The 144,179-nt window shown below is 37.6% G+C and overlaps 2 protein-coding genes and 1 non-coding gene across 3 annotated transcripts; all 3 read right to left on the reverse strand.

Annotated features, from left to right (window-relative positions):
* Positions 1 to 17,918: 17,918 nt before the first annotated feature.
* Positions 17,919 to 24,112, reverse strand: LOC115526095 (tripartite motif-containing protein 64-like). The gene is made up of 6 exons (XM_030333570.1): positions 23,690 to 24,112; positions 23,029 to 23,124; positions 21,629 to 21,859; positions 20,827 to 20,849; positions 19,540 to 19,637; positions 17,919 to 18,412 (listed from the first exon to the last, which is right to left on the reverse strand). The coding sequence occupies exons 1-6, from the start codon at positions 24,110 to 24,112 to the stop codon at positions 17,919 to 17,921; spliced, it is 1,365 nt and encodes a 454-aa protein (XP_030189430.1).
* A 5,490-nt stretch (positions 24,113 to 29,602) lies between these two features.
* LOC115526694 lies at positions 29,603 to 29,709 on the reverse strand. The gene has a single exon (XR_003972723.1). It is a non-coding gene; the product is annotated as a U6 spliceosomal RNA (small nuclear RNA).
* Positions 29,710 to 40,447: 10,738 nt separating this feature from the next.
* FOLH1B (folate hydrolase 1B) lies at positions 40,448 to 107,340 on the reverse strand. Its single transcript, XM_030333699.1, has 20 exons — positions 107,162 to 107,340; positions 104,369 to 104,477; positions 100,181 to 100,366; positions 98,609 to 98,661; positions 92,948 to 93,048; positions 82,283 to 82,408; positions 81,316 to 81,502; positions 79,290 to 79,383; positions 72,574 to 72,672; positions 72,194 to 72,279; positions 70,562 to 70,681; positions 68,091 to 68,173; positions 62,803 to 62,866; positions 58,594 to 58,661; positions 55,887 to 55,978; positions 54,196 to 54,286; positions 49,218 to 49,482; positions 48,864 to 48,945; positions 44,205 to 44,297; positions 40,448 to 40,749 (listed from the first exon to the last, which is right to left on the reverse strand). The coding sequence occupies exons 1-20, from the start codon at positions 107,277 to 107,279 to the stop codon at positions 40,560 to 40,562; spliced, it is 2,307 nt and encodes a 768-aa protein (XP_030189559.1). The 5' UTR covers positions 107,280 to 107,340; the 3' UTR covers positions 40,448 to 40,559.
* Between the last annotated feature and the right edge of the window lie 36,839 nt (positions 107,341 to 144,179).

The raw sequence follows: 144,179 nt of genomic DNA on the forward strand, positions 1-144,179 counted from the left end.
GCGCTTCCAGCCTCGGGGACCCTCCGGGCTATGCGCACCAGCCTTAGGGGGAGACGGGGTCCGCGCAGCCGGCTGCCCGGCCAGGAGCCTTTCTCTGGGTGCTGAAGGCAGGGGTGACGTAGAACAGGTGCGGGTGCGGGTGGTGATTGCATTCGGGTCGGAACGCGACCCCGGGACGTGGCTCAAGACCCGAACGGAAGCCGGGAGATCGCGGCAGGAATGCAGCGCGGGGCGTGGTCAAAACAAAGCGAAACCCACTCGAGTCCCTGATGCGGCTCCCCCCTCGCCATCCCCCCGTCCCCACGGAGCCTCTGCTCGGGATTTCTAAGACCTTGTAGAAGGCGCGGCCCAGAAGCGCGCCCGCTCCCTCCGACCTCATCCCACCCGCGGAATTAGGACGAGCTCACTGGTCCTCACAGCTCCTCACATTTCACACGAGGAAGTGCATGGGCTTCAGAAGGATTTCTCCTCCTCCTGGGCCCTTTGGGCGCTCGATTCCAGATACTGGGTTGCGAACACGCAGGATTCCACCTGTGAGGTCCGGCGGGGGGTGGGGGGTGGGGTGGAGAATAAAACGAAAGGATGGAAGGACAGAAGCCACAGAGGTACTGTGGCCCCGCTGGCAACGTTTTTGATGCAAATTCTCTAACAAATACAGGGGAGAGAATGACTGGTTCCTCTAAGCCATAGGGAAAATAATAAAACTGCCAAACAGGGAGAGGAAAATAGGACTGTTCTCCAAGAGGCAGATGCAGAAACCCGGATGGCCTCAGCTCCTGACATCACCAGGTGTTCCTGAGAGTCCATACCTGCTGGGCTGGAATTTCCATCGCCTTTAGCAAAGGGCTGAAGATCTTGCAAAGACTGGATGAGAGAGAGAAAGAAGAGACGACAAGATATTATAATACGAGAGGAGAAAAATAAAACTGAAGAGACACTACACAAAATATGCAAACCTTCCTCACAAGTCTTCGCAGACTCTCCGGCTGATGGGAGGAGGCAGGCTTTCTCCTGCACATCTGCAAAAGCTGCACAATTGCTGTTCACTTCGATGAACACGTCCCTCTACGGCCAGCATCCTTCTTTTTTATATTATGTGTATCTGAGCCAAGAGTCAGATTCTCAACTGACTAATCTACTCATGCGCCCCCCCGCATCCTCCTTTTTACAAAATTTATTTTACCAACTTGAAAATTGCAGAAAGTCCAGAATCCCGTAGTAGCCCTGAAACGCTAATACACTTGCTCTCTATTCTTTCCTTTTTTTTTCTGCATCTCCATTCTTTTATTCCCTCTGTATCTTTATTCTTATGTCCTTATATGCTTTTACTGTAGAGACATGCTTTTTGTTAGCTTTTTTGATGCATAATTTACATATCATTTAACCAACTTTAAGCATACAATTTAATGTTTTGATAAATCAGTGGAGTCATGTTGAAAAGCAAAGGACAAACCAGCTGATATTTAGGTAATATCTAAAGATTATTATCACTTGAGAAAGAGCATATTTATGAAAGTGGCTTTAATAAGGAAAATAAAGATGTACCACAGAGGAACAAAATAATTAGAAGAGATTCCTTGAGCTGACTTCCCAAGTCTTAGAAAATGCTGTTCACTGAGTGCAGTTCAGTGTTCCTTTCTCTTTTTATAGATCATGTGAGGAAAATAATGCCCTCAGAGTTCCCTGGAATCCATACGGCAGGAATATTTGTGAACAGGGTGGAAATATACAGTTCTGCCTTTCTGACCCAAGATTACACCTTCCTGCACAGAGGTCTCTGAACATTTGGAACATGGTGAAGACATTGTCAAAGAAAATTGTATTTCATAACACAAAGTAAAAATACTCCCACATCCAGCCCCCAGTATTGTCTACCCTACCCCACTCTAACCATAGAGGTTACCATGGTGGTAACCACATCCTGGTGATTAATATATCCTGACACAGGTAATTGTGTTGTTTCCTCCATTCTTTTGCCAACATTTGCCATTACCTGTTTTGATATTTTTTGTCATTTTGTGGTTGACATTGTGGTGTTAATTTGCATTTACCTGATGACAGATGCAGTGAAACACTTTAGCATAGGGGTATATTTGGATATTCTCGTTGGTGAACAACCTGTTCAAATCATCCCTCCCCCCCCATTTTTCAAACAAGTTGACTTGTCTTGTTCTTACTGATTTTTGGAGTTCTCTCCAAAAAAAATGTCAAATATGTTCTCCCATTATTGCCTTTCACTTTGAATGGTGTCTTGATGTACAATAGTTACTAATTTTCATTCATTCCAATTCATTTTTCGTATGTTTAGTAACTTATGTGTCCCACTTAGGAAAACTTCCTCTGAGATTATATAGTCCAAAAATTTTCTGAGATTTTTTTTCTTTATTATTCTTTCCACAATGATAACTACAATAGTGTGGAAATAATTTCTATGCCATGAGATAGGAGTTAATATTCATTATTTTATTATCAATATTCAGTACTACCCTTACTCTGTTGTAACTCACAGATTACTACATAACACTAATAGTGAGTATTTATTTCTATGATGCAAATTACAATGAAAATACTTCACAAGTGATCAAATTAGCCTTCACAAAATGGATTATTAAATTCGGGGCATGATGGATAAGTAGGATTTAAGTAGGAAAAAAATAAGTAAAAACTTTCTGGTGACAGTATTTTTGTGAAGAAAAGAGCATTATATTTATATTAGACATTAAATTTAATTAAAAGAGCCATGCATTAAAAAAAATTAACTTTTATTCATTTTTGAGAGACAGAGAGAGACAGAGCATGAGCAGGGAAACACAGGATCTGAAGCAGGTTCCAGGCTCTGAGCTGTCAGCACATAGCCCAATGAGGGGCTCAAACCCATGACCTGAGCGGAAGTCAGATGCTTAACTGACTGAGCCACCCAGGCGCCCCCCATGCATTTTTATTTTTACCTACTTGTAGTCTGGAAATTGAGATGAGAACCACCGCATATATTCTATGCATTATATAATAGATTATGATTTTCATTATAATTAAGTAAACAATTCAAATACATACCTTTATGTCACCACCCAAAACCATGATACTTCATATAAAATGGTACTTTTTTTTTACATTAGAGAGAATCTGAAGACAGATATCATCTGCTTGTCTGGTTCAAGATTGCATAAGAAGTAGAGGTTTTTCAGATTTCCTCTTTTAAAAAAATTTTTTTTTAATGTTTACTTACTTTTGAAAGAGAGAGAGGGAGGGAGAGAGAAAGCAGAGTAGGGGGAAAGAGAGAGAGACCATGGGTCCAAAGCAGGCTCTGCATTGACAATGAGAGCCTGATGCAGGGCTTGAACCCATGAACCGTGAGATCATGACCTGAGCCGAAGTCACTTAACCGACCCAGCCATCCAGGTGCCGCATCTCAGATTTCCTTCTAATTCCTGATTTGCCCCTGGTCAAATGTGATTATGGAAAAGATAGGCATGAGATGGACAGGGAAGGTGCAAGATGAGTGGCTACATATAAGGGAACTTGGGCAACAATTCCTGGAACGCTCCTATGAAACTAATAGGTTTTGATACCTATTGATGAAAGTGGGCGTGTGGGAAAGAGATTATAATGACTGTTCTCCTTAATACAACCAAGAAGAAAGAATCCCTCCTCTTAACTATCAGGTTATTCTGACACTTATCAAATTCCAGGAGGCTGATCCAAACCTTCTATGAATTGCCTTTTATTCTATGTCTTTATGTTTGGACCATCCACCCTAGTCCAGAGGTACCAGAGGTGAAAGGGGACCTTTTCCAGGACATCACTGTGTGCCTGGAGAGAGTCATGAGAGCTTTGCAGATAATCTATCAATCATCTTTTAGTTAAAGAGCATGTTGATTCTATACCATAAAACAGTAAATTTTGGGGCACCTGGGTGGCTCAGTCGGTTGAGCGTCCGACTTCGGCTCAGGTCATGATCTCACAGTTGGTGAGTTCGAGCCCTGCGTCGGGCTCTGTGCTGACAGCTTAGAGCCTGGAGCCTGCTTCATATTCTGTGTCTCTCCGTCTCTCGGCTCCTCCCCTGCTCATGCTCTGTCTTTCAATAATAAATAAATGTTAAAAAAAATTTAAACAGTAAATTGTTATTTTCATCATTCTGTTAGTGTTTTGGTTGCTCTTCTTTGACATAAATACTTGACAAAGTAAAGTTAGAATTTAAATGTATTGCACATAATCTTCAAAAAGAAACAGATTTGGAGGATGATTGAAGGTGGAGATGGGGTGAAAATATTGAGGACATTATAGAATAAATTGGGAGTGAGCCATCTATAAACATTTCATTTCATTGCCTGCTAGATATTTAGAAATACCAATGTGGAACATGGGGGATATCTTCTATTGGGAAATTTAGGTTAGAGAGTTATGGTTAAAGCTGTAGGGATGTGGAGCTCATTGAGGGAGGCCATGCAAAGCACACTTAGAGAATCACAATCTACCAAGGGTGCTAATAAGAAGTCTAGATGAATAAAGGAAGATAGTAACCAGAATGAAGTGGGACCAGGAGGGTAAATGCCAAAAAGCCAAGGGGCCAGTGGAGTGTTTACATATCCAGGAGATCCTCCTTCCCCTCCCCCATCCCCCACATCCCCATGTTCCAGCGCACTGTGCCCAGTCTCTCTTCCTTTAATAATCTTACTGTCAGTTCCCAATAAAACTGAAACCACCTGAATTTGGTGGGCAGGAAAATCCTCCATTTATGTTTTTTCTTTCTGAATCAGTAAGAGGAAGATCTGAGAACCCTCGCTCTGGAGACTGAGGCCAAAAGTAACTACTGTACTTCTTACCATAGGAAACCACTTGAGAAGATCTAATCTGGTTTCATATAAATAATCTAAGTTATGAAAGTTTTTATTTTTATTTTTTTATAAATGTTTACTCATTTTTGAGAGAGAGAGAGAGAGAGAGAGAGAGAGAGAATGAGTGGGGGAGGGGAAGAGAAAGAGGGACAGAGGATCCAAAGCAGGCTCTGCACTGATGGTAGTGAGCCACATGTAGGGCTCCAACTCATGAACCAAACCGTGAGATCATGACCTGAGCTGAAGCGGGACGCTCAACTGACTGAGCCACCCAGGTGCCCCTGAAAGATTTCAATTAGACAACTACATCGGGAATTCTTAGTGATGAGAAAATAGTTAATTGGTGAGAAATTATAGCCTGAGGGGCGCTGGGTGGTTCAGTGGGTTAAGTGTCAGACTTTGGCTCAGGTCATGATCTCACAGTTCATGAGTTCGGGCCCTGCATAGGACTCTGTGCTGACAACTCAGAGCCTGGAGCCTGCGTCAGATTCTGTATCTCCTTCTCTCTCTAACCCTCCCCCACTTATGCTTTCTCTCTCTCTCTCCCTCTCCCAAAACTAAATAATAAACATTAAAAAAAAGAAGAAATTATAGCCTGATTTTTCTCCTACATAGAGCAAGACTTATAACTCTATAACTCATTGCCATAAATTACCTCATGGGAACGTGCATGGAAAAGAAAGATGGCAAGTTCTGTCCAAAATGACAGAGCTTAGAAATGGATTACAGGACAGTTTATATCTTGTCCTCCTTTTGCTAGAGTTTGAGCATATTTCTACGTTAGATTTTTTTTTTAAGTTTATTTTATTTTGAGAAAGAGAGAGAGAATCCCAAGCAAGCTCCACACTGTCAGTGCAGAGCCCAACACGGGGCTCAAACTCATGAACGATGAGATCCTGACAGGAGCTGAAATCAAGAGACAGATGCTTAACTGACTGAGCCACCCAGGCACCCCTCTACATTAGGTTTTTTTTTTAATAAAGAAGGAAATATTATTCTCTCTAGAATATGTAGAGAGAAATCATTTTATTATTTCTGACTGTCTTGTCATAAATGATTCCGGTGTCCCCATTCATGAGTTTATGGTACTCTATGCTTTTCTTAAAAAGATTAGATTTATTATTTGTATTTATTATCTTTTTATCTGTTTAATTTAGAAACATAGTTTCTTTGATTTTTTAAAAATGTTTATTTATTTTGAGAGAGAGAGAGAGAGTACATGCGGGGAGAGGCAGAGAGAGAGAGGTGGGGAGGGGCAGAGAGAGAAGGAGAGAGAGAGAATCCCAAGCAGGCTCCACACTGTCAGCCCAAAGCCTGATGCAAGGCTCAGTCTCATGAACCATGAGATCATGATCTGAGTTGAAATCAAGAGTCAAAATCAGTCACTTAAATGACTGAGCCACCCAAGTGCCCCTCTGTTCTAGTAATTAAGTTGACTAAATAGCATACACATATTCCTTTTTTCTTTAAAACTATTCCTAGGTGCACTTAAATATTTACATGAGTTTATGAGAGCTATGTGATGTCTAAAAATACAATTTCTTTTCACATGAGCAGTTAATTGTTGCTACTACAAATTCTAAAACATAAACAAAGAAGACAATAAATTAATAAAAAGAATACCAATAAGCTATTATCAAACTTAATCCTAAGAGTTTTAGCTCTCCAGATACTCTTCTGTACACATTTTTCACTATGTTCATCTATATCCATAATTTTAAAAGCCCTAAATTAAATCCTATGTTATGTACCAATTTGTAAAGATACTAATATTTTTTAAGCACTCCACTGATACAGGCTTTTATAAATAACATCTTATTATTAACTGTATATAGATAATTAGTAGTTAGAAATCAGGTAATGTCAAATGTAATTTCTCAAGTAATTCTTTGTTTCAGTCAAGATATCCTTTCCAGTAACTTGAGTTTGACAAATTGCTTTTAACCAAATCATCTAGAATTCTTTTTTTCTTTTTCCCGCCTATTCCTTATGTCCCTTTTCCCTAAACCCATAATTAAATCATCCAGGATGACAGACATGTGACCTTACACTTTCATTTTGCCAAACCAGCCATAAGAATCATTCATATTTTGATCTCAAATGCCAATTTAACTTCTAAAGAGTGGCTAGAAAGTGATCAGAATGAAGGGATTTAAATAGCTGTTTTGAAGATACAATGACATTAGAGCCTAAGTTTTTGTGAGGAGAGGGAAGAAATTATCAAACAAGGGAAGGATTCAAATACCATATTCAAATACAGTTAGATGTGAGGGTAAAAACAAGAGAACGTGGGACATGAATTTATCATGCAGACATTATTTTTGTAAAAATTAACTACAAGATTGAATCAGCACTAAGAGGTGTTTGTAGTCAGTATTTTTAGAGATTAGGAAGGGAATTAATCTCATTGAACAATCGGAAAGTATATCCTGCTGGTCTTCTGTACTGCAGAAGCCTAATCCAGGGAAGCTTCAAGAATCTTGATATAAAGATAGTCTTCAAATCAAATTTGGTCTGTTCAGAAGCATTGGCTGGACCATGGAGACCTGAAAATTTCAGCTTCTGTCCACTGAACCGAGAACACAGAGCCACTTATCCAACTGGGTGTCTTTTCTTTCAAGTGTTGATGAGACCAATTATAGAATCTTCAAGTGGGTACAGAGTTCCAAGGGGAAGAATTCATTTATCTTTAACTTAAAGATTCTAAAAAAGAATTTCAATTTAACCACCAGGAAGTTTGCATCTTTCTTAAAGCCAATGGTAAAATGCCTAATACATATGTATATATTATGTGTGTATCTATATATTATTATTTTCAGTTTTCACTGGAACTATGGAATAATAATCTGTACTACTGCTTAGAATTTTATAAATTAATAAGACTCTTTCTGTTATTTTATGGTTCCACGTGTGTAAAAATAGACTGAATTTCTGTAGAATTTTCTTGGAAAATCTTGTTATAGAATGTGAAAAATGATTTCTCATTTTTCAGATTGTGGCCTTTTAAAAGTGGCCAATAACTACCCAAAAATTGGTGATGTGGGAAGATGTCATTTGTGACATGTTGGAGTATCGTAAATGAGGACTTTTGAATTCACTCTTGTCTAAAAATCAGGATGCTGATTACCTCTGGTCATTTATTTTAAAGCATACTCTATTAAATGAAACTAGTTGTCTTTTAAATTTGGGCTTTATGTATTTTCAAATGTGGATGATAGTATGTATGATATGATTGAGGAATATATTGAGGAGTATATATTCTATTTTAAACGATAGATCCCCTTTACATTAAGATTTCTTAAATGTGCAAGTGTTGACACTGAAGAGAAATCTTGTATTAAGAATGGATGGGAGAAGGTTATATAGAATCGAACAAAATATTTGAAGTAATTTTGGTTTGTGAAGATTTTATTTGTTTATATCTGTAAGCTTTTGATGACAGATATATTGTCTTCTATATCTTTGTATCTCTACCAAAAAAGGTAAGTCTCTGTTGTTCTGTACATGATACTAAATAATAAGCTTATTTTGGCACTTTTGAATAAAATGTCTTTTAACTTTAAGAGAAATAAAAATTTAGCTAACTCCTTCGTCCTTCACACATATTTGTATTCTCTTCTTTCCTCATATGGTCGCATCATAATTTTTCTTACATTTTGTTAACTAACCCCTGTGGAAAATGAAAATCGTAGATGAATCATAAATTGTATTGTAATTATAATTCTTTTTTATTATAACATCTTTATTTCCACTGGCCTTTATAAAATTTTACTGTCATGGCTGTCTATAAACCTATCACAAACTCCTCCCTAATCTCTCCGAACTGGAGTTAAGATTTCTCAAGATTTAAAACATATCTATTAATTTCCCAGTTTCCTCTAGAGTTTGTTTTACTCCATTTAGGTTCAGAAGTGATAAAAAAGAAACTGAACAGAGAAAACTTTCTGGAGGTTCCTAACCTTCCAGCAAAGAGCCCCCTCCCCAGGGACGCCTCCATACCACACTGACAGGTCAGTTGAAAGCATTGCAGTCTATTTGTAACACAGCAAATTAGTCCTCTTCGGGCAGTCCAGCTCAGGATCTGATATGCTCTTCCTTTTTGGCACAAGTCATACTGATTTTTAATTTTTTAGGAAAAAAAAAAAATCTTGCGAGGGGTGCCCGAAGGCTCTGCATTGACAGTGCAGTCCCTGCTTGGGATTCTCTGTCTCCCTCTCTCTCTCTCTCTCTCTCTCTCTCTCTCTGCCCTTCCCCCACCCTCTTTTTCTCTCTCACAAAATAAATAAATGAATGTTAAAAAAAGTCTTGAGGAAGGGATGGAAACTTATGTTTTTCTGTTTATTAAGCAATCTGAGATGCAACTAAATTCCAGGTTGGGAAAATGAAAAAGTATATATATTTTCTATACATAAAAATAAAACTGAAGCACCTGGGTGGCTCATTGGGTTAAGCTTCTGACTCTTGACTTTGGCTTAGGTCATGATCTCATGGTTCCAGGGTTTGAGCCCTGTGTGGGGCTCTGTGCTCACAGTGTGGAGCTTGCTTGGGATTCTGTCTGCCTCTTTCTCTGCCCCTCCCCTGCTTTCTTTCTCTCTCTCTGCTACTCTCTTTCAAAATAAATTTTAAAAAACAAAACCAATATAGGCTTTTATGTCAATGGCAACTTGGCAGAAAACTAACTCATGGCTTAAATTTTTTAGGCAATTGTGCCTTTGTCGTATCAAATGATATTCTAAATCATTCTGACCAATAGACGTATCTTTCTCCTTAAAGCAGAATTGTAGCAATTTTGTGGGAGCACATGTATGCTGCTGGCTCCTAGTAAGGTCCTAGGGACATGGGGTGCCAGATCCTAAAAGGTCTTTGGAGAAGGAAGTAGTGGGGGGAGGAGTGCATTCATGACCCTCTTCTTCCCTTCTCCTCCATGCTGCTTGCCCTCTCTTGCTGACCTCCAAATGCTGATCCTCCTGCTGACCCTCTCTACCCTTTCTGGCAGCTTCCATCTCACCCCTCCTCCCCCAAGTTGTGGCCAGTGTAGTGGGTTCCTGGGCATTGAGTCAGCCCCTACCCCTTTGTGTATTGGTAACATACATTGACATGATTTCCTAAAACAGAAGATTCAGTTACTTTCTTTGAATTTTTATTTTGAAAATTATGCAGGCGAGCCATTTTCCCCTCTAATTCCTATCTGCACTAAGTGGAAGAAAAAAAAAGATAGTTTCTGTTTAACTGATGAATGTGGCTTTTACTCTTTACTTTAATGTTAAGAAAATTATGGCCGTTTCATGGATTTCTTCTATTTCTTCTGCAGTCCCATACTTGTAATCGTTAAGTAGATTTTTCTCATTTTCTCCTTCAATGTCCATGAAAGCAGTGCTGAAGAATCAGAATATCTGGTCAAAACAAAAGAACTGAAGTGACCTTAAAAAGGTAGTGTCTTCTCTCTGTATGGGAAAAAGGGAGGTATTTAGATTTCTCAGTTACTGTCAAATGCATCATGGCTACAGAGATGCAGTGGGTCCAAGCTCCTTGAAGTTCATGACATTTGAGTGACCTCAGGGAGACAATTGACAATTTTGCAAAGTTGCTAGAGGTCTGTATGTAAGGTGGCCACACATAACCTGCTCACTTGACTTCTAACCTTTCTATCTTGTTGATTTGGAGACTGTTATCTAGGCTTATGCAACATTCTCTATGGCTTGAGATGAAACTTTCAAGCCCGTCTTTTACTGCCTGACTTTCTTTTAATGTGCTAAGCTGGAAACAGGATTTGATTTCCTGAACGGCTCATCGGCTTTGTCCATGCCACTAAGGAATTTAGTTCATCTTTCATCTCATTCGTGTTCTTTTGAAACAAGATGCTTTGGGGCTCAAGTCTTTTCAGTTTATTTACTTACTTACATTTATTACATTTGTAATACATTACAAATATTATATTTATTTACATTGATAGAGGAGATTTTGTGTTCTCTTTTGTGTAACAATTCACAATTAAAATGTAAATAAATAAAAGTCTGATGCTTCAGGATGCTTCCCTGATGTACAGAGTCTCCTTGTAAAATGCATAATTGCATTGTATATCAGTCTTCCTATCAATATTATTAAAGTATTTTAGAATTAAAAAAAAAACTTTAAATAAATAAAGAAGTTTTAATTGATAAGATCTTGGCTCCAGTACAAGGATCTATAAGTTATTCCTTAAGTGGACAGGAGAGAATATACATCACTGAAATATGTCCCATTCTGGGGTGCCTGGGTGGCTCAGTCCGTTAAGCATCTGACTCTTGGTTTCCGTTCAGGTTCAGGTCATGATCTCAACAGTTCCTGAATTGGAACTCCCTCTGTCAGCAGGGAGCCTGCTTTGGGATTCTCTCTCCCCTTCCTGATTGTGCTGTCTCTTTCTCAAAACAGAACAAAACAAACAAACAAGCAAAAAAACTAGTCCCTTCTTAAAATCTCAGGTGATGAAAGTGTTTGGAGCAGTTCAGTTACACAGTGATACCTACCACTGAGAAGGGAAAACAAACAGCCTAAAAATTTATAATGTCAAAATTCAAAATCCCGTCCCTTCAAAAAGAAAGTTTTTCTTGGAGTCTACTCATAATTATCTTTCTCATTTCTGGAACTTTAGGAACAAGAGAACAAGCTCGGCCTGATATATCAAGTTTGGACAAGAGTGGCAGCACCAACTCATTTGTTAATTGTAGAAGACACAATTATCCAATTACAGTTTGTTTTTAAATTTTTTTAATGTTTACTTTTGACACACAGAGAGAGACACACACAGAGCGTGAGCAGGGGAGGGACAGAGAGAGAGGGAGACACAGAATCCCAAGCAGGCTCCAGGCTCTGAGCTGTCAGCACAGAGTCTGATGAGGGGCTTGAACTCACAAACCGTGAGATCATGACCTGAGCCGGAAGTTGGTCGCTTAACCGACTGAGCCACTCAGGCACCCCCAAGGCTATGTGTTTTATAAGAGCATTTTCTTTCCATATTTTCTTTCATGTCATTTTTACTTTTTGTTTTATAAGAGAATAAAAATTCTTGCCATATAAAAAAATGTGGCCAAGTAAAGGAATAAATATCTTATTTTCATGGATAAGATACCAAGGAAGTCCCAGATGGTGAGTGTAATAATTGGGAAGTTTTCTAATGGCCTCACTTTGATTTCATTTCAGTCATAAGTAAGTTTCAGGTTATACTAATTCTTTTTTTTTTAATTTTTTTCTTACATTTCTTTATTAAATTTTTTTTTCAACGTTTATTTATTTTTGGGACAGAGAGAGACAGAGCATGAACGGGGGAGGGGCAGAGAGAGAGGGAGACACAGAATCGGAAACAGGCTCCAGGCTCTGAGCCATCAGCCCAGAGCCCGACGTGGGGCTCGAACTCACGGACCGCGAGATCGTGACCTGGCCGAAGTCGGACGCTTAACCGACTGCGCCACCCAGGCGCCCCACGTTTCTTTATTTTTGAGAGGCAGAGAAAGAAAGAACACAAGTGGAGGAGGGGCAGAGAGAGTGAGAGATACAGAATCTGAAGTAGGATCCAGGCTCTGAGCTGTCAGCACAGAGCCCGACACGGGGCTTGAACTCACGACTCGTGAGATCACGATTTGAGCCAAATTCGGACGCTCAACTGACTGAGCCACCCAGGAGCCCCATCAGGTTATATTAATTCTATATAAGTAATCAAACCTAAGAGGTAGATAGAATGAATGTGATAAACATCTCCAGGACTATCAAGAATAAGATACTTTTGATGTGAGGGCTGAGAAAATGTACCAAATAGAAATGCAAACATTCATCAGTTGATGGACATTTAGGCTCTTTCCATAATTTGGCTATTGTTGAGAGTGCTGCTATAAATATTGGGGTACAAGCACCCCTGTATCCCTTGGGTAAATTCCTAGCAGTGCAATTGCTGGGTCATAGGGTAGATCTATTTCTAATTTTTTCAGGAATCTCCACACTGTTTTCCAGAGAGGCTGCACCAGTCTGCATTCCCACCAACAGCATAAGAGGGTTCCCGTTTCTCCACATCCTCTCCAGCATCTATAGTCCCCTGATGTGTTCATTTTAGCCACTCTGACTGGCGTGAGGTGGTATCTGAGTGTGGTTTTGATTTGTATTTTCCTGATGAGGAGTGACGTTAAGCATCTTTTCATGTGCCTGTTGGCCATCTGGATGTCTTCTTTAGAGAAGTGTCTATTTATGTTTTCTGCCCATTTTTTCACTGGATTATTAGAAGTTGTGGTTTATATACACAATGGAATACTACGTGATAATGAGAAAGAATGAAATATGGCCTTTTGTAGCAACATGGATGGAACTGGAGAGTGTTATGTTAAGTGAAATAAGTCATACAGAGACAGATACCACATGTTTTCACTCCTATGTGGATCCTGAGAAACTTAACAGAAGACCATGGTGGGGGTGGGGGGAAGGAAATAAAAATAAAAAAAAGGTTAGAGAGGGAGGGAGCCAAAACATGAGATTCTTAAAAACTGAGAACAAACTGAGGGTTGATGGGGGGTGGGAGGGAGGGAAGGGTAGGTGATGGGAATTGAGGAGGGCACCTGTTGGGATGAGCACTGGGTGTTGTATGGAAACCAGTTTGACAATAAATTTCATATTAAAAAAAAAGAAATGCAAACTGTCCCATCTTCTAATATCGAAGGCAAATATTGAATGTCTTTAAAGTAGCTAATTCTGCCTGGAGATACAAGAAAATCTGAGAGAAATAAGAAGAATGCTAGCTATAAAATTTTCTTTGAAAAGGAAGAAAACTTAAGATTATCAAACTTCAGATGTATTTGCTGTTACTCAGAAAAATGTTAGCATCTGTAAAAAAATCTCAGGAACCACCGGCAAAAATAGAAAAGGAGTGTTAGATTGAAGCTCCAGCAGATAAGATTATACAATCTAAGATCACTTGGAAAGAGGCAGCAAGTCAGGAAAAAACTCGCAATAGAGTCTCTTTATTAGTCAACACAGTGCTTCATGAAAGATGTGGGAGGGGAAGAGTGTGTTAGGGTGAAAAAATAATGGAACATTTCTGATAACTATTTTCAAAATTTGGAGAATCATTTCTGTCTTAGTCACCCATTTAAGGGAGTAAAAGGCAAAAAAGAGGCTCCTTGTCTCATGGCTCTCAGTTAGCCAGGCTTTGAGTAGGTAAACACTTGTCACTTGGAAAATGTGAAGAGCAGAGTTTATACCTTCTTGAACACTGGACTTGGACCTAACCTTGAACAACACCATATCTCTTTTGTTGAGGCTCCCCTGTGTTTCATTAATCACAACCTTTTGGAATTTCTCCTACTGTGCCAATCATTTCAATATTTTCTTCTGAAAGAATAAAAACTGATCTCCTTTTCACTGTGTATCCAGAATTCTCGGATATTTCTCACAGCTTGGTATGCTCCAATGCCTAAGCATAAACCAATAGGAATGGAACACAAGAGCTGTAGAAAACACCTACTCATTTCCTGAAAGTCAGATCCCTTTGCCCCAGATATTTTTTGCAGCTTTCCTGCTGGATGGGACAAGGCCACAAATTGGAATTTTACATATACCTAGATAACAGCCAGTGGTTGACTATGTCAGTCTACCTCTTGACCACCTCTGCTATTTGGGAGGCCATGTGAGAGAGCACATCTTCCAACTCATTTCAATGTGGAGGCTCTTGTTAGATCAGATTAGTCTATCCTCTAACTGGTCCTAAGAGAGGCTTTCACTTGCACCAACTACCCATGAGAAGTGAACCCTCAATGTCATGGGATTAAGCACATTAGTGATTATGTGGTTGCTTCATATTTCAGTCATTTATCCTATGACTGTACTCCAAAGTATTTCTTTCTTTCTTAAAAAAATTTTTTACAAGATACAGATATCACATGGTATTATAGAATTCTCTATTCTCTATCATCTGTATTATTTTTTTCAAATCTAAACAGGTTTTGTTTTATGCACTGCTTAGAGAAGTTAATACCACTTTATGTTTAGTAAGTAATTTAACACATATGTCAGTTTAGAAACTGATAGTCTCCATTATTCAAAGTGTTATTTTTTGTTTCCCTATCACTTTATCACTTTATGTAGGGTCTTCATCTTCTACTAGATTATATTGATTATCCTAGGGAAATCTCAAAATCAATACTACAGAATAAAATTATGCTGTCGGTATTTCATACCTTAAAATAATGGACTTTTCTTAGTCTATGAATCTGGAAATTAATCTATTTCTTGTCTGTTGTTGACATTTCCCATTAGTATTTTTTGTCCTATTATGTTAGCTGTATTCTGAAAAATCATGTTTCAATGCTGAAATAATATTTGCTTACATTAACTCTTTTGCTCATTTATTTATTCATGTTTAATTTATTGTATTTTATGGTCTAAGTACTGCATTGAATAGTGGGAATAGAGTTGTAAGTGAGACAAATACTGCCTCTACTCTCTTAGAATTTTCAACCTAATAAGTATCAGTCTAATAAGTTTCAATCTAATAAGTGTCTACCAATTTGATGAAAGTTTGTTGATAATTATAATAAGGTAATATAATATGCTTAGAGGGTATGGAACAAGAGGAGCTACCCTGATCTGTGGAGTCAGAAGGACTTCCCTAAAAAGCTTTTGTTTCAGTCAAGATTCGATGAATGACTAAGGTTTAGAGGAATGATAATGCCTGTCAGATATTTGGATTTATCCAACTAGGTCAGCCTTGAAGAGATTAAGCATCACTCCTTTTGCGTACTAAGCTGAGATATATACCACTTCATTTCTTCTACCCCAATCTGGTTCAAACATGCAAGTAAAACACATTGCTCACAATGCAGAGGAGCCTTGAAAACATTATGTGAATGTTTACAAAATACAAAAATAAAAATACAAAAAGCCACATGCTGTGTGTGACTGACTTTGCATGAAATGTATATGATAGACAAATCCATACAGACTGCAAGGAGAGTTGAGGTTGACAAGGGATGAGAGGGTGAAAAGGGAGTAAGTATTAAAGGGTATTTATTTCTTTTGGGGGTGATGGAAATGTCCTGGGATTAAATCGTTATGATAGTTGCACAACTCTTGGGATATTACTAAAAGCCACTGAATTATGTACTTTATAATTTTTTTATTTTTGAAAGAAAGAGAGGGGGAGAGGCAGAGAGAGATGGAGAGACAGAGAATCCCAAGCAAGCTCCACGTTGTCAGCATGAAGGCCCATGTGGGCCTCAATTTCACAAACCGTGAGATCGTGACCTGAGCCGAAATCAAGAGTTGGACGGGTAACCGACTGAGTCACCCAGGTGCCTCTGAATTATGTATATACTTTAGAGGAATGGCTTTTATGGTATGTAAATTTCATCTTACTAAAACTGTTATTAAGAAAAGAAGAAGAAAAGGCTGGCACAAGAACAGACACTCAGATCAATGGAACAGAATAGAGAGCCCAGAAATGGACCCATAAACGTGTGGCCAACTAATCTTTGACAAAGCAGGAAAGAATATCCAATGGAATAAACACAGTATCTTCAGCAGGTGGTGCTGTGAAAACTGGACAGCGATGTGCAGAAGAATGAACCTGGACCAGCTTCTTACACCATAATCAAAAATAAACTCAAGATGGCTGAAAGACCTAAACGTGAGACAGGAAGCCATCAAAATCCTCGAGGAGAAAGCAGGCAAAAACCTCTTTGACCTTGGCCACAGCACCTTCTTACTCAACACATCTCTGGAGGCAAGGGAAACAAAAGCAAAAATGAACTACTGGGACCTCATCAAAATAAAAAGCTTCTGCACAGCAAAGGAAACAAATAGCAAAACTAAAAGGCAACTGACAGAATGGGAGAAGATATTTGCAAATGACATATCAGATAAAGGGTTAGTATCCAAAATCTGTAAAGAACTTATCAAACTCAACACCCAAAAAACAAATAATCCAGTGAAGAAATGGGCAAAAGACATGAATAGACACTTCTCCAAAGCAGACATCCAGATGGCCAACCGACACATGAAAAAATGCTCCACATCATTCATCATCAGGGGAATACAAATCAAAACCACCATGAGATACCACCTGACACCTGTCAGGATGGTTAACATTAACAACTCAGGCAACAACAGATGTTGGCGAGGATGTGGAGAAAGAGGATCTCTTTTGCATTGTTGGTGGGAATGCAAGCTGGTGCAGCCACTCTGGGAAACAGTATGGAGGTTTCTCAAAAAACTAAAAATAGAACTACCCTGCGAGCCAGGAATTGCAATACTAGGCATTTATCCAAGGGATACAAGTGTGCTGTTTTGAAGGGACACATGCACCCCCATGTTTATGGCAGCACTATCAACAGTAACCAAAGTACAGGAAGAGCCCAAATGTCCATCCATGGATGAATGGATAAGGAAGATGTGGTATATATATATACAATGGGGTATTACTTGGCAATCAAAAAGAATGAAATGCCATTTGCAATGACATGGATGGAACTGGAGGGTATTGTGTATGCTAAGTGAAATTAGTCAGTCAGAGAAAGACAAAAATAATATTACTTCACTCATATGAGGAGTTGAAGAGACAAAACAGATGAACATAAGGGAAGGGAAACAAAAATAATATAAAAACAGGGAGGGGGACAAAACAGAAGAGACTCATAAATATGGAGAACAAACTGAGGGTTCCGGGAACGGTTGTGGGAGGGGGGGATGGGCTAAATGGGGAAAGGGGCACTAAGGAATCTACTCCTGAAATCATTGTTGCACTATATGCTAACTAATTTGTATGTAAATTTAAAAAAATAAAAAATAAAACAAGTTAAATAAAAATAAAGAAAGAAGAAAAGGCATTGATTATATTCCAGAAAATGCTCCAAAATAAACAATTTTTTATTAAAAGAAAATTTAATACACAAATTTATATAGTCAACATAGTTAATGCCATTTTATAAACGTACAATGGTTCTGTTCCCTTAAGTCAGTGTGCTCAAAGACCCTTATTATCCTGTTGTTTTACATGAAAAGATTTCATGATAGGAATTTCCTCAGACATGGGAATTCATCAAATAAATGCTCACAAAACTTGTTTTTTCAGAGGGAACCAAAGCAAAGGAAAGGCTTCAGAGGGAAAGAGAAGGAGGAAGGAAGGAAACTGTATATGAGGGAACTTTTGCAAACATCGTAGAAGCTCACAGTTCCATTGTCGTAATCCAGAAATACTCCAATCTGACCCAGAGGCCTTTCCACATACTGAATTAAGGGCGGGGAGTTGGTGGAGAGGCTATAACGATTGTTTATCTTCAAAGAAAACAGAAGAAATGCTGCCTCAGGATCACTAATGGTATCAATATCACTCATAAAGGAATCTTTACAGACTCCCAGAATCCAATTTGGGGAGCATGTGACATCCACCTCCCAGTAATGTTTACCAGAGGTGAAGACCTGAGGTCCCCAGGCTGCAAAGCTCGCCAGGCTCTCAGGCTCTCTGGACACACCAGGATGGGTGACTCCAAACATCACACTTCCAGCATCCTCAGAAACGCACATGTAGCGACCGGTGGCTTCCTGACTCAGCACATTACCCACTACAAAGAGAGGCAAAAATTAGGTCAGTGAATGGGTTTCCACGTCCTGAGGGGCAAAGATTTTCTACCCACCAGTGACCTCTTCATTTCCCCTCCTTCAAGGAAATACAAAAGAAAAGAGTGAAGAGAGTTCAGATGGCTTATCTATGAAGAGCAAGAGTTGTGACTGCCTCTATAGCACAGAAACCCTTCAAATCATACAGAAAAAGGAAAAACATCCAGACATACTGTGAACTGTGTGAAGCAGTCATTTAATGTCAGTCTGGATAATTTATTTCAGGACACACCTCATTTTTTGTCTTTACTTCAGAAAACTCTTCCTGTGTTGTTTATCTTTAATACTATTTAATAAATAAATAGCACCTAGCTATTATGTGGGTATTGACTGGCATATAACTGGTACCTGTGACATTTTCAAATGTCAAAAATTTTATAGAAATCCACGTATGCTTAGTTTAGAAGCTTCTGAAAAGAATGTTGTGGCTTTACATTATCTGTTCAGATCCTGGATTTAGTCAAATCCCAATTTTAGCCCTCTGCTGTCTAGACCTACTCTCTGTTGTGGGCCCACTCTGTTTCAGCCCTGTTCACACATCCCTTGCCTTTCAGTGGCTTTGAGATTGCTCTAATAACATTAAAATTATTCTGCCAATGACAATTTTGGTCTTTCTCTGTCAAAGCTTTCTGATTTTATAAGTAATAGTCTTTGTACAATGCGTGATAAAGGCACTTGGAATACAGAAAAAATTAAAAACCACCAATGCCATATTTAAGCTTTCAAGACTGGAGTAAACTGAATAAACATACATATTGATTGTTATTCTGAGAACTAAATATTCTAGCTCTTCATAACTACACGACCAACCTGGTTACTCTTCTCTTGCTCTGTTTGTGTCAGAAACAACTAAAAAATATGTATCGTGCTTTGCATTTTCAGTAAAGTAGAAGTTGGAAAATTTAGTCTTTATCATTGTAACATGACTATTTAGAGAGAAAAGAGATAATAAGTTTGGAAAGTCATACACTACCTTCATGTCAGAAAAAAACAAAATTAAAAGAGAAAGGAGAATCATCCCCAAGAACCACTAAAGAAATTGAGGCCTGATTGCCAAAGGGCTGATTCTTACCTCTGAAGTTGTTCAGTATGTCTAGGATTCCTGTGATGCCGTGCGAGGTGAGCTCTGGAATCATGGGCTGAGGCTTTTGCACCTGCACCAATTCAGTCCTGTAAAGAACGACATCAGTTACACTTCTGGGCCAAAGGTCAATCGCACTAGATTACAAAAGCAGCAGTGTTTACTCAAAGAGTTTTCATCAGAATTCTCCCATTTTGGTTTATTGGGAATACATTGTATTCCACGCTCTTGGGAATATGAGAAACGTTACTTTACCTTTTTTTCTAAATTTAAATTATATCAAACTCCAACTTCTCCATTCTTCTCAGATATAATTCCATTTCGCAAATTGCTGAGGATCATTCCCTCCCTCTATTCCACCTCAGGCAAAGCAAAGATCCTGAGGTCTTACAGAGAGCACAATGTTCAGGCAAAGCCTTTGGGAGGTCGGTCTGTACATAGTCACTAATGATATATTCAGTGTCTAAAAGGGGAAAGCCCACTGAGTCAGACAGTTTTGTTCTTTTCTGTCCAGCAAGAGAATCTACTTTCAGCCTGGCAGCTTTGGTCCCCAGGGTCTGACCCCCCTCAATGGGCACCAGGAAGCCATTTCCTGTGAGGCCCTGTCTACCACCGGATGTGTTGTGATGGAATAGGTGAGATCATTACTACTGCTGGGAACAAAATCACACTCCCCTCCTATCCATTCTTGGGGAATATCCGTCTTTCTTGTCTTTTTCACCTCCAACTCTCTAGGGTAGGAACCCCTTCTGTTACACCTTAGAAAAATTCCTTCGGTAAGTTTTACTGTGGTGAGGTGGGAGAGGATTTGGGAGCAGTGAGTGGAACAGAGCCCAGAATGTTGCATGGTTTGAAGTATATTTTAATTCATCCGCACAAAAAGAAAACTGAGTCCAAGGAGCAGAAGGTCTTTAGGCTTCTTTAAAAAGAAATAGAAAGTAGCCACAGAGGGGCACCTGGGTGGCTCAGTCAGTTAAGCGTCTGACTCTTGGTTTCTACACAGGTCGCAATCTCAGATTGTGGGATTGAGCCCCACACTGGGCTCCATGTTGACAGTGTGGAGCCTGCTTGGGATTCTCTCTCTCCCTCTCTCTCTCTGTCCTTGTGTGCTCGCTCTCACTCTCTCAAATATAAATAAATAAGCCTCAACAACAACAAACAACAACAACAGAAAGTAGCCACAGAGAATGATTTTAAGAGCTCAAAACATGTCCATCCACTTTATCAATAAGAACAAGAGACTTGCTCAGCAATCAGTAACCATTAGTGGAAACTCACCTTTGCAATACATTTCCCAAGTCCTGTAAGGGAAAAAAAAAAGTAATGTTAATCATGAGAGTTTTGTTTTTTTGCTTCTCTAAGTATTCTTGTTTGTTTGCTTAAATAATGTATTTTTTTCTCTCATTCCCCTCTAAGGAACAATCAGAGACTACCTTAATAGAACCTAAACTAAAGCATGACAGAGTTCCTTAGGATATATTAAGGAAAGAAGGAGGTCAGGAAGGGGCTGTGCAGAGATGCAACACGATCTAGGTTTCCACTGTCACTCAGAGCCCAGTCTTATTCCCAAGAAGAGATCTGATCATTTGCGATAACAATGAAAGCAAAACAGAGAAATTACATTTTAAAAAGTTATAGAGTGCAGTAAAATTGGTTGCCAAATTCTACAACCCTTGCCTAGTCAGAGGGCAAAATCTCAGTGTCTTCAGCAAGTTATTTCTGGAGTGGGGGAAACAGAGAGTGACAATGGATTAGGGGAACATAAATTGAGAATTACTCCAACATAGCTAACCTTCCTCTGGTTATAGGGTTTTTCTGATTTTGGATCATTTATCCATGTGATTAGTACTTCTGATTACACAGCAATAATTTTGCCATAGGTTAGCTCCTAAATGGGAAAAAATCTCCCAAAGATTACCAGGGTATGAAGAAATAAATGGTTGGACAAACAGAATGATGGGAGTCAATAAGCATCATGACTTTGCTGAGAGTAATGGTATATGCTGTTAGCATTTCAATGTCATGGCAACATTGCCCAAAAAAGGATTCCTGTCTCTGAGGATGAACCCTGCCTTCTCACCTGGAGCAGCTCCAGGTCAGGCTTGTGGCACATCTCAGTCAGCTCTTTGTACATTTCTTTCAGGCTTGCTTTCTGTTGGGTCATTCTGAATGCACTTTCCTGGAGTTGTTGCAAAATCTCCTCCGCCTCTTTCTCCAGTGTCTCCAGATGGAGTTGCTCCTCCTCGCGGAGAAACAGATGCATCTTCTGATACTGCATTTTGATCATCACTTTCCTTAAAAGCACATAGTCCTGAGAAGATGGTAGGTGTAAAGGGTTAGCCTCACTCACAACAGAAAACCTCAACCTTCAAATCCTACTTCCTTGGTGTCATTGAGAAAGTACTTGACAAACTTCGTACCTCATATCTCCAAACGTCTGGAATATTCGCTAGTCCTTTATGTTCACCCTTTGTCTATGTTCTTAGATGCCTTCCCTGTTCAAATCAAGCTCTCTAAGAGGTCCCAGGCTATCTTGCTGTGATGCTCCATCAATTATTTCCTCTCTTACCTGAACGTCCTTTTCTTTTGTTCCTTTGTCTGATTTTTCTAAATGTTTAAAAATACTTATGTATACACCACACTTTACAGATCTTTAAATTCTCTACTTTTCCTCTCGGTGCTACCCTGTGGCTCTCCTCTTCTTCACAGCCAAATTCATTGCAATGTTTTATTTTATTTTTAAGTTTGTTTATTTTGAGAGAGAGAGAGAGAGAGAGAGAGAGAGAGAGAGCACGCAGGAGCAGGGGAAGGGCAGAGAGAGAAGGAAAGAATCCCCAGCAGGTTCTGAGCTTTCAGCATAGAGCCTGATGCGGGACTCGATCTTACAAACCAAGAGATTATGACCTGAGCTAAAATCAAGAGTTGGATGCTTGGGGTGCCTGGGTGGCTCACTCGGTTAAGCATCCAACTTCGGATCAGGTCATGATCTCATGGTTCATGAGTTCCAGCCCCACATTGGACTCTGTGCTGACAGCTTGGAGCCTGGAGCCTACTTCGAATTCTGTGTCTCCCTCTCCCTTTGCCCCTCCCCTGCTAGTTAGCACTCTGTCTCTCTCTCTCTCTCTAAAATAAATAAATATTTTAAAAAATTAAGAAAAAAAGAGTTGGACGCTTAACCAACTGAATCACCAGGCACCCCTATTACAATGTTTTCTTAAACTCAGTGTCTAAGGAGGTTTATCTAAACCTGTAGGGTTGGACTAGGAATATCTCGCATGCCCTGGGTATCCCATATACCAGAATTCTTTGCACTAGCTTTTATTGGCCTGTATATCTGTGATTACTGATCTATCATTTGAAACCATTACTTTTTCATGGAAAAAAAAATGATCCTTTAATTGGCAACCTAAATGTAGCCAAAAATCTAAACCACCATTATGTCAATCTGCATAAAAACAGATAGAACATTTTCATTCTTACCTCAAATGACTGGATTTTGTTAGCTTCTTGATTCAGATCATTTTGCATTTCTTGACTCATGTCCCATAAAGAGCCCATTCTCTTCAGAAGTTTCTCCTGCAAAATAACCATGAGCTTTAGCAACACAGAAGATAATATTATAGATTTCATCCCCTTATCTATGGGAAAAGTCAGTGGCTGAGAAACCAGTAATCTTGAGTTAGCATGGAGTGGCCAGATTTCTCTGCATTATCTAATTTGATTCTAATATTTGTGATATCAGAGGTGACAAACGTAATAGAGATTTGAGGGTAGTCTATAGATAATATTATCCATTTCCTGAGAAACTGGCACTCGAATTTTTATATAACCTGACTATGAAGGCATCAAGCTTGCATCAGAAGCCAGTGTTCCTGGTAGTAGCCACTTACCCCACAATTACATCAAACACACAGATTTGGACAATGTTTCTAAGGAAATTTCCCTTACTAAAGGATCAACATAGCTATGATTATAGCGTCAAAATTGGTCAACACACTGAAAGGATATTGGTCTTGGTATTTCTATTGAAAAATCACCACCTTCACCATCTCCACTCACATCAACTTCATGATCATTTTCCTCATCTTTCTCTCGGACTTAGAAGCCTATGAGTCCAAACTGTTCTAGAGCCATCACTTACCCTGTATTCCTCAGCAGCCCACTGGACTGGACTGTGGCCATGAGCCACATGCTCTGGTGATTCAGAGCAGAGCCCACACAGCAGGCTCTTGTCAGCCTCACAGAAGAACTCCTTTGCTTTCTTGTGTACCACACAGATCTGCTCATTGGAGCTGTTGGCGTGGTAAACTCTGGCCCGTCTGGCAAGGGATGCCAGTTTCTTGAGCGCAATATTGGTTTTGAAGTCTGATTTCTCTGAAATTCCCCTGCACTCAGGGCAGGACATTAGGGTCTGGGCTTCCTCCCAGCAGAGGTGCAGGCAGGGACTGCAAAAGCTGTGCCCACAGTCAATGGTGACAGGGTCTATGTAGTAGTTCATACAAATGGAGCAGATGAGTTCATTCTGCAAGGCTTGCAAGGTGTCCAAATCCATATTTCTGTACATCTTTAAAAAAAAAAAAGAGAGAGAGAGAGAGAGAGAAAGTCATTCTTCTGTCCTGATGAGGTGGGGGAAAGCCTTTAGACAAAAGCTTGTCTGCTTGAGCTCTATCTAATCCACCTATTAATTTAACTCCAGCACAAAGGGAGGCACGGTAGATATAGATACGTTGGGTTTATGCTATGCTACAAGTGAAAAAATGGGACAAAAGGGTCCTCACCATCTTTTTGGTTTCAAATAGACAGTGTTCTTGGGGCTCCTGGGTGGCTCAGTTGGTCAAGCATCTGACTTTGGTTCAGGTCATGATCTTACGGTCTGTGAACTCAAACCCCGTGTAGGGCTCTGTGCTGACAGCTCAGAGCCTGGGTCTGCTTCAGATTCTGTGTTCCTCCCTCTCTCTCTGCCCCTTCCCCACTCACACTCTGTCTCTGCCTCTCAAAAATAAATAAATGTCAAATAGACAGTCAATTTCCCAATCAGAGCTAAACTACTGCCCCTCAAAGACTGGGACAGGGAGTGAAAGGATAATTACAGAGTTACATTTCTTAGCTGATTGGTGCAGAAGCCTATATAGAATCTCAATCTCCCCTCTCCCCACCCTGACTCTCTCTCTCTGCATGTGTTTCTCTCTCTCTTCATGACTGTAACACAGGCACACATATACACACAGACACTTCATCTCTATGCTAACAGCCTCCATGTATACTGTCTCCAAACTGACAGGTGTACTTTTCTAAAAATAAATAAAACTGATTAGGCTTAATTTAAGCTTGTTTAACTTAATCAGTGTTGCCTTCAACTTTGACTCCTGCAACTGTAAGCAGTTGAATTTGTGCTTCTAACTTTAATAGCAAAACTTCTCCTTTCAGGAAATAAAGTCTAGGGGCGCCTGGGTGGCTCAGTCGGTTAAGCATCTGACTTCGGCTCAGGTCATGATCTCGCAGTTTATGAGTTTGAGCCTCACATCAGGCTTTGTACTGGCAGCTCCGAGCCTAGAGCCTGCTTCAGGTTCTGTGTCTCCCTCCCCCTCTGCCCCTCCCCCACTCATGTTCTGCCTTTCTCTCTCCCACAAAAATAAATATTAAAAACATTTTTTTTGTAAAGGAAATAAAGTGTAAAAATTATCTTTTATTTCTAGTTTGGAAAAGGATTTTTCCCAGAGTCAGTTCAGATCATCAGAACATCTTCACATCTTGAACTGGTGAACGTTCAAGTCACAGTGCTAACGAGCAATGATTAATCTTTTTTTTTTTTTTTTTTAACAAACAAAAAAGAGAATAAGTATTTGGATTTTCTTTCTGCACTAGAAAGTACAGAGATGTAGTTAAGAGAAGCATGATCAGTTCATCTGTATTTTTGGTATTTCCCCATGGTGATCAATGCCACTTGTTGGGAGTCTTTACCCATTGGTAAGAGCCTTTTAAATCTAGTCTGCAAACTGAAGGTTTTAGAAGGAGAGCATAATAGGACTTTTACAACAAAGGGTTTCTAACTAATTCAGCACACTAAACTTTCATGTTGATGGCTATAAAGACTATTACATACATACATTATGTTGAACATTTCAGGTGCTTTATGAGTTCCGAAATTGCATAAAAACTGCATAAATCTCTAAGACCTAAAAAAACTTAGTAACACATAAGATAATAGAATAAAAAATAATCGGGGCGCTGGGGCGCCTGGGTGGCTCAGTTGGTTGAACAGCCGACTTCGGCTCAGGTCATGATCTTGCGTTCCGGAGTTTGAGCCCCGCGTCAAGCTCTGTGCTGACAGCTCAGAGCCTGGAGCCTGCTTCAGATTCTGTGTCTCCCTCTCTCTCTACTCCTCCCCCATTCATGCTCTGTCTCTCTCTGAGTTTCAAAAATTAATAAATGCTAAAAAGAAACAAAAAACAAAACAAATAAAACTTAAAAAAAAATAATCGGGGCGCCTGGGTAGCTCAGTCAGTTAAGCATCCGACTTCGGCTCGTGTCATGATCTGACAGTTCATGAGTCCGTGCCCCACACTGGGCTCTGTGCTGACAGTTTGGAGCCTGGAGCCTGCTTCAGATTCTGTGTCTCCTTCTCTCTGTCCGTCCCCCCACTTGGACTCTGTCTCTGTCTCTCTGTCAAATATGAACATTAAAAAAAATTTTTTAAGTAAAAAAAAGAATAAAAAATCATCAATTTAATATAATAAATATTATTATATTACAAATGCTCTAGTTACACAGATATTTTAAATCTTGATGTGATTTTAAATAACTAGGAAAGCTGTTTGTTTGCTTGGATAAGACCCAACCAGGACAACAGCTAAATTGAAAGTATTTGTAGAGGAGAAAGTAGGCATGAAGATATTTACTGTAAATTCCATACTCACCAGGGTCTACTGAGTGGTCTTACCTCTGGAAGCTCTGGAAGGTCTGGAAGGTCTGCTGCTATCAGGGTCAGTAGGAACTCTCTGCTCCCTGAAGCCTGGAAGCTGCAAACTCAGCCAGTCTTCCTTGTAAAAGAAGTCCTCTCTGGACAGACGGGCTTTTTATATGGTCAGTCTCACCTAAGGTCACGCCTACTTCTTGAGATTGGCTATTGTCTTCAGAAAGAATCGGAAGTGGCTGATTAGATAACACAGAAAGGTATAAAAATGGCTTATTAGGGTTTACAGCATCTAGAGAACAACCCTTGAGAACTAATGCCCTAACAGAATCTGGACTTGTTTTGGGGTATGATGGAAGAAAGTTGAACTTGCACAAGTTGTTCAAAAAGACATTCAAGTTTTTATTTAAGTTCTACTTAGTTAACATGTATGGTAAAATTGGTTTCAGGTGTAGAATTCAGAGTGATTCGTCATTTACATACAACACCCAGTGCTCATCATAACAAATGCCCTTCTTAATACCCATCACCCATCTAGCCCATCCCCCACCCACCTCCCTCCAGCAACACTCAGTTTGTTCTCTATCTCTTACAGTTTGTTTCCCACTCCTGCCTCTTTCTCTCTTTATTTTTCCTTCCCCTTTGCTCCTCTGTTTTGTTTCTTAAATCCCACATATGAGTGAAATCATGTAGTATTTTGTCTTTCTCTGACTGACTTATTTCACTTAGCATAATATACTGTAGCTCCCATCCATGTCATTTCAAATGGCAAGATTTCATTCTTTTTGATTGACATCAATTTTTTTAATGTTTATGTATTTATTTTGAGAGAGAGAGAGAGAGAGTAAGAGCATGAGTGGGGGAGGGGTAGAAAGAGAGGGACAGAGAGAATCCCAGGCAGACTCCATGCTCAGTGCAGAGCGCCACATAGGGCTCCATCTCATGACCACAAGATCACGACCTGAGCTGACATCAAGAGTTGGAGACTTAACGAACTGAGCCATCCAGGCGCCCCTGACCTCACAATTTTTAAAACTTGTTTTCTTACTCTGCTCTTTAAATTTCTAATTGCTAATTAAACTCCAGCTATTGTTTATCTGATTATGTTAAAGCAATCAAACATTAAATGGAAAAACCAACGCATCTGAACTGTGCAACTTTCTCATAAAAATATTTAAAAAGGGCACGTAGGCATTTCAATTGGGTTTTAAATAATTGTATATGTAATAGTTGGTGGAATTAACTCTGCTAGTGTTTTTCATACCTTAAATATTTGATGGCTATTTTTTTAATGACTGGTTCATGTAAAAATAAAATCTATTTTGTGGACTTATGTATCTTGGTGAATAATTTTAAACCAAATACTTTGTGTATTTGTGTGTGTGTGTGTGTGCACACTTATATTATCATATGAGGTGATAATACCTATTTATACAAAAATTAGTGCAGAATTATTTTTTTTTTAAATTTTTTTTCAACGTTTATTTATTTTTGGGACAGAGAGAGACAGAGCATGAACGGGGGAGGGGCAGAGAGAGAGGGAGACACAGAATCGGAAACAGGCTCCAGGCTCTGAGCCATCAGCCCAGAGCCCGACGCGGGGCTCGAACTCACGGACCGCGAGATCGTGACCTGGTTGAAGTCGGATGCTTAACTGACTGCGCCACCCAGGTGCACCGCAGAATTATCTTTAATAACATGCATAAAATAAAAATACTTATAAAATATAAATTTTAAAATTTATGAATTAATAAATATAAAAAATAATAAAATTACTTTAAAAAATTTTTATTTATTTATTTTGAGAGAGAGAGAGAGAGAGTACAAGTGGGGAAGAGGCAGAAAGAGAGGGAGAGAATGAGAATCCCAAGCAGGTTCTGCACTGTCAGTGGAGAGCCTGACTCGGGCCCAATCTCACAATCATGACCTAACCCGAAATCAAGAGTCAGACACTGAACTGACTGAGCCACCCAGGTGTCCCCAGAAAATTTTTTTTTAATCGAGGTATAATTAACATATAACATTATATTAGTTTCAAGTGTTACAACATGATCTGGTATTTTTATATATTGCAAAATGATCACGATAAGTCTTGTTAACATCCATCACAATACATAGTTACATAATTTTTGTCTCATGATGAGAACTTTTAAGACCTCTCGTCCCAATTTACAAATATGCAGTACAGTATTGTTAACTATAGTCATCATGCTGTGCATGCTGTGGAAATTATTTTTAACAGAGGTGCCATACTGCCTGTGTTTTGTTGACGCCTATCACAGTTTAACAAATCACCAATGCTTGCCTATAGGTTGTCTCACTAAGTTATCTAATGCGTGGGAGTTTAGGCCCTATTTTTATAAACATGAAAATAATCTAACCTTACTAGGAATTTTTGAAAGTGAAAGTTTAAATAAAAATCACCTTTTAGAAGGGGTGCCTGGGTGGCTCAGTCGGTTGGGTATCCGACTTCAGCTCAGGTCATGATCTCAGTCTGTGAGTTCGAGCTCCGCGTCCGGCTCTGTGCTGACAGTTCAGAGCCTGGAGCCTGCTTCTGATTCTGTGTCTCCTTCTCTCTCTCTACCCCTCCGCCGCTCATGCTCTGTCTCTCTCTGTCAAAAATAAACAAACATTAAAAAAAAAAAATTTTTTTAATAAAAAAAAATCACCTTTTAGAAACTTTGACGGGAGTATCTTTTATACACATTTGTAATAGATGGAAAATAAACCAGATTGTAATTTTTTTTTTTTAACATTTAAACTGTGTACCAAGTTTTTGGACCAAATTGTGTAGGATAAGTTAAACTTAAATTGCATTCTGTTAACCAATATGAGTGTATTCTGTAAGCATAGTTATGTTAAATAAAGTTTTAAAAAGAAAGAAAAAAAATTATTTGGGGCAGCTGGGTGGCTCAGTCGCTTAAGTGTCTGACTTTGGCTCTGGTCATGATCTCACAGTTTGTGAGTTCGAGCCCCATGTCGGGCTCTGTGCTGACAGCTCTGAGTCTGGAGCCAGCTTCGGCTCCTCCTGGCTGTTCCTTAGTCCCTTGATCTCTGTAGCAATAGATTCTCTGCTGTCCTTTATACTGTTTTCAAGCCCAGCGATTAATTTTATGACTATTATTCTAAATTCACTTTCTGAAAAATACGGAATGCTTCACGAATTTGCGTGTCATCCTTGCGCTGGGGCCATGCTAATCTTCTCTGTATCGTTCCAATTTTAGTATATGTGCTGCCGAAGCGAGCACTGGAGCCAGCTTCAGATTCTGTGTCTCCCTCTCTCTCTCAAAAATAAACAAACATTATTATTTTTTTTCATTATCAAATTGTGGGGCACCTTGGTGGCTCAATTGGTTAAGCATCTAACTCTTGATTTTGGCTCAGGTCATCATATTGTGGTTTGTAGTTTCGAGCCCCGCATCGGGCTAGACATCTGCTGACAGTGCAGAGCCTACTTGGGATTCTCGTTCTCCCCTGCTCTCTCTCTTTCTCACAAAATAAATAAATAAACTTAAAATAAAATAAAATGATAAAATAAAATAAAATAAAAATTATCAAGTTGAAACCAAACATAAAAGCTAGTATATACTAAAAAAAGGTAAAGTAACTACTGAATGCATAGGATTGTAAATTAATATAAGCTTCAGAAGCATTATTTGACTAGCAATTATGCTAGTCAAATGTATTCTAAGGAGATTAAGGAAAGGAAATAGTAAATACTATATATATATACATATATATGTATATATATATGTATATATATACGTATATATATATATAGATATAGATATAGATATGTACATGAGGACTTTTCCAGAAATTTTAATTTTGGGAAAATTGCCTCAAACATTTCTTAACAGGTTGCATAGCCTCTACATAAGCATAGAGAGGAAGAATTTTCTAGTATTCTCATCTTTCAATAAAAATTAAATGGTTATGTGTGCAGGAAACCCCCTTATAGTGTTGCTAAATGGTGCGCTCCCTTACAGGGATTTGTCCAACATTTGTTTGCACCATTATTTCCTGGATTTGTGACCACTTTACACAGCATATAAAAGTCCTATAGACCACACTCTGTGATCTCATCCTTACCTCAAATAATAAATATAGTAATTAAGCAGTTGCTATCCTGAGTAAGTTTTACTGAGTACCATAACAACCTCTCAATTCCCTTCCCCCAAAGGGGGAAGTTACCTAGTTTTCAAAGGTAAGTTAGACAAAACTCCTAGAATCAGAGATTATAAATTAGGAGGGAAGATGAATGCATATATAGAGAAATAAGAAATCCATAACGTCTCAAATAAGAAAGAGAAATCTGGGGCTCCTGGGTGGCTCAGTCGGTTAAGCTTCTGACTTTGGTTCAGGTCATGATCTCATGGTTCACTAGCTCAAGCCCCACATCAGGCTCTGTGCTGACAGCTCTGAACCTGGAGCCTGCTTCGGATTCTGTGTCTCCCTCACTCTCTGCCCCTCCCCCACTCATACTCTGTCTCCCTCTCTCTCTAAAAAATAAAATGAGAAAAAATAAAATAAAATAAGTGCACTGCAGCTTCCTAGGTTACCAAATCTTAAATAAAGTCAGGCTCACTGCTTGAAGGAGTGTGATTTCTTTTTCTTGTCTAATTGCTTTGAATAAGTCATCTATAATAGTGTTGGGAAGTGGAAATAGCAGACATTCTTATTTCATTCCTATTCTTACGTGGGAGCACGTAAGAATATTCTTACGTGCTTCTTTCTTATATAGCTTTGAGTTATATCAAATGTTTTTTTCCTGCATCTATAAGAATGATTATATATATATATATATGTACATACATATATGTATGTACATATATATATATATACTCTAATATATATATTAGAGGCTGTGCTATAATTTTCACTTCTTGTAATACTCTTGGCAGGATTAGATATCAAAGTTATGGGTTGGGAAGTATTAGTTTTCTTTACTTCTCCAGAATACTTTGCTGAAGTTTGTGTTATTTCTTTCTTAAATGTTTGAAAGATTTCACTGAAAGAGATCACTGGAGTTTTCTTTGTGAGATGTTTTTTTTTAAACGATAAGTTTAATATCTTTAATGTAAATCATACCACTCAGAATTTCTATTTCTTCTTTTGCTAGCTTCTATAAGATATATTTTTCAAGGCGTTTGTTAATATCATCTGAATTGTCAAGTGCATAGGCATAATATTGTTCATAAAATCCTCTTATTGTCTTATTTACATCTAAGGAATTTATATGTTTGCCTCCTTATTCTTGATTTTTAAAAATATTTTTTATATATTTTGAGAGAGAGAGAGTGCATGTGAGGGAGGGAGGGGCAGAGAGAGAGAGGGAGAGAGAGAATACCAAGCAGGATCCATGCTATCAGCACAGAGCCCTACTCCGGGTTTGATCTCATGACTATGGGATCATGACCTGAGCCGAAATCAAGAGTCAGATGCCTAACTGACTGAGCCACCCAGGTGCTCCATTTAACAAGAACATAAGATAAGCATTATAAATGTTCTCATGATGGTAATTTTAGAGGAAAAGTCGATTAGCCAGGCTGGTTGCTTTATAAGACAGAACTCACTGGTAACTGTAACTTGGCATCCTAATGAGCATTAGTGAGGGTCTTTATTTTCTGGATAATGTGGCGGTCTGAATTTAATTCTTCAGATTTTTTGTGGAATTTTCAAAGACTAGACACTTAAGATGTTGTGTTACACTCTTAATAGAAGATTAGGTGATTGTAACTGTAAACACAAGTTCAAGTCCTTCTGCCTGGATTTACATAATCACCTAATCTATTAAGGAAACATCAACAAATACCAGCTGGTGGTAGATAATTAGATCAGTTTGTCTGATGTCGTTATTTGATTTTATATTTTCAAGCCCACATAAGGTGACTTCACATATGCTTTTCAGTGACCATTCTAAACCTAAACTCTATTAACTACAATAGGACTCTTGCATGAATATTTTTTTTAAAATAAACTTTACTCTTTAGAACAAATTAAGGTTCACAGCAAAATTGAGGGGAAGGTGCAGAGATTTTCCATATACTCCCTGCCCCTATACATGCATAACCTCCCTCATTATCAACATCCCTCACCAGAGCAGTGCATTTGTTACAATTGATGAACCTACAATGACATATCCTTGTCACCCAGAGTCCATAGTTTACCCAGGAATTCACTCTTGGTACTGTACATCCTAAGGATTTGGACCATTTATAATAAAATGTATTCATCATTATGGTTTCATACAGAGTAGCCTCACTGCCCTAAACATCCTCTGTGGTCCAGCAGAATCCTCTATGCTGATCATCTTTTTTTTTTTTTTTTAATGTTTATTCATTTTTGAGAGAGAGAGCATGAAGCAGGGGTAGGGGGAAGAGAGGGAGATAGGATCTGAAATGGGCTCTGTGCTGACAGCAGAAAGACCAATGGGGGAGTTGAGGAACCATGAGCCAAAGTGAATGCTTAACTGAGTGAACCAGGCTCCCTGAATCCTTTTTTTTTTTTTTTAATTTGTTGGATGTTTTTCCTAAAAGGCAATTAAAAATAAATATTCTCTGATACAAATAAAAAGCCGTGAGTTCTGTCAAAAATATGTCCTTTAGATTAGAAAGCTTTATATGCATTTGGTATATATATGTTTTATTATAAAGAACTACTTTTTTGCTGTTTGTGAGCTTTTTTAAAGTTAAAAATGTGTTCACAAACCAAAGAACAGTCTGAATAACTTTGAAGATAACTTTGCTCCTCAACAGCAGAACCACCTATGGGGACTGAGTTATAGGTATAGAATCGTAAAAAAGGCTGCAGATCACTGGGTCAATATTCTGATGTACAAATTAGTTGTAGTGCTTTAGAAAAATTCCCAAATCCCTGAGCAAAATAAATTTATAGATCATAAGTTTGTGAGGGGTTAATGAACTGTTGTGAAGCATTATTTACAACTATTACTATGAAAAACAAGAAAGACTCAAAGCATTTTTTTAAGTTTATTTATTTTTGAGAGAGAGAGGGAGAGAGAGAGAGAGAGGGAGAGCACATGCACACAAGTGAGGGAGGGGCAGAGAGAGGGAGACAGAATCAAAAGCAGGCTTCTGGTTCTGAGCTGTCATCGCTGTTCTAAGCTGTCTGAGCTGTTCTTCAGGTTCTAAGCTGTCACAGCTGTCAGCTGTGGGCTTAAACTCACAAACCTTGAGATTATGACCTGAGCCGAAGTCAGACGCTTCACTGATCCACCCAGATGCCCAAAGACTCAAAGAATTTTTGATGAAATGCATCTGTTGAGAGGTTTATCTGCTGGAATAGGGGTCCTTTCAACTCTGGCCAATGTATTATACAGATTAACTTTTTATGTGACCTCCTCCTCATGTTCTCCTAATTTATTCTTGTTCAGTAATCCTCTTGACTCCATGTAAACTTGCCATTTTACTGACCTCTCTGTTTCCTTTTCCTGAGCAATAGATTTATGTTTATCTTAAGGTTGTGGCTGACCTGTAAGAAGGGTAGAGGTTAAGACTTCTGCTGTTTAGGTATGCATATTCCCACTACTTTGTGCCTTGGATTTATGTTCTTATCCTTATTCTTTTATTTCCTTTTCCTCTTAATCTAAACACACACACATACATACATACGTCCTCAGGGAAAAAAGTGGAGATTAATTATTAATACTGAAATTATTGATTTAAAAGAGCCTTTAAGCTAGTTATGGTAACACTTTGTTATATTCATTGCAAATATTTTTCCCAGGATGCTGTTTACATGTGGTTTACATCATTTACTTTGAGACTTTTTTCCCCAATTTTTAGGTTTAGTAGGTCCCAATCCATCTAGATATTAAATCACACACTTTTATTCTGATTTTATGATTGTATTCTCCATATTTCACTGCTTCCTTCATCTCAATTTATTTTAGCATTCAAGTATATTTTGGATTGAATATAAATTGAACTGAATTTAAATTATTTGATTAAAATACATTTTTCGGATTGAATACAAATGAAATTTAAATTACTTGAAAATTTTACTGCTTGCCATTGAATTTGATTTATTAATAGCCCCAAATTATTTTTTTTAATGTTTATTTATTTTTTAGAGAGAGAGAGAGAGAGAGACAGAGCATGAGTGGGGGGAGGGGCAGAGAGAGAGGGAGACACAGAATCCGAAGGAGGCTCCAGGCTGGGAGCTGTCAGCACAGAGACTGACGTGGAGCTCCAGCTAGTGAACCGCGAGATCATGACCTAAGCCGAAGTCAGAAGGTTAACCAACTGAGCCACCCAACCGCCCGGTTAGCCCGAAATTATTTATTGAAATGCCCAGAAGGCTTTCATTTAGTCAAGTAAATGTAGTGGATCGTGTAGGAATTGAAATGTGAGAAATCACGGTAATAGGCCCTAATAATCAGAGATGGCATTCCATGTCTTTTAGACTTTTTAATAACCTTTCCGGTTTTCCAAAGTGTGTACGTTTTATAAACTTCCCTATCAGACGATTGTATAAGGCATTAACCCTTAGATCATATAACCCATGACAGTAAGATGGAGATATACAGTACTATCCCTGAGACTAAAAAAGTAACGTTAGTAGACATATTGACTTACTTTTCTATATATATGATTCCAATTTGGTACTTGACTTTTGCGCTGTGAAACCGCTCTATGCCTCCTTACACATACACCTTTCTCTAACTGCACAGCAGACAGCCAGTAGCAGCACTGCCTTCAGCACTGTGGAATCCATTATGGTTCTGAGATTGTCCCAGGAGATTAATGAGAAAGAAAGGTCTTCACTGAGGAAGTACATAAGAACACAGTTCGTCTTTAAAGTTCATGCATTGTCTTTCCAATTTTATAAACCAGTGAAATTTGGCCTTAGTATAATCATGAAGTTGCTATCCAAAATATAAATAGCATCTTTATCCTTTCATGCCAGTATAATTTAGTAAATGATTTTACTTTCTCGTTGTTAAAATCCAGATCAATGTAAAATTTATTTGGTGTATTTTCTTTTCACGAAGTTAGTTAATTCACCTCATATTTATTTATTTAATTATTATTATTTTTTTAAAGAACACCTTTTTTTAAATTTTTTTTCAACGTTTATTTATTTTTTTTTTGGGGACAGAGAGAGACAGAGCATGAACGGGGGAGGGGCAGAGAGAGAGGGAGACACAGAATCGGAAACAGGCTCCAGGCTCTGAGCCATCAGCCCAGAGCCCGACGCGGGGCTCGAACTCACGGACCGCGAGATCGTGACCTGGCCGAAGTCGGACGCTTAACCGACTGCGCCACCCAGGCGCCCCTAAAGAACACTTTTCTTAAGCAGGCTCGACACCCAGCGTGAATTCACGACTGTGAGATCAAGACCTGAGCTGAGGGGTGCCTGGGTGGCTCAGTCGGTTAAGCATCCGACTTCGGCTTAGGTCATGATCTCACGTTTCATGGGTTCGAGCCCTGCATCGGGCTCTGTGTTGACAGCTCAGAGCCTGGAGCCTGCTTCGGACTCTGTGTCTCCCCTCTCTGCCTCTCCCCTGCTCATTCTCTCTCTCTTTCTCTCAAAAATAAATAAACATTAAAGAAAGAAAGAAAGAAAGACCTGAGCTGAGATCAAGGGTCGGATGCTTAACCAACTGAGTCACCCAGGCGCCCCTCACCTCATTTTTAAATCACACTCAACAAGAAATATATAACTGCAATTTGTTGAAACACATCTTACAACTATAGTAGGTAGAAATAAACAATAAGTAAATTATAAGGTGCATATAAAAGAATAAACAATAATTCAGAATTTTAGTGTTGGAAATTAGAGTAGGTATCTTCTAATTCAACTGTATCATCATGCTGAAGAGAGAACAAAAAAAAGTGATGCTTATTACCATATTAAGAGATACTCGGAGCACCTGGGTGGCTCAGTCAGTTGAGTGTCTGACTTTGGCTCAGGTCATGATCTTATACTGTGTGTGGGTTCGAGCCCTGCATCGGGGCTCTGTGCTGACAGCTCAGAGCCTGGAGCCTGCTTTGACTTCCGTGTCTCCTCTCTCTCTGCCTCTCCGCTGTTCATGCCCTGTGTCCCTCTCTCTCTCTCAAAAATAAATTAATTAAAAAAATTATTAAACAAGAAATACCATTCCAATAACAATATTAAACATGTTTTGATTACTAATTATATGCTGGGCACTGTTCTAAGTGCTTTGTATGTACTAGCTCTTTTAATCCTTACAGCAACCCTATGAAATATTGTTTAATACCCATTTCATAGATTAAGAAATTTAAGAGTTTTAATAATTTGCCCATAGTCATATTCCAAGTAAAAGAAGCAGCATTTGAACCCAGCAATCTGTCTCCCAAAGCTGTGCTTCTGTCCCTGTACAACCTCCAGTAAATGACAATTAACAATAATGTGTTGCCAACATACGTTATTAAACCATGCAATTGCACAAAGTTTTGGGGGGATGCTTATTGTATGCTTACAACTTAACTGAAAATTCACATAATTTTCAGCACTATGTGGGTTTTTATTCATATTTTAGAATGGTGTTGTTCACCTTGTTCCAGGGCCCACGCATCACCTACAGTATGGTCTGACTGTGTATCACTGACATCAATAAAAGCTTTAGTAGGCATGTTCAGGCAGATCCCATTACAAGGCATTGCTGAAATCCTAGTGCCAAGCACACCACTTTCCAGCCCCACCATTTGCCGAACACATCATCTCCCAGACATAACTTCCTATGCACGCTACCGACTATTCACAAAGGAGTGGTTGCTACAGACTGCATTCTGGTATAGAGGGACCAGAGCTACAGTAATGATCAAGACTTGTCCCTAATGACTGGTAGAGGTAAAGATAGCAGGGAAAGGGCGAACATGCCGGAAGTCTTTGCAGAAGAGATGAAATGTGAAGAGTAAGAGGGAAGTCTTGTCTTTTCTGAGGGTGAAGCTCTACATGGCATAGGTGTAATGAGAAAAAATTCAGGTTGTGATATCTTGCTGTGTTAATGCCTTCCAATCCACGTATGCCTAGGCCAGAATTCTTCCAAAAATGTAAATCTTACCTGCTCTCCCCTGCTTAACTTTACTACATGGCTTTTTTTTATGCTTTATTTATTTTTAAGAAAGTGCAAGCAGGGGAGGGGCAGAGAGAAGGGGACAGAGGATCTGAGGCAGGCTCTGAGCTGACAGCAGCGAGCCTGATGTGGGGCTTGAACTCACGAACTGCGAGATGATGACCTAAGCCAAAGTTGGATGCTCAACTGAGTCACCCAGGTGCTCCACTACATGGCTTTTTATACAGGAAAATAGTAACACTCCTTAGTGTATCTTCCCAAGCCTTACATGATCTGATGCTAAATGTATAGACACACTCCATTTCTAGAAACACTAAATTCTTTGTATTTCTCTAACCTGCCAGTCCTTCTTATTTCTATTCTCTTATATAATATGATCACTTTGCCATTGGGAATATAGGAGAATAAAACCACTTTGTAACAGTTTCACAGTAAAATTAAAGACGTACATATTTTACAGCCCAGACATTTCATTTAGGATAGATGCTGCCCAAAAAGATATTTCTTGTATATTTGCATTGGGAGACATGTTTGTAGGAACAAAAGACAGAAAACATTCCAAACTCCCACCAGCAGGAAAATGAATAAATATATTCTGTTATGTGTCAGCTGTCCAATTTATTGCTTCTCTGCTGCAAACTTACTCTTCATTGCCCGCTCTTTGTAAAGATATCTGGATCCTTTAAAATTTTTTTTTTCTTTTCTGAGAGACATGATGTTAAACTTTGTCAGTAGAAGGCATTGTAGAGACCTTGCAGGAAGGGGCTTTCCTTCCTGGTTCCCATGTGCTCACCTGGGAGGTCTCTGCCTGCAAAGGACTTCAGCGCGTGGCTCATAGAGCATACAAGGCTTCGCCAGTGCTGCCGTCCTGTGGTGCCCCGTCCTGTGGTCCAGGCTGCTCCTCTGGCACTTGCTTCTTGCCATTCATGGCGACCAGAACAGTAGCCAGGAGCTTCTTTTAAAACCACCCATGGTTGGTTTGCTAGTGCAGTACCTCTGGCAAGACAATTCCCCACAGTCACAATTCCCACAGTAGCCTAGAGTGCAAATTTCTGAGGAGTTTCACAAGGTCTGTGAGCACAGCACCACAGTGACTTCTCTGCTATTCGGTAAGGCCCGTGGGGTGGGGGAAGTTCATTAGCTGCTCCATCTAAGCCCTAGAGACAGTGACTGCTCCTTGTGTCTGCTACGCTTATATTCTTTAGAGCTCCCTTTGCCTTTTACTAGAAGTATCTCCTTACTGCAATGTTATTGTAACTAATCATCCTTTTAAAAAAAAAAAAAAACTTAAATCCAAGTTAGTTAACATATAGTGTAATAATGATTTCATCTATGTTCATCTATCTTGTTTCTCAAGTTCCACATATGAGCAAAATCATATAGTTATCTTTCTCTGACTGAATTATTTCGTTTAACATAATGCACTCTAGTTCCATGTTGTTGCAAATGGCAAGAGTTCATTCTTTTTGATGGCTGAGTAATATTCCATTGCATGGACATTCGGGCTCTTTCCATAATTTAGCTATTGTTGATAATGCTGCTGTAAACATTGGGGTACATGTGCCTGTTTGAATCAGCATTTTTGTGTCCTTTGGATAAATACCTAGTAGTGCAGTTTCTGGGTCATAGGGTGGTTCTATTTTTAATTTTGGGGGGAATCTCCATACTCTTTTCCACAGTGGCTGTGCCAGTTTGCATTCCCACCAGCAGTGCAAGAGGGTTCTTATTTCTCCACATCCTTGCCAACATCAGTTATTTCCTGAATTGTTAAATTTTAGCCATTCTGACAAGTGTGAGGTGGTAGCTCATTGTGGTTTTGATTTGTATTTCCCTGGTAGTGACTGATGCTGAACATCTTTTCACATGTCTAACGAATCACTCTTTATAATAACTTTTCCTGTTTGTGTTGCTGTGTGGTTTCCTTGTGTTAACTGGACACAGACTGATAAATGTTGCATTCACTCAAGTCCACTGGTTTACATCCATGAACTACAGCCATAGTAACACATGTGTGGATGCACCTTCAAAGGTGAGTGAAAAAAAAATCAAGTCTTAGAATATACATACACAGTATGATTTTATTTATAAACAGTTAAAAAACATACACAAAGCCAAAAACACACAAGGGATATATACCATGTGTGGTATAATTATAAATAACAGAAAAACTCACAGAAGATTAAAGGAAGTGAGTATCTCTGGCAGAAGATGAAGGCACACTGGTCAGTGGCACACGGAGGAGTCAAATATATTGGTAATGTTCTTTTTCTTAATTTGGTTATTTGTGGGGATAGTTCTACAAATGTTCATTTCTTTATTATTTTTCACTATACACGTATTATATATACCCTTTGACATAAATAAAATATTCGCTAATTTAATAAAAGTAATTATCCTTTATGGTACAGAGCGATTATGTTTACCAGCAGTGCGAGTAGACCAGAGTTGTTCCACTGGCAACTAAGATAGTGCTCTCTCAGCCCTGGGTGGCTAGTAGGGCCAACACAAGTGTTGAACTAGACTTGATTCTCTGATAATGTCACATGGGTGTTTTAATATAGTAGGTGTTCACCTTAATTTAACATTTAGTTCAAACTCAGAACAACCTTATATTATTTTTATCTACTTATTTATTTATTTTGAGAGAGAGAGAGAGAGCAAGTTGGGGAGGGGCAGAGAGAGGAAGAGAGGGAGAGAGGGAATCCCAGGCAGGTTCTGTGTTGTCAGCACAAAACAAGGCATGGGGCTCAAACTCACAAGCCATGAGATCATGACCTGAGCCGAAGTCGGACGCTTAACCACCTGAGCCACACAGGTGCCCCTAACCTTCTATTATTACAGAATAAAAATTGTCCATCTTTCTTTTTTGATTTGAAGGGAGAAGAAGAAAGAATGCTAAGATGTGTGTGTGTGTGTGTGTGTGTGCATGTCTATATACATATACATATACATATACATAGTTTTATGTTTTAGTTTATCAATACACCATAGTGATATACCTACCTATTCAACATGGGTTCTATGAAGAACCACCTAGGCTACTTGTCTCAGGGTCCCTGCTGCAGCCCGCACTGTAAAGGCTGCAATAGCAATCTGTCTCTTCACTTCTCCCCAGGCCTTGGAAGGATCATCTTTGTTTTCGATGTCAAACAGAGCATCATAAATTCCTGGAAACGACTCCCCTGCATACTTGTTGTGGCTGCTTGGAGCGTAGATGACATGCCTGTTGATAAAGACAGTGTGTTATCTATCAGTTGTCCAAATGATACACACAAGAGAAAAACAGGATCGCTCTATCAACCCTGGACTGCACAATTGTAATTTCATGATATGAATAAGCCACTCATCAGCTGAATTTCCAAGTTTAGTCACTTCCAAAGACCAGTCTATGAAGTGTGTGTTAATTAACTATGTTTTGACTTTTTTTGTTTTTTTACGTTTTTATTTGAAGTCCAGTTAGTCAATGGGGCGCCTGGATGGTTCAGTCAGCTAAGCGGCCGACTTTGCTTCAGGTCATGATCTCACAGTACTTGAGTTCTAGCCCCGTGTTGGGCTCTGTGCTGACAGCTCAAAGCCTGGAGCCTGCTTTGGATTCTATGTCTCCCTCTCTCTCTGCTCCTCCCCCACTTGCACTCTCTCTCCCTTTCAGAAATAAATAAGCATTAATTTTTTTAATTCCAGTTAATATTAGTTTCAGGTGTACAATGTAGTGATTTAACATTCTATACATTACTCAGTGCTCATGATGAAAAGTGTACTCTTAAACCCCTTCACCTATTTCATCCACCCTCAACCCTCCCTTCTGTTAACCATCAATTTGTTCTCTATAGTTAAGAGTCTGGGGGTGCCTGGTTGGCTCAGTTGGTTAAGCATTCTACTCTTGATTTCCGCTCAGGATACCATGAGATTTCCCCACATCCATGAAATCAAGCCCCACATTGGGCTCTGTGCTGACAGCCTCCTTGGTCTTCTCCCTCTCCCTCTCTCTCTCTCCCTACTTTGCATGTGCTCGCTCTCTCTCTCAAAAATAAATAAATAAACTTTAAAAGAAAAGAGTCTGTTTCTTGTTTTGCCTCTCTGTCTCTTTTTTTCCCTATTCTCATTTGTTTTGTTTCTTAAATTCCACATATGAGTGAAATTATATGGTATTTGTCTTTCTGACTTATTTCGCTTAGGATGATACTCTCTAGCTCCATCCACATCGTTGCAAATGGCAAGCTTTCATTCTTTTTTTAATGTTTATTTATTTTTGAGAGAGAGAGAGAGAGAGAGAGAGAGAAATGGAGCACAAGTTGGGGAGGGGCAGAAAGAAAGGGAGACACAGAATCTAAAGCAGGCTCCAGGCTTTGAGCTGTCAGCACAGAGCCCAATGCAGGGCTTAAACTCATGGACTGCAAGATCATGACCTGAATCGAAGTCAGACGCTTCGCCAACTAAGTCACCCAGGCACCCCAAGATTTCATTCTTTTTAATGGCTGAGTAGTATTCTATTGTAGATACATAACACTTCTTCATTATCTGTTCATCAGTTGATAGACATTTAGGCTGTTTCCATGGTTTGCCTACTGTAGATAATAACACTATAAACACTGGGATGCACGTACCCCTTTGAATTAGTTTTTTGTTGTGTTTTGTTTTGTTTTGTTTTTTTATTCTTTGGGTAAAAACCTAGTGGTGCAATTATTGGATTGTAGGGTAATTCTATTCTTAACCTTTTGAGGAACTTCCATACTGTTTTCCAGAGTGACTGTACCAGTTTGCACTCCTGTCAAAAGTGTAAGAGGGTTTCCCTTTCCCCACAGCCTCACCAACACCTGCTGTTTCTTGTGTTGATGATTTTAGCCATTCTGACAGGTGGGAGGTGATATCTCATTGTAGTTTTGATTTGTATTTCTTTGATGATCAGTGATGTTGAACATCTTTTCTTTCTTTTTCTTCTTTTTTTAAAATGTTTACTTATTTGCTTTTGAGAGAGAAAGAAAGAGGGAATGCACAGGGGAGGGGCAGAGAGAGACAGGGAGACAGAGAATCCCAAGCAGGCTCTGCACTGTTAGCGCAGAGCACAACTCAGGGTTCGAACACACAAACTACAAGATCATGACCTGAGTGGAAATCAAGAGTCAGACACTTAACCCAACTGAGCCACCCAGGTGCCCTGAGCATCTTTTCATGCATCTGTTGTCCATCTGTATGTCTTCTTTAGAAAAATGTCTACTCATGTCTTCTGTCCGTTTTAATTGAATTATAAAGTTCTTTATATATTGCGGATATAAAACCTTTATCTAATTATGTTTTTATTTTAAACAGATGACTTAACGTGGTTCATAGCAACAAAAATAACAAGAGCCACAATAGTTGGCACCTACTAGGGATCATGCTTGTTATATAACTTGCCTATAATTTTTCTAACCCTTGAAAATAAACTCTACAAAGTTGATTTTAGCATTTCAAAAAGGAGGAAATTAAGATATGAGAGATTATGGGATCAGTCTCAAGTTACATTGCAAGTAAGTACTGACTTTTCACTATCCCACTTTACCCCCTGAAATGTAGCACAGTTGTGATTATCAAAGTCCTGTTTGTGACCTGCCAACTTACTACTGTGTTTTTCTCGTTAAAAAGGAATACACACTAACATGTTAGAAGGCCTACCTTAAAGTATGAAGAACTATTAAAAACAACCTTGAAAGTTTAACATGACCTAGGTAGAAGGTGATGTTTTATTAAAAGACCTATGTCAGGGCATAGTGGCCCTGGGTGGCTTAGTAGGTTAAGTGTCTGACTCTTGGTTTTGGCTCAGGTCATGATCTCACAGTTCTGTGAGCTCGAGCTCCACAATGGGCTCTGTGCAGCTGGCAGCACAGAACCTGCTTGGAATTCTCTCTCTCTCCCTCTACCCTACTCGCACTGCCTCTGTCTGTCTCAAAATAAATTTAAAATCTTAAAAAGAAAAGAAAAGAAAAGAAAAGAAAAGAAAAGATCTATGTCAGTTCATGTAATAGCCCATGAAGGGAAGGGTAAGTTCCCAAGCAAAGAGGTAAGAAAAGAGGCACAATCATGCTGCCATTGGGAAATGAGTTACCATGCTTGGATCATGCCCAATTCTGATCCTTTGATAATCTATAAACAGACAGATGGGGCTATTTCTTGTTAGTCAGTGATCTAATTCATTCTGCAACTTTCAGTAGGATCAATCTAATGTTCACCACTGATGTTTATCAGAAATATTTAGGATTGTCAAGAATTAGTAAAAAATGTGAACATTAGGGAAGTAAATATATATTTATTATATACATTTCACATATATTTATTATGTCTTATATACATACATAAACACAAATATATTTAAAATGAGAGAGGGGCTAAAATTATCTAAACCAAAATATAAGCATAAACTAACTGATGGAATTGGGGATATTTTTATTTCCTACCTGTGACTTTGTGAATCTTCTAAATTTCCTACAATGAACATATATTCTTTTATTATCAGAAGTAAAAAAAATTAAAAAGAAAGGTATATAGCCATCATATTACATTATATGAAGAAATAATATATTTATCATTTACTATATATATTTTGAAATTTTCTATTTGCTTACAAGAAATCAGCTATAGTTTTTCCACAGTGCAAAAAATAAGACAGAATGATATAACCAATAGTCATATTTGTATCCTTACCTATAGAAAGGCCTATCTGGTAATCCTAAAGGATCAATAAATGCTCGTTCCAAAAACATCAATTGATCATTCATAATTCTCAATAATATTGGGCTAAAAAAAGAAAATGAATACAGTTGTCACTTCACGAAAATGTGAACACTACACAGCAAACTAAAAATTCAGAACAAAACAGGGTTGCCTGGGTGGCTCAGTCCATTAAGCATCGAACTCTTGACTTCAGCTCGGGTCATGATCTCATGATTCACGAGATAGAGGCCCACATCAGGTTCTGTGCTGACAACGCAGAGCCTGCTTGGGATTCTCTCTCTCCCTCTCTCTGTGCCCCTCCCTGGCTCACACTCTCTGTCTCTCAAAATAAATAAATAAACTTTAAAAAAGTAAATAATAAAATTCAGAACAAAACTAAACACAACTAATATATCTTAAATTCCTATGATATGCAAATTAAGAACAGCATACACAGTTACATTTAAAGAAACCTATAAAATACTATTCTCCTGGGGCTTGTAAAAGCACATGAAGTTATACTTTCCAATTGAAAAGATGACAGTAATTTTTATTTATTTTGAAATAATAATGAATTGACAAACCTAGGCATTTAAAAATAGGCAAGACTTTTTTCATCTTAGGTATTCTAGTAATCTACTCAAAGTAGTCACTTCAATATGGAATGGGATAGCTCATGAAGAGAAGGATAAGTTCCCAAGCAAAGAGGTAAAGAAGGATAATCTATTAATGTTAATGTAAGGTTCCTGGAAAATTATACATATTTTACCAAATGACAGCTAATGTTTTCATTGTTATTAAAGATAAACTATAATAAACACAAGAAATGGTGTTTATCCTTTTAACAAGACTGGAATGTCTGCTGTTATCAAATATCAGATACTTCTAGAGGCGCCTGGGTGGCTCAGTCAGTTGAGCGACCGACTTCGGCTCAGGTTATGATCTCACGGGTTGTGAGTTCAAGCCCCGCATTGGGCTCTGGGCTGACAGCTCAGAGCCTGGATCCTGCTTCGGATTCTGTGTCTCCCTCTCTCTCTGCCCCTCCCCCACTCATGCTCTGTCTCTGTCTCAGAAATAAATAAACATTAAAAAAAATTTTTTTTAAATAGCAGATATTTCTGCTATCACAGAATTCATATTCCAAAGAGGGGGGTGTTATTGTAATAAGAATGATTCGATATCATTGAAAATGTATCAAGTTTTGAATAGTTGAACAATGAGTTATTAAATTCAACATATTAATTCTGCTATAATTTAACTATTGAGAACTGTTAAATAATTTAATTCTTTATTTTGTTATATTTTAGTTTTAATAATAACTACTGATTCCTATATGCCAATTACTATTCTGAATGGTTATGTAATGTCTTCTTTCTTTTCTTTTCTTTTTAAGTAGGCTCCATGCCCAACATTGAACTCACGACCCTAAGATCAAGAGTCTCCTGCTCTACTGATTGAGCAGCCAGGAACCCCAGTAATGTTTTCTTTAATGTTCAGAGCAATCCTGCAAGTTAGGCAGGAAAGCAGTCCCATTCCATAGCTAAGATAACTAAGACTCAGTAGTTAAATAACATGCCCACATTCACAACTAGAAAGTTTTAGAATGAAATAGAAGCTCAGAACTATTCTTTCAACTGCACTATGTTGACAAAAGGAAAAATAAAATAACTAAAGGCCCCATAATCTGGTTTGAGCTATTTTTAACATTTATTTATTCAACATCAAGAACTCAGGTTTTGTGATAGTATCAAGGTAAACTCAGTGTAAACTTTACCTGTGAACACCTCACATAAACTAACAGTGGAGACAACTACATAAAACACAATTTCAGTAAGATACTAAAGGTTTCTGAACCAAATTCATAAAGCATTACAACAACAACAACAACAACACATATACACACACCTCTCTCTGGATTTCTGATCTTGAGGCTACCACTGAAAAACCATGCTGTTCCTTGTACAAAGCACAACCTAGTTTGAAATAGCTGGGAGGTAAATGCTGAGAACACGGGACTTAAGTAAATGGGGTTTCTGCATTCCAGAAGTATGCTGACCTTCCCAGGACAACCGAAGAACGAATAAGTCTTCAGGTTGAATACTATGTGAACATGAAGGTACCAAGGAGACAACTTTCTGAATCCTTTGATGGATGTAGGGATTGATTCAGCAGAAGCAGAATTAAAGAAGTGTCTTTTCCTTGGATTTCAAAGTTTGGGTTGAGAAATTCAACATTCAGTTTCATGTACTTTAGCCAGCATTTAGTACTATCATGGGTAATGCATTTTTACAGATGTTTCAGGATTTGTAAACATAGTGCGGAGACACAAACTATACCTTAACTACTATTTAGAGAGGATAGGACAAATACAGAAATATCAAAAGTGAAAGCCAAATGTCCTAGAAAACCATAATCTATGCCCATAAGGCATTGTGCCCGCAAGAAGAAGTATCTTTTTTTTTAAAGATAGAAAATCAACTTCATAGAATATATGGTGTTTGGAATGTCCTTAGAGTTTATTTCTCGTTGTAGATTTTTTTTTTTTTTACCCACATAAAAAATTTGGAAAGAATTGGAAAGTATATGGAAAAAAAACCCTCATGTCCACCCCAGAATAACACAATTATTATACTAATTGGTTTACCTTGAGTTTTTCTCTATATTTGTTCAATAAAAGTATAATCAAACTCTATTTAAATTTTACATATTTTTGCTTGTTTCACATTTTATTATAAATATCTTACACTATATTTCCTTTATAATCATCTATTTTAATGCTTATAAATTATTCAAATTAGTGGACAACTAATTTTTTTAGTTAATTTCTCCCCTCTTAGGTAATGACTGTTTGGAATTATTCGGTATTATAATTCCTATCTTTCTCTGAGAAGCCCTTTTTCTCTTTCCAAACTTGAAACTCTTTCCTGAAGAAAAAGTCCAAGAAATGGAAATACTATGCCAAAGTCTAAGAACTCTGTAAACGGCTCTTGAAACATTAGCAGTATGAGTTTGCGCTTTTCCAAAGGTTTTTATTTTTTATTTATTTTCTTTTTCAAAAAGGTTTTCAAAGCAATTCATAATGCTATCAAAAGAGTGTGAGAATGCTGGCTCCAGTGAACCATCTGGGGCAATGTGTATGACCAAGTTTTAAATCATTAGTTGATATGAAGATAGGACAACACTATTTTCATCTGTAATTTTTAACTAGTGGTGAATTTGAAGGTTTTTTGTCTCTGTTTCTGTACTGGTAGTATCTTCTTTTTTAATTGTCTTGCCCATTGCCAACATTTTCAACCTTGTTCTTTTGGATTTTTTTTTACCAATTTTCAAAAATATGTTTATGACATTTATTATATTATTCCCTTTCCATATTTGTGGGAAAAGAGGTTTCCCAGTCTTCTATCTTTGCTTTGGATGATTAATTTTCATATTATTAACCATTTAGGTGTCCTCAAACCTCATTGCTTTCTCATTTCCTTGTTGTGTCTAAACTTGAATTTCACTTCCAAGAAATTTCAATTTTTAGTAAAGAATTCTTCTATACCCATCACTTATGTTTGCATGTGATGTGAAGTGAGATTTTTGAACTCAACTTCTTATCAGCTGCTAAAAGGTTTACACATCACTATTGTTGAATATGTCTTTCCTCTCCATTTATTTTTGATGTATCCTTCATTATAAATACATTCTTAAAGGTCACTCATCTATTTTCGGACTGTCTGCTCTTATCTTTCTATGTATTTTTGCATCAGTCCCCAAGGATTTGATATTTGTAACTTCATAATAAGTTTAATATACAGAAGATGTTCACTCTCAAAATTCTACTTTAAAAAAATTTCCTTAATACCTTCCCATTATTTTTTTCCCATCTAAAAATTCTGTTCCAATTATCTTTTACTTTTGCGATTTTATACAGAATTGATCCTAAACGCTTACTACTAGAAGAAAAACGGCTTCACAACACTTGTTATGCTGCATAAAGACCTTGTCAGGTGGAAGTGGAAATGAGGAACTCCGAGGTAGTGACATTAAGAAGAGGGAGAAAGAAGGTGTGCTCTGGGAATAGGAGAATTTGGTGGGAGTATGATGTACAAACATTGAAAGAATGAGATAAAACTAGAAAAAGCTGGGGTCACAGAGCGAAGGACCTTCAGGGCGAAGGTGGGAATTTCATAACTATTCAGCTGATAGTAAAGGGGCACTGGCATTTCCCAGCAGCACAGCCGCCACTCCGAATGTTAGAAATGGGTCTTGGAGATGGGGCACCCGGGTGGCTCAGTCAGTTAAGTGTCCAACTCTTGATCTCCACTCAGGTCATGATCTCACAGTTTGTGAGATCGAGCCCCGCGTCAGGGTCTGTGCTGAAGGTGTGGAGCCTGCTTAGGATTCTCTCTCTCCCCGCCCTCTCTCTGCCCCTCCCCTGTTTGTGCTCTCTCTCTCTCTCAAAATAAATAAAAAAATAAAAACTTAAAAAAAAAAAAAAAAAGGAATGAGTTTTGGAGAGATATGGTAGCCCTGTATAGGATACATTACAGTGGAGACAGAAATCAGCAAAACACTTTCCAAAGACATTTCAGCAACAAACATGTCAATTAGTATCTCTTTTTCATTGTATCTAATATATGCATAACTTAAAAATGTACAACATACTTGTTTTTGTCCAAGCCTTGGAGTCTCTCACTGAACTTAGAAGCAATTTCTGTAAAATTCTTCACAGCAGAAAAAAGTGAATCTGAAATAGAAACAGGCCCTAATGGCATTGATGAATGGCTTATGCAAAGGGAACAATACAGGAAGTTGTCCTCTTTTGCATTTGACAAGGTATTTATAATTAAATATTACAAGATGAGCATCAATGAAATGGAAAGCACTTTTATAGATGTAAACAACGTATCTGATCCCATGGAATGGCAATAATTAATAAATGCACTAAAGTAGGTCATTGTATTTTGGAGATTAAATAAAACCCAGAGATAATGAATTTTGAAAGAGGAAGAAGCTTACCAAATGACACACTGTACATTTTCATTTCTTGAGGATGTTTCATTGAAATATTGTAGATTTTGTCAGCATACTTTCTTAAAACTGTAGCATAATCTCGACAGTCAAATGGGAGCACTGTGGAATCGGCCAGTTCAAACACCATCCCTCCTCGAACCTGGGCCACAGTGAGGTGATACTTAAAAGTTGGATCATAGAACTTCTCCACCAGTTCATAAGTTTCATAGACACTGTGATACAGTGGATAGCTCCTGAATTTGTTTGTTGCCTACAAAAAAAAAAAAAAAAAGAAAAAGAAAGAAAAAAAAGAAAAGGAAAAAAACACAGAAAACCAAAAACACAAAATATTTCTCTTGTAAGATAGCTTATAATAAAATGCAAAGTATCATATTTACTATTAATATTAGTAAAACTGTTTTGGCCAATAACGAATAAATAAAGGAAAGTATTTCAGTGCCTCAATAAGCCACTTACTAATGGGTTAGTATTATAATAGTAAAACACACCCCAGGTTTTTAGTAATTAAAAAATATGTGTATACAACATAAATGATAGCATAAAAATTATTTGGAAAGGCCTAACAGTCTTGCCTTCAAGAACACAGGAGATGGGAAAACGTTTTGAAACTTTAAAGACAAGATAATGTTTCATTTCAGTACAAATAATTTAAGAAGGCAGAGAATTGGTAGAGGCAAGGAAATAGTATTATATACATATTATATAGGGGAATGTTGCAAATTGTTAATGATTGAAATGCCACGAACGGATCATTCTCTGACAAGCAGTGTGTGAAGTGTGAAGAATGGGCACAGTGAGTTCAGTAATGGATCCAAAGTCTCGCTCAGGAGAGAGAAGGAATGCTCAGACATATCTAAGAAACCAAGAAAATACACAAAAGCCAAGAGGCAAGGACCTTTCCAACTCTGAATTGCTGATTTATGCCTTTTGCCTGTTTTATTTAGTAGCTTATCATTTTAGTTGCTCATTTTTTATTGATATAAAAGAACACTTTATACAGTGGTGTGTTGAAGATACTAAGACTCTAAAATTAACCAGAGTTTGAATCCAGGCTTTAGGATTTATTACCAAATAACTTTTGAGTGTTTATTAACCCAAAGATTCTTAGCCTTTCTTTACTGTAGTTTTCTCACAAGTAAAATGTAGATAATATGAACATCGATACTCATCACTACCCCCATCTAACCTTCCCTAACTTCCTACTCCAAAGGCAGGATTAAAGATTTCCTGTCTGGGGAGAATAACTAGTCCAAGAGAAAAGACATATAGATTCTCAAATTGTTGCCTCCCCGTGACGCAACCAGAATAGGCATTCTTGATCACTCTTCTCAGAAGCTTCCCATTTGACAAGTGCCACCCTTGTATACAGGACTTCAATCAGCTTGCCTAAAAGACAGGTTGCCAAAGATGACCAGGCATTTGAAAACAGCCTTGACATGAAAGATACTAGACCAATCACACAAATTAAAATAAAATCAACTCAGAGTAAGGAGGTACTGTATGGAATGGAGGGAGACTTAATAATAATAATAATAATAATAATAATAAAGATATCACTTAAAAATGAATGACAGAATTGAGAAAAATATTCCAGATGGTAAAAAAAGACACAGATAGAAACAAAAGATAAAATATAAATACAGTAGAAAAGAATCCCCAGGTATTAAACAACTACTAATAGTTCAAAAAAGAGGAAAGAGGGAAGAAGTGATCAAAGGAAAAAGTATTCCCTCCAAATGTGAGACATAGGTTTCCAGACCAAAGGCCCACTCTGTGCCCAGCCCAGTGAAAGAAAAAATGTATTAACCAACCAAGGCACACACATATACCAGGACAACATGAAAGGTATAAAACCTTCCTTTCAAAATATCATAGAACCAGCATGAAAATAGACACATAGGTCAATGAATGAAATAGACAGCCCAGAAATAAATCCATGCATATGTGGTCATTTAATCTATGACAAAAGAGGCAAGAATGTACAGTGGGGAAAATATAGTCTCTTCAATAAATGGTGCTGAGAAAACTGTATAGCTACATGCAGAAGAATGAAATTGAACCGAATTTCTTATCCCACACACAAAAATAAATTCAAAATGCATTAAAGACTTGAATGGAAGACCTGAAACATTAAAACTCTTAAAAGAAAACATGGTCAGTAAGCTCTTTGACATGGTCTTAGCAATATTTTCTTGGACCGGTATCCTCAGGCAAAGGCAGCAAAGGCTAAAAGGTATACATAGGACTACATCAAAATAAAAAGTGAAGGAAACAGTCAACAAAAGGAAAAGACAACCTACTGAGAAAGAGAATATATTTGCAAATCATACATTCATTAATGGTTTACTATCCAAAATACATAAAGAACTTTTACAAGTCAATATCAAAAACACAAACAACCAAATTAAAAACTGGGCAAAGGTGGAAAAAAAAAGGGACAGAGGAATAAACATTGAATAAACATTTTTTTACAAAGTGTACATACAGATGGCCAACAGACACATAAAAAAATGCTCAACATCACTAATCATCAGAGAAATGCGAATTAAAATCACAATGAGCTATCACCTCATACCCATCAGACTGGCTATGATCAAAAAGGCAAAATATAGAAAATATTGGTGAGGATGTGGAGAAAAGGAAACCCTTGTGCAATATTGCACAGAAAGCAAACTGGTGCAGCCACTGTGGAAAACAGTATGGAGGTTCCTCAAAAATGTAAAAATAGAACTACCATACAATCCAGCAATTCCACTGCTGGGTATTTATCTTAAGAAAAGAAAAACAGGGGCGCCTGGGTGGCTCAGTCGGTTAAGCGGCCGACTTCGGCTCAGGTCATGATCTCGCAGTCCGTGAGTTCGAGCCCCGTGTCAGGCTCTGTGCTGACAGCTCAGAGCCTGGAGCCTGTTTCAGATTCTGTGTCTCCCTCTCTCTGACCCTCCCCCGTTCATGCTCTGTCTCTCTCTGTCTCAAAAATAAATAAACGTTAAAAAAAAAAAAAAAGAAAAACACCATTTCAAAGAGATACATGTACCCCTATGTTCACTGCATCATTACTTACAATAGCCAAGACATGGAAGCAGCCTAAGTGTCCATCAATAGATGAACACACACACACACACACACACACACACACACAGGAATATTACTCAGCCATAAAGAATGAAATCTTGCCATTTGAAACATGGATGGGCCTAGAGGGTATTATGCTAAGTGAAATAAGTCAGACAGAGAAAGGCAAATACTACATGACTTCCCTTATATGTATAATCTAAAAAAAACAAACAACTAAGTAAATAAAACAGAAACGGACTCACAGATACAAAAAACAAACTCTTGGTTATCAGAAACAGGAAGGGTTAGAGGGCAGGCAAAATAGGTAAAGGGGATTAAGAGGTACAAACTTCCAGTTATAAAATAATTAAGTCATGGAGATGTAATGCACAGCACAGAAAATATAGTCAGTAATATCATAATAACTTTGTATATTGATAGATGTTAACTAGATATTGTGGGGGTCATTTTGTAATGTATAAGAATAGTGAATCACTATGATGCACACCTGAAGCTAATAGGATATTGAATGCCAATTATATTTCAATAAAATAAAAAAAAAAGCGAAGCGATCAGGGATCAAATAGCAACAGATTTCTCAACAGCAATCCTGAAGGCTGAAAGTCATTGAGTGATGAGTTCAAAATTCTGAGGATGTAGTATTTTCAACCAAAAGCTTTGTGCCCAGGCAAACTGAGAAAGAATAGTGTGTAGTTGAAATGCATTTCAGACATGCAAGGGCTTTAGATTTCATACACCCTTTTCGAGAAGTTCTTGTAGGATGTACTCCAAAAACAGTAAAGAATAAATAAGAAAAAGGAAGATACAAAATCGAGGAAACAGAAGATGCGAAACAGGAGAGAAATGAAGGTGCTCTCAGATTTCTCAGTGAAGGAAAATTTCACAGGCAAGGATGTGCCACAGGCGAAGAGAACAAGCAGAGAATTCAGAGTAACAGGAGAAGATTCCAAGGAAAATGAAATCTGCCAGATCGCCTGATGTTTTTAAATATACTAAAAGTTTGTGGTGAACCAGTTATGGATACATGGAGAAGAAAAAAGATATTCTAATCAACAAGTGTGGTACAAGTATATACTGAGAAAATGCAATGAGGGAAAGTACTTGGGAGTTGGGAGAAAAAGTGATAAAGAGCTAAATGCCATCTTCCCTAATGAGATGTAAACAGATAATACATAACACCGAAAAATAAATAGCAGCATGAGAATATTGTCAGCATGCAGACAGATAGCAGAATAAAACAATTAAAAAGTTGAAAAAATCTGAATCTGTTGAGCAGAATCAGAAGTGGGACAAGCATGGATATGGGATAAGGACCACTGTTTTTCATTACACACTCTTACAGACTGTATGACATTCTATGAACTATGTTCCTAGGTTGCCTTGATAAAAATAAAAACTATAAGTGTCATTGTCATCATTAGAAACAACAGTAGCCAAAAAAATTAGGACTTGTATAGGTGTTCATGGTTTATTGTGCTATTCATCATGATAATCTATTGTGATAAATAAACTTTCATGTTTAATGACTGGGGAGCTAATGACATAAAAATCCAAATATTTGCAGGTCTTGATAATAACTAATTTTGAACGATAACAGGTAGAGAGGAATCAAAGACAATGTTGACATTTCTAGTGTAAGTAACTGCATGAAAGCAGTGCCATCTAATGAAACAGAAAACATATTTAAGGGAGTTCATCAAAGTTCAAGTTCAAAGGCTCAAAATACCAGATGCAGGAACTACTCCATTAGTAGTAGCACCATCTCAACCACATCTGCTTCAAATTCCTCTACTTCTCTACTGCTGAACTCACTTTTTAAAATTCAGAATTATTTATTTAGCTAAAATATATTCATAAATAACCTTGAAAATCTTATTGATAGACTTACCCAGTTTTTAGTGTACCGTGCTCTGCCTGAAGCAATTCCAAGTCTTTGGAAGAACACCTCAAAATCATTACCAGATCCCAACTTGCTAATCCTTATAGGGATTAAAACATGAAATTATTTGAGTAATTTCTTCAGGGAGTACAGATTAAAGATTAATTAAACTCCATTCTTTCTACTATAAATATAATTTTTAATTATAAAAATCATGTTAGGCAAGTAACAACAAAAAATAATTGAGAGGAATATCAATTTTGATCATGGAGTATCTACTTCCTTAAGACTGTTTTGGGTAGTAGTGACCATTGTTCTCTTGGGTTCCTGAACCCAATTCCAACATGTGGAGGGGTGTGTGTGGTGTTTCCCCATACCAGCAACAAGCAATTCTCTGGGATGCCAACTGGGTGTCCTAAAATTCAACTCAATTCTGACACTGAAGATAACACCATACTCCATAAGTGAATGGCTCCATCCCAAAAGACTGCCCCTCCTCTAATTTCAGAAGCCAAAAACAAACCCAGGTGGATTTCTCAACAATGGGCTACAGATTAAAGATTCCCCAGTTCTCCTTCTTGGGTTCGATTAATTTGCTAGAGCTGTTCCCAGAACTGGGAGAAACATTTTATTTACTCGATCAGATCACTGGTTTGTTATAAAAGGATACAACTCAGGAACAGCCAGGTGGAGGAGACACAAGGGGCAAGATGTGGGGAAAGAGCACAGAGCGCTCCATGCCCTCCCCAGTTGTGCCACTCAATGTGGAAGCTCTCTGAACCCTATCTTATGGAAGCTTCATTAGAAAGTCATGATCCATTAAATCATTGCCCATTGCAGATTGATTCAACCTTTGCTCCTAGGGTGGGACTGAGAGTCCCAACCCTCTAATTATGTGGTTGGTTCTCCTGGCCATCAGCCCTCATCCTTAGGTGGGGATCCAAAGGTTACCCTGTTAACATAACAAGAGGCACCCTTATCTCTTTCATCACTTAGAAAATTCTAAAGATTTAAGTTCTCTCTGCCAGGAAAGGGGCCAAAGATTGAATATATACTTCTTATTATAAATCACAATATCACACCTATGTAAGTTACTTTTTTAAAAAGATTCATTAACAAAATAATGAAACAAAATAACAAGTTCATTATGCTGGAAAATATTTCCCCTCATTAACTTATTTTACTACTTGTATTTGTTGTGCATGATGAAGTTAAAAGAAACAGAAATTTTTTAGATAACTCAGATGTAAATACTACCCTTAAATTTTTTTTAAGTATTCATACTCTTTAAAGCTATAATCTCATCTCTAATCAATCTTTATCTCTGAGAGATTTATTCCTGTAATTTGCTGTGAAGACACAACCAATACTGAAATGATGCCTATATTTTTCTTAGAGTAACCAAAATATTTGTTAACTGTATGATATTCAGAAAAGAGAAAATGTATCTAGTAACTGGGGGACAGAACTGTGAGGGGAAGTACTTTCTACCATACTTTTGACTTACGTAACAGGTGTATATAGTGCCTACTCAAAAAAGAACCATTTCTTGATAGCCTACAGATTTAACTTCAAAACACAAGAATATTTTATTTGTGAACCAAAGCATTGCCTTTCCTTTATCATTGAGAGAAAATACACTTTCATTTTCAACACAACCCCGTACTGTATGCAACAGAGACTCTTGTTTGCATGGTTACCTGGGCATGCCACTGAACTCAGGGGAAGGACTTTTTTCATTCCAGCTCTCATAAAGAGATTTGCCTTCAAAGCCTTCATCAGGGCTTTGGAGCTACACAGGTTAAATGGGAAAAAAAGAGAATACTTACAAATCAGATATTTTAAAATCAAAATGTCCATCAGCCAGGGAATGAACAGGTAAACTATATTCAGCAAAACAAGTGATGCAATTCATATTATTAGCAGTCATTAAGAATTACAATAACGAATTTCTGACAATATGGTAAAATGCTCATGCTATTATATACAGGTGGAGCTACTTAAGAAAAAAAAAAACCATGAAGTGTATAGAAAAGAAGGCCTAATTATTACCAAGCCATCATATTCAAATGAACAGTCCTATTATAAGATTTTTTTGGTCTATTTTTTTCTGAATGCATGAAGGCTGCTCTCAAAAATATACTTCTCTTATAAAAAAGAAAATGAAAGGAAGCAAGGTGGTTAAGAGAAGGTATTTCTTTTAATATCGCTTCTTGCTAGTAAGGTCGCTAAAGGTCATTAAATAATACATAATAAAAACAAATGCATTAATATTGAGTATTTATTGTAATTTCAATAAATACTGGGCTTTAACTACATTTTCTGGTTTTACTGATGAGAAAACTGAGGGAGAAAAATATGACCTATTATTGAATTCTAAACCTATACTTGACATCTAGAACATTAGATGTTATCCCAAAAACATTTTGCAAACTCAACTTCAATTAATGTTCTATAGTTATTTACAGGTTATTTAATATACATTATATGGTACACAATTGTTTTTATTTTACATTTAATAAAAGTCCTATGTTCTGTTTTTCAACAAATTCAATTTTCAAAAATTAATAGAGTACCTATATTGTTTAAGACTTTTTGTGAATGCCATGAAAACAAAGCTCAAAAAGACACATTAGATACTTTCTACTAGTGGGAACTAGAAGTAAAAATGTGAAATTCAATGTGCTAGGTATGTGCAAAGGTCTATGGGAATACAAATAAATCTGCATAAGGATGGGGAAAGAATCAGAAATTATGTCGACATCTTAACTTGCAAAATATGAATAAATAAAGCCACAAAATAATTTCACTCGAGCTTATAAATTTACACAAAACCTTGATATAAGGGACAGTACCACTCCGTTTATTCTAGGAAATGCAAATTTAGAGGTTGAGCTTCTGACTTTGGCTCAAGTCATGATCTCACGTTTGGTGGGTTCAAGCCCCTTGTCGGGCTCTGTGCTGACAGCTCAGAGCCTGGAGCCTGCTTAGGATTCTGTGTCTCCCTCTCTCTCTGCCCCTCCCCCACTCACACTCTGTCTCTCTCTCTTTTTTTGTCTCTCTCTCTCTCTCAAAAATAAACATTAAATTTTTTTAAAAAATAAATGCATATTTAGAATAGTGTAGAAATACATAACTATATTTTCAGTTCATCACTAAAATTTAAAATGCTATGAATCCCTCTCCCCCAATAAACAAAACAGAATAACACAGACCGCCAAAACTGTAAAGCATCGACTCTGACTTAGAGTGCTGCGTTTGCAATTGTCCCTGGGTGCCACCAAACCACCCAGAAAACAAATATAACTGCCAAGCTTCCTCAGCATTTACCTTAAATTACATGAATGGTGAAATTTCTCTGAAATACCCTGTTTTCAGGTATTACAGTTTTTATACATTTCATGGAAACTGATAAAAATTACAGGCAAATGATGCAGATCTTGAGTAATGACATGAATACATTTTTTTCAAATTAATTTGCTTCTATTCCTATAGAGGAAGTTAAGTTATAAGATGAAATTCCATGCTTTTGAAACCAAAGGTTAGTGATATTAAAATCCCTATCTGAAGGGCAATAATTGTGTTTTTCTTGGTATTTATACTTCAGTTGGTAATTCCATTAAATAGGCAACTCTTTTTTTTTTCCTTTCCAGTTCAAATCAGATAATTAACAACAAAAACAAAAATCTGTCATGCAACAACTTCTTCATTATGACTAACTTTAGTCCCAGTGGGTTTAGGAGCAGGACAACTAAAGTGAAGAGCTGCCTGTCAGTCCTACAGGAATTCGGGCACTGTCTCTCCAGCAGGTTCTGTACCTTGTGCCTCTGTCAGAACTAAGAGAACTTTAGCTGTCAGCCCAGGTCAGTGGGGCTCAGTGGAATGCAGCTCAAGTCAGGAAGTCAGAAAGGGGGGTACATGGTCTCACTTAGCCTCTGCCCCAAATTGATTTGACCTTGGAGTCAGTACTTGGTGTTTTTACACATACTTTTCTCAATCACTTAGAAACTTTAACTCTTCCTGCATCCTGGGATAACTGGTATCATGATATGAAGGAGTATAAAGCAGTTTTAAAATTAAGGACTTAAACCACAGGACCAAGTCCTGGTTCAGCTACTGCACAAGTTGTGTGACTTTGGTGGCTAATGCTTTTTGATCTCAGTGTTCTCCATTTCACATGGGGATGGTAGACGCAATGCTATCCAAAGGCTGCTTCAGGGCAGTTGGGGGAAATGGGATAACACGTGTAAATAGTTTATTCAATGCAATGTTCTCTGGAGTGGGTATTTGCTCTATGAGAAAAAGACAAGCTATAAAACAAGGCAGCTGCTTAACATAATAATGGTATCTCAATGAAACATCATTTGTAGAACTCAAATTTTCGAAAATGATATGTAATTATTTTACCTCCTTTGTTAGGCTGTATACCAAGCTGTACATCAGTGGGGAGCAATCAACTCGTAGAGTATAGTTTCCTTAAAGATAAAGAAAGAATGGTTTTTTTATTTCATTTACTTCATTCTTTCATTCAAAGACCAGTGTTAACTCTTTAGCCAGAAAGATCCTTTTAGAACCTAAGTCCAATCAAAACCCTCCAACTCATGACTCAATAAAACTCATCATGCTTACCTTGGTCCTCAGTTCCATACAAGAAACAACCCCCGTCACCTCTTCAAATCTTCACATCCCACTCTACCCAAGCAGGGACCTTCTCAGGGTCTTTGCACATACTGTTCCTTCAGCCTGGAACAGCATTCTGCATTACATCTGCATGACTTAAAACTCCCCCACTTCACTTAGACCTCTAATGTCATGTTTTCTGAGAGTTGTCCCCTGAACACCCTACCTAAAGGAGCACCCTCTCTTCCCTTCATCCTAGCTACTCTTTCTCTCTTGACCTTGGATTATTTTTCTCCTTATTAGTTACCTCCCACATGTGTTAAATATTTGCCTTTTTATTTGCCATCCTCACACCAGACTGTAAGTTCCATGGGAACAGGTAGTCTTTTTATTTGTTGCCATATCCCCAGGGCTTAGTACAGTCTTGGCATTTAGCATTTACCCAATAAATATCTGTTGTAAAAATGCATTTGTAAGGCAGGTGCTCTCCATCTAGTTGTGAATACAGAGCAGAGATGGGGTTCCCATTCCTCAGGAATTCTATGTCTAATGAGCTTGAGAATCTTGCAAACCAGCCAGGAGAGGTGCCCTCAAGTAGCTGTGGGAGCACAGCGAGGAGAGACTAGAACAGGCTGGGGGCCTGGGGAAGGGGAAGTTAAGACAACTTCATCAAGGAATAGCCTGTACAAATGCCCAGAAATATAAAAGTACATGATGTGCTCAGAGAATGGCCAGAAACTCTTATCTCAAAGCTTAAGATCCATGTCTAGGAACGGCAAAAGTTGAGGCTTTAAAAATAAGTAGACACCCCAGCAGAATTGTTCCTGAAACTTGAAAGGCTGGTTCTAAAATTCAGCTGATGGGGCACCTGGATGGCTTAGTCGGTTAAGCATCCGAATTCCGCTCAGGTCATGATCTCACTGTTCACGGGTTGGAGCCCCTCATCAGGCTCTGTGCTGACAGCTCAGAGCCTGGAGCTGCTTCAGATTCTGTGTCTCCTTCTCTCTGCTCTCCCTTATGCTCTCCCCCCAAAAAATAAATTAAAAAATTAAAATAAAATAAAATTCAACTGGAAGAAGAAATATGCACAAATTTTAGCTACCGCAATTTTTAAAACAGATAAATAGCCAATAAGAGTGTAAACCAGAGGGTCAGAGAGATAGTTTGGCAGCATTTATCGCAATGTATTGCACATATACCATGAGCAAGCAATGATACTGTAGTTCTCCACTCTCGACTTGTGTAGAAAAATGTAAGGCAGGCAAATAAAAAAGATATTGACTGCAACAAATGGAAACAATCTGACCATCAGCTGGAGAACTGAGACATAAATTGTTCTGTTGAATACACTGAAGAAGTTTAATTTTCAAGTGGAATAGATCTATATATACTGACATGGAAAGTTTTCCATAATATGCTGTTGCATGAAAAAGGCGAGATGCAGGACCATTTAGCCTGTAAGATGTAATATGTAATGAAAACCTGTATAAGGTAGTGAGGGGGAACAGAATATAGGGATAAGAAGGATAAAGTTGACCAGCTTGATTTGAGTTTCAGCTCAATCCTTTACTAGCTGTGTGATCTTGGGAAAATTACTCAATCCCTCTGAATTCACAGTTTCCTCTTCTACACAAGGGAGACAATAAAGTACTCACCTCAGTGGATGATTGTGAGTATTAAATAAATTTTTACACATAAAGTCCTTAAGAGAGTACCTCCGACACTGTTGATAGGTTGTGTGAGCTGAGTTCTATATATGAATGTCAGTGTGATGGAAACACCCCAAACTGAGAACAGTAGTACCTTCAGAGAGAGGGCTGAGTTTGACATTTGTAAAGATTTTTGCTTTGTCTGTAAATTTTGCATTTTAACATGAGAAAGCCAGTGTATCACTTATTGTGTTATTTTAAAAAGTCATACTTAATAAGATTTTAAATATAAACCAAAGTAAGGTAAGTGGTGTCCTAATCTTAGGGTAACATGTGTGTCATTTGCTCTGGGTCTTGAAAATGATGGGGAGACCATGCAGCATTTTAAGGCAAGGAGTGACATAATCAACAAATTGCAATGATTTAAAAATATACATTAAAAATCAAATCTTGCAAACAAAGCTAGCAAGAAAGAGAACATTATTCTGCTTTTGAGAAATATATGTTTATGTATTTATTCTGTGTAGCGAAGGGGTTTCATCCTACCATGTGTTTGTTTTTAAGTATGGGTAATAGTTCCAAGCTAATATTTTTGAACTTTTACCCTGTGCAAGGCACAGGTGTGGGAGTTTTGTAAATATTAACCTCTTTTGCCCTTTTAAGGGCCTTTGAGGTATATGTTCTTGGCAACTCTATTTAGAGCTGAGAAAACTGAGACACAGAAGATAAGTAACAAGCTGAGGTCATACAAATAGGAAGTGGCTGTGCCGCGAATAAGGCCACACCCTTCACCATGGCTATAAGAGGAGGGGGAAAGGATTACTGAACTGCACTGTGTGAGCCACCTTGGGGACGATGTAATTTAGACACCTGGACAAAGAAGAAATGTCAATGCCAACATGCCTCTGTCAAAAGGCATTGTCTCAATTATTGTGGATGTGATAAGTTTATCAATATACTACCAAAAAGATTCTCAAAGTCTCCCCTTCATTGACTCATTCTTTGCTGCATGAATGCAACTCATGTGTCTTTAACAAGACATTAGGAAACCAGGAGTTATCAAGAAAGATCCTGTCTGTTACTTGCTGAAGAATATAGCCTAGTAACAGAAGTAGTCTGTAAAGCAAATAATTGTTTAGTAATGGTCATGAGGAGAGCTACAGACATGGCTTCCCTGAAAAAGTACCATTTCAGGAAGACTGTAAGGGTAAGAATGAAACAGATAGAGTGAGTGTGGAACAGCCATCCTAGTACAAAGAACAGAAGCTGCAATGTCTGGGAAGTTGCATGTAGTCAAGAACAGATAGATGAATGGGTATGGAGGGTAGTGACAACGGACTGCTCGATCTTGGAAATAGACCTGAGAATGTCCTTTCGATTGAATCTCTACTTATCAAAAGCAGATCCATTCTTAAAGGCCAGTATTGAGTGTCTGTCTCATTTCTCAAGCCTTTCCTGAACTTGCTACTCTTCTCTCCTCTGAACTCTCAGACCAGCCTCATTATAGCCTTCTTATAGTACCTGCATATATTAGAATCCTAGACTAATTTATTTCCTCGTTTGTACTGAGCCACAAACTTCCAAGTGCAAGACTTACTAACTTCTGATTCCTCTGAAATACTGGAAAATACAATGCATACAGAAGGGCTCAGTAACTATTTCTTGAATAGGAGAAAAAAATATTTAAGAAAAAATATACCTGGACATCAGTATTTCTTCCCAAATCTATCCACATGATATGATAAAACTAGCATTATATTTAAATTACCCTTTTTTGTCTTTCTCTGTATGGCTTATGTGGATCCTGAGAAACTTAACAGGAACCCATGGGGGAGGGGAAGGAAAAAAAAAAAAAAAGAGGTTAGAGTGGGAGAGAGCCAAAGCATAAGAGACTGTTAAAAACTGAGAACAAACTGAGGGTTGATGGGGGGTGGGAGGGAGGGGAGGGTGGGTGATGGGTATTGAGGAGGGCACCTTTTGGGATGAGCACTGGGTGTTGTATGGAAACCAATTTGTCAATAAATTTCATAAAAAAAAAATAAATAAATAAATTACCCTTTTTTGCTACCCCATTCTAAAATCACAGAAATCTTCTGTTCTATGATTTACTGATTCATTTAACAGGTATTTACAATCCCTAGTGCAGACAAGGTAATCTGCCAGGTGAAGCAAATCAGAGAGGGCTGCTTTCCCAGATGAGCACTCTAGGTTTCACAGCTGCTGTGAGGCAAGGGTGGCATCCCAACACATGGGATGGATTTGCCTTCCTTATTAGTGCATAATTTAGGAACTAAATGGCTGCTACTACCATGATCACACCTTTTCCTACAAGACCAATGAGATTCACCTTCTATAGAAGAATCAGCATTAATATAGGCCACACCACGCTCTTGAAGGAGTCTGGAATTCTCCTACAATAAAAAAAGAAAGAAAAGCATAAATATATACCATAACCTCCCCCTAAAACAATCATCTCTAGATTTGCTGTGTGCAGCTTTCTGAATTAAGCTGACCACAAAACTGATATGTAAGATTCTCAAAGCGAGTTTGTTTGAAAGAATTTAAGTAAAGACTACTGCTAAGAAATAATAGGCAAAACATTTTTAAGACTAAAAATTAAAATGAACCTTTCCATCTTAATATGGTAAATAGAAAAGGAGTTGATTGCTTAACCATACCATAGTTTATCCTTTAAGAAATTCTCTTAGCAAACATGAATGACCTAAGAAAGAAAATCTGTGAGTGGAAATTTTCCCATGATTTTTTTTTAAATTTAAATAGAGATTATTACCCAATTCTCAGGGAATAAATAATCTCAAATTTATGGGTTAAAACTATGTGAGGTTTCTTTCTGGTCTATACGCAGAAGCATGAAGTTCTCCTGTAGGATACCACCACCTACTGGTCAAGACTGATCATTGCACAACTTTAAAATGCTGACAAAAAGTGCAGCAGTTTTTTGAGCTATTAAGTGGATTTGAGTCTTCAAAACATGCAATTTCCTAAGCGTCCTGACAGTAAGAAAGAGAGTGGAAAAGATTTGCAACTGTAGGTGGGGAAAATAATTGAAGGAGATAAATAAACCTCAAAATATTTAGGCTCTTCCTGATGCCACCATAAATCTTTCCTGTCTTTAGGAACACTACTTTTTTTTTTTCCCCCAAAGAAAATTGAAGTTTACAGGGCTTCTCCTAATTCCTAGAGAATATAATAGGAGCCAAATACGTTTTAAAGCATTACTGGAAGTAAACGAGATAAATTTTAAGTTTGCCTATATTTACAGCTAATGCTTCTGTTACACAAAGCCAATAATATATGCAAGTAAAATTAATTTATTTAAAATTTTAAATCCAGTATAGTTAACATACAGTGTTATATAAATTTCAGGTGTATAATATAGTGATTCAACAATTCAACAATTATTCAGTGCTCATGATGGTAAGTGTACTTTAAGTCCCCTTCACCTATTTCACCCATCCCCCACCCTCCCCTCTGGTAGCCATCAGTTTGTTCACTACAGTTAAGTCTCTTTCTTGGTTTCTCTCTCCTTCTCTCTCTCTCTCTCTTCCCTCATTGTTTGTTTTGTTTCTTAAATTTCACATATGAGTGAAATTATATGGTATTTGTCTTTCTCTGACTGACTTATTTCACTTAGCATTATACTCTCTGGATCCAACCATGTTGTTGCAAATGGCAGGATTTCATTCTTTTTGTGGCTTAATAATATTCCATTACATATATATATGTGTGTGGGTGTGTATATATATATATATATATGGGTGTATATATATATATGTGTGTATATATATATATGGGTATATATATATATATATATATGGGTGTATATATATATATATATGTATATATATATATATATATATATATATATATATATACCACATCTTGTTTGTCCATCTATTAATGGACACTTGGGCTGCTTCCATAACTTGGCTATTGTAAATAATGCTACTATTAACATAGAGTGCATTAATCTTTTTGAATTAGTGTTTTTTGTATTCTTTCAGTAATTACCCAGTTGTGGAATTACTGGATTATAGGGTAGTTCTATTTTCAATTTTTTGAGGAGCTTCCATACTGTTTTCCACAGTGGCTGCACCAGTTTACAGTCCGAACAACAATGCATGAGGTTCCTTTTTCTTCACATCTTGCCAACACTTTTGATTTTAGCCATTCTATCAGGTGTGAGGTGATCCTTCATGGTTTTGATTTCCATTTCCTTGGTGATAAGTGATGTTGAGCATCTTTTCATGTGTCTGTTGGCCATCTATATATCTTCTTGGGAGAATGCCTGTTCATGTCTTCTTCTACTTATTATTTTTTATCAGATTACTTGTTTTTTTGTGTGTTGAGTTGTAATAGTTCTTTGTATATTTTTACAAATATCTTCTCCCATTCAGTAGGCTGTCTTTCAGTATCATTCATGGTTTCCTTTGCTGTTCAGAAGGTTTTTATATTGATGTAATCTCAATAGTTTATTTTTGCTTTTGTTTCCTTTGCCTCAGGAGACATATTGAGAAAAAATGTTGCTATGGCCAATGTAATAGAAAGTACTGCCTATGCTCTCTTTTAGGATTTTTATGGTTTCAGGTCTCACATTTAGGTCCTTAATCCACTTTGAGTTTATTTTTGTGAATGATGTAAGAAAGCGGTCTTTGTCAAAGGCTAATTGACCATATAATTGTGGGTTTATTTTTGGGCATTCTATTCTATTCTACTGATCTATGTGTCTACTTTTGTGCCAGTACCATACTGTTTGGATTACTACAGCACGGTAGTATAACTTCAAATTTAGAATTATGATACCTCCAGCCTTGATACCTCAACCTGTAGATTGCTTTGCAGCAATCTCATATATGTCTATATGTCATCTGCATATAGTGACAGTTTTGCTTCTTCCTTACCAATTTGGATGCCTTTGATTCTCTTGTCCAATTGCTATGGCTAGGCCTTCCAGTTCCATGTTGAATAAAAATGGTGAGACCTCCTTGTTTTGTTCTGGACCTTAGGTGAAAAAAGTTTTGTTTTTCACTATTTAGTATGATGTTCAGCTGTGGATTTTCATTATCATGTTGAAGTATGTTCCCTCTAAACCTACTTTGTTGAGGGTTTTCATCATGAATGGATGTTGTATTTTGTCAAATGCTTTTCTCCATCTGTTGAAATGATTATATATTTTTTATCCATTCTCTTGTTGATATGATGTATCACGTAGATTGATTTGCAAATATACCACACAGGAATAAAACCCACTAAATCATGGTGAATGACTTTTTAAATGTATTTTTGGATTCAGTTAGCTAACATTTTGTTGAGGATTTTTACATCTATGTTCATTAGAGATACTGGCCTGTAGTTCTCTTTTTGTGTAGTATCTTTATCTAGGCTAGATATCAGATTATTGTTGGCCTCATACAATGAATTTAGAAGCTTTCTTTCTTCTTCTATTTTTGGATTAGTTTGAAAAGAATAGGTATTTGTTTTTGTTTTTGTTTTTTTAAATTTTTGGTAGAATTCACCTCTGAAGCCATCTGGTCCTCCACTTTGGTTTGTTGGGAATATTTTAATTACTGATCCAATTTCATTGCTGGTAATTGATCTGTTCAAATTTTCTATTACTTCCTGATTCAGTTTTGGTAAATTATATGTTTATAAGAATTTATCCATTTCTTCTAGATTGTCCAATTTGTTGGCACATACAATTTTTCATAATATCCTCTTATAATCTTGTGTATTTCTGCGGTGTTGGTTGTTATTTCTTCTCTTTCATCTCTGATTTTGAGTACCCTCTCTTTTTCTTTGTTTTTTGGGGTTTTTTTGTTTTGTTTTTTGTTTTTTTTTGTTTTTTTGTTGGTTTTTTTTTTTTTTTTTTTTGATGAGTCTAGCTAAAGGTTTACCAACTTTATTGATCTTTTCAAGAACAAGCTGGTGGTTTCATTCATCTGTTCTATTATTATTATTTTTTTTGTTTCTATTTTGTTTATTTCTGCTCTAATCTTTATTATTCCCTTCCTTCTACTGATTTTGGATTTTGTTTGTTCTTGTTTGTTCTTCTTTTTCTCCTTTTGTTTGAGATTTTTCTTGCTTCTTGATTTAGGCCTATATTGCTATAAACTTCCCTCTTAGAACTGCTTTTGCTGCATCCCAAAGATTTTGGACCATTGCGTTTCATTGTCATTTGTCTCCACGTGTTTTTTTTAATTTCTTCTTTGATTTCTTGGTTGACCTATTCATTGTTTAGTAGCATGTTGTTTAACCTCCATGTTTTGTGGTCTTTACAAAATTTTTTCTTGTGGTCGATTTCTAGTTTTATAGCATTGTGGTCAGAAAAGATGCATGGTATGACTTTGATCTTTCGGAATTTGTTGAGGCTTCTTTTGTGGCCTAATATATGACCTATTCTGGAGAATGTTCCATGTACACTTGAAAAGAATGGTCCAGTGTGTCATTCAAAGCCCCTGTTTCCTTTTTGATTTTCTGATTGGATTATCTATCCACTGATGTAAATGGGGTGTCCCCTACTAGCATTGTATTATTATCAATTAGTTCCTTTATGTTTGTTATTAACTGCTTTATGTATTTGGGTGCTTTCATTTTGGGCACATAAATATTTACAATTGTTGTATCTTCTTATAACTGTATCTTTTATGATTGTATACTGTCCTTCTTTGTCTCTTATTACAGTCTTTGTTTTAAAGTCTACTTTGTCCACTGTATTACTACCCCAGATTTCTTTTCACATCCATTTGTATAAATGTTTCTCCATCCTTCATTTTCTATCTGCATATGTCTTGAGGTCTAAAATAAGTATCTTTTAGGCGGAATGTAGATGGGCCTTGTTTTTTAATCCATTCCATTCCCCTTTGTTTTTAGATCAGAATGTTTAGTCCATTTACATTCAAAGTAATTATTGATGGGATGTAAATTATTGCCATTTTGTTACTTGTTTTATGGCTGTTTTGCAGTTTTTCTCTGTTCCTTTCTTTGCTCTCTTCTCTCATGGTTCGTTGGCTTTCTTTAGTGAATTACTTGGATTCATTCCTCTTTATTTTTCTCAAGTCTATTACTAGTTTCTGATTTGTGATGACCATTAGGTGTGTGTATAACATCTGCATAAAGGTAAATTTACTTTTAAAGGGGCCTATCAAATATTCTGCAGTGAGACTTTCTACCTCATTTTTAGTATGATTTAATTTAGAGTCAGTCATTAGGATACAAGGAACATAAATCTGAAAAGTATACCTTACTGTATAAGCTCAAGGGGTTATTTTAATGTGGTTAGCTTTAGTAGTTAATTTGCAAAGGGTAATAGAAATGTGAAACCTTATTTTGATGTTTGGTTTCTAGTGAATTTACTTATTTGCCATAAAACTCCCAGAAAATGAAAACTAAATTACTTTGACAATTGACATTAAGTACCTTCAGAAGTTGAAACAAAACAGTTCTTTAATGACAAAGAGATTTTTCTTTTTGGACAAGGATATGTTGTTTCAGATTTTCTGGAAAAAAAAAAAAGTTTGAATATGCTCTCACTGAATTCACTTGTTATTTTGCCTCCTTGATAAGTCCTAACTGCTTTGTTGTGAAAATTTATATTGTAGCAAATTATCAACTAACCTCTGCCCACTCAGTAGAGCCAAGAAGACCAAATTCTTCTGCATCCCAGCTTGCAAACAAAATTGTTCTTCTAGGTCTCCATCCTAAAATATATGTGTATACACATAAATGCTGGGAAAATGCATTATATATCCAAGACACTGTAAACTCAACAGCAAAACAACACTAAAATTCCACTGTTTGTTTAGAAAATGTGAACTGTAGTGAGAATTTTTACTTATATCATTTCCTTTTGTGAGATGTTAAAGCTGATTTGTCAGTACAAACGAGCACATTTGCACTGAAAAGTGGGGGGGGGGGATGTAGACATACCAAAAATTCCATTAGGTCATAATATTCTAAACAGTTTATAATGATTGGATACACACAGGCAGCCATCTGTGCTCTGCAGCTGCTTGGAGTGAAAGAAGAAAGTGCTAGATGTGGTCTGTGCTCTGAGAGCAGATCGAACCGAGAGAAAATTCCTTACAACTCTTCCACATTCTGGCATCATACACGCAATTGTTCAGTGTCAGCTGGTTGTGTGATTTCACTCCATTCTTTGCCAGAATTAGTTAACAGCAGCTCAGTTAGCAATACTGATGTCTGTGGCTGCTGCAATAATTCAGCATACCTCAACAAGGAGGTAATATGGCTTGGAGTGATAAACACTGACCTTGGAGTTAAAGAAAGATCTTATTTCAAATCCCAGTTCTTTCACCTACTAGCACTATGACCGAGGGGAAGTTATGCAAGCTTCCTCCGCTTCCCTCTCTTCACCTGTACACCAGAAAAAGCAAAGTGAGATGAAGATACTCCTTGATTGTTAGGAAGATTAAATGGAGTCGTGTTTACAAACATAGCACTTCAAACGTACTCAAAAATGTGTCATTTTTTTCCGCAAATAGTTCATTTCTGCTTGAGAATGTGTATCCCTACAGCTGAGTCCAGTGTTTTGTCAATTTGTTAATAATATAATTCAAATTTCCTATGAATTATTATTCCTCATCATTGCACTCTCTTGGCACACTCTATCATTGTCACTGCAATGTTTTGTATTTATCATAGGGAATCTTATTGCAAAATCATAAAATTTTTTTGTGTTCATGTTCAACACTACCTAATTTATGAGCTTTGTAAATTCAGATCTTCATAATTCTGTGTTCTTAAAACATAAAATAGCTTTGTGGAAAAAAATAATAGAGCCCCTTTACATTTTGTTTTAAAGAGAGACATGGTTTTGTGGGCTAGTAGCCAGAAATTTGAGTTTATTTTTTTTAATTTTTTTTAACGTTTATTTATTTTTGAGACAGGGATTGACAGAGTATGAATGGGGGAGGGTCAGAGAGAGAGGGAGACACAGAATCTGAAACAGGCTCCAGGCTCTGAGCTGTCAGCACAGAGCCCGACGCGGGGCTCGAACTCACAGACTGCGAGATCATGACCTGAGCTGAAGTCGGATGCTTAACCGACTGAGCCACCCAGGCGCCCCCAGAAATTTGAGTTTAAACCTGGGTTCTTTGACTCTGCCACATGCTAGCTATACAGCCATGGATGACTCACTCAATTCTGTGAAACTTGGTTAGCTTATTTGTGAAATGAGAACAGAAATAACTAAGTAAACTTCTCCCTGGTTGCTAGGAGTTCAAAACAAAGAATACGTGAAAGCACTTTCTCTGTGAAAACAAGTATCGTACAAACTTAATACAGTTTTGCTGTTGGTTGTTATTGCTGCTAAAAAAAACACGGGTCACAATTAGAGCCCCCACACCCTGGTTTGCAGGGTCAGTAAAGAGAGTGGACTTTCTGCTCTCAATGTGTGATTTATTTTAAAAAGCAATCATTTGAACTAAGTGTTATCTTTGTTTTCATATAAAGATTCTAAAAGGACTGAAGCAATGGAGCTAGGAGTTTAAACCTAAGTTTTAGGAGAGCACACCAAGACTGAGGATGTGGGGACGCAAACATCAAACTTCTGAGAATCCTATTAGACAGACACCAAAACTTCTCAGAGGAAGCTTCAATCCCCTCCCTTACTTGATGCCCTTGACCTGTTGTGTGAGGCTAGAAGGGCCGAAGGAACTTCTGCTCACAGTTCTCTGATCAGGACACGTTGGCCCATGACCTAACTTTGGCTTGTCTTCTGTGAAGAAATGTGTCTCCACCTTCTTTGTTGTCAAGAGCGACCCCTAACAGTATAATTCCCTTATTTCAGATTATAACTTTATAAATATCAATAATGTAAACATTATTATATAAATAAGCAAAAATAAGTAAACAATATAATTATCTAACCCACACAAGAAACATGGCAACTAGTTACTGAAAGCTGTTCTATGCTACTAGGTATTACCAAGCACTTGATGTTTGCACGTTATCCTGTCAGTTGGTCCCTCTCTCAGACCCACGAGAAGGTGGTAATTTTACACACTTTACAGAGGACCAAATTGAGATTCAGAGAGGATGATCTTTTCCCTCGCTGTTTACATTACCTTCTTTTTTCAGTGTCCCAAAACTCCTCACAATTTCATGAACAACAGCTGCTCCACTCTGAGGGTCGATGCCTCCAAACACCCATGAGTCACGGTGACCTCCAAGAATGACATATCTGTCTAGGAAGCATCATTGCAAAATTATTTGTCATTCCAGGTCAATAACAGAGCAAACTGCAAGTGAGTCAAGAACATCTAAACACAGAGCACTCACGACTCAAAGAAAGAGCAAGGTTCCTGAAGACTTGTGTAAATATACTATTTTGGTCTGATTTTGATGGACAAATAGAGTAGATGGGACAAGCAAAGGTATACTCAGTGTACAATGTACAATAACAATCATAAACATGTAAGTGACGGGGCACCTGGGGCACTCAGTTGGTTAAGTGTCCAACTCTTGATTTCAGCTCATGTCATGATCTCATGGTTCGTGGGTTCAAGACCTGCATGGGTTCTGCACCGAAGGTGTGGAGCCTGCTTGGGATTCTCTCTCTCCCTCTCTCCTCTGCCCCTCCCCACTCACTTGCACATGCTCTAAGCAAATGTAAAAAGAGACATAAGTAATAATAAGTAAGTATGGAATTATTCTATCCATCTCTTTTTATAATTCTCTGTCACTCCTCTCTTAGCTACTTAAAACTTTGTTTCCAGTATTTTCAGAGTAAGAGAACACAGTGGCCTCATAGTATGTTCTCCACTTCCTACTCCTATTCAGTTTTCAAGACACAGATCAACGATTTTACCTCTCCATGACCCTTTCCTAGCTTCCCCAGGGGAGAGAATTGCTCCCACTCTCCAGCTCTCAGAGCAATCCTACCATATCTGACAAAGCATTTACCACGCTTGAATGTATGGCTCCTCATCCCTGGCTTATGTCTTCATTTTTTCCCTCCATCCCCAATGCCTAATACAGAGCTGGCACAAAACAGGTAGTCAGTGAGATTCAATGAATTGCCACTTATATATTATTAGTACCCTCTGGAAGTATACCAGTATTCTTTATCCCTGAAAGAAAGCATTGGCTGCTTCTACAAAAAATATGTGATTTAACTGTATGCCTGTTAGTCAGAAATATATTACCCTAATCCTTAAGGAATTGAAACACAACGAAGTAAGACTATTTACAGAATAGAGTAAGCTGCAGGGTATCTGAAATTCTGTGGAAATCATGTGTCTATAGATCTCATTAACTTCAATAGAAGATAAGACTATATAAAGGATTCATTAATTCAAGGTTACCTTAATCTTCTAATAGTGTTATCTTTCACATAGATGTTTGTAGTTAACATGAAATATTACCCCAAGCAAACTACGTGGTAAACAAATCCAGAAAACCCAGAGAAAAGACCTCACAATGATCCCTCCCTGACCTTTCTCCCTCGATCCTTTAATTGAAGCATGCACAGCTTCACATTTACTATCCTTGGGCATCTAACCAACTTAGCCCCACGTTTACTCTTCTTCAAACATGTATCCCAATACAAAATTACCTCAATTTGTATATTTTGTGTCCATGTAAGTTCCATTAGGGCCAAGAAGTGCTTTGTTCACCTTACATTCCCAGAGCTCAGAGCAGTGCCCGGCCCGGAAGGATTGCTCAATCAATATTTGCTGAGCAAATGATTAATTTACCTGGTTCCACTGCTCCTCTGAGAGTTCCGATCACATTGTATATTCTGGTTACTTTATTGTTAGAATGGATGTGCATCTTGACTTTTCTAATGCAAAAATAAAGAATGCATTCTGAAAATCCTGGTTAACACTTTGCCACCTGCAATTTTTTTAACTCTTACATCATTTTAAAGATTTCTAAAACGTACACATGCAAGAATTACATCGTCCAGCTGTCCATACAAAATGATGTAAGTGTATTCCCCTCTACAACCTGTGGCTTTGTTCCCTTTTGGTACCAGATATATTTTACTTTTCCAGTCATCCTCTGTAAGTATTTTTTTTTTTTTTTGAAAAAAGTTTCCCTTGCCTGAGAGTTACAATAAAAATAGTCTCTTAACTGCGTAGAAAAGTTTCCAATAAAGCCAGGGCCAACATTGTAGGGCACTTGGAGACTTCCTTTCCAGCTGCTGTCTGGTGGTGCTGATCCACCCATTTTCCTATGGAACACAAAAAGTATTATTAGCTGAAGAAAAACTTTGGAGCTATCAGCTAAAATGTCAATGAGCTTGCTTTCTTGAGTGCCTGCTCATGATAGCTTCAGGAGTCAGGGATATGCCAGTTAACCCTTACTTGGACTCTTAGGAGGTAGAGTCTAAGTTCCTAGTCTGAAGTAGACTAGGTTCCTAGTCTGAAGTCTGAAGTAGAAGTTCCTCCTACTTCAGAGATGAGGGCGTGAGGCTTAGAGAGATAGGCAAATTGCTTGGAGTCATGCAGCTGGTAAGTGGTATAGCTGAGGGTCAAACGTTTGGGAAGAATCCAGACTCTTCGTTCCAGTTTCTAATAGAAAGTCTGTTTAAAATGCCTCCAGGGAATGCTGTGAGGAAAGAGCTCTGATGTCAAATTCTGGGATTTTCCATTTTGTATTTCTCCTACTGATAAATATATCCCCAAATATGGACATGCTAATCTTTCACAAGGTATCTTCACTCATAAAGAGCAAAGGAAATGATTTTACTTCAATCAACAGTCTGTAAAAGCTTCACGAAATTTTTGTAAACTTTTTTATTTTTATTTTTATTTTTTTTAAGTAGAGGGGCACCTGGGTGGCTCAGTTGGTTAAGAGTCTGACTTCAGCTCAGGTCATGTTCTCACGGTTCATGGGTTTGAGACCTGCATCAGGGTCTGTGCTGACAGCTCAGAGCCTGGAGGCTGCTTCAGATTCTGTGCCCCTCTCTCTCTCTCTCTCTCTCTCTGCCCCTCTCTCTCTCTCTCTCTCTCTGCCCCCTCTCCCATTCACGCTCTGTCTCTCTCTCTCAAAAATAAATAACATTTAAAAAAAATTTAAGGTAGAAAGATTCAAGCAGACTAGCCAGTACATGCAACTAGCCCTGGTGATTTCTCAGCAGGTGACTGAGAAAGGTAATATGATAGCGTTTATGGAATGAAGGAGTTCTTGTGGTTTTATCTCAACATATCTGCCTTTATTCTTTTAAGAGCATTGACTTATTCTTGGTTTGGGCACAGAAACCTTTGCTAAATTGCAGCAAATAGAAGAACATGGTTCAAGAGAAAATGAAGAGTGTGGAAAATATCAATCTATTTTTTATGACTTTATCTCTCATCATAGAACTTCATGCCCCTAGGCTTTGCAAAGGAGCATGCTTTACAGTTCCCTCTTTGTTGTGTGCCTACACACAGGCACTGTTCCCTGCCTACCTATTTGAGGAAATGTGACTAGTTCAACTTGACCTAGAATCTAGTGCACACACAATGCTAAAGCAATTGATTAGATTATCTTCTCATGGAAGCCTAATTATAAGTAATATTCTGTTTTAAAATGCTCTATCAGGGAGTAAATCCTTCTTCTTTTTTTCCCCCCATATCACAGAGGAGTTTGGCTAATAAACATAATTTCAAGTAATATAGTATAAAATTTATCTTTTTATATTAAAATTTCACATAAATAGCATCAAGTAATATGAAGGGGCCTTTTACATTGGTAGAAAGCATAATCCGTCAAAACAGCAGAGTACTAAGTATGTAAAAAAGTTGCAGAGCACAGGGGCACCTAGGTGGCTCAGTCTGTTAAACATCTGACTTCAGCTCAGGTCATGATCTCATAGTTCATGATTTCGAGCTCCAGATCAGGCTTTCTGCTGTTAGCACAAAGTCCACTTCAGATCCTCTGTCTCCCTCTCTCAGCCCTTCCCCCCCATAAAATAAGCGTTAAAAAAAAGTTGTGGAGCACAAGTGAAGAAAAATATACCATGCTTCATTATATGTAAAATATTTCTATAATGATATATTATAAGTTAACAACACTAATTGTTCTTGAGGTGGAAATGGGTTAGATGGAAACCTCTTCCTGTATACCCCTTTGAATTTTGAACCATGTAAATGTATTTCCTTTTCAAAATAAAAACATGAAAAATATAACAAGGTAATTTCAGCAGGAAGAATAATAGCCAATTGTATATTATTACATAAGGAAGGTAACAATTAGTCCATATTCCCACAAGATAATAAACTATAAAGCAGAAATTATAGTGTTCCACAAGGACAAGTAAACAGATGACTAGAATAGAATATAATAGCTGAATATAAGAATTTGATGTATCAGTTCAGGAAATATCACAGATCTATGGAGAATAGAGGTTTTAGTCAATAAATGTTACTGAGATTATTAGGAATATAAATTCTTTAGGTACTTCCCTCACTCTATAAATAAAAAATAAATTCCAAGAAAATTAAAAAGTTAAATATTAAACTTCCAAACCACAAAAATTTCAGGAAATATACATGTTGAAATGTCTCTGAAAGGACTTGTTCAATAAATATATGCAAACAGCACAGCATTTAAAATCTATATCCTGTAGCAAATTACTTTTTATGTGTGTATTTGGCAAAGATTTACGGTCTACGATGTTCAAGACATTGTGTTATACTCAAGACATTTATGTTATAAGGAACACAAATATGTACATGACCTCTTTCCACCAAAAAGTTTAGTCAGAAGTTAGTCAGAAGAAGGTACATATAAAGTCAACAATAATATAAAACAAAGCAAGACCAATGGTAGAGAAAATTCTAAAGAATATAGACAAAAGACAGCTTGATTTAGCTTGTGGGAACATGAACAACTTTTTAGAGGTTTTACTTATCTGAATTTTAAAGGATGAGTTAAGATCTGGGCATGGGAAGAAGACATGGAGAGCATTCTAGGTACTAAGTATGACATGAAGAGGTACAAATGCAGAGAAGTATAGAGCAAGTGTAAGGCATGGTGATTGTTCTGGCTGGGGAATAAGGGATTAGGGTACCATGACAGAAGCTTGAAAAGAAGTAAGACCGCTTCTGGAAAGATGGAGATGAGCTTTGCCCTATTCTTCTGGTTAAGTACAACAACTAAATTCTCTGGGCCATAAGTATATACAACACACATTAGGCTCTCAAAGCCTAGGCTGGGACTTCAGGGTATAAGAAAAGACAAAGATGAGTTCCTCTGTTTATTTTTTGGCTTATCTATCCCAGACTTGGAGCTGAAGAAGCTGACAAGCCAGAAATGTCATGTGGCATATCTAGAACATGCTATCTGACAAGAGCTGAATGCATGTTCTTCCCAAGCACCTATGGAACATTTTTTCAGGATAGACTATATATTAGGCTATAAAATCAGTTTAAATGAATGTAAATGGCTGCAGTCATGCAACGCTTTTATAAATTATACAATCTGTTTATTAATCCAACCACAAAAGGAAGAATTTAACAATTAAAGATGGGAATTTGGGAAATACATGGAAATATATAGGGAAATCAAAGAACTAACTCCTAAATACACAATGGGTGAAAGAAAAAATCCCAAGAATAATTAGGAAATACTTAGTGATGAATGAAAATGCAGACATGATGTATCTAAACTTATGGGATGCAGCTAAAGCAGTGCTTGGAGGAAAAGTATAGCTGTAAACATCTACATTTAAAAGGAGAGAAAGACATTGGGGCACCTGGGTGGCTCAGTTCAGTTGAGCGTCTGACTGCAGCTCAAGTCATGATCTTTCAGTTGGTGAGTTCAAGCCCCGTGTCAGGCTCTGTGCTGACAGCTCAGAGCCTGGAGCCTACTTCTGATTCTGTGTCTCCCTGTCTCTCTCTGCCCCTCCACCATTCATGCTCTGTCTCTCTTTCTCTCAAAATAAATAAACATTAAAATAAATTTTTTAAAAAAGGAGAAAGACATCAATCAATAAACTAGTCTTCCACCTTAAAAAACGGGACAATGAAGGCAAACTAAACTCGTATTGAGCATAAGAAAGAGAACAATAAATACTGTAACAAAATAATTACAGAAAAGAGGAAAAAATAGAGAAAATCCATGACACCAAAAGTTGATTCTTTGATAAAATTGACAGATAACTGCATGATAGATGCTATTATATTGTTATTGTCATTATTATTGTTGATACTGGTATCAATCCTAGTAGTTTCTCAGGGAGGCAAATGAAAACATATAATCACATTCCCTTCAACAGAGATGTAAAGAAGAATAGAAAAAAACACATGTGTCCCTTTTTCCCTCCCATCCAAGTAAATGTGGTTTTGCTTTACTATAACTCACATCTCATCAACTCTTTTTTAATTTTTTTTTTAACATTTACTCATTTTTGAAAGACAGAGAGAGGCACAGCACAAATGGGGGAGGGGCAGAGAGAGAGGGAGACACAGAATCTGAAGCAGGATCCAGGCTGTCAGTACAGAGCCTGATGTGGGGCTTGAACTCATGGAATGTGAGATCATGACCCGAGCCAAAGTCAGCCGCCCAACTGACTGAGCCACCCAGGAGCCCCTCACCTTTTTTTTTTTTTTTTTTTTTTAATAGGCTTCACATCCAGCCTGGAGTCCAACACAGGGCTTTGAACTCACGACTCTGAGATCAAGTCTTGAGCTGAGATCAAAGTCAGACCCTTAAGTTGACTGAGCCACCCAGGCACCTCATATCTCATCAACTTTTTATTGAAATTTGCAACATTCTTGGGCCATTATATGACTTTACATCTCTTCTTGTCTTCACACACATTTATGAAGAAACTTTCATGTTATGATGTTAGCAATTCTTTTCTAATTCATACACAATGCTAAACGGCTAACCTTTTGTGGGCATCTGAGAATTGACTATCAGGGACAACTAGCATACTCCTAAGTGTGCATCAGGAGTAAATTTTCACAGTGAAATTCATAAACAAATGATATGTTCTTTGAAAAAAATATGTAAGACTAAATTCTTGAAGAATATTTCATTATATCTTAGAAAGTATGAAAGATGAGATAGGAGCTGTCTTATTGCTTTTAACATATAAAGATCATCTCCTACTTCCATGTAGATTGTATTTCCAAAGTTCCTTTTAAATTATGGTGTTTTTAATGCAAAGTCCACTTTTCCATAGAAATTATGTTATTAATGATGATTGTATTTACAAGATGGCTTAGAGAAGCTGACTTGAATACATTAGAGATAAACTGCATTTGTGATTTTTTTCTGATCAAGTAATTCTAATACACATTTAGGACCTAGCCAATGCTGACCTAGTTAATCAGAGCAGTCAAATAGTAAACATGGCTAAATACACTTCAAATAAATTCCATATGATCTTCCTTCCATGCATTCTTTTTTAATTACAAAGATAATACAGGTTCATTTTAAAAAATTAACATAATTGAGATTATTCTGTCTTTATGTATCTGCATATCTATATATAGATATTTCTATAGATACCTAGATAGGTAATTCTGCTATTTTCACTTAGTAGTATAGCATAAGCATGTTTCCATAACATTAAATATTCTTGTACCAACATATGTTTTAATGGTTCTATGCACTATCATAGCCAGAGCTACATATCTGACTTACTTAGCAATTTTTGAAGATCAGTGTTATTGACAGTTTTCTAATACTACAAGTAATGTTATAATCACTTTCATCTTTTAAATATGACAAATATTTGACTTGATTTACAAATATGTTTAGACAAATGCATAGTCTGCTGTGCCCTCAAAGTTGTGCCTGGATCCTGAATTCTAACCACACGGTAAAAGCTGAGAGCCTATAAATAAAAGAGACGAAGGTGCTATTCCTTAAACTGCCCTTAAATGGGACAGATCCCTCCACCTTCTCCGAATATCAACCTCGTCAATTGTAAATAAGAAGGGCATTGTATTAGGTCATAAAAAGTTTTCTTATAGAGACTAGAATAAAATGATCAAGAATGCTTTAAAACTCAAATAAGAAAAGGTACTAACTGGCAAGATGCTTCTCTCACAATTCTACTTTCAAAGAAGTCATGTTCTCTCCCTCCTGAAGGACACTGGACAAGGACCTACAGATGGGACATAGCAGGGCAGGAAAGGAGAGAGGGTTCCAATGTCAGGAAAGCAGAAGGGGAAGAGGAATAAGATGAAGATAACATGGAATTGATCTCACAATATGGTGTTCCAAGTCATCCAAGTACTAGACAATATGTGGATTAGATGAGTAAGAGATTTATTAGGGGAAAAGCCTGTGAGAGAAATGGGAAGGGGGTGAGGGAAAGCTGAAAAAGCCAATAGACTGCAATGCAGGTCTCATATGAGGTAAAGGAGAAAAGGAAGGAAGAAAAGGGTCATGGGTGGTGGCATCTAGTTGGACAAACCTGTCATGGAATCCTGAGCCAAAGTCTCCCATGAGAAGAGTCCTGGGCCTCCCAAAAATGGGCCTGTTTTAGTGTCCCTGCTGCAACTAGTCACTGACTGGGAACACCAGTAGGAAGCACGGCCTCGACACAAACAGGGTGGTGGATTTCAAAGCACTGTCGCTGGAGTCATTGATCAGTCAAGCCCCTTGCAGCTGGAAACTGAAAGTCATTCTCATGACTGTCACATACCGGATAGCACTACATAAAGTAAATTCCAGAAAATAACCACTATTCTTTAAAATGGTGATAAAATTGTAGGTTCCACCATCTAACAGAATTTCAGTGTTTCTGAATAGTGGAGAAATATTCAGATGTTAATATTGCCAATAGTCAAAGACTGCCGATAAAGAGAATTATCCAAAGAGCCATCTGTTTGTTTCTTACACACTTACTCCAGGAACTTCTGTGCATCGTAGTATCCAACTGGATGAACAGGAATACTTGGAAGACCAACAGCCTCGGTGATTCCACGTCTGTAAGCATATTCTGAAAGAAGCTGGACATGCTTCAGTACAAACCGAGTCCCTTTCAAAAGTGTTTCTGTAAATCCCATTAACACATTCTTATATTGCATCTACTGGGAACTGTTAAAATAAAAAGACACCTTCAAACGTTAGCGAGTATGTGGAGCAGCTGAAACTCTCTACATTCTGTGCAAGCGTGTAAAATCATACAGTCACTTTGGATCACTCTTTTGGAAAAGTAAGGTTTAAACAGAATTGTGCATTAGGACACAGCAATTACTCGTAGGTATTTACTCAAGAAAGGAGGGAAAATATATGTCACAGTAGAAGACCTGTACAAAATTATCACAGCAGCTGAACTTTGGGCAGCTAAACACCAGAACACAGCACAGATGTCTGTCAACAGCAGCAATGGAATAAATGATCTGTAGCCCAGTCGCACAACAGAATTCTACTCAGCAACTAAAAGAACAAACTACTAAGACACACAATAACACAGGACAGATCTCAAGTCAGTATACTGAATAAGAACAAGTGAGCTACAAAAGAATATACACTGAGTCCTTGTATATGAAGTTCAAAACCAGGCAAATTAATCAATGGTGAGAGATACCAGAAAGTGCTTGACCAGAAAGGAGCACAAAGAACTTTCTGGAATCATGAGAATGTCCTATATCTTATTTTGAGTGACATAGACATATGCAATTTAAAATTTTCATTGAACTAAATTCTTAAGATCTGTGTATTTTATTACATATGAGCTCTACTTCAAAATAAAAACCTTCTGTCATTTCCTCAGATTAAAAAAATAGGAGTTATTTTTCCATTTTTTTTCTCCAAATTTTAAATTATCTAATAAGAACAAGGTGATGGCAAAACCATATTCATTTTATGAGTAAAATGATGTAATGATACATTACATGGGACTTATTTAAAAATTGTCCTATGTAACAATAAAAAAGGCAGAATAAAGAGATGAAACAAGATTAACAAAATGTTGATAATTATCTCTATGTTTGTGTATTTTAGAACTATTCCAGAATAAAAAGTAAAACTAAAGGGGTAAGAAAAAAAAAGAATAGGGCACAAAAGGAAATTCAGTAAATACAAGCCCCATAGGGATAACATTTCTCCCCTAAAATACTATCATTTAAATTTGAGAATAAGCAACAGATATATTCCAGGTAAGTTCATTTTATGTTCATAAGTTCAGCTTTGTAAAACAGAAATTTAGAGAGGTTGCATTTTTTTTTTTTTAACTTGGGAGTAAAACCAGAAGTAAGTGAAGTTTAAGGTATATTTATGTGATTTTATTACAGGATAACGTATTGTTTTTAAAAAAAAATCTATGACAGTATACTATGTTCTAAGAAGATTCATAAATCTCGAAAGGACTCTATATTTTAAATGTGCCATTTTGGGGATTTGTAAAACTTCTTTTCTGCTGTCCCTTATCAGCAACTAGGAAATCCAAAAACTGTAAAAGCCATAAATTTGGAGGGAATTTACTTGGCATCAAAACCTGATCTGATCCAAACTCATTTCATAGCCGATCTAATTAGAGCAGACATGTGGCTATTTATATTATTTATTTTTATCATTTATTATTTACCTCTGCTTAGGATGATTATTCATATATTTTGCTGCAAAAGTATTTATATGTCTGCTTCCTGGATTCCATCCCAGCCTCCTGGGTGTTACGCAATCAATGGCATATGCATCACATTACTTTTAAATATCAGAAAATGTCTGGATTCCAAAACCCATCAGGCCCAGGGGTTCCCAATAAGAGATCAGGAAGCTAAGGCAATACTTTTCAGTGTCTGAAACTCTTTAACTTACTTCTTTGATGCACAGAGAATTTTAAAAAGACATACTTTGTTTGAAATCCTTTAATAAAATCACTTTAAAATGTTTTTAAGTTTCCTGTGATGATTAAGGCCTGATCACTCACCATTTGCTGGGTAACCAGGTGTGAGAGGGTCCCCTGCTCCATTAAGATTTAAGATATTTCCACGCTGGACACCGCCACCAGGTAGATTCCAACCATCTGGATAGGACTTCACCCCAGGAGCAAAGTAATCAGCAGGATCTGAGTACAGAATGACTCCTTTGGCCCCTGCCAGCTGGGCATTTTTAACCTGGAAAACACAACGTCTTTTTATTTCAGGTTGGTTGTTCCAGATTTGATAATATCGGGTTTTTTGAAATTACACTTAAACTTTGTCATTTAGACCTGCAACAAAGGACATCTCACAGAGAACTGGTGCTTGCTTTTTCCTACTTTAAGTTCTAAAAATGGGTTTCTAGGGCTAGATCAGCCCCCACAGCAGCAGATTTGGAAAATGCCTGTAATAGCGATAGCAAGTACTTGCTGTTTTCTTGCATTAGTCTAGAAGCACAGGAAGCAAGTAGACCCTACAGGCAGATTTCTCTATCTTTTATGGATGGAAGGGAATATTTTGGAAATTTAATTTCTTACAAAAGAGGAAAAAAATTTACAGGTCAAAGTGACAGTAATTTTTAAAAACTGTTATGTATAAATTGTTTTCTCTGAGTCCCTACAATAATAATTACTATTAAAATTAATTAGGTAGATATTTTCAAAGATAATATTTAAAACAAAGATACGATGGTAACAAAAAATCCCATTCATGCTTCTTTGTAGACCACAGGCATAATCTGTAAATATGGAAAAATCTGCTCTGTTCTCCCTGAACTTCCTCATTGGCCCAAACTCCAAAGACCCCATTAAAACCCTTATCTATAAGCTAGTACGTGTGTCCTCCCCATAAGGTAGGCATGTTATATAATATGAGAAGATTATAGTCCTCAGAAAGTTTGAAGGATATGTTTCTACACATGTAAGATACGACATAATTTTTTGTATTTGGGGACAAGGAAAAAGAAATGACTTTTACCTTATTTCCTCTGAAAATTTTCCCATATCTGGCAATCACAATCTTCCCAGAGCAATTGATTTTCATGTCCCTCTCTAGTTTAAAGAAGTCTTCAATCCGGCCATAGTTAACATACACTAGATCACCCTGTTGAGATCAGGAATGATTTAGTACAAGTAAGATTTAATACAAGGAGGTTTCCCTGCATGAAGACTGTTTCCCATCTTTGAATGAGGGAAGACGCAAGAGAGTTCAAGGGGGTCAGAAAGCATGAAACTCAAATAAGAGATTCAAGAGAGAAGAACTTGAATTAAAGCAATTGGCTGGGTTAGAGATGTATGAACTTAACAGTAAGGTTTGCTTATATGTCTCCTCTATAGTGGCTATAATGCTATAGAAGTGTTCCCCCCCCCCCAAATGTATACAAATATACATATTGCCACTGGCGATTTGAAGGGTCCAGGCTCTCTAGGTTAAGAAACTCTTGATGAGAGCTTTATTCTTTTAGAAGTACATTCACAAATAGTAGATTAATGGGTCTTTACAACCACCAGGTAAGGAAGAAAGGTCAGGTAATTTTTAAGGGCTTTATGGGTCTGGTTTCATATTATTAGTATGACTGTGTGTAAGTCTTATAACATCTCTGAGTCTCAGTACTCTTATTTGCAAAATGACCAGTGTTCTTCATTTTTTCTTACCTACTCCCTAAATTAATTTTGAAAAGTAATGTACTCTCTCATACATTTACTTGACATCTAAAATCATACCTTTAAGTCTAATATCATACCTTTAAGATCTAATATCATACCTTTAAGTCACTATAACAAATGCAATTACCAGCATATTATAAGTATTAACATTTTTAGGAGCAAATTTACATCAATTTTTATATGTATCCAAAGGCATATAAACACTACACTGATTTATTATTCAATATCATCCATTTGAAAACTACAGGAACACACTCTTCAGTCAGAATTTTACCATCCCTTTTCTCCTTCAGCTTCACTTTTGTCCCCCTTTCCCCAAAAAATTTTACTCTAAAGTAAAACGTATTTGTTCTGGACACTGGGATGTGCTGCCCAGATTCCTCTTCAGTGATGACGTTCTTGTTCCAGTTTCAAGGAAGGCTCTCCGCAGACATCCTTCAATTCTCAAGCCTCTCCAGGGATTGCCTCAGGAACAGACAGCCACCCTGCTCAAGGTCATGCCCTTTCTTAGGATGTCACACATCAGTGACAGATCAGTGTGGGACTATAAAGACTTGGACATCACCCTACTAAAGAATGAGTGGGTCAACCAGGCAATTAGAGAAGAAATTAAAAAATATATGGAAACAAACGAGGGGCGCCTGGGTGGCTCAGTCGGTTAAGCGTCCGACTTCGGCTCAGGTCACGATCTCACAGTTCGTGAGTTCGAGCTCCGCGTCGGGCTCTGTGCTGACAGCTCAGAGCCTGGAGCCTGTTTCAGATTCTGTGTCTCCCTCTCTCTGACCCTCCCCCGTTCATGCTCTGTCTCTCTCTGTCTCAAAAATAAATAAACGTTAAAAAAAATTAAAAAAAATATATGGAAACAAATGAAAATGAAAATACAACAATCCAAACGCTTTGGGATGCAGCGAAGGCAGTCCTGAGAGGAAAATACATTGCAATCCAGGCCTATCTCAAGAAACAAGAAAAATACCAAATACAAAATCTAACTGCACACCTAAAGGAAATAGAAGCAGAACAGCAAAGGCAGCCTAAACCCAGCAGAAGAAGAGAAATAATAAAGATCAGAGCAGAAATAAACAATATAGAATCTAAAAAAACTGTAGAGCAGATCAATGAAACCAAGAGTTGGTTTTTTGAAAAAATAAACAAAATTGACAAACCTCTAGCCAGGCTTCTCAAAAAGAAAAGGGGATGACCCAAATAGATAAAATCATGAATGAAAATGGAATTATTACAACCAATCCCTCAGAGATACAAACAATTATCAGGGAATACTATGAAAAATTATATGCCATCAAATTGGACAACCTGGAAGAAATGGACAAATTCCTAAACACCCACACTCTTCCAAAACTCAATCAGGAGGAAATAGAAAGCTTCAACAGACCCATAACCAGCGAAGAAATTGAATCGGTTATCAAAAATCTCCCAACAAATAAGAGTCCACGACCAGATGGCTTCCCAGGGGAGTTCTACCAGACATTTAAAGCAGAGATAATACCTATCCTTCTCAAGCTATTCCAAGAAATAGAAAGGGAAGGAAAACTTCCAGACTCATTCTATGAAGCCAGTATTCCTTTGATTCCTAAACCAGACAGAGACCCAGTAAAAAAAGAGAACTACAGGCCAATATCCCTGATGAATATGGATGCAAAAATTCTCAGTAAGATACTAGCAAATCGAATTCAACAGCATATAAAAAGAATTATTCACCATGATCAAGTGGGATTCATTCCTGGGCTGCAGGGCTCGTTCAACATTCTCAAATCAATCAACGTGATACATCACATTAATAAAGAAAAGATAAGAACCATATGATCCTGTCAATTGGTGCAGAAAAGGCCTTTGACAAAATTCAGCATCCTTTCTTAATAAAAACCCTTGAGAAAGTCGGGATAGAAGGAACATACTTAAACATCATAAAAGCCATTTATGAAAAGCCCACAGCTAATATCATCCTCAATGGGGAAAAACTGAGAGCTTTTCCCCTGAGATCAGGAACACGACAGGGATGCCCACTCTCACCGCTGTTGTTTAACATAGTGTTGGAAGTGCTAGCATCAGCAATCAGACAACAAAAGGAAATCAAAGGCATCCAAATTGGCAAAGATGAAGTCAAGCTTTCACTTTTTGCAGATGACATGATACTATACATGGAAAATCCGATAGACTCCACCAAAATCTGCTAGAACTGATACATGAATTTAGCAAAGTTGCAGGATACAAAATCAATGTACAGAAATCAGTTGCATTCTTATACACTAACAATGAAGCAACAGAAAGACAAATAAAGAAACTGATCCCATTCACAATTGCACCAAGAAGCATAAAATACCTAGGAATAAATCTAACCAAAGATGTAAAAGATCTGTATGCTGAAAACTATAAAGCTTATGAAGGTAATTGAAGAAGATATAAAGAAATGGAAAGACATTCCCTGTTCATGGATTGGAAGAATAAATATTACCAAAATGTCAATAGTACCCAAAGCTATCTACACATTCAATGCAATCTCAATCAAAATTGCACCAGCATTCTTCTCAAAACTAGAACAAGCAATCCTAAAATTCATATGGAACCACAAAAGGCACGAATAGCCAAAGTAATTTTGAAGAAGAAGACCAAAGCATGAGGCATCACAATCCCAGACTTTAACCTCTACTACAAAGCTGTCATCATCAAGACAGCATGGTATTGGCACAAAAACAGACACATATACCACTGGAATAGAATAGAAACCCCAGAACTAGACCCACAACGTATGGCCAACTAATCTTGACAAAGCAGGAAAGAACATCCAATGGAAAAAAGACAGTCTCTTTAACAAATGGTGCTGGGAGAACTGGACAGCAACATGCAGAAGGTTGAAACTAGACCACTACTCACACCATTCACAAAAATAAACCCAAAATGGATAAAGGACCTGAATGTGAGACAGGAAACCATCAAAACCCTAGAAGAGAGAGCAGGAAAAGACCTCTCTGACCTCAGCCGTAGCAATCTCTTACTCGACACATCCCCAAAGGCAAGGAATTAAAAGCAAAAATGAATTACTGGGACCTTATGAAGATAAAAAGCTTCTGCACAGCAAAGGAAACAACCAACAAAACTAAAAGGCAACCAACGAATGGGAAAAGATATTGGCAAATGCACATATTGGACAAAGGGCTAGTATCCAAAATCTATAAAGAGCTCACCAAACTCCACATCCGAAAGACAATTACCCAGTGAAGAAATGGGCAGAAAACATGAATAGACACTTCTCTAAAGAAGACATCCGGATGGCCAACAGGCACATGAAAGATGCTCAACGTCGCTCCTCATCAGGGAAATACAAATCAAAACCACACTCGATATCATCTCATGCCAGTCAGAGTGGCCAAAATGAACAAATCAGGAGACTACAGATGCTGGCGAGGATGTGGAGAAACGGGAACCCTCTTGCACTGTTGGTGGGAATGCAAATTGGGTGCAGCCACTCTGGAAAACAGTGTGGAGGTTCCTCAGAAAATTAAAAATAGACCTACCCTATGACCCAGCAATAGCACTGCTAGGAATTTACCCAAGGGATATAGGAGTACTGATGCATAGGGGCACTTGTACCCCAATGTTTATAGCAGCACTCTCAACAATAGCCAAATTATGGAAAGAGCCTAAATGTCCATCAACTGATGAATGGATAAAGAAATTGTGGTTTATATACACAATGAGTACTACGTGGCAATGAGAAAGAATGAAATCCGGCCCTTTGTAGCAACGTGGATGGAACTGGAGAGTGTGATGCTAAGTGAAATAAGCCATACAGAGACAGACAGATACCACATGGTTTCACTCTTATGTGGATCCTGAGAAACTTAACAGAAACCCATGGGGGAGGAGAAGGAAAAAAAAAAAGAGGTTAGAGTGGGAGAGAGCCAAAGCATAAGAGACTCTTAAACTGAGACAACTGAGGGTTTGATGGGGGGTGGGAGGGAAGGGAGGGCAGTGATGGTATTGAGGGAGGGCACCTTTTGGGATGAGCACTGGGTGTTGTATGGAAACCAATTTGACAATAATTTCATATATTGAAAAAAAAAAGACTTGGACATCTTAGTCCAACCCGGGACAGTTCTGAAGGGCTAGCTGACTCCAGCTGACCTGTCCCAGAGCTGCATTGAGGTTGACTGCTCCTTCTGCTGCATCTGCTTCCTTTCCCTCCCTGACACAGGTACTGATCCCAGAGAATGCTTCTTAATGAATATTTAGCATCCTAATTCCACTTCGGTTTCTGTCACCTAGAATCTGGGAATGCTTGGAAGTCTTTTTCTTGATCACTGCCCAACTTCCTTGATTAAGAATATATATTGTTATGCTCTTTACCTCTATGTGGAATTTAAGAACAAAACAGATGAACATATGGGAAGGGGGTGGGGGAGGAGGGGAAAAGGAGAGAGGGAAATAAACCACAAGAGACTCTTAACCATAGAGAACAAACTGAGGGTTGATGGAGAGAGATTGGTGGAAGATGGGCTATATTGGGTGATGGGTATTAAGAAGGGTCATTTGTTGGGGTGCCTAGGAGGATCAGTTGGTCAAGCACCTGACTCTTGACTTCAGCTTAGGTCATGTCTCATGGTTCCTGGGTTCGAACCAGGGTTTGGGCTCTGCACTTAGCAATGCTAGCAGTGTGGGGCCTGCTTGGATTCTCTTTCTCTCTCCTCTCTCTCTGCCTCCCCTCTGCTTGCTCTCCATCTCTCTCTCACAAATAAATAAATTAATTAAAAAACTTAAGAAGAGGGGCACCTGGGTGGCTCAGTTGGTTAGCATCTGACTTTGGCTCAGGTCATGATCTCACAGTTCATGGATTCGAACCCTGTGTTGGGCTCTGTGCTGACAACTCAGAGCCTGGAGCCTGCTTCGGATTCTGCATCTCCTTCTCTCTCTGTCCCTTCCCCACTCACACTCCGTCTCTCTCTCCCAAAAATAAATAAACATTAACAAAAAATTAGGGATACAGTAAATCCCTGTCCTTGGAGGAACTTACATTTATGTGAAAAGCAGAAAGATAATAATGAATTAAAAAGTAAGTAAATTATATGGTATATTAAAAAGTGATAAGTGCTGTCAAAAATTTTTTCAAAGTTTAAATAGAATAGGCAAACAGTAACTAGTACTTGGGTGGGTGCAATGTTAATAAAAAGAGGAAAGTCTACTGAGAAGGTGACATCTGAATCTTTGCTTCAGTAAAGGGATTACTTTTAGCTCTTGTATTTCTTCTTCAGACAATGCAATATTAATACACTATTAATGATAGCACTGTATGTCTCATTTATAATTGTTAGCCTTCTCTGGAGCTCGCTTTTATTCTGTGAGTATAGAGACATTAACCAATCTGATTTCAGTGAATTTTGTTTTAGTGTCAGTGTCCTACCTGAAATGTATCTCTATTTAATATCACTAACTTTGGGGACACTACTTCCTAAAATGTCTATAAATTGTGGCTATCTTTTGATAAATCTGTAATCCTCACAGAACAAATTATGATGGAGGTGGGATTGGAGAAGATATTGGTTTAAAAATGACAGGACACTTTGAAAATGAACACAAGTGTGATAGATATGTCCTCTGGGCACTTCACAAATGCAAGTTGTCACTGTTATTTAGAAAAAAGCTTTGTTTTCAGACAATGACCTTCTTGTAAAGTTTACACTGTACCATTGTTCTATGACTGGGAATAAATACAATCTTGCACTGTCAGCCTAGAATTTTCTGTGTCTTTCAAGCTTCCATCTTCCTGTTCTTGTTAGCTGAAACAGAACTGGGAGGAAAGACATGTGGCTCCCAAAGTATAGTTGTTAAACCCACAGAATCAAGACCTGGAGTCTTACTGGGAACAAACTATGAAGACCTACCAAAATTCAGCAAGGTGGGAACCAGAACCTGTGTTTTATAAGCCTTCTCAATTATCATGATATGTGCTGAAGTTTGAAAACCAAAAATTAGATTACATATATTTTTAAAGTTTATTTTGAGAGAGACGGTGGGAGTGGGGGAGAAACAGAAAGACAGGCGGAGAGAGAGAATCCCAACCAGGCCCCATGCTGCCAGCAGAGAGCCCAAAATGGGGCATGAACCCAGAAAGGCTCGAGATCATGACCTGAGCCGAAAACCGAGAGTTGGATGCTTAATTGACTGAGCCACCCAGACACCCTTAGATTATATTTTTATTAGACATTGTTAAATTGCTCATTTCAAATAGCCTAAAGCAGAGCCCAGTACTTTACACTCCGGAGAATTCAGATGTAGATCTGAAGATAACTTACAGTGAAAAATATTAAGCCCACATACAGACATACATAATTTTAAAAAGAACTAACATTGCACTAGCTGAGTTACAGGTGGCCCAGTGAAGCACACCAGCCGCAAATTCATCTAATATTTGAACACAAACAAGAATCTCATGCGGAATCAGGGGATCCTTCTAGCTTTCCATTAATCTAGAAGAGTTTAAATCTACTTGAAAGAAATGAGTTAATAATCTCTATGACTCTTAGGAGTAGAATAATTCTGTCAAAGTCCAAAAAGTATTTGGGGATTTTAACTGATTATACATTAAGCCCACATACTAATGTGGGTATAATTTCCTCCTTATAACACTCTGTCTTCTTATCTAGAAACATAATCTGTTTCTTTCTTTTTTTTTTTTTTTTTAATTTTTTTTTTTCAACGTTTATTTATTTTTGGGACAGAGAGAGACAGAGCATGAATGGGGGAGGGGCAGAGAGAGAGGGAGACACAGCATTGGAAACAGGCTCCAGGCTCTGAGCCATCAGCCCAGAGCCCGACGCGGGGCTCGAACTCACGGACCGCGAGATCGTGACCTGGCTGAAGTCGGACGCTTAACCGACTGCGCCACCCAGGCGCCCCTGTTTCTTTTTTTTTAAGTTTACTTTTGAGAGAGAGAGACAGAGAGACAGAGCATGAATGAGAGAGGGGCAGAGAAGGAGACACAGAATCTGAAGCAGGCTCTAGGCTTTGAGCTATCAGCACAGAGCCTGAAGTGGGGCTCAAACTCAGGAACTGCGAGACCTTGACCTGAGCCTAAGTAGAATGCTTAACCAACTCAGCCACCCAGGTGCCCCCATAATCTGTTTCTTTGTACATAGTATTTTCATTGCTCAATAAATTTCAGTGTTTTCGAACTACTTCACACTCACTGAAGACTTTTAAAGTATATTTTATATTTTACGGCTATCTTAAATTAAAAATTTTTGCTATATTTCCTCTTATTATATACTATCTGTCCATATATATTTAACTCCAATCTGATAATATTAATGCTATTTTTAAATAATTATGTATTAGTATTTTTTATATATTCTGGTTATACAGATTTATCACTGTAAATAATGAGGAGAATTAATAAAGAAAACCCAAAGTTTAAAAACATAAGAACAATTGGGCAATATCAAAATTAAAGATATATTTTCAATAAAGGAAAGCTTAGATAACATGAATAGGTGAAAAATTAGAAGATACTTATAATATTTAAACCAATATTGAATAAATAATTAAAATATTTAAGAAATACTTAAATTCAATAAGAAAAGAGGCTGGAAATTCAACAGGAAAAGGAGAAGGCTATACGTAGTCCTTGCACAGAATAAAAACCAGAACAGCTAATAAATAACTATGTATAGAGACAAGCAACCTCACTGGTAATCAGAGAAATGTGAATTAAAATAAATTAAAACACTTAGATGGGCAAAAATTATAAAGTTACATAATTTCAAGTGTTGATGAAAATATATAAAAAAAGGTTGTCAGTGCAAGCAATAAACTGCTACAGTCTGGACGTCGGGAAATTAAATATTCCTATAAAACAGCAATCCCATACCTGGTTTACCATGAACAGAGAAACCCTGGCAAGTCCAAACAGGGACACGTATGAGGTTACTTGTTGCAATACTGTGGTCATGAAGACTTAAAAGTAAAGCAGTGTTGGCAACTAAAAGAATGGGTAAGTTACATGTGGTGTGCAGATATCATGAAATGATAGGCAACAGCAAAAGTGATGAGCTGCTCTGACAAAGCAACAGGGTAGATTTTTTAAAGGACGTTGATTGAAAATAGTAAGAGATGAAGTAAGACCTAAAATATAAAGCTACCTATAGAAATTTAAAGTACATCAAACACAAAATAAAGTCATATGTTTTTAAGAACACTGTGTACATTGCTAAGGACACAAATACACTGGGGGGAGGGGAAAGGAATGAGATCGAGGATAGGGATGAGAGATGAAAGGAAAGGAAAATACATTTAAATTAGGGATCATACATGGGCCCATGATGGTAAGGCGCCTTAACCTGAGGAACAAGTCTTAGTGATGTCAGGACACGTGAGATCTAAAATATACTATCTTGGGGCATTTGTGTGGCTTAGTCGGTTAAGGGTCCGACTTCGGCTCAGGTTATGATCTCACAGTTCATGGGTTCGAGCCCCACATCTGGCTCTGTGCTGACAGCTCAGAGCTTGGAGCATGCTTTGGATTCTGTGTCTCCCTCCCTGGCCCTCCCCTCTCTCGCACTCTCTCTCTCTGTCTCTCAAAAATAAATAAACATTAAAAATAAACTAAAAATAAAATAAAATACACTCTCTCCTCATTTCCAATTGTTAAATGCCACATTTCTATCTCAGGTCAACCAAAAAATAATTACAATTGTATGCATTCTATTTATGTGCCAATTTAGAAAGAATTTTTCTAATATTATACCATTAAGTAAGATGTAAACTATTCATTTGAAATAAGTTTCATGAAATCAATAGAAAATATTCTTTGATTCAAAGCTTGTGTTTTAAATTATAAATAAGCCAGTAAAGCCATACATCTGAAAATAAAAAGAGTATTTTTCTCTCTTATTAAAAAATATGGCACTGTTGCCTGATATTAAATAATCCTTATGTTCTTGGATTAAATCCTCATTGATTGGTGAAGACAGACTTTTAAATGTTCAACTCTAAATACAATTTTTTTACTTAGGATGTTTCCAATAATAGCCAACTCTTACCCTTCTATCGGGTGGTATTTCAATATACCCAACTGTCAATCAGCAACTTCTCGTAAATATACCATATATCCTAGGCATCTCAACCCAGTACATCCAAAATTGAATCTACTTGCTGTCAAATATTATAATGGGAAAGATAATTTTTAAAATATATTAATAAATTATATTCAACTCTTTCAAATTTACCTTTCTTAGCTTTCTTCTAAACAACAAAGTACCACACAAGAATCGGATTGACTGTAGAATTTCAGATGATAGTTAAATACACTGCTTTATTGAGTAGACCACACAAAATTTTCTAGAATGGACATTCAGGCTCCCATTTGAAAATGGCACAATACTCTTATTCAAATTCTTTGAAAACTAATCACTGCCATGCAACAGTAGTAATTAATGTATTTTCATACAATGAAAATTACTTGGCAATAAAAAAGAATGAGCTAAATGCTAAAACGCAGGAATCTCATAGACTCTATGCTTAGTGAAAGAAACTGGACACAAATGATTACATGCTATACAATTCTGTTTAGGTGAATTTTTAGAATAGGCAAAACTAATCAATGGTGGCAAAAACAAATTGAATGACTGACTGTGTCTGTGTAATACCGATTGAGAAAGGTCATAAAGGTACATTCTGAAGTGACTAATATTTTGTGTGTTAAGGGGTTTGGATTACATAGGTATACGCACTTGTCAAAAGTCAGTAAATGTACATTTTGCATTTCTGCATCTCATTGGAGTAAATTTTATCTTTAAAAATGGTCAACAAAACTAATAGTCCTTTTCTTATAAAGAAATTCTAGTTTCTTAACTGTAAAAAAGGGGTAAATTTGGATTATATGAAAAATCTTATAACTGTTTAATTGTTGCCTGCATATATGAGGAATTCTGTTTGTTATTTTTGTTTCATCATATTGCATTTTTACCTCTGGCATTCCCTGCGGGGAGAAGGCATTAAAAGGTGGCACAACGTCTGAAACATTTTCATATCCTGGAGGAGGTGGTTCAAATAATGATGTGTTAAAATCTAGAAAAACAAAATACGATAATCAAAAGTAAATCAGGTAAAGTTTGATTGCTACAAGTCAAACACAAGGAAAAAAATGTGTATATTCTTCCCTTTCAGTATAGGGTTAATCAATCCTTCAGTATTTTGCAAATACATATCAAATATCCAGCACTGTGCTAGAAGTTGTGAGGATTTCATCAGAAAAATAAACTATAGACCCAGAGAGGACCTATAAAGCACCAGGTTTGATTTAGGAGGAAATGTTAATACCCAAATAAAAAGTAGCATTGTATTATAAATTTAGTCCCTTATAACTTGCTAAGATGATTATTTAGCAACAAATTACATACTAAATTTATTTCAATAAAAAAAATACATTCAAGAAGATCCATATCTAGTAGTACCTAGACACACTGAACAACATTCACACTTGAACTAAAAATAAATTATTATGTTTTTAAGCATATCATTGAATTGGGGGGGGAGGAGTAAGGACTACTCAGAAGCAAAAAAGTGGCACATTCCCGGATTTTCAGGATTCTCGGGAATCCTGAGAGGTTGCACTAAAGTTGAATCTAACGGAACCTGGGACCCAAAAAGAGGGGCACACGATGTTTAAAGAAAGTCTAGAGATGGTCCAAATAATAGAGTCTTACAAGAGACCCCTGCATAAAGCTGGGTCTCCAAAACACAACAACCTTCAGGATTGAAGATACACTAGAGATAAACCTGTTGGATGTATATATGAGGACTTGTAAAAGAAGAGAATAGAAAGAATGTGAAGGAGCTAAATTTGAATATATAATGACTAAGAATTTTCCAAACTAATAAAAACTATGAACTCTAGGATTCAGGCTGTCCAATGAATCCTGACCAAGCTAACTAAAAAATAATCTACATCCAGACCCATCATAGTTAAACTGTAATATTCAATATAATACTTAATGTTAAAAGTTGCAAAAGAGAGATCACACAAGATACCCAAACAGCATAAAAATTAGATTGGTAGCTGGTATCTCAATAACGTAATGCATAATGCATAAAACATCTTTCCTTTTGAAAATGAAATGAAAGACATTTTCTACCAAAAAGTAACTGTTTGGAGCCAACAGACATTCACTGAAAACAAAGAAAACTTCTAAAGGTATCATTCAACAAAACAAAGCCTCTAAAAGAAGCTTTTACATGATTCAAAGATTGGTAAGCAAGTTATCGCAAATATATGGAAAAAAATGAATAAATATGGACTGTATGTAATAATAAAAGCAAGTATTATTCAAGTTGAAAAGAATAAGGTTGAATTAGAATTCTGGGTATAAATTGATAGTGCATGACCAAAGTGAAAGTATTCTAAGATGTTTGTATTGTAGAAATATTGATTGAATTATGACATTGTTAAGTAGGGATCAGATGTTTTAGTTTCCAAACTACTAAAAAATAAAACTAATAAGATCAACCACCCAAGACACACACACAAAAAAGGGAAAAACAGTTAGAAATCATCATGACCTAGGACATTCCAGAAAGTTACAGACTTTATCTTACATTTTTAGTATGTACAAGTCTGTATAGTTTTAATCTAGTGGGAACCAGGGAGGGTTCTTTCTTTTTCTAATCCTTATGTTTGGAATGCTTCTCTTTGGTTATTTACTTATTTATTTTTAACAAAGCAGATGTACGGTGTGTGCTTGGGGCAGAAATGGAGCCATACTTTAAGGTTTTGCTGAGTCATTTTGATCTTAGTAAATGTTAAAGTATAGCTTCTCTGGGAGCCCAGAGACAGACCTTACAAACATGAAGGTTTGAAAATTCCCTTTATTTTATCACAACCATAAGTTGAATTATATATTCACTTCTATTTCTTTAAATCACAAGCTTATATTGCCTGTGTTTCAGATTCAGGTGTTCTCTATTGACATTGTGACAGCTCAGCTCTGTTTTTGTCCTTCTGTCCCACCTGCAAATGGTTTTGTACTATCACCATCTCCCAGTGTAGCTTAATTATTGTGACTATTCAGAGCAGAGCAGTGTGGTAAACTGTCAATTTTTGTTCTCCTGCACAACACACACAAGTTCCTCCTTCCACAGGCAACATATAAGACCAGTGTTCTATAGATTCTACCAGAAATGTTTTAAATATATAAACACATTATTTTATTGTGTAGAGATAACATATGATATAGACTGAACTACATACTGCCTTTTTTTTTTAATTTTTTTTTCAACGTTTATTTATTTTTGGGACAGAGAGAGACAGAGCATGAACGGAGGAGGGGCAGAGAGAGAAGGAGACACAGAATCGGAAACAGGCTCCAGGCTCTGAGCCATCAGCCCAGAGCCTGACGCGGGGCTCGAACTCACAGACCGCGAGATCGTGACCTGGCTGAAGTCGGACGCTTAACCGACTGCGCCACCCAGGCGCCCCATACTGCCTTTTTTTTATGTCACAAAAGGTTAATAGAGATTTGTGGACCAAAATTATTTTGGTTATATTCAGAAAACATAATTTGAGGCTATATTAGTGAATTTTGGAAAGAGAACAATGCTCTCTGGTATATAACCTCCTTTTGATAAAGTCACCAAAAAAAGTTGTTTCCTTGACTTTAAAAAATGTCTCCCACTCAGGGGCGCCTGGGTGGCTCAGTTGGTTAAGCATCTGAGTCCAGCTCAGGTCATGATCTCACGGTCTGGTCTGTGAGTTCGAGCCCTGAATCTGGCTCTGTGCCGACAGCTCAAAGCCTGAAGCCTGCTTCAGATTCTGTGTCTCCCTCTCTCTCTCTGCCCCTCCCCTGATCATGCTCTATCTCTCTCTGTCTCAAAAAATAAATTAAAAAACAATTTTTTAAGTGTCTCCTACTTGTTAGAATAACTCATAAACATGGTCTAAAATTCACTTATTTGGTGATGCTGTAAAACTGGAGATTATCATAAAGGCAAATTGAATGAAAACAACTTGAATACTCCACTGGCTGAAAGACTTGCTGATGTAATGACTGTGTTTCTATATGAATTTGTACTGTACTTTATACTACAGTTTCTTTTGTGATCTTGCCCAATGATTCAGATGAGTTTGTACCTTATGTGGCTCATGGAAAAATTATGGGCTATATGGAGAATGCGGGGATTTTTGGAGGGTAGTGGTTGATTTGGCTTCATTTTAGATTGCCTCGGGAGAGGCAGATATTTGGTGCTCTAGTTAGTATAACACAGGTCACTGTGTTAGTCAACACAGGTTCACTCCTGGTCTCCCATTACCCTTTGTTCCACTGCACTGGCCAGGACCTTAATTAAGTACAATGTTGAAAAGTGGTGACAGATATGCTTAACTTGAAGGGGATGTTTTCAGTGTCTCACCATCAATTTTGGTAGTTACAGTGACCTTTATCAGGTAATGTCAACTAACTTCTTTTCCAAGTTTACTAAGAGTTTTTGTCATGAATATATGTTTCATTGTGTTAAATATTTAGGGGGGGATGTCTTTTGAGATAAGTATGTAAGTTTTTCTTTTTCATAATGATAATTATGTTATCTATCTATCTATCTATATATTTATTACACATTTGGCTAGTATTTTTGCAATGTCTTTGTTGGGTTATAATTTCTAGATTATACTTGCCTTAAAAATGAGTTGAATTTTTAATATTCTCTGAAATAAGTTGTGTTGTACTGTATTTAAATGATCTTTACAAAAATGATCTTTCACTTTAATCTTCACACTTAAAAGGAAAACCAGTTGGTCTTGATGCTTGAGTTGTGGGAATTTTTGAATTACGGATTTAATTTCTTTAATGTTCTAAACCTCTTTGGATTTTTAAAAGTGCATTCTTATGTCAATTTTCATGTTTTTTTCCATTTTGCATTTCATCTCAGCTATAAATTGTTGGCATACTTCTTCCTAGTACTTTTTTATCTTTTTGAATTTTGGCAACATCTAGAGATATGCCTCTCTTTTTTACTCCTTATACTATTTATTTATGCATTCCTTGTATTTTTTTTTTTTTCTTATTGATCTTTGTCCTTTGGGGAACATAAGGGGTCAATCAGGTGGATTACCTCATTAGTGCTGACCAGGTAATTCCAAATTGACTAGTCAAAGGCTACATTCCTGGGAGAGGCTGAAACTACTAGGTTAGATATTAAATCTTGGTTTGCTGAAGTGGGGCTTAGTACAATTAACTCCATTTTGGGCCTGTTGTATCTTTTTCTTTAACAGACAAAAATGAATTGAAACACTTATGTAGTAACCCTCTCTATCTCTTAATAAGGTTTTTGACTTTGCCCTAAAATTGACTACAAGATAGACAAGTTTTTTAAGTCAGTATTTGCTTGGTATTTCTTTTTGTTTGTTACTTTCAAACTTGCTGTGATGTTACATTCAAGTCACTCCTTATAAAATAGTACACAGCTGATTTTATTTAGTCTGACATACTATGTTTTTAACCAGTTTTTTCCTTTAAGTTTTTTTCTAATTACTTATATACAGCATTTAAAGCCCTTCTACCTTCTTATTATATGATTAATACTCTTCTTTTTTTCCCCTAATGCTGCTTTTGCTTTTGGCAAGATTGTGTATCCTGCACAGCTGTCTTAACTTGGGCTCAAATAAAACTCTTTTCCTTTTCCTTTAAAAGTTTTTAAAAGGTTTGTTTATTTTGTGTCAACGGTTGAATAGCAACTGCTTCAGGAAAGGGACATAGGGAGGAAGCAAGGCACTTGGAGAAGTCTGTGACTCTTCGTTCAGGGGTACTTGGATGAAAATAAAAAGGAAGATGAACCAATGATATAGCTTTTAAAAAATTAGGAAGCTTTAGGCAGTGTGATATTGTGATTTACAATAAATACATATTTGATCCTCTTTCCTTTTCTGGCACTGAGCTCCTAAAACCTCCTAAAAGGAATTTCCTGATGAGAGCAACAAAGGGTCTATTGTTAGGCTAACGAGGTAACTTTTGACCCCACCTAAGGATGGGGTCAGGTGGGCCAGGAGAACCAACTTTGTGATTAGAGCCTTGGGACTTTCCGTCCCATTGCCCACCTCCCACCAGGGAAGGGAGAGGACCTGGAAGTTGGATCAACCACCAATAGCCAAGATTTAATCATCACACTTATGTAATGAAGCCCATAAAAACTCAAAGGACAGGGTTCAGAGAGCTTCTGGGTTGGTGAACACATGGGAGTGTGGGGAGCCTGGCACTCCTAGAGAAGGCATGAAAGCTCTGTGCTCTTTCCCACATACTGTGCTCTATGCATCTCTTCATCTGGCTATTGCTTCATGTCATTTACTGTCCTTTGTACTAACTCAGTAATCTAAAATGTAAAATGTTTTTATAAATGTTGATTCACTCTAGCAAATTAATCAGACCTGAGGAGGGGATCATGGGAACCTCTGATTTCTCCCAATCTGTCAGAAGTACAGGTAACAACCTGCTTACACTTGGCACCCTGAGTTGGAGGGAGCCTTTGGAACTTCCAGTCTATAGCCAGTAGGTAGGTCAGAAACACAAGTAACAACCCAAGCTTTCAAGTGGCATCCTGAATGAGTGTGGAAGGGGACACTTTTAGAAGACTGACTTCTTACCTATGGAATCTGACACAATCCCCAGGTAAATAGTGTCAGAATTGAATAGAATTCTAGAACAACCCAACTGGTGTCTGAGAATTGCTTATTGAATGCGTGGGGAAAACACTCGCCATCTCAGTAGAAATTGGTCTAGGAACCCAAATGAGAGAGCTGACACCATTCAAGAAAATCTCCGAAATGAAATTTCTACATGATACCTTTATGTTATGTGACAGGCTTGAAGAATTTAATAAATGCTTATAATAGCAAAAACAAATAATGAAATGGAATAATAAAAGCAAAGAAGGAAAAAAGAACTGCAAGTTTGCTATTTTCCTCATTGTATATAGATAATCCCAAATTTGACAGATCAAGACAAAGGTTTAAGTATATGTATATATTTTTTAACATAATATTTTATTTTATCATTAAACAATTTCCCTAAACACACTTTTATAGACTGCCTAGTACTTGATTATATATAGATAGATATGACACCTTATTTAACAAATGTTATGGGACCATATGCTGTACACTGATATCTACACACCTTTTTAAAAATACTTTTTATATTTTGAGATTTATATTTTAAAAAGATAAACTATTAACTAGTATAATTTTAAAAGTAGCTAATATGGAAAATTTTGAATCATGTTAGGAAATTAGCATGGGATTATATGACTGGCTACAAAACTAACAGCATATTAGCCATTAAAAGATTGATTCATTAGTTGATAGAAGGTGATTGACATATTATGAAATTTTTTAAAATCTATACATATTTAAATCACATGACATTTTCAGTTCACTGATCAAGCTGGACATATTTAGAAGGCCCCGCTAAGAAAAGGGCTGAAGGAAACTATCTAGATTAAAAGAGGTTATTTTAGTTAAGATATTGTACCTTTAAAACTAAGGTATGCTAAATAGGATTAAAGGTATGAGTTTTATTTTATAAGCCTTCACATTGAATACATATCACAATGAGATATACCTCAGTTACTTGTATTATCTCTTCTTTCTCAAGTATGTACCCTAACTTGCAAACAAGATTGTATATTCTTTAGATATCCTTCTACAGACTTGCCATCCAAACTCTTCTCCTTCAAATGCCACATCCAAGTTCTGGGCACAGAGCTGAACACATGATCCTAGGAGACATATCATTAAATACCAGTAAAAACCTAATGACTCAAACTGTACACCAGGTGTCCTGAGTTTCCAGATAGCCCCAAACTTATGCAGTTTCTTTTACAGTCTGAACCTATCAAAAATGTGTTTATTTTAGTTGCTTGGAAGTACTAATATATTACTATATATTAGTATGCAATACTAAAAAAACAGGAAATACAACTGTCATCAAGCATTAATTTCTCATAATTTTTCCAACATCACATTAAATTCAAACATCATAGGAAAATAGCTGATACTGGTAATGAGATATGAAAAACATTCACAAGTTTCAATAATATTAATTTCTATCAATAATTAGAGATGGTATAGGGCCATTCTTTCATAAAAGGTACTTGAAAAAAATAGAGATGAGGGTAGTTTCTTATCTCTCCCTTTTTTTTTTTTTTTTTTTTTTACCTCATTCCGTCTTCATCAATTATTGAGATGTAGTTGGGATGAGTCTTATTTGGATAGGACAACAGAACATCATAATGGGCTAACTCAACAGAATCCAGGCCAAATTCTTTCCACTGGGATTCAATTTGCTTTGCAAGCTGAAAGTTTTGTTCTGTTCCTGCTAAATGTGGCATCCGTGTAAAATTACTGGTGAACAAAAATTGAAAGTGGTTAGAAATTAATGTTTAGTCAGCCAGCATCCCAAATGAACAACCAAGTAAGGCAGATTTACATCTAAAAATTGCTTTGAAATGTGATACGTTAAAAAAAAACAAAGCAGCACTATTATTGCATCAAATAGATGCTCAAAGTGTATTTTGAAGGTTTCATTCTGTAATTTGTACTCATTCAAGGAAAAACTGGAGAAACTGATCTTTGTAGAGAATTGTTATGTGTGATCCTTTGGACGTGTCCCCATATAGTAAATGAGGAAAGTATCATATCTTTCCTTAAGACTCATGCATCTTATAACTTTTATGGAATTATTTCTTTATTTCACTGTGTAAAATATATTTGGGAGGTAAAAATTATTTTCCTACAAAATACCAAGCTGTGACGTGCCAAGAATGATTGATAATCACATTATTTTTAAAGACTGAAAGTTAGAGCCAAGTGAGAAACCTTTTGATTAGCAACCTGTATAAAGTACCTTCATTAAGGAATAATCTAAAAATATTTACCCAAGTTCAGACTGAATCTCTTGTACTCCATTCATCATGCATAGTAATACACTTAAAAATCAATGATGATAATTAGCCTGACCAGGAACATCTTTAATTAATAAACTATGCAGCCAAAATTTTAGCCACCAAAAATATTGTCATGAGTTTATTAATCTCTCATTTAATATATCTATAGAGTGGTGCTTTTTGTTTAAATTTTTCTTTTGTGGAAATATGTTGTTTCTCTGAAAATTCAGCTCATTTGTATTTTCATCTTAAACCACTTAAAGGAAAAAAAATCCGTATGACAATGCATCACATATCATAAAAAGATATTTATTTCTAGATCATGAACTTCTTGAGCTTCATGAACTTCTGGTTCTGAATATGTAGGTTTTCCTAAAATTAGCACATGTCCATCCGTATAGTGAGTTAAAAAAAAACAACTAATAAATAGGCAACATGGCTATGATGATTCCACCTTCAAATACTTAATTTTACTGTGTATCTGAATTTTTGACTGAAAAATCAACTGCCAAGAATAACTTCCAATTTTTTTAAAAAAATGGAGTTTTTGTTAATTTTTATAACTCCATTAAAATAATTTAAGTTGTGTTTACAAAGATGGTATTAAAATCCTCATTCAAAAAATGTTTAAGGGCTTAACACCCTAGGGGCCAAAGGTGGGCTGCCCCAAGATGGGCCATTTTGGCATGAAGATTATTCTGAGCTGAAGGCAATCAAGACCCTACAGGCTCAAAAGAAAGTTTTGTCCCTCCCTTAACAACACAGGAGAATCGAAACTGGTGGTCTTTCCCCGAATAAGGGTTACTAGCAGAGACAAATTTGATCTGGGTGATCCCTCTGTATAGGCAGGGCACACATCTATTACCAAACATCTGTTTTTCTCATTGCCCTGTGAAGCACATTTCTTTCACCTGAAGTCTCAGACCCCTGCCCACTTCTTAGTTCAGGGTGACATGTATACTCATTTTGCCCTGCTTTGGAATTTCCATGTCTGTGTGGAATCCCTGTACGTATGCTATTAAATTTGATTTCCTCCTGTTAATCTGTTTGTGTCAATTTGATTCTTAGTCCTGGTAGAAGGACCTTGAAGGGCACAGGTCATTCTTGCTCCCATACAACCTCTTACACAAAGTTTCTAATGCGTATTTACAAAATGTAGTAACAGAAATACACAATCTTAACAGGCAGCTGAGATGTCTCTATATCCCTTCAACGTATACCTGCAGAGAAAAGAGAAAAAGAGCCAGCATGGTGCTATTTTTTCTACATTACACAGATGGCAAACTGTAACATAAGTAAAATGGATGCAGATTCTGCATATTTTCTGAAGTCACAGTGATAACTCTGTCCCTGCATCTAAGAAATGGGGTGTCTGGCTGGCTCCATCAGTAGAGCATGTGACTCTTAATATCGGCATTGTGAGTTCGAGCCCCATGTTGAGGGTAGAGTTTACACACAAAAAAATGTTTTTTAAAAAGAAAAAAGAACAGTTGCCAATGGGGAGTCTTGAACCTGCTCTCCCCACCACCAAGAAAGAGGGAGGGAGGGAGGAGGATGGATTATTATCAGACCTGGCTATTATGAGTGAAATTCCTTGGAACGGTTTTGTCATTACCAACTAGGATACTACACTGTGCTACAAGCAGGGCTAGAACCCACTCATTTGGAGCAAAGCAGATCCTAATGAAGAGTGGAAAAAATCCATTTCCAATGATAATAAATTAACTGCATAAAATCCTACAGGAGTGTATTTGAGGTTTTGCCACTAAATTGTGTAATCCTGGCTAAATCTTCATTTTCTCATCTGTATATGGGGAGAATATTGTTCCCTCCTACTTCCCCAAAGATCTGTGGCTCAGTTAGGTAACTGATATTAACTTCAGCTCTTAATTTTTATTATTTAATCAATTAGAGGTGGTGTTGCAAGTAAGTTGTTGATCCAACTAAAATATCAAGGTTTAATCTCTTTCTTTTGTGCTAATGGTGAAACTCCTTGAGTTGCAAACAGAGGAGCTTGGTCAGGGTCACGGAGGAATATTAAGAAACTGCTTCCATTTTATTTCAGGGTCCAGAGAGAGAAATTAAGGCATTCATTCTTCTTCTTTGCTGGTCAGTCTATGTCACAGGTTAGGAAAGGAAGAAGGAAGCAGCAGTGACAGCAGCTCTGTCTAGGAAGGAGATTGTATTTTGCCGGAGATTGTATTTGTCCTCCCCTTTTATTGTATCTATTATACATAATTATAGTGAAGTAAGTCCAAGAGTCAGAGGAGGAATTTCCACAAAATTTAAGCTTCAGGGTCTCTCACTTGAAATGGCCCTTCCAAACACCTGGAAGGTGCCCTAGCGAATGTTTATTTATGGCTTTAATTCTATTGTAATTAAAACAGACATATGTATGTAGGATCATGTGTGCACACTTATGCTTATTATATGTGTGCACGTAAATATATGTGTATATATACATAACTTCCCTTTATATAAAATCGTAACTTTTATCCACTAAGGAATCCTTCAATCACTAATAGGGACTTCAAGTATTCTGCTTTGAAAAACCTAAGTGTTCTAATCAATTACATACAATCATCCTACACAAGTGTTTTATTTTTAGTTGCTTTGCAAATACTCTTTAAGTTTACTCATTTACATCTTTTGCTTTACACTACAGATAGCTATTTCAGGAACTAGGGAGCTAGTTTGCAAACCCTGTCACATATATGCTCTCTAATCATCCTTGTCACAATAATATCATGGTCCCCACTTTATAGAGGTGGAAATGCGAGCTCAGGAAAGTTAAGTATTCACCCCTAGTGATTTTACTGTCAATAGGCAAAGATGGAATTTAAACTCAAGTATATCCAAGTCCAAAATCCAGATTTATTCTTTTGACTAGAATATAATGTCTTTTAAAACGGCAGTCAGCAAACTATGTTCCCCCGACCAGATCCAGTTAACTTGTTTCTGTACACTCCACAAGCTAAAAATGGTTATTATATTTTAAATAGGTAGTGTATGTGTATGTATATATATATATATATATATATATACACACACATGTGTGTATATGTGTGTTGTGTGTTGTGTGTGTGTGTGTATATATAGCGACCTATAAATTATATGACATTCAAATTATAGTGCCCATAAATAAAGTTTTATTGAAACTGCCATTCTTATTTATGTATTTTCAATGGCTTCTTCTTGCTACAATAGCAGAGCAGAGTAGTTGTGACAGGGGCTGGTCCTTCACAGATAAGTTTGCTGGGTCCTCCTCAAAAATGGCTCTTGTGATACAGTTTAGCTTAAAGTATAATCCTCTCTAAATGAAATATGATATAAGATTTTCAACAAATAAAACTTCTTTTAAAAACTCAGCTCCTATATATGAAATATTGGATCAATATTTCCAAACAGAATAACAATTTTCCAACAAATTATCCATATAAACTCTCAAGTATATGCTTACTATAAGAACCTCTTGATGTTCTCAGCTTTCAATTCATCCAAAAATGCCTTCTTCACATTAGGCTGTGGAACAATCTTAGTAGGTTCACTGGAGGATTTTATAAACCATCCTGTAAAATATATGCAAATATAGGAATGAGACATGAGCTCATTGACAGGACCTACTTTTCCTCATTACTGTATCTATCATGTAAAACACAAATTATCAATGACGTCCAGTCTTCTGGAGTGTAATTTCTCTTGCCCACTTCCACTGGAAAATAATCATGCAAACACTTTGAAAATACAGATCAGTCACAACATATTTTTTAATACAATTTCAATGACGATTATTGCTGTTATTCTTTAAAGAATGTTTTATAAGAAAAGGACTACTAAAATATGTTTCAACTAAGAGGGATAAAGAAAATCTCTTTTTTTTTTTTTTTAAATTTTTTTTTTTCAACGTTTATTTATTTTTGGGACAGAGAGAGACAGAGCATGAACGGGGGAGGGGCAGAGAGAGAGGGAGACACAGAATCGGAAACAGGCTCCAGGCTCTGACCCATCAGCCCAGAGCCTGACGCGGGGCTTGAACTCACGGACCGCGAGATCGTGACCTGGCTGAAGTCGGACGCTTAACCGACTGCGCCACCCAGGCGCCCCAAAGAAAATCTCTTAAAGGTTAAGGAAAAAAAAGAGATCCACCTACTTTCTTCTGAAACCTTCTATTTCAGTGACTGCCCCTGTGCTGAGAATAAGCACTTAGTAAATGTTTATAATGAATTAATTATGAATCTATTTCAAGTACATAAATTATTTTAGTGAAGGAAACTCAGACTTGTCATTTGTTCTGTTTCCCAAACTCAAACAAAATGTATTGAGAGTCTGTGTTTCCAGTTGAAGCAGGCTGGAGACGTTGGACTTTAGAAAGCTACAAGGAAACTACAGTTTAGTTTTCCCAATGGCTTTGCAAGATGCCCACTGCTGAGGGAAATGGGGTATCTTTACAGAGTTTATTTGGAAAAATGATATGATCTTGTCATAAAATGGTTACCAAAATCACCCACCCAGCTTTCTTGGAACTTTCCAGTTACAAATCATATACATACATACACACACCCACATATACATACTGAAATAAATGGTTGGCAACAAATGGAAATTTAATTCCACCGGTACATAAAACAAAAGGACTTGGGTTAGAGTGTGGAATCAGGGAAGTATTCATTGGGGATGAAATGCTTGAATTGAGAGCTGAAAAAAATGAACAAAATGAAGAGGTGGGAGGCCTGTGGGAGAGTGGAGAGCAGAGTCTTAGGGAAAAAATTAACAAGTCCTAATAAAGAACCTATTCAGGGGACGCCTGGATGGCTCAGTCGGTTTATGTGTCCACTTTGGCTCAGGTCATGTTCTCACAGTTCGTGAGTTTGAGCCCTGCATGGGGATCTGTGTTGACAGCTCAGAGCCCTGAGCCCTGTCTCAGATTGTGTCTGCCTCCACTCTCTGCCCCTCCCCCACTCTCTCTCTCCTCAAAAATGAATAAACGTTAAAAAAAAAAGAAAAAAAAATGACCTATTTGGTGTCAGCCACTGAGCAGTGTACACCGGAAGGGGCTGTGGGCAACAGTAGGAAGAATAAGATTGCCACCATGAAAATGCAGTTTTTAATCCCTGTGCCAGCCTTACCACTCTATTCCCAACTCTATTTACAGCTGAGACCATTGAAACTCAACTTGAACTGTGTCCTAATCACTGAGCGCCTATCTCATGCAAACCCACAACAACCCTGGGGGTGGGGGTGGTTACTAACATCCATACGTTAGTTATAAGCAGAGTGAAGCTCAGAAGTCTTAGTCACCCCAGAAGTCACACAGCAAGCCAAAAAGAGTGCTGGATTGAGCCAAGGTTGCTGGTCTATGCCTGGTCTTCTTAATCCCAGAAGGAGAATCCAGAATTCAGAGCAGGGGTGAACGACATTAGGCTAGAACCTGTGCACCAACATCCAATGAGAAAGCATCTCCTCACCAAGAAGGCACTAGGAAAAGTTGCCAACGCCCCAATGCTGGGCTGGAGGGGTCTGGTGCTACTTCATTTGCTATTCCGAATAAATTCCAGAAATTCTCCTCATCATAAAGATTGGAAACGGAGGCGAAGAGAGACATGGTGAACTGTTCAAAGCCACGAAGAAGTACACAGAGTCCAAATGAAAATGTGAGAGTCTGAGCTGGTCTGTGCTGCCCCTAGTTTTTATGGAAGTTGGGCTAAGTCTGCGAATCGGTACCAGAGAACGCCCCAGAACACCTACAGCAAAGATCTGTTCAGAGCGCTGGCAGTAACAGCCAGTTCCCACGTGTTCCCCTAATTACGTAACTCGCAAGGACGACGGTATGAGGACGGAAAAGAGTCCCGTGCAGCAATGCTCAGACGTTTACCTACTGTATACATGAAGCAGCCCGGGCAACACTAAAGAGTCCCTGCCTGCAAAGCTCCCTGGACGACCTGGTTCAACTGCCGCCGCTGACCTGCGGGAGTACGTCGTAAGACTTACCAATTGCTCACAGGGCTCGAGCGGGTGGGACCTGCTGAAGTCCAGTTTCATGGGCTCTGCGCTCCACTCCTTACCCGGGGTGACTGTCCAGAATCCAACCCAGCGCCCCCCCCCAGCTGACTCGCGGGGGCCGGTCCCCACTTTCCGCCCCCCGGAGGGGAACGCGCCACAGGACAGGACCGCGCTCGGCGGGCGGCCCGCGAGTCCCGGGAACCGCGGGGCTGCGCAGTAGGCTCCGGCGCGCGCGAGTCCAGCCCGCCCGTACCGAAGAGGAAGCCGACGATCAAGAGGCCGGCGGCCAGCGCCAGCGCCCCGACGCACAGCCAGCGCGGGCGGCGCCAAGCCGCAAAGCTCGAGTCGGCTTCGTGAAGGGGATTCCACATCTCGGCGCGGGCGGCGGGGCCTCCCCAGACCTGCGCCTCTGCTGTGGTCCCGCTGCAGCCTCGCGGCGGGACGGAGGACTCCTCGGGCCAGGGAACGCCTCCGGGCTACTGCAGGCTGGCTCCGCTAGCGGTCCGGGGCTCCGGTTTCCCCGCCCCAAAGCAGCGCTAGCTCACTCCGAGCCAATCAGCTCCCTGAGTTTTTGCAAAGTGCCAACACCCGCAGTCCAGCCACGTGAAGCTGAACAGTTACGACTTGTGAACTTTTCTGTACGCCTATATACAGTAATTAAAACCTTCCTTAAAAAGATAAAGGCAGAGCAGCATCGCATTTTGTATTTCTTAAAGTATCTTGTGTGTATGCATAGAAAAATGTGAGGGTAGGGTTTGGACTGAAATGTTTACAGTATTTACCTCTGGAGGGTGGTAACAGTGAGGGAAGGGAGAGAAGAGGGTAAAAGATGTACTTGAGTTTCTTATTTCCTATACTTCTGTATACATTTCTTTAAATACTAAGCAAGTTTTATTTAGTAATAAAAATTAACAGGAAAAAAAACCCTGCATTTTACTTAAATATTACAAATGTGGTTTTTTCTTAAAGTATAAGAAGCTGTTTTCTTCTATGGGAAAGGTATTCTGCTCTTTTTCGTTTTGTTTCGTAAGAATTTATATATAATGCTGTATGCCTATATTTTTTAAATTTATTTGTTTTACTCAGGAATGAAGATTTTCATATCAATACATAGATTATATCCTTTACTGTTTTTAGTAACTTTATAATATTTTAAAGAATAGGTGTGAAAATGCAATTTTTATTCTAAGCATACCAAAGATTTCTATGTGTATCTGATTCACATAAGAATTAAATATATTGAGGGGCGCCTGGGTGGCTCAATTGGTTAAGTGTCAAACTCTTGATTTCAGCTCAGGTCATGGTCTCATAGGTTGTGAGATCAAGCCTGGCCTGGGGCTCTGTGCTGACAGTGCAGAGCCTGCTTGGAATTCTCTCTCACACGTGCGCTCTCATGCTCTCTCTAAAAATAAATAAAAAAATTTTAAAGAAGAATTAAATACTTTGCATTCAAGCTGAAATTTGTTCTGGAAAATAGCACCACAACTTTTGTCATGAATAACCTTTTAAGAAGAAGGACTGGCCCTTAAAGAACTTGAATAAGGAGAAAGCTGCTTCTGGACACATGAAGCAGAAAGGGCTTTTTTTATTCCATTCATAGCAGAATAACCAGAGAATGTCAGTGGTTTCTATGTGAGAAGAAGCAAGGTAATTGTGATTTGTATGGAGTAAAGTGAAAACTTATTGCGAATTGTTTGGAATATAAAGGTAAGAATGAAGCTGATTGGGAAAAATTTTGGCAAAGGTGGCAGTTTTGAAGGTCTATAATGGGAATTCTGAGAGAAATATTAAGACCTAAACTGAAGGGAATTGAGTTAGCATGTGTCTAAAGAAAGGTCTTCAAAGTTCTTGACAGAATATATGGGAGAGGAAACCGAAAATCCAATTAAAATGCAGTATTATTGAGAGAGAGGAGGAATATGGAATGGAGAGATACTACACTGTTTATATCAAACTAGAAACTAAAAGCTAAAATCTTTGTTTTGTTTTAAATAATTGGAACTCTTGTGCACTGTTGGTGGGAATGCAAAATGGTGCAGCCACTATGGAAAATAGTATGGAGGTTCTTCAAAAATTAAAAAAAAACTACCATATAATCCAGCAAAATTGAAAGCAGTGTATCAAGGAGATATTAGCACTGCAATGTTCATAGCCAGGATGTGGAAACAACCTAAATGTCCACCAATCAATGAAGGGGTTAAAAAACATGTGGTATATACATACAGTGGGATATATTCAGCCTTGAAAAAGAAGGAAATACTGCAATATGTGACAACATTAATGAACATTGTACTAAGTGAAATAGCCAGTCACAGAAGGGAAAATGCTGCATGTTTCCACTTATATCATGTCTAAAATAGTCAAACTCAAAGAAGCAAAGAATAGAACAGTGGTTGCCAAGGAGTTGCTAATCAAGGGCTATAAAATTTCAGTTATGCAAGATGAAAAAGTTCTGGAGATATGGTGCACAAAATTGTACCTATAGATAATATTGTGCAGTATCAATGACACTACTGTTTTGCACACTTAAAAATCTGTTAAAAGGGGACCAAGATATGGAAGCCACCCAAATGTCCATCGACTAATGAATGGATAAAGAAGAGGTGGAATACATATAGAATGGGGTACTATTCAGCCATAAAAAAGAATGAAATCTTGCCATTTGCAACAACATGGATAGATCTACAGGGTATAATGCTAAGTGAAATAAGTCAGAAAAAGACATACAATATGATCACACTCAAATGTGGAATTTAAGAAACAAAACAAAGGAACAAAGCAAAAAGGAGACAGGGATGCCTGGGTGGCTCAGTCAGTTAAGCGTCTGACTCTTGGTTTCAGCTCAGGTCATGATCTCATGGTTCTCTGGTTCGAGCCCTGAGTTGGGCTCTGCACTGACAGTGCGGAGCCTGCTTGGGATTCTCTCTGTCTCTGCCCTCTCCTCTCTCCCTCTCTCTCTCTCTCTCAAAAATAAATAAACATTAAAAAAGGAATACTTTTAGAAAAAAGGAGGCAAACAAACAAACCAAAAACAAAAAGCAAAAAACAGACAACTATAGGAAACAACCTGGTGATTACCAGAGGGCATGTTAGTGGGGGATGGGTGAAGTAGGTGATGGGGATTAAGAGCACCCTTACCATGATGAGTACTGAGTGATGTATGGAATTGTTAAATCAGTGTACTGTACACCTGAAATTAATATAACACTGTATGTTAGTCATACTGGAATTAAAAACAAGAAATAAAGTAAAAGCAAAAAGCAAAATAAATAAACACATACATATATACATAATCTGTTAAAAGGGTAGATTTCATATTAAATGTTCTCACCACCATTTTAAAAACAAACTAGATGGCAATTCTAAAAACTAAAGGATGCTAAGAGGCCCAAATTATAACCAAAACAACAAATTAACAAAGATTTACCTTCCAAAATGCTAATCTTAGATTAATTCAGCATATTTACCTAATTAAAAAATAAACAACAAAAATAATTATTATTGAAAAGATACAAACATTCCCACATACAAATATGGCAAGTTTGTCTCTTCACAGTCTTGAATTTAAAATCATACATAGTTGATTTTAAATCTATCTCAGTAGGGGTGCCAGGTGGCCCACTCAGTTTTGGTTAAGCTACTGACACTTGATTTCAGCTCAGGTCATGATCTTGCAGTTCGTGAATTCGAGCCCCTCATGGGGCTCTGCACTGAATGTGGAGCCTGCTTGGAATTCTCTCTCTCTGCCCCTTCCTTGCTCTCTCTAAATAAATGAATAAATAAAGTTAAAACAATATATATATCTCAATCGTTCACATAGGCAATTATAGGTAAGTTGTTCAGTCTTCTCAAAATTACCAAGACAGAAGTCAGTTCTCTTTCTCTGTACCCGTGACTCACCATCTCTCTGTCTCTCTCTGCCTCCTCTCACCCTGCCCGCTCACTGTCAGTGGAACCTTGGGACACTGTAGAGCTATAAGAGTTATCTAGATCCATAAAGGCAACTGTTCCAAACAAATAGGAAAAACATGATAAAAGTGTAGGTTTCTATCAAGATCACAGGTATTTAGACTTACACGTTAGAAGATATTTTAAATAGCATAAGAATCAAAGAAAATTAATTTTAGTGATATAACCACCTGAATGGGGTTGCAGTCTTATGAAAAGAATAATTAGGAACAATCCAAATTTAAACATGTAATCTACATGGATTTTGAAATCTCCACAACCATTTAGTGGTTTGATGCAGGGACTACAAAAGGGCATCACAGGCATAGATGTGAGTATCTCTGGTCAGTATCTCAGGTAACTATGCAAATTCTGTACATCTAAGAGAGTATTCTTGAAGACTCTTTTGATGACAGCTACGTTTCCTTTGTGAAAAAGCGTATTTTTACCTCCAGAATATTTAGATTTAAACATAGAAATATATGGGTAATGGAACTCATTAATTATCAGAAATTTAGGCATATTTAGTATTTCAAAAATGTGATGTGCGATATTTGAGAGGATTTGGAATATTCAGTTAGACTTAATTCTAAATTTAATCTGTATAATAGAATAATTGAGTTCACCTTTTGGGTTTTAAATTGAAATTACTTACTATATTTATATGCAGTTTTACTAGAATATATATAAGAAATTAAGATTCTCCATAATTATAAATTAAATTTATTAGTCTTATAAGAATTAATTTTCAGTACTTGAAAATTTTTGTTAAATGATTGAAGTGGTTTAAAATTAATAGAATCCATTAAATGTATAAATGCTATTTAAAATGTTTAACAGTATTTAATCAAGTGTTTAAAAGAAGACTAAAAAAAAGTCTCATAGTGATTGTTAAAATTTATTAGATTTATAAATAGAATAAGGTACACACACTGAAATTAAAGCCACTAAGGAAGAACAAGGTTTTTTAAAATTTCTAACTTAAATCAACCAAATACTGATTATGAAAATCAAAGCAAAACTCTCAATATTTTTTTCTATATAAAACCTGCCCTCAAGAACATTAAAAAAAAAAAAAGTGTCACAGTGTCTAGCAAAGTTAATTACTAGCTCCCCCATTAACACTTCTTTTCTAGACTAGATGACATCACTCCTCTCAAACTTGTTGGCATTCGTGAGTCTCCTTTGCCAGTCCTTTAAATGTTGGGGTGCCTCAAGGCTCTGCCTTTGGTCCTGTGTTTCTTTTTTCTATAGTATCCCTTGAGGTGATTTCAAACTCCAAGTACTATCTATACTCTGGCAGAAATGGGCTAGAGGTTCACCAGACATTTCCCTGTTTCCTAGGCACACAGCTAGACTACAAATCTCAGTTTCCCTTGAAGCTAGGTAGGCCACTTGGGTGTGCAAGGGCTACCAGAATACAGGAGGAAGTGATGTCTGTCACTTCCAAGCTTGGACCTTAAAAACCTCCTACACAGCGGCACCTGGGTTGTTCAGTTCATTAAGTGTCTGACTTGGGCTTAGGCTCTTGCAGATCATGGATTCGAGTCTCATGTCAGGCTCTGGGCTGACAGCTCAGAGCCTGAAGCCTGCTTCTGATTCTGTGTCTCCCTCTCCCTCCCTCTCTCTCTCTGTCCCTCCTCTGCTTGTGCTCTCCCTCTCTCTCAAAAATAAATAAAACATTAAAAATTTTTTTAATAAAAAAATTGAAAAAAAAAACCAACACAATCTTCCATTCTCCCTCCTCACATCAATCATTTGTCTGACTGCAGGCAATCTAAGAGAGGAATCAAGGCCCTAAAGGATGGTAATAGACTCAGGATGCACCATTAAAAATGTAGTTCTCTTCACAGGAGTATATTCATGGAGATCTGAAATGAAAAAATTCCTCTCATTGGACAGAAATGTGTATGACCTGGCACTTCATATATTACAGCATTTATTATCTTCCCTTGATTGAAACAGTTTAGGTTAGGTTGAATTGAAGTAGGTTGAATTGAAATAGTTAGGTTAACCATTTTATGTCCCATTACATGTTAGGGAAGCATGCTAACTTAACACATATTCCCTACATCCTTGCTATTTTTCATTCTGTTAAACTCTGTAAATCTTTTGTAAGCCACCTTGAATCTTTTTGTGAACTAAGTATAGAAATGGGGCCCTTCCGTGCTCCAGCCAAATTATATGTGCCTGTTATAAGTTGAATATTTCCTTCAAGACTTATATATTGGAGTCCTAACCCTCAATACCTCAGAATGCAATCTTGTTTGGAGATAGGACCTTTCCAGAGGAAATTAGGTTAAAATGCAGACCTTAGAGTGGGCTTTGATTCAATATGCAATATGACCGTTGTTCTTATGAAAAAGGAAAATTTGGACATAGACATTCAGAGGGGGAGAATGCCTTGTGAGAACAAGGCAGAGATTAGCGTGATGCTTCTACATGCCAAGGAACGCCAGTAATTACCAGGAAACACTGGAAGTTAGACTAGGGGCATGAAATAGATCCTTCTCCCGCTGCCCTTGGAAGGAACTGACCTTGCCAACTCCTTGATCTCGGTCTTCTTGATCTTGGACAGTTGCTAATGTGAGGAGGCTTGAGACAGCTCCAGAGATGTGAGGCAGATCAATTTCTCTTGTTTAAGCCCCTCAGTTGTGGCATTTTGTTGTAGCAGCCCTGGAAACGAATGCAGTGCTTCTATAAAACAATTATCATATTAACTGCAGATTTATTTTCATTGGTTTTTTTTTTTTTTTTTTCCCATCCCAGAGTATGCGTCATCAAGAGAAGTAACCTTGTCTGTCACATGCTTTGCTCTGTGGTAGTTTTGTAGAGGACACAAAATGTAAGACATGGTTCCTACCTTATAATCCAAAATGTATTCATCAAATACTTATTGAGTGATATAATTATGTTAACTAGCACTCAGTCACCTTGCATGTCATACGGTGGTGGAGACAAGAGACGATGATCCCTACTTTTATGGGGCACATAGTCGGGAAGACACTGGTGGGGTGGAGCATGAGGAATATTCACAAAGGAAAAAAAAAAGAATATACACAGGTAAAACAATTGCATGTTATGTAAATGGTTTGAAGGAAAAGAAGGCAAACAGTGGTTTTATAACAGTAACTTCAGTGCATACAAATACGTGATAATTGTCAAGCAGGAAAGAAACAGCTGTGTATAAAGAACAGGGAACAGTGATCACCCTTGGCCAAGGGATGGTCTGGGAAGGCCTCCAAGGGAGGGCATCAGAGCTCAGTTTACAAAGAGCAGTTGATTTTGATAGAGTGTGGGGAAAGAGCCCATTTATACTTGTCAAGATGAGAATGAACAAAAACCCCTGCGTCATTAGCAGTCCATTTGTCTGGAGCATAGAGAAGTAGAAGAAGTAGAATAATGTAGCAATGATAGATATTATTTTTTTTAAGGCTTACTAAGTGCCAGGGACTGGAATAAAGATTTACATTGTCTTAATTACCTTCATATTTCTTTTTTAAACTTTTTTTTTAACGTTTATTTATTTTTGAGACAGAGAGAGACAGAGCATGAACGGGGGAGGGTCAGAGAGAGAGGGAGACACAGAATCTGAAACAGGCTCCAGGCTCTGAGCTGTCAGCACAGAGCCAGACGCGGGGCTCGAACTCATGGACTGCGAGATCATGACCTGAGCCGAAGTCGGCGGCTTAACCGACTGAGCCACCCAGCACCCCCCTTCATATTTCTGAGGTAGCCCGTAGTTGTCCCCATTTACAGATGGGGATTGAAGTTTATTCGAACTCATGTTATTATACCCTGCCAGTTATCACCCAGACTTCTCAAGGATCGCTGTGATTTGGAAAAAGGTCTCTAACTTCACAAGCTGTTTTTTCCCTGAAGGAGACTGTTCCCCAAAACACAGAGTGCGATTTTAGAACACTCTGTCTTCTGAAAAAACTACACATTTTACTTTATAGTAAACAAAAGGAGAAATAGAGCTTCTGAGAAACAGTAACGTGACCTGAAGACATTAAAGCAGGAGGATATGGGGGGAGGTAAGATCCCTTGGCACTTAACTAAAGGGAAGATCCAGATCAGAAATTTAGGCATGTTATTAGGATGGTTTAGTGTGCACAAGAAACATCTGAGGTGCCTGTTAATAACTCCTATTTTCAGGCACCACCCCAGGGGATTGCTAATGTGAGGAGGTTTGAGACAATATTCTGTTCTCTCCTCGCCAAAGGATTAGGGAGGCAGTGTGCACCAAACTTCCTTCTTTGCAGCAGGCTTGTGGCCTGTAGGGACCAGAATTCATTCATCTTTTCATTCCCTTTCCCCCTAGGACCCAAGATCTTGCTCATTATAAGCATGTGGATGAATTGAACTATCAGAGTGAAAAACTCTTGTCAAAGAAGAATCATTAGGATCGTGCGAATTGAAAAAGAGAACAAATTCAAGAAAACACAATTTGTAAGCCTGGGAGTGAGAACACATGAGGTCCAGGGATGCGACATGTGACCAGTGAAAAAGATTACAATGAAATCTCTAGCCAATTGTATTTGAGTGATCTGCTGCTCAGGGCACATGATTAAGTTCCTAGCAGCTCTTATGTTTGTTGGGTACTTTTCTTCTGCAGACTCTGAAAGCACTTCGAAGGCACTGTGTCACCATTAGGAGACAATATAAAACACCACTTGATTAGAGTCCCCCACTCTGGAAACATGCAGGCACCGTTCTTTCTGCTGAATGCCATAGAGAGGAGGTGAATAGCTTTTTCAATTGAAATAGCAGGAAGACATGTAGGAAAGCACAATATAATTTTCTGAGTTGGAAATTAGAACTCAGGGATATAAATGCCCATCTTCTCTAAACCATGCTGGATGCCAATAGATATGAATGAAACCTATAAAAATGGAAGGATCAAATGAGCTGGGGACTGGATTTAAGAAGTCCTCATTTATTGACCTGAATAGAGTTGGCATTCTAATAAATATCTGTTGAAAGAATAAATATCTGGTAATAAATAGAAGTAACAAATTTAGGAAATATATACTCTCAAGAGTTCCCTGGTTTGTCGCCCATACCTCCTCTGTCACTGGACCTGGATGTAGAGGTCCTTTCTCCTAGTTGACACTTCCAGGTGATTTTTTTCTCTGTCCTCCTGAAAAATCTCCACAGCATAATGCTCATATCATCAGTTTTTATTAGTTATTACTCCTCAAGATTTTATCATGTGTGTATTAAGGTCAGTCTTTACAACACTCCTGTTATAAACCTCGGTAAATGTCCATGGATTAAAATTCCAAAATCCTGACCACTTTCTCAGAGAACTTCCATTCTACCTCAGCTCCCAAGGTCCTTGGTTGTGCCCTAGAAGAATCAGTGGATAATTCTGTTCTGTCCCCACCACATGGACTAACCTGTCCTATCTGTGTATGTTCTTTCTTCCTCTGCACTACTGCAGGGGAACTGCCCACGATTCTGGTAACATTTATGCACTGGATCCCCTTCACTTTCTCTTCAGCAATTAGACTCTCTTCCTTAAGCAATATTTTTTTCATCTCAGTCAGATCAGTCCTAAATGTGCAAGCTTACTGTAATACCTTTTTAAAAATAACACCCTTCTTTAAAATAGTCTCCAGCTATAACCTGATTTCTCTGCTTCCATATACATCAAAATTCCTTGAAAGAGATTTCTTGTATTCACTCTTGGGTTTCTTTTCTTTCTTCCTGTTCTCACTGGAATGGACTCCAAAAGCAGCTCATCTCAAGGTTACCCGTGACTTTCATAGTTGCCCCAGTGCAATGTTAAACTCTCAGTCTTCACTCTAACTTTTCAGCAGCAGTGATGCCATGGATGAATCTCTCCGGGAAATATTTTCTTCATTTGGCTTCTTGTCACTCCCTTTACTGATTCTTCTCATCTCTCTACTGGAGTTCACTGAGGTTCAGTCCTTACTTCCCTTCTCTTCTCTATCAACACTAACTCTCACAGCCATATCATTCAGTCTTATGGCTTTAAGTATTGTCTGTATTTTGAAGGCACTCAAATGTTCTTACTCTGAATTCGTAATTCTATTCAACTGCTACTGATTGTCCTCACTTCTGTAGTTAAGAGAAATCTTAAATGTAATATATCCTGAGTTGGACTCCTGATATACAGCTCCTTGATATTGATCCTCCTGCACGATTAATGTCAACTTCTCCTTCCAATTGCTTAAGCAACTTGGAGTCACCTATCAATGGACTTCTCTCTTTTTCTCATACATATTTGCTCCATCAATCAATTCCATTAATTATACCTTCAAAATGTATAAATAATCTGGTTTTTCCTATCCCACTGCTAACTCTTCTCTAGGTGGTCATCATCTGTTCCCTAGTAAATACAATACTTTTGGTCTCTGATTTAGCATGTGTCTCCCTCCTCTGGTCTGTTCTGAACATGGAAGCTGGATTGGATTGAGTAATGTTACCCCTGTATCCTCAACTCTACAATGGTTTTTCACCAACAGGCCCTGTGTGATCTTCCCCCATTTTTTTTCCCAGACCTAATTTCTTCTACTCTTTTTAGGCCATTAGTTACACTGTCCTCCTTGGTGTTCTTCACACTCTACATATGCTCCCAACATAGAGCTTTTACTCTTACTGTTCCCCCTTCTCTGAGCTCTCTTCCTCAAATACCATGTCTTTCTCCATTACTTCCTTTAAGCCTTTGCTAAAATATCAATTTCTCAGAGAGGCTTTCACCAACCACAATCTTTAAAATTGCCCCCCCCCCACACACCAGCACTATCTATCCCCCATCCCTAATCAATTTTTTCTAATAGTATTTATAGCTATCTGACTACTATGTTTTACTTATTTATTTATTGACTCTCCTCTCCTCTAGAATATAAGTACAATGAAGGTATGGATTTAATTGACTGTTTTGTCTCCAGCATCATAGAGAATATCTGACACATAGTAGTCACTCAATAAGTAAGGCTGGAATACTTCAAAGTCAGAGAGTTCTGGGTTCTGGCCCCCCGCTCCTGTACTCACCAGATATAGAAATAAAAATAGTGAGAATATTAGAAACATCTCTGTGTTATTGACCAAAAATAGTAGCATACTCTTCTTTTCTACAAGGAACCAATTGATTACTACTGAAGAAATATAGAGTGACAGTCATACTCATGGAATGACATTTAATAAAAATACATTTAACTGTTAGATGCTTTTTGTTATATTTGACAGAATGATTGGGACCTTTTGCTTTCTAATTCAGATGGACTCTTAAACCCTTTTTAACAATTAGGTTAATAAGGTCTCATTTTACCTGAAGACTTCCTGATTTCCCAGTCACTCCTTCTTCAGCATATTTTATATTTATCTTCATTTCAGACCCTATCACATTGTATTATAATTCCCTGTAATGACTTTATTTCCCCAACTAGGCAGTGTTGGCCTTAAAGAAAGGGATGATACATATCTATCCTTGCATTCACAGTCACTAGAACTGTTTATGTTACATAGTAGGTTATCATAAATCTTTGTGGAATAGATTAGGTAATTTAGACTCAGATGGCACAAGATTGTCAATAAGTCACTGTTATTACAAATAAGAGAATTCTAAAACAAAGCCTTGTTTGTAGACATATTAATGAGGAAGGGAACCGTTAGAACATATCCTCCAAATTTTGGATTTAGGTACCCCAGAAAATGTTAATAAACAAAAATAGAGAGGTGCTTTATTTTTATTATTCCTATATTTTGCATTACCCTGATTTAGTCACCAGATGTCACTAGGAGACTGTGGTCCATGTCAGTCTTTTTGTAAACAAGAAAACAAAGACTTGACATTGAAACAAGAAACAAATCTATTTCCCTGCACAAACGCTTTTGAACGGTAAGCCTAGTAGCTTTAGTATTTTATTTTTGACCTGATTTTCACATAGCCTAGTGTAGAAGAAAGAACACCAGACTGGGAATCAGAAATCAGGGGTTTTAGCTCCAACTCTGGCATATTTTAGTTCTTTGACTACCTGTTAAGTTTCTATACCTTTCTGGACTCTGACAGGTTTCCTCATTTAAAAATAAGGGTAGCAAAAGATGATTCCTATAAACCTTCCAACTCTAACTTCTGATTCTTCTATTCTCTCCTCTTGCTTACTCCATAAGAGAGTAGCAAGGGACCCTTCACCAATAGTGGTGACTGGGAAAGTCAACTCACATGAGAATTCTGGGTACCCTATTATGTACTCAATTTTATTCTAAATACAGGTTCCCCTGGATTGTGACCTTCTGTGAAGCTGGAAAACCTTTATGTTCTTTCTTAGTTTCATACAATCAATCTCCAGATGTTGGTCGACATGTGTGAAATCCCTTTTCCATGTAGGGAATGATCCATTTTATTATAAAAACATTACACAAAATTTGTTTAAGAGGTCACATAAATATGATACTTTTAGCAACAGCCATGTTTGGGGTTTCACTTTCACTGGGAAATGAATTATTTCTCTTAGGCACTTCTGAATATTCTCCCTCTTTGTTACCAGTTCTCTGCACTGCCCACCCATCCACCTACCTAAAACACATACCACTTAATCTTTTATTCATGATGTTCCACGGCAACCTGCAATCATCAACCACTTCTAGAAGGCTCAGACACTGTTGCTATTTGAATGCCTCATTCATCTCTTTCTGTGCATATTTATGCATTGGTTAGATATTTATATTGCATATAGTTCATTTCATGGAGACGGTTCTCACATTCTCAAACCATTTCTTTGTAATTCTTTTACTCAGAGTTAAGCCACAGAGTAAGTATTTTTGAGAATAACCCGAATTAAATGGAGCCTTTAACTCTCAGAGCCACCATTCTAGTACGAAATTATATAGATCAAGTTCACAAATGTTTTTATAGAATTTATTCATTCCTGGAACATATATTGGTTATTTATTAAGCATTCCACGTTGTTGGTGTTCTGGGATTTAGACAACAAGTAACACATAGTGTGGCATGGAGACAGTGTGAAGAGGCATTTAACACATCAAAGTGTCAGATACAGTGGCGTTATATGCAGCGTGCAGTGAGGCTCCAGGAAGGCAAGCCTAGCCTGTCTGGGGGAACCAGAGAAAGCTTCACAAAGGATTTACAGATTTACCCTTGAGCTGACTTTCATGGAAAGTCAGGAGGTTTGGATGGGAGGTTGGGAGGCTATATCAGACAGAGGGGGCAGCAGAGGCAAAGAAACAGAGGTACAGGCCTGCGTATTAAACCAGAGAACTGCATGCACTTGGTCTGTGTTTGTTGGTTAGCAGGCAAAAGGGTGATTTGCTGAGAGAGAAGACTGAATTAATAGTACCCATTGTTTTCTCTTTGAAATTTATAAAATGTTACCTTGCCTTTCCTTTCCTCTTTGTGTATTTTGGTACTGTTGAAGGTTCAGTTCTGGTGTTTCTTCGGGAACTGTTTTTCATGATCTTTGTCAATTTACAGAGAATCTACATTCCCTATAGTCTGTGACACGTTGTTACTCTTTATATGTTAGTTGTTTAATACATATATGGGGCTCTTGTCTCAGCTAGACAGTGAGTTCCCCCAGGTCATGTTTGCACGTAATAGTCACTTTGAATTATTATTATTACATGGAGGGTGGAAGGAAGGAAAGAAAAGAATGGGGAAAGAAAAGAATATATATATATATATATATATATATATATATATATATATCATAGGTAATACAGCTGGGAAATCTGCAGTGCATGAAGGTTTTAGAATATTTGTCATTGCCCAGGACTCTCCTGAGCATGTGAAACACAAGGAAGTCCCAGGGTAGTTATACATGTCACTGATACATACATATTGACTATGTTTTGTGAGGTAGAAAGGGAGAAGAGAAAAAAAAAAGACACAACCTGATAGAGGGATATACACTGGGCAGGGAATTTAAACTCAGCATGTATGGATTATATAAAATTATATCACATTTTAATAATAGATACTAAAAGAGACCCCTAAAAGCCAATAGTGCGGTCCTTTCATTTCTCTGCCTTAATATTTTTAAGTCAAACTAACTCCTTGAAGGGGAAGCTTCTGGAATGGTAGCTGCCAGAGATACATAAGCTGCCTGGGGGAAGGGGTAGGACAGGCTGAAGTCAGACAGACATGGGGGTAGGCGCTGGTTCCACCACTTGGTAGCCCTGTGACCTGGAACAAAGTCTTCCTGCTTCTCCTGCAAGCTTTAGTTTCCTTGCCTATGAAATGCAGGTAATAATGCCTCCTTCTCTCTGGGGTTTTGGGTTGACTAAATGAAATGGAGCATCTAAAGAACTCAGCACGGTGCTTGACACATAATTAAGTGCTTGGTAAATAATAGCTATGATTATTATTGACAAGTTTGGAACAGTGAAACACAAAAGGCTGGACTTTGGGTTAGAGAATAGGAAGTGTGGGTCTAGCTTCATTATTCGCTTGCTATGTGACTTCAGTCACATATTTTTCCTCATCTATACCATGGAGAACTCTACATATTGTACCTCACTATCACATGAGATAGTGTATGTGAAACACTGTACAACTTAAGGAACCACTTTTATTACTGCCCTGGTTTTAAAAATGCAGTGTTCTAGGGGTGCCTGGGTGGCTCAGTCGGTTAAGTGTCCGACTTCAGCTCAGGTCATGATCTCACTCTTTGTGAGCTCCAGCCCCACATCGTGCTTTGTGCTGACAGCTCAGAGCCTGGAGTCTGCTTCAGATTCTGTGTGTCCCTCTCTCTCTGTCCCTCCCCTGCTCGCATTCTGTCTCTTTCCCTGTCAAAAATAAATAAACATTAAAAAATAATAATTTAAAAAATACAGTGTTCTAGGCCCCCAAGATTGAGCACCTGTGACTTGTTCTGCCTGACAGCCTAGGACTGATCTACTTGCAGAATTTTAGTGCTCTGGTTGCTAAAACAGTATCACATGGCACTGTGCAAAGTACAGTGCTCATTTCATGAGTTTATGAAGGCACACATGCCAAAGTCGAGAGTCTAATTGAAAACCTCATAGTCTTGTCTAGTGTCTTACCAGTACTTTCTGAATGAAAATCCTCATAAGTTAGTGATACGGAGTTTGGGTATCATGATTATCATAAACTTTCAAGTCACAATGGACTGTTACTCATTTGTAGGTTATTTACTCAATTATTCTACCCACTATTCCTAGGAACTGTTATGATTTAGAGATGTACTTCTTGTATCTACAATTAAGCAAGATGCCCTAACAAAATTTTCCTTTATTATTATTTTTTTTCAAAATTTATTTTTGAGAGAGAGAGACAGAACATGAGCAGAGGAGGGGCAGAGAGAGAGAGAGAGGGAGACAGAATCAGAAATAGGCTCCAGGCTCTGAGCTGACGGCACAGAGCCCAGTGTGGGGCTTGAACCCAAAAGCTGCACAATCATGACATGAGCTGAAGTCGATGCTTAACCTACTAAGCCACTCCGGCATCCCAACATTTTCCTTTATTAATGCCAGATCTCACTTGCAAATGTCAGCTTTCTTCTGAATCTTTTCTTCAAATTGTACTTCAAAACTCTCTGAAGTTCAGTTTCCTCAGCTGTAAAGAATGGGTATTCATTTGGTGGCCTCCATGCTTTCTTGAAGCCCTAAATTTATACCAGCTCCCACAGTGATAGTGGGAGAAAGTTAAGTCCCCTTGTTTGTATGTCTTCTCAAATAGATCATATTATTCCGAAAGTAGAGTCCTTTTAAACAAACTTGGCTTATTTCACAACATTTGCATAAAATATGAAGTTAATGCAGTATACATCACTTACTTATTTATATTGTTATGTTTGTTTTGTATTATCTGTAGTAATTCATCAAATACTCATGTAAATACTTTATAAAATAACTCCACATTAATCATTTTATTGTGTCTTATCCGTACTCACGTGAAGAACATAAGGTAGATAAAACTCTATTATTAATTTCTTATCACAAATGATCACATTGAGGTTCAGAGTTTGTACCCTTGCTCAATGCCATATAGCTAGCAAAAGGAGGTGACACTATTTAAATACAGGTCTTCTGGGGGCGCCTGGGTGGCGCAGTCGGTTAAGCGTCCGACTTCAGCCAGGTCACGATCTCGCGGTCCGTGAGTTCGAGCCCCGCGTCAGGCTCCGGGCTGATGGCTCGGAGCCTGGAGCCTGTTTCCGATTCTGTGTCTCCCTCTCACTCTGCCCCTCCCCCGTTCATGCTCTGTCTCTCTCTGTCCCAAAAATAAATAAACATTGAAAAAAAAAAATTAAAAAAAAAAAAAAATAAATACAGGTCTTCTGACTCTAAGCTTATTTCAATCCACCAAGAGTGTTATTTAAATCAAAATATTATTTGCCCGGACAAATTAAACATGAAATAAGTTAGTTGGTTTTAAGGGATTTCTTTGTTTCGAAGTAGAGGTGATAAAATTTTCATTCTCTTCAAAACACTGGTTGTGTGGTGAAACTAGACACTTCCTGTGTCTCCTGAATTAGAATGTCATTAATTTGAAGTATTGTTAATTCTTAAAGCTTTAGACACAGTCATGTTTATGCATAGTTTTGCAAGCTTACTTCAGAGGTAGACATAACATGATTGTGTTTAGATTTTCTACTAATGTCTCCATCCATGAAAGCAGATAACTGAGGGGTCCTTCTCCATACATCATATGCATGGATTTCGTCAAATTATCAACATGCCACTTAACTTGGCTTCCTTGTTTTGGAAATCTCTTAGTTCTTTCATAATACTGCAATATTATAACTCCAGTGGAAAATGTGATTTTGATCACTTTGTGTTTTTACAAAGAAATAATGGTCAATTATTAAATGTTGATTTTATTTATATTGAGTTACCATTAAAATATCATATAGTGATTTTTAGATTATATGCTGCTTCCTTTTAAAAATACTTGGTGGGGCGCCTGGGTGGCGCAGTCGGTTAAGCGTCCGACTTCAGCCAGGTCACGATCTCGCGGTCTGTGAGTTCGAGCCCCGCGTCGGACTCTGGGCTGATGGCTCAGAGTCTGGAGCCTGCTTCCGATTCTGTGTCTCCCTCTCTCTCTGCCCCTCCCCCGTTCATGCTCGGTCTCTCTCTGTCCCAAAAGTAAATAAACGTTGAAAAAAAAAAAATTTAAAAAAAATAAAAATACTTAGTGATGGGATCACATGTGCAGATTAATAAAATATACGAAAAAGTAATAGTGTTTGAAGAATGATACATGATGTTTGAAAGAAAAGAGAAGAAAGAAGGAATTTCCCCCAAATTTAGGCATTATTTATTCTTTTACAATCATACAATTCTAGATAAAGTGGGTTATTGGAGTTTATTTTATTGAATATCTTTTTTTTAATGGCAGAGAAACTAGAGGCATAAGTGTTTTGCCAAAAACTGCACAGTTAATTGGTAGCAGCACCAAAACCAGAACATGAGTTACTTTTCAACTATGTGTTAGAATCCCCTCCAACATCTGACTTCGTCAATAATGTATTACTTAATAATTAAATAGCATCTAGCAGTTTGCTCATCCCATGTGCATTGCAGATAACTACCATAAATATTGTAAACCACACCTGAGTGCCCATCTTTCCTAACACACCACAGCTCTGAGCCCTTCTTCCCATTCCCAATCATTCTCAGCCTCCATATTCTATGCTTCTTTAATCTGGCAGACAAGAGTGTCTTCCTAAAGTCTTGCAAGTTCTCAGAACAAAATCCTCAATGACTTATTTAAAACAATGAATCTAAACTTCTCTAACAAGGTTCTACAAAATCTAACCCTATCCACTAGTTTTATGATAGAGAGGGAAGGCACACATGAGGTGATTTTTAAATTTTAAGCTGAAGAGGGGTAAGGGCTGCTTGCGGGTGTAAAAGGGGGGTCTTAATCCTAAGATTGAAATCAGGCATAATGCATGAGGACAAAGAGGAATCAGAAGCAATGGAAGCATGATACAGTTTTTTCTTCAGAGGAGAAGCTTGAGCTATCAAAACAGTCTTTTAAAGGAAAATGGCACAAGTAAAGTTTCCTAAGGGCTCTTCTCCACGTGGTGAAGGCTGGGCCACCTGGTGGTTCCTGGGGACTGGGACCCAGCCATTTCAGTTAGATGAGGTCGCAAGTAAAATGCACACCTTACCTTCCCTCTTAATCTTCAGCCTTTTTCTAAACAAGGGTCACTGAATTCTTGATCAGTAGTAGCTTGGGTTGTTTGAAAAAGTTCTTTTGATCTGTGTACTTCTTAATGCATTGTTAATTTAATCTTTGCCATGAGACCAAACAAAACCTTTTTAGGTACATGTTGGAATAGTTCTTTGAACAAGTCAGAAAAGGAGGATGATACCTGAGGCCAAGAACAGAGGGCATGCGTGATAGGGACAGATTTGCTAGAATGTACACACTCTGGCCTTTTGGACTGAACTTAAGAGGATCTCTGCTCCATAGGCACTTTAGGGAATATACAAGACAATCAGTTGAAGTGTAAAAGAATATATTAGCACTTCTGTGAGTCGTTATTTTTATCTAAAATTAAAATACTATTTAGGCTTGTTAATATTTAATATATATGTAATATATATCTTAATATTATTTATATATGCTAATGTATACTTCAGTATATATGTACATATATTCATTATTCATATGCATGCATATATATTTATTATTCATATATACATATATTTATTTTTCATATATATTCATTGTTCATAGATTCAAAATACATTCTCCAAACTTTTCACTGATCTGTTGAAACAGTTTGGAGACTACTGCTGTAGACCTTCTCCTCATTTGCTTATGAACCCGGCAGAACTATTCATGTCAGAATTTTAGAATGACACAAATGGTTTAGAGATGAATTTTTTAGCCTCCCGGAGTAGCTAGGAAATGTGGTTGGAAGATAATGTGGGTTTGCCAAAACCAGTGGAACTGAGAGGGCAAAGAGAAGATATTAAAATGCCTTGCTTTTCTCCTAGACATTCAATAGATAACACACACACACACACGCACATGAGGGAAACTAAGGTCCCTCGAGATGTGTTTATTAAATTGCTTAAGACACAGACCTCATTATAAGCAAAATAAATATTTCAGGTCTATTTGACTTCAAATCCAACATCTTGCTTTGAGAGAGAGAGAGAGAGAGAGAAGGAGAGGGTGCAAGTGAGTGAGGGGCAAAGAGAGAGAGAGAGAGAGAGAGAGAGAGAGAGAGAGAGAGAGAGAAGCTGGGCTCAGGTAAGAAAGGCTGGTGTTTTCTTTTCTTTTCTTTTCTTTTTTTTACCCAAAGCAGGGCTCATGTTTATCCAAAGTGTGTCTCAAGGTCACCCAATGAGGGACTCCAGCCTACAAACCCTGAGATCATAATGACCTAGCCGAAATCAGATGCTTCACGACTGACCACCCAGGAACCCTGTTCTTTCCTTTATCTAAATTCTTCCTATCCTGCAAGACTCAGCCCCTCTTCTCCATGAAGTCTTTACTGATGATTCCAGTGCTCTTTAGTCAGTCTCTTTTCCAAACTCCTGGTGCAAATTTTGTTTATTGAAGGTTTTTGTTTATTGAAGGTTTTACTCTACTTCAAATGTATAGGTGTTTAACACAATCTCAAACAACACTATGAATTTTTTTTCTTTTTTTCTTTTTTGTAAACTTAAATTTTAGTTAGTTAACATACAGTGCAAAACTGGCTTCAGGAGAATTCAGTGATTCATCACTTACATAAAACAGCCAGTGCTCATCACAAGTGCCCTTCTTAGTACCTATCACCTATCTAACCCATCTCCCACTCACCTCCTCCACAAACCCATAGGTTGTTCTCTGTCATTAAGAGGCTCTTGTGGTTTGTTTCCCTCTCGTGTCTTTTTCTCCCCCACCTTCCCATGTGTTCAATCTGTTTTGTTTCTTAAACTCCACACATGAGTGAAATCATATGGTATTTGTCCTTCTCTGATTGACTTCTTTTGCTTGGCATAATGCATTCTAGTTCCATTCATATCATTGCAAATGGTAAGATTTCATTCTTTTTGATGGCTGAGTAATATTCCATTATATATATATATATATATATATACACACACACACACCACATCTTCTCTATCCATTCATCAGTTGATGGACATTTAGGCTCTCTTCATAGTTTGGCTATTTTGATAATGCTGTATAAACATCGGGGTGTATGGACCCCTTTGAATCAGTATCTTTGTATCCTGTGGGCAAATACTTAGTAGTGCAATTGTTGGATTGTAGGGTAGTTCCATTTTTAGCTTTTTGCGGACCCTCCATGCATTCTCCAGAGTGGCTACACCAGTTGGCATTCTCACCAGCAGTGCAAGAGGGTTCCCCTTTCTTTGCATCCTTGCCAACATCTGTTGTTTCTTGTTTGTTAATTTTAGCCATTCTGACAGGTTGAGGTGATATCTCATTGTGGTTTTGGTTTGTATTTCCCTGATGATCAGTGATGTTGAGCATCTTTCCATGTGTCTGTTAGCCATCTGGATGTCTTCTTTGGAAAAGTGTCTATTCACGTCTTCTGCTCATTTCTTAACTGGGTTATTTAGTTTTTGGGTGATGAGTTTGATAAAGTCTATAGATTTTGAATACTAACCCTTTGTCAGATATGTCATTTACAAATATCTTCTCCCATTCCATAGTCTGCCTTTTAATTTTGTTGATTGTTTCCTTCACTGTGCAGAAACTTTTTATCTTGATGAAGTCCCAATAGTTCATGTTTGTCTTTATTTCCCTTGCCTTCAGCCATGTGTCTAGTAAGAATTTGCTGCAGCCAAGGTCAAAGAGGTTTCTACATATATTTTCCTCTAGGATTTTGGTGGTTTCCAGACTCATATTTAGGTCTTTCCTCCATTTTGAATTTCTTTCTGTATTATGTAAGAATGTGGTCCAGTTTCATTATTTTGCATGCTACTGTTCAGTTTTCCCAACGTTTGTTGAAGAGACTGTCTTTTTTCCATTGGATATTCTTTCCTGCTTTGTTGAATATTAGTTGACCATATAGTTGTGGGTTCATTTCTGGGTTTTCTATCGTTGATCTATAACACTATGGGTTTTCATAGGCAGAACCTGTGAATTTGTTACATGGCAAATGGAATTTTGCAAATTAAGGTGATGAACTTAAAAATAGTGGGATTATCCTGGGTTATTTGGGTAGGCCCAATCCAATCACATGAGTCCTTAAAAGTAGAAAAGAAAGACAGTGAAGTCCATCAAAGATGTAATAGAAGAAGATGCAGGAAACATGCCAACCATGAGGGAGACTTGACCCACTATTATTGGCTTTGAAGATGGAGGAAGGGTGGGACACATGCTAAGGAATTCATGGTGTCTAGAAGCTGGGAGTGGCCTTCAGCTGACAGTAAAGAAATAAAGACCCCAGTCCTACAATAGCAAGAAGCTGAATTCTGCCTATATCCTGTATGAAGAAGAAACTCCCTTAGAGACTTCAGGAAAGGACACTGTTCTGCTGACATTTGGATTTCCACTTTGTGGGACCCCAAGCAAATGAAACTGGCCAAGCCCACTTGGACATTTGACCTACAGAACTGTGAGATAATAAGTTTGCATTGTTTTATATTGCCAGTTTGTAGTAACTTGCTAGAGCAGCTATATAAAATTAATACAGCTGTTATCTGTAATTTCCAGGTAAAAGTTCAGGCCATAGAGTAGTTAAGTTCACACAACTTCCAAGTGTCAGAATTGGCTCTTTCAAGTATACTCTACTTACTCTTGAACATGCATGTCCCATGGTCTCTTTTACTTAAAGTAGAGGACCACATCTTAAATATTTTATTTTTCTATCTTCTCTGTATTATCTGGTATAGTCTTCGACACACAAACATCCCAGGAGGTGGACATTTACTGTACTTTCTGAATTCCCCATGAGTGAAAGACTCAATGCCCCAATAGCAGAGAGTGCAGTCAGTCACAACCTTCAACTATCATCCCCTTCAGAGACCATCCCAACTACATAGCTACCTTGCCCAAAGACACATTCTTCCCAGAGTGGCCCTCATAAAATGACTAATCCATATCGAGGTAGAAAGACTTAGCTATGTTTACCCAAGTTGGGAGAATGCTGAAGGATCTTTGTAGCTACAGAGCTGTCCATGGGGTCAGCTGATGCCGGTGAGTTTTCCTTGTAAATCCTCTTCTCCCTACTCCATCCTCTCCTATCTTTTTCTTTCCACAGGCATACAGATGTGGATCCAAGGGCATTTGTTAACATTTTGCAAACGAATCTGCTTCTGAGGATCTTTTTCCCAGGAACCCAACCTGTGACCTCCTGCCAATACCTTTGGTTGGTTACCATACCTAAATATTGGATAAAGTTTATTTTACTTATTAATATGGTAAAATATTAGCTTCTTGTCACAAATTTCCAAAGTGTTCGAAGAAACTATTTGAATAGTGTCTGTAAATTCTATCTCTCATTTTATGAATTTGAGGGTTGCAGATGGCAAATTTTGTAAATAATCTCACTTTGGTTAGTGTTTTGATGGTGCACGTGTAATATAATAACATAGAGTATAATATAATAAAGTAGGCTGTATTTTTACATGGTATATCTGTCAGGTACTGTAGGGATAAAGGTGTAAACCAGCACATTCAAACAAAATCCACACATTTTATGAGTAACTGAGAAGATAACATACAAAGTTGATGAATACCCTCTCCCTATTTTATCCCCCACCCCTTCATTCTTGCTGCCATGTTCCTGGCTTGTGAGTGAGCTAACTTATCTGAGGGTTCTAGGACTAAGGGAAGCTCTTCAGCAGACACTTTTTTTTCTTCTATTCTTGTTAAAGTTACTGAAACCATCTTCCCAGTACCCGTGATACGCTCCGTCCCCTCCTGGCCTTTGTGGTGCTTGTTCTGTGATCTCTGTACCTCCTGCCTTCCAGGAATCCACTGGCCACTAGGTAACCTTCTACCTTATGCACTCTCAAAACTTGTAGTCTAAAAGCAAAACCCTCTCAAGTGTCACAGCTTGAAAAAACAACTCCTTTCATACCATCATTGTGATCTCCTTGCCTTTGTCTCTCTATCATTTTTTGTGTTGTCAATGAAGAGTTTTCTTTAATTCCCTTTGGAGCATCTTTTCACGAATGCTTCAAGAGCCTCTCCTCCTACAGTACAATTTATTAGATATTTATATACATTTTCCCCAGGAGAAATGCAGTTCAGCATTAGGTTTTCATTATATTCAGTTTCTCCTGGTAATTGTGTTATCTACTTTTACTTCACACTGGCATCAGAATAGGTGGGTAGTCTTACAGTCAGTGGAGAGGAACTTTAAGAATATATATGTCTTCGATGCACTTGTCGCTTTGTACAATCAGGAGGTAGAATCCTGAGACCTCAAGTCAAAGTCCACATTTAAATCCTCAACATTCAGCTTCCTATGATGCATGCAGACATCCCTGCCCTTTGAACACAGTACATCCCATAATAGTTGTTTTTCAGTGAATGCACATTTACTGGAGAACTGAGGTTGTTTGCCAGTCTTCTAATGCCCTGTGCTATACTTCTCAGCAGGTACATCTTCATGGACAAAGTTGTTGCCTTTGTGCTTCCAGTATCCAAGCAGAGGCAGGACTATAAGTCATCAGGATAGCATTCTAAGAGTACCTCTATTTCTTCCTGTTGGCAGTATATCCCAATAGACTAAATTTTATCTGTTATTTCATCTTATCTTTGGCAAGTCCATTCTGCAAAAGATATATCTCAGCAGCAGCCAAGCTCAAGCAATCAAACTCAGTCTTATCTTTTTAATCCCATTTCATCCCTCCATACAGCTATTTTGGCCAGGTGTACACTGTGATTGAATTCCTGCTCAGGTTCTAGGTGGTTTTTTGTTGTTGTTGTTGTTGCTGTTGTTTTGCTTTTGTCTAATTATCTACAATTTTAAGATTCTTTAGATTATCTTTTGCTCATTTCTCCTATTCACCTGTATGAAGTCTGTCTTACTCTTGCTCTTGCCTGCTTTCAGAGCATCTTTTAATAACATCCTTATAAATATTCTACTTCAAAATGCCACAGATAAATTTGATCAGCTGCCTCATCGCTTCCATCAAATTCTCCTCCATGCCCACTCTTTCTGCTCCAGCTCCCTTTCCATGGATAAATTGGATGCAAAGGGCTCTCATTACTGAGTACAGGTGCTGCTGTATGCTGGAGTCCTGGAGGCAGCAATTTGATGCTCACAATAGTCTTCAAAGCCAGTGACCGGAAGTTGGGCTGCATTTCTTCATGTAGCACGGAGGAGTATCTTTCTCCCAATTTTAGTATGGCCTTACTCCACATGAATATAAAAAATTTATGTTTGTATCTCAATAATTTACAAACTTTATGGTGAAACAGCTCTTTTAGTTTTTTACTTACACTTCCCACTTTTCCTACAACTTCTTGGCAAAAATACGAGTCCGCAGGACACTGAATAAGAGACCAACCTAAGAGTAAAGCTAACCTAAACGTAGATAGCCTAAACTCATAAAGTGTTTCTCTATGGAGGCAAATTCTGGTTGATAGTGGGCAACACCTGTTTGCTTAGGTCTCCCCTTTATGGTAAGTCTCAGTCTTGAAATGCATGAATTTCATCTCCTCCCTGGGAGATCCGGATGAAAAGTGGCCCTGGAGGAAGTCATAGAGGCCTGACGAGAACAACCTATAGAAGGACACTATGCAGGGAGTGGGAGGGGATCATCATCAAGAGGCTGCCAAGTACATATCAGTTATCAATGCTAGGAAGCTGTGTAGACACCAGAAATAGACTTGTCACTTGTCTACAGACAGCACTCCCAGAAATGAAGGCACACATCTTTCCTTGAAGGTCTGGAGGGTTCATACCTGTGTCCATCGTGCCTGTGCTACCTATGTCCCACAGGAGAAGCAATCAAGGTAGAGATTATAGCATGGACCCTGGTACCAGATTTAGAAAACTAGCTCTCCTATTCACTGTGAAAGTTACTTAATTTTTCTGTGTCTCTCTCCCTTATTTGGAAAATGGAAATGATAAAATCTGTCTTATAGGCAGTTGTGATAATAAATGTTTATAACCATACCTAACAATCTATTCAATAAATGTTAGTTATTTCAACATTATACAATTTTGCAAACCAAAACATTCCTAATAATCTATCTTATTTTCTTTCTTTTAATGTTTATTTATTTATTTTGAGAGAGAGACAGAGCACATGTGAGCAGGGGAGGGGCAGAGAGAGAGGGAGAGAGAAAATCTCAAGCAGTCTCCATGCTGTCAGCACAGAGCCCAATAAGGGTTCGATCCTATGAACTGTGAGATCATGACCTGAGCTGAGATCAAGAGTTGGATGCTTAACCAACTGGGTCACCCAGGCGCCCCTGTCCTATTTTCAAACCACTTAAGAATATCCATCCTGGGAATTGGGAGGTACAGGCTTTCAATTATGGAATAAATAAGTCATGGGGATGAAAGGTACAGCATAGGGAATATAGTCAATGGTTTTGCAATAGGATTGTATGGTGACAATGGTAGCCACACTTGTGGTCAGTATAACATAATATATACAATTGTGGAATCACTGTGTTGTATACCTGAAACTAATGTAATACTCTGTCAACTATACTTCAATTAAAAAAAATACTCATTCCAATTATCATTTAGAGAACAGGGTTACCATAGTTTCTCTGTATATTCACTTTACATTTTTCTCCTTATGTTTTACTCTAGCACTTACTTTCTCTACAATCAGTTGGAAACTCTTTCATGGACAAAAATCTTACAGCTATGGTACCTCATCTATACCCTTCAGTATGACATGTAAAATGTGAAAGCCCTACACTAAACTAATCTTTTGCATATTTTATTACTGTGCTTCCAAAGGACTTCCTAATTTCTTATCTTCAATATTTCATGTATATGTCATTGATACAGAGATGGAAGAGGTTTTGCATACCCAGCATTTCTCTTGAAGTCCAGTCCCTTAGTTACTCAGCCATTGATTTTCTAGAATGTGTGTCATTCAGATGTCCACAAAAAGCACTACATCACATCTCTGTTTTTCAGTAGACTCCAGATGTAGACATGCCTAAGAAACCAACAGTTGTAAATCAACTTTTCAGGAGCTAGGATGAGACAATAAGATCACAGTTTGGATTTGTTTCAAAAACAAAACTTTTTTTATTCATTTGTGATGTCCAGGGATATTTCCTCTAGGTCCATATCTTAAGATATTATGTAGAGAGACCAATTAAGCAATTTTAATAAATTAGAATCAGAGAAACATTGGAAGATGCCTAAGGAGACATAATGATTAAATACTATATGACATTCTGGATGAGATCGCAGGACAGAAAATGAATGATGGATAAAATCTAAGGAAATCTGAATCAAGTATGGGCTTTGGTTAATAACAATCCATACAACATTGGTTATAACTAATAAGTTGTGTCATATGAATGTAAGATGATAACCATAGGCGAAACCAGATGTGGGTATACAGGAACTCCATGTACAACCTTCACAACTGTTCCATAAATTGAAAACTATTATAAAACAGAAAATTAATGAAAATACATTGAAGTTACCCGAACATTTGTTGACAGGAGCACTCTCCCATCTGTCTTTTTGTTTTTGCAATCTCTCTTCCCATTCTCCTTGCTAATGGTAGTTGAGTATGCTCCTCTCTCATTGACTCTGGCCTGGCCACATGACCTGCTTGGCAACTGGAATTGAGCAGAAGGTGCATGCACCATATGGCTCAGTGCCTCTAGCTCTATCCCTCTACCATTAAAACAGTATATCCATATAGTTACTCCTTTTACCTGCATTCCAGAATGAAAAAACAGGTGGAGCTGAGCTGAACTGAGCACTCAATGTAATTTGCGTAAGATAAATGTTTGCCATTCTAAACCACTGAGATAATGGGAACATTTGCTACTACAGGAGTAAATTAATACTCTTGATGCCCTTAAAACTAGATTCAGTTATTGTACTGTCTCCTTCATTAAGCCTTACCTAGGTGTCTCCATTACTCATTTATACTTTCCAGATTTAGCAAATAAAGATAGAGGACTTAATGCCTTTTAAAAATGTGTATAGCCTAATTTGATTATAAGCTCTTTAAGGCGGTTCCTAATCTTATTCATACATTCAGCAAAATATGTCGTGCCCTATTGTTCCTGGCACTTTAACAGCCTTTGTAAATATAATGGTGTATGAAAACAGACAGGAGCTGTACACTCTCCAAGGTTTTAAACTACTGGATAGAACAATAAACAAATAATTACAATAATAAATGTAAAACTATAGTTCTAATCAATGTTATTTAAAGACACCGGTGCATGGCCCTTGAGGGTCTGTATATGGGACATTTAACCAAGTCTTAACTTCAAGGGGAGAATAGACTTCCCTGAAAAAACTGACTTAAGAGGCAGGAAGGTTGAGGAAAATAGTCCAGCCTCTGAACAACCCATTGATATAAATAAGCAGTGTGGCTGGAAAAGACAGAAGAATGAAGTTACCATGAGATGAGATTGGAGAGACAGATAAAAGACAGACATGGCATCTTTACCCTAAACACTAAAATCAGTGTCACACACTTAGTATATGGTCAACAAATAATGATGACAGGATGTGTCTTGACTAAGGTTAGCTAAACATTTTAACAAACATACTGGATGCTTGTGGCCAGGTGATGGAAGCACTAACATGAATAAGGCATAAGCCCTTAACTCTAGGGAGTTTATATACTAGAGGCTATAACAATCCAGTGACCATCAGCCACAGTTGAATACTATGTGACAAAAAACAAACAAAAAAAGGGGACAAAGATAAACAAACAAATAAAAATAACCTTCCAACTTTGTGAAAAAAAGGAAAAATGCTTTACTGACTTATGAAATCCAAACACATGTTAAACAACCAAGCTGCAGGGAAGAGATTATAGCTGGTCTTCGGAAAGACCTGAAGCCAGAGACTCTAATGCTGCCAGGATTCTTCCTGTGTCTTGTATCTGTTTTTTCATCTTAGACTAGCTTTCTTCCAATAAGGGTATACTGCTGTCTTCAGTTTGTGAGTTCTACATTTCTGACTTTAGGCATCAGAGAGACTCTAATAAAACTCTTTCTTGTTGACTTTGGCCCAGTGACCAGTCCTTGGAGCTATCAGTCAGGATTGGGGCTACAAAGTTAAACTATGTGAAAAGAAGGAATCCTGACACAGCAACACAAATGAATCTCAAAAAAGATTATGGCAAGTGAAAAAAGCTAGACACACACACAAAAACTGTATATTATGGAATTTCCTTTATATGATTTTTTTAATGTTTATTTTTGAGAGAGAGAGAGACAGAGAGACAGAGCATGAGCAGGGGAGGGGCAGAGAGAGGGAGACACAGAATCTGAAGCAGGCTCCAGGCTCTGAGCTGTCAGCACAGAGCCTGATGAAGGGCTTGAGCTTGAGCTGTGAGATCATGATCTGAGCCGAAGTCGGACACTTAACCAGCTGAGCCACCCAGGTGCCCCCCTTTCTATGAAATTTTTAAAAAGACAAAACTACATTGAGAAAAAGAAGAAATGGTTGCCAGAGACTGGAGGAAGAGCTTGAAGTATAAGGAGTATAAGGGAATCCTTTGGGGGTACTGGTAATGTTCAATATTATTATTTTGGTGGTGGTTACACAATTTTATAGATTTGTCAAAATCCTTTTTTTAAATTATTTTTTAAGTTTATTTGTTCTGAGAGAAACAGAGACAGAGCTAGTGGGGAGGGGCAGAGAAAGAGGGAGACAGAGAATCCCAAGCAAGCTCTGAGCTGCCAGTACAGAATCTGACACACGGCTTGAACTCGGGAAATCATGACCTGAGCTGAAACGAAGAGTGGGACACTTAACCGACTGAGCCACCCAGATGCACCTGTCAAAATCCTTTTGAATTATATTCTTAAAATTGGTAAAATTTGCTGTATGTAAAGTATATCCCAATAAATCTGACTTTTTAAAAAGCAATAAAAATATGCAGATGGGTGACAAGCAGTCCTAAGAGAGAGAAGACACTGGAAAGATCATACCAAGTGTCCACCACAGATACAGTTTGGTCAGTGGCACACCAATGAGGAAACAGAGGTATGGGGGAGCAGGGAGGAGACACTGAGAGATGGTACTAATTTACATGTATGTGAGGAGGTGTCAAATGTTTGTTTTATTTGTGATTGAGAACAAAGGTCAAAAGGAGCTGTTCCCTTGAAGATTCCTAGAAGTTCAGCAAAACAGGCACTTCAAAGAAGGTAACTAAAAAAAGATGTATATATGGGACATGTTGGAGAAATGGAAATGACTTGGGAGAACCAGAAGGGAAGAATGAACTGAATGAGAGAATTCCTTCCTTCCTTCCTTCCTTCCTTCCTTCCTTCCTTCCTTCCTTTGTTTTCTTTTTTTTTTACATTTATTCATTTTTTTGAGAGACAGAGCATGAGTGGGGGAGGCACAGCAAGAGAGGGAGACATAGAATCTGAAGCAGGCTCCAGGCTCTGAGCTGGTAGCACAGAGCCCAATGCTTACTTAAATATCAGCCAGGGAGTGGCAGAAATTTTCTTTTTAGAATTACAAATATGCCGACAATTAACTCAAAACCTTTTGTTTTTAGCCAACACTTCTTTTGTCTCCACGTTTGGAGAATTCTCTTTTTCATTAGGGAATTTGCCAGAGACACTGGAGATCATCAAGAGTCTAGTAGAGCCATTGCACAGCCCAGAACTGAGTTCTATATAGCCAGGCTGAAATTGCTGAATTTTGCTACTCTGGCACTGCCTGTGGTGGTGAATTTATCTTGATAATTGTGTTTTCTAATTCTTTTAAACTTTGCTGCACTTTGGAAAAATTGTGTCGTGTGATTTAATGAGCTCTAGTGCAGGAATCAAAACTCTGGCTTCTCAAGATTGTAGCAGTGCTCATTTCTTCCTTCAATACATATTAATGGAGCCCTTACTATGTGCTAGGCATGGCTCACCCAGAGTTTATGGTCTAACCACCAGGGAGACAAGTAACTATAAACATATATGGTAAAAGCTATGTTTGTGCAGGTAAAGGGAACTGAAAGAGCTAATGGCACAGCAGCTAACAGTGTTAGAAGAAAGTCATGGAGACATCCTCTGAAGTTAAAATCAAGAGAAGAGGAGCGCACCAAGGGTGGGGTGGGGGGGAGATGGGCTGGAGATAAGGAGAATCATGGAGTCTTAAGAAACTGAAAGATATTTCTTGTTTAAGGTGTGTATCTAAGAGAGTTAAGTAGGCAACTTGGAGAGACCATTTGGAGTTAAATTATGAAGAACCTTATGATTCAACTAAAGATTATTGTTTATGCTAAGGGTATCTAGTCATTTGTCATTAGGACATTGTACATTGGAGGTTGAATCGGACATAGGTTATGTTTGCTCAGCATTTCTTTCCTTGGAAAACCAATCCCTCCCTATGAAGCAGTGGTGTGAATTACCACCACTGCCCTCCCAGCTACAGGCATATGTACACGACTATCAGAATGCCTCATCTCTTTGGCTGTCGTGATTGGTTCAGAGATGAGAACCTGATCCAAGCAAGGCCACTCAGAGACTTCCCATGAAATTGGATATGCTCATGTCAGAGAAAAGGGGTTCTCTATTCTTTGATGGAAAGCTACAACATTAGACTAAGGGGTGCTGCAGTGGCAATATATCTTACCCAACAGAGAGTGAACATGAAGCCAAAATGCAAAAGAAACACTGTAAAGGGAAGGAGAGTTATATCTCTTTAAGTCCCTAGATCCAGCCATGCCCGAAGCAGCTATCACTCTTACACTTTCTAGTTATATGAACCAATTATCATATATATATACATATATATATATATATATATAAAGTATATATATATATTAAGGATATATTATAAGGATATTAAGGATATATATATATATATATTAAGGATGAATTGTAAACTCTAAAGAGTACTTGAGTCATGATTACACTTTGAACACAAGTTCATTTGGGCATGGAGGAAAAAAAATTTAAATAATTATTCTCACCAAAGAGTGGTAAGTTATTCATAAAATAAACTCCTATAACAGACTTTTGCATATGCTATGATTTGGAATTATAATTAATTTCAGTTGCCTCTGTGTTGGGCTCAGTTCTAAACTCTGTTCTTTGTTTTTATTAGTGTGTGAAACCATCAAGTATTATGTTTATTCAAATGCTTATGGTCAAGTATATTTAATTACTTGGAAAAAAATTTGTTTCTACCCAAAGAATGTTATTTTAATAGAGAGATTGGGGCACTATTTTTCTTTAATATGATTGGGATAACAAAACTGGAAACATGTTTTCACAGCACCGCTTCCTCAGAGATATTTATTTGGTCGAGAATTAAGGGCGTCCCTGGTATTGTAGTGCATTTACCACATCTATTTGCTGTCTTTCCCCTCTCTCCAATATTTCAAGCCCTCTTTGCCAATGCATCAGGGAAAAAAAAAAACAACCAAACTGTTTATTTTGCTCCTCAAATGGTAGATCATTGGTTCTGTCACATTCCAAGATGCTCACAATACCTTCCTTGGACTCAAAGACAACTGTGCCCGCCTTGCCAGTCATTCTGCTGACCTTGTTAGGAAACAGGCTGATAAACTATGTCTGAATAATTCACTATGCCAGATGTTCGGGGAAATGTTTCTTATGAGAAAATATATCTAATATATTCTAGAAATGGAAATTACCCTCAGTTTTCCAGTGTCTGATGTATTTTCTTCAGGTATTTCTTCAGTAAGCTACCTGGATGGAATGAGGATAGTAATAACAGCATTGACTTTTCACTCAAGAGTTTGGAATTTTCCCTACAGACATGAAAATATTTTTTTCCTCATTCTTCCTTGTTAGACGTACACCACTGTAGTGAAGCTGAACATCTCTTTTAAGGGCTTATTACATACATTCTGAGAAGTTAAAATAGATGTGACAGTTTATGAAACAAACTATAGTTTGACTTGCACAACAAACTATACTAAATTATGGCATGCATCATACATCATGTAACCCCAAACTACTTTTACGTCACCTCATTTAGATCCATGTGTTCCAAGACAAGACCACAGGTGAATGGGTTTATCCTAACTCTAAACTCATATTTTTCAAAGAGAGGACCATGATTGTCTCACTAATTTGTCTTATTTATAAATTCTGACCAATGCTTACTAACTTCTGCTCTAAAATCACTATGTCCATCTAATGTCTCCCACCCTCAACATTAGTATAAGTCCTATAAGTACCTCTTCCTAAGATTTCTGTCTTGAGAACCATGGATACCCTTGTTAGCAAGTGCTGTCACTTGTTCAGCAAGCTTAATAAACTTGGCTTTGTGTGATCACCAGGTATCCCTGGGGATCCTTACATAGAGGCTTGGATTAGTCATGCACAGTGGCATTGTTTTCCTCATCATCCATCAAGGTATCCACACTGTGCTCTTTGCGCCTAGAATTTAAGTCCTTGTAACTAGGGATATAACATTTAGTCTCCTCTTATTAGTTAATGGAAAGGCACCTCAGATGAGATGAAGACCAGGGACTGCTTCTTGTTCAAACACTGTTTTTTGACTGAAGTAAATCAAAACTGTGTCATAGTCAACTCTTTTACTTTTGAGCAGTGGCCCTGGTTCTACAGAAACTGTGAAACACAGCCATGTAAAACAGTGATATAGTCACGTGTTCTCAACAAGCAAGCACTAGCCTCTGGTTTGCTTTTTCTTCCAACATGCCCCCATGTTTGGAACAAGGACAAATGTGCAGAGGCTATAGAAAGGGAACCTGAATATCTACGTAAGCAGCTGGCACCTGTTTTTCACTAGCACGTAAAATATTCCTGCTGTGAATAATTATCCCTTTCAGTACAAATAACATGTCTTCTCCATCATGATATGTGTGGTTGGACTACATTATTGTTAGGTCCTTTGCAAACTCAAGTCTACTTGAGGCCATAAAAATTGGAAAGTAGGTAAACTTTGACTTTACTAATTATTCAGCCCATCATTTCCTCACTCACCTCATATTGGTTCTGTTTTGCTATTCTTTACCACTGTTCATTAATGTTTTTAGTGTATTAATGTTGTCTTCATTTGCCCAGAATCCTTATTTTAGACCTGTATCCAAGAGAACATCATTCTTATTCACGTGATTTTATTTCCTGTGCTAGACTAAAACAATCAGAATTAAGTTTTTGATAGCTGAAGGTTACAAGTCCAGGGGATATTTGATTTTATCAGAATATTGCTGAAAAAAAAAATCGCTGAACCAAAAAGTTGATGTTGGTATTCCATGTGCCATCTATATGTTAGTTACCTATTTTTCATATGCATCATGTCAGCCCTGGACAACAGTAGTTTCTAATTTACTTTATGAGCACATCAAGGACTCAGCCAATATTGTGTCTTTCAATCTAATGCCTAGGCACATTCAAAAACTACACATAAAAATTAGCTGGATTATCTTGAACATAATTATGTGCTAAACTATGAATTTTATATGTTTATCTCATTAAATTCAAGAAACCTGGACAGAATGGATTTATAACCCGATTTTCCAAGTTTTAAGAGATTGGGTAATTTGCTCAATATCACCCATTTGGTTAAGTGTTAGACTTTGCTCTCAAGAAGCTTGCAATCTTGCTGAATAAATAACGATATTCAGGGAACAGTTATGTAATACCATGAAAACAAAAGACGTATCCCAAGACAGTACCTTATTAATTGTCCCACCCGATTTGTGGAATCTAAATTTTCTGAATTCAAAGGAAGAAGAGATGATGAAATAGACTATATTTGGTAAGCTCCCTAAAGCAGATGGATAATTACACTGGATTTCAAAATGTATCCAGTTGCAGAATGTTTTGTGAGAAGAGTTGTGATGATCAGAGGAACAACACATTCTTGAAAGGCGATACTGTCAGGAGCAATGATTTGGATTACCAAATTACCAATGGTATTTTCAGTAACCAGTGAAGTCAGGAGCAGGACATGGAGGACGGAGGAAAATAAGGAACGGATAGCCACTGGTGTTGAGGAAGGTGAAAGTGTCTTTGGTAGCCACGCTATCTCTTCTCCCTGGGAGCCATGTGGTACTATAAAAACATTGACAATTCAGGTTTGATCTAGTGGAATGTACCTGCACTAAGAGTTGCTACAATTTGAAAGAGAACTTGGAAGGATGGCCTGGCAACTTCCCAACACCAAGCAGGATCATTTGTTCATTAGCCTGCCAGTATGTTTTTGCTGTTTGCCTTTTTTTCAGTCTTTTGAGCAGTAACAAGACAGAGATATGTACAACGGAGAGTAAGAGAAAGAAAAATCAATAAATATGTGGCTATAATATGGATGTGGCAAATGAGAAGGAAACTGATAGTTGTAAGTGCTTGCTGTGGACAGTGGTAAGACTTTTTTTTTTTTTTTTTTTGCACACATTGTTTTACTTAATTGTTACAACAACTGTTAAGTCAGTGTTATTGGGGCACCTTGGTGGCTCAGTCAGTTAAGCGTCTGACTTCAGTTCAGGTCTTGATCTCATTGGCCTGCTTCAGATCCTCTCTGACCCTTGCTTTCTCTCAAAAAAAAAAATAAATAAATAAAAGTTAAAAAACAAACAAACAAAAGTCAGTGTTATTTATCTTCTTTTTTTGCAGAAGTGAAAGCTGAGGTTAAGGAAAATTTAATATCCATCCCAAAGTCATGCAGTTACACTAAGAAATAAAGTCTTTTTTTAAAGCCAGATCTCATTGATTGCTAAATCCATACTTTCTCATCAAATAAATCTCTTAAACAAACCAGAAAAAAAAAAACCTTTAAACTTTAGTGAGCAAGCATCCATAGGAAATTTAATAAGCAAGATACTCAGATAATAATTCAGTTAGTGTTTCTGTTATGTATTGCTATGTTGCACACTACCCAACACCTAGTAGCTTAAAATGAATTTTAATTACTTTTCATTATTCTGTGTTAACTGGGCTCAGCTGTATGGTCCTTCTGCAGCAGTAGACCAGATGTTAACTGGTTCTGTAGTCGTCTGGAGGCTCTGCTGAACTAGAATTTCCCAGACAGTTCATTCAAATGGCTGCAGTTGGTGCTGGCTGTTTTCTCAGAACTGAAGTGGAGATGGGGCTGTTGGCCAGAGTGTCATGACTCTCTTCCACATTGCCTCTCCACATGGTTTGGGCTTCTCCCAGCATGGTGGCTGGGTTCCAAGAAGAAGTGTCTGCGTGCACAAAAGTATAAGCTACAGATCTTATAAGATTTGGTCTTAATGTTCACACCCAGTTTCTAATGCCATATTTGATTGGCCAAAACAAGTAATTGCGCCAACCCAAACTAAAGCTGTAGAGAACAAAATTCCACCTCTCAAAGAAACAGGGGCAAGGGATTTGGGGCCATTTAAAAACAATTACAGCTTACTTGTCTGTGGTAATAATGGAGGTAGAGGATAAGAGGAAGGGAGAGGTGAGTATCAAAAGCAAAGCTCTCCACAGAGACATTAGAGTGTGGAAAGTGTGAACTTGGATTCAAGATTGAGACTCCAAATGGATACAGAAACAGAAAATTCCCCAATGACTGGAAACAAGGCAGATGAACATTTAGACAGTTTCTCGTGGTTTCCACACTCAGGCTGCAGGTACGAGTCTAGTTTAGCATATTATCTGTTAACTAAACTTATTTGTTAACAATTCATTGGTTGATTAGATATCACTAGAGGGTTGAGAGATGATGATATTCCTCATATTACTGGTGTGGGACCCTTCTGCAAGGAAATGTGTTTAGTTAATTACATGTGCATATATTCTACCAGTGATAGTATAATTTTTACCATATGGGTAGGAATCCTGCCCCTGTTTTCACAGCACTATTCATTCTTCATGCTCAATAAATGCTGTGACTTGCCTACAGATTCAACTCATTGAGATTGTTGTAAAAATAAATGCTGCTCAAGAGAGGTCTCCCTGTCACCCTCAGGTAACCTCCTAAGCAAAAGGAAACAGAATGAAATCAGCCAACCATTTTATTTCACAAAGATCACTGTCTAGTCATTTCAAACAACAACCTTTTAGTTAGTATCCTCAGTGCAGAAACCTGCAGCGTACAACAGGGTGAAAAGTTTTATTTTACATTGACCTATCTTGGGGACAGGCAAGCACTTGCTGAAGAAGCAAGTTCTCATAATTAATTAGTAATTCATTATTGCACAGTTGCAAAGAAACCTTATGACCTGTTGAGACTTAAAATTGGCACAATCATCAATGTTTCCATCATTTCAGAATATGAAGCAATTTCAGTCTGAAGTGCACAATTTCTGGAAACTTTCTACATGTTTCTGTTCTTTTACACCAATTTTTGAAAGTCAAGTTAAAAAAATAAAAACATTAGGCTGCTCTGGCATTAAATGATTACTTTTCCTTATTATTAACAATTAAATAGCATTTACTACTAATTAACATTTCATATTTTTTGCCATGAGCCATAAATGTATTTTAATTAGAAAAGTCAAGTAACAAAAGTTTAAAATCAATTCTTTGAATTTTAACAAGACTTTGAAGGTGGGATTTTTTTCTTAAATGTGAAATATGTTTGGCAGAGTAAAGAAAGAGCAAATGAGTTTTTAATCCTTACTGGGAAAATGACTATTTATAATCATGTGAAATCATATGATAGGAGTAGGAAGCATGAGAACAGATACAAGTAATAATAAGGAAAACCTTTGTTAAGTTTTTTCATAAATCGGAGGGCACGTGTTCCAATGAGAAAAACACAGCTGCTGATGATTGTACTTTAATATAAAAAATCATTGTAAGGCATATCAAAAATGTAGCTATCTGTTCTTCAGTATCTTCAGTCTAAAAATAGTGCATATCCAAAAAAAAAAAAACAAAACATAACCCAAAAGGAGAGTTAATTGTATTGATATACATATACGGAGAGCTTTTGATACTAGTCAACATAAACATATTATAATATTTGATAAACAAGTTGGACATATAAAAATAGTCTGAACTGTTCAGTTAAATCATTAAGGGATTTCTGCTTCCAAAACTCCAGTGAAGTTGTTTCTAAGCCACTGATCCAATAGTTCTGTTGGTTCTTGATGAATTGGAAACCTTTGTTTCCTTTCCACCCCTCTCAAGATGTTCTTCTTCTTGACTTAAAGAATGCCTCTGTGACCTGGTTGTTCTGCTTATCTGATATCCTTTACCTGTACAGTCTTCTTTGCGGGATCTTTTCTCTCCCCAAATTGTGTTCCAGATGCCTATCTTCCAAATTCCACAGAAGTCATTCAAGATTATTTAGATCAGC

Source organism: Lynx canadensis, chromosome D1 (assembly GCF_007474595.2).
Source record: "Lynx canadensis isolate LIC74 chromosome D1, mLynCan4.pri.v2, whole genome shotgun sequence".
NCBI classification, from domain to species: Eukaryota; Metazoa; Chordata; class Mammalia; order Carnivora; family Felidae; genus Lynx; species Lynx canadensis.

Excerpts from the sequence above, each read along its gene's own strand:
- LOC115526095 (XM_030333570.1), bottom strand. The coding sequence starts at position 24,112 with ATGTACAGAAATATGGATTTGGACACCTTGCAAGCCTTGCAGAATGAA. Across the intron at positions 20,850-21,628 it reads CTGACCTGGAGCTGCTCCAG|GACTTGGGAAATGTATTGCA; the intron begins GTGAGAAGGCAG and ends TTTCCCTTACAG. Across the intron at positions 18,413-19,539 it reads CATACTGAACAACTTCAGAG|TGGGTAATGTGCTGAGTCAG; the intron begins GTAAGAATCAGC and ends CTCTCTTTGTAG.
- FOLH1B (XM_030333699.1), bottom strand. The coding sequence starts at position 107,279 with ATGTGGAATCCCCTTCACGAAGCCGACTCGAGCTTTGCGGCTTGGCGC. Across the intron at positions 72,280-72,573 it reads ATTGGAAACTTTTCTACGCA|AAAAGTCAAGATGCACATCC; the intron begins GTTAAGAGACTA and ends TTTTTGCATTAG. Across the intron at positions 44,298-48,863 it reads CAAGGCTTGGACAAAAACAA|CCCAATATTATTGAGAATTA; the intron begins GTATGTTGTACA and ends TTCTTTTTTTAG.